This window comes from Parambassis ranga, chromosome 21 (assembly GCF_900634625.1).
Source record: "Parambassis ranga chromosome 21, fParRan2.1, whole genome shotgun sequence".
In the NCBI taxonomy this organism is placed as follows: Eukaryota; Metazoa; Chordata; class Actinopteri; family Ambassidae; genus Parambassis; species Parambassis ranga.
In genome coordinates this window covers 19,084,887-19,221,845 of record NC_041041.1, presented here as the reverse complement: position 1 = coordinate 19,221,845, position 136,959 = coordinate 19,084,887, and the positions used below count along the sequence as shown (strand labels likewise).

The 136,959-nt window shown below is 41.2% G+C and overlaps 1 protein-coding gene across 3 annotated transcripts; it reads left to right on the top strand.

Annotated features, from left to right (window-relative positions):
* The first annotated feature begins 38,432 nt into the window (after nucleotides 1-38,432).
* LOC114425995 (neuropilin-2-like) lies at nucleotides 38,433-111,929 on the top strand. Of its 3 annotated transcripts, XM_028393057.1 has the most exons (18): nucleotides 38,433-39,375; nucleotides 48,788-48,968; nucleotides 57,998-58,179; nucleotides 63,737-63,964; nucleotides 65,996-66,151; nucleotides 66,250-66,419; nucleotides 70,213-70,368; nucleotides 77,714-77,858; nucleotides 81,211-81,386; nucleotides 81,761-81,934; nucleotides 83,548-83,692; nucleotides 92,674-92,748; nucleotides 93,689-93,853; nucleotides 98,005-98,273; nucleotides 98,355-98,451; nucleotides 99,661-99,693; nucleotides 109,584-109,646; nucleotides 110,865-111,929. In XM_028393057.1, exons 1-18 carry the CDS (start codon nucleotides 39,300-39,302, stop codon nucleotides 111,191-111,193), a joined length of 2,820 nt encoding a protein of 939 aa, XP_028248858.1. In that variant the 5' UTR covers nucleotides 38,433-39,299; the 3' UTR covers nucleotides 111,194-111,929. The 3 variants fall into 3 exon arrangements, with proteins under 3 accessions (XP_028248858.1, XP_028248860.1, XP_028248859.1); XM_028393059.1 differs by lacking the exon at nucleotides 99,661-99,693; XM_028393058.1 differs by lacking the exons at nucleotides 109,584-109,646; nucleotides 110,865-111,929 and adding an exon at nucleotides 103,902-109,125.
* The last annotated feature ends 25,030 nt before the right edge of the window (nucleotides 111,930-136,959 follow it).

The window sequence follows — 136,959 nt, the reverse complement described above, 5'->3', positions numbered from 1 at the left end:
TGTCCCTGCACGTGAGAGAGGCCTGAAGTGTGACTTATGTTGTAATTAAATGTGCATCTTTATCAACATATACATTTACATAGTTACATGCAAGGGTTTGATTCGGCTACTCCATAATCAGCAGTAGAGGTTGGAGGTCAGGCCCTTATACTGTCACATTTAGGTGTTTATGACTGGAACATGCCTGTGTGTGTTGCAGCAAATCCACCTCAGAGAGCATGACTACGCTCAGAGAAGGAGAATCTCTGCACGAAAGAGATCCACAGGCTGCATCAGGTGTCCACACTGCAGGAACGACCAGGTAAGATGTCAGGAAGTCTGTCTGAACACAGGGGAGAAAAACACACTTTCTTCTCTCCTCAAGCTCCATGTACATTCAGTCTAAGCTCTCTGATGACCTTCTGCAGGACAAACCGAACTCCAGCTCCCAGCGGTCTGCAGCCACTCCCCAGAAGAGGAAGCGGGGCTCCCTGCCTGATGCAGAACCACCAAGAAAGCAGGGGACCCATAACACCATCCCACCAGCTGACCTTCTGCAGGACAAACCGAACTCCAGCTCCCAGCGGTCTGCAGCCACTCCCCAGAAGAGGAAGCAGGACTCCCTGCCTGATGCAGAACCACCAAGAAAGCAGGGGACCCATAACACCATCCCACCAGCTGACCTGCCGGTGGTCTCCAGTGTGGCTCCTCGCTTCCAGGCCTCCTCTGTGGTCAACAGTGACAGTGCTGTGACAATACACGGCCGATCAGTGGAGGAGTACCAGCGGATCTACCACCAAGCTTTTGATGAAACGATGAGGTATGTCTGAGCTCTGTCATGGATAATCACTGTCTTATTGGTAGTCTATTTTATAATGTATATATGTTTTTCTTAACTTATCCCTTGCTGTCTGTATGCCGTTGCAAAAATGCAATTTCCCCATTGTGGGACTAATAAAAGTTTCTTAATCTTAATCTTAATCTTATAGCCTAAAGTACTTTTTAATTCATATGTACCTGCTCCTAGGACCAAGAAAGGCCACTTGCGGAAGTACAGTTTGGAACTGGGACGTGTCTTCAAGCAGAAGCTGTGGGAGAGGTTGAACCGTCCAACATTAACAACGACCCCAGATGAAGATGGACTGCAGCATGTGACAGTGTCCTACGGTGCTGGTGTCCACCCTCCTCTCCATCATCTAGACACTTCAGGGGAACCAGTGTCACAGCACAAATTAGCAAATAAGTGTAAATAAGGACACTTTATATATTGACACTGTAAAGATTTTTATTAACTTTTATTATTAATTTTGCTATTTTTTTGTTGTAAAAAGTTTTTGTTCATTAAATGTTTTTACTGTGTATTAGTGTATTAGGATTATTAAATAGAACACACTCCCTCTGCTGAATGATGAGCAGTATCCAGAAATATCCTACTTATTAAATCTACACATTGTTAATGTAACAACAATGTGCACACAGTCATCATGCTGTATTAACCTGCAGTTCAATCTAATCACAGGTAGTGCTGTGGCAGAGGATTTGCTCTTTACCTTTTTAAAAATGATATATGAGAATTCTGAGGGAAATCAAATCTGATTTCTTTTCTTCTGCTTCTCTTTAAAAATGGATTTAAGTAATTGAAAAATATATCTTTATTCTAAGGGAAAAAGTAACAATTTAAAGATTAAAGTCATAAATCAGACATTAAAGTAGAATTAGGAGATCAAAGTCTAAATTCTACATTAACATCAGACTTCTAGACTGAATTGAATAGAAGTGATTAATTAAACTTGGACTTGGATGCGCATTACAAGGCTGCACTGGGTGGCAGTTTGTGTATTTGTGCTGCAGTATTTGGCTGACTGCTGGCATTGTATGATCATGTGAGTTCAATTTATAGAACACAGCAAAGAGCAGTTAGGAGTTATACACAAACAACTTTTTTTTTCCTTGTTCGAGTGAGGATTGTGTCACAAAAACACAAAAACGGAAAGAAAATTCAAACATTTTGCAATATTCAAAACTCTGAAAAAAGTCATGGTTGAACAGACAAGATGAAAACTAAGTCCAACAAAAGGTGAGCTTTATTCCAAGCCAAACAACTAAACACTCAGTCCAAATGTTCAAACAAAGAACAACATGAAAACCAAGAAGAGAAAAACCAACCAAAGGAACGATAATCCAGGAGGATGGGAGGAGAAGGCTGACCACAGGGGAGAGACAGACAGCAGGTGAAGCAGCAGACGAACCAACAAGAGCAAAGGCGGGAACAAGACTTAAATAGACAAGGGTGACGACACACAGGTCAACACAATTAGGGCGGAGCAGGTGATCACAGTGGAGGGAAACAAGAGGAAGTGAATTCACAGAGAAGACACAAGGAGGACAGGACTATCAAAATAAAACAGGAAGCACAGTGTGTGTTTTTAAAACTGAAATTCATCTTTAACCCTTTAAACCTGTCAGGGCTAAGCGATGAGGAGAGGACACAAGTGCACGACAGGAGCGGATCTCAACAATCAGTCTTTTATTTCTCACAAATAAACAAATCAAAGTGAACTCCAGTCAGTTCCAAAATTCAAAAAGGTTCTTCTTAGCATGAGAGTCAAAAAAAGGTACAAGGCAAACAAGGTTTTACCATGGCGTGAGGTCAAAGTCCGTGAAGGCTGGCAAGGCATAGAGAGGACGACATGAACCCGCAAAGACACAAAACAAACTGACACCGAGTGAAGGGAAGACAGACTAGATATACAAGGGAGGCTTGGAGACAATGAGACACAGGTGGCACACATTAGGGAGGAGCAGGTAATCCCCGGGAGGAGGAGGGAGCACACGAGGAAGGGGAAGTCAAGACACCTGGAACGAGAGGGAGGTCAGTGATTTCAAAATAAAACAGGAAGTAAATACAAAAACAGAAAATAAAGCCAGAATCAGGATAACATAACAAAATACCAAACTAACAGCCCTGGCTCAAACCTGACTCCTGACAAAACCCTGGCCATATTAAAAGAAAAAATCACCTAAAAAGACATTCCCGAAGAAAATGAGGAAATGCACCACAATAATAATGTGCATATGCATGTTCTTGGTGTCTAGGGACATCTAGGGACCTCAGAGAATGCATTTCCAGTGTTTAAAATATTGTGTCTATTAGTATGCCTGAGTAAATTAGAAAAAACTACAGGAGAAATGTAACAATTTTTCCTCGCCTGAGTTTTTTTCCTATTTGACAGAGGAAAACATTATGCTAACAATGATTCTATGTACACAGATGCCATTGATCACATTCAGCTATTCCTTGGCTACAAATATACCAAATTTGATAGAATTTGAACAAAGAGCAAAGCCTTCACAAAGGTTTTAGTAAGGATATCACCAGGCGGACACTCAGTTTGGCACAATTTGGCACCACATTGCCAAATAGGTTACTATAGCTATAGCTAGCTTACTCATTTCCAGTGGAAACGGGCTGGAAAATACAATTTATATCCATTTCACTAGTCTATTGCCATCTACTGGAGCTTTTGGGTATGAATTTACCTTGCACTTCATCAACTTCTACCATTATGCACAGTGTCAAATCAATAGAAAAAAACATCAAAATGTATGATTTTGTCTCCAAATAGAGTAGTTTTTATTATAATAACTAATAACTAATGTACATTAATGAAAGTCCAACCAAATATTAGGTAAAGAAAATAAAAATAACAACAAGGAGAGGTGATGCCTCAGTGTTGAGCCCAGATGGGCCTGGAACCTCGCTTTCCTCTTCTCTTCCCTCTTGTTGGCTGTGAAAATAATAACAATTATTATTATCTGTAATTGCATACATATTGAAATACACATATTATGTAAATAATATGTAAAGACAGTATTGAATAGGATTGAATCATCCTTCTTCATCTCTGTTCAGCTGTTCCCTTAGGGGTTGCCACAGTGAATCATCACCACTATCCTCTGCATCCTCCTCTCTCACCCCAACTACCACCCTGCTGTCTACTATATTGTGTACACGTATATATATAATAAATCATTTTATCGATCAACACGGATATTAGCAACAAATAGTTTACACTTCAAAATAAATGTACAAAACTTACTCAACTTACTCAAACTGGGTCTATCTTTTCCAACGTTCAACGTTGCTGGCAACGGGGTCGAACGAATCCGGAAATTCCTGCCGTTGAAATTCTGCTCCATGCCCCTCTCGTCACGGTATCATGAAGAGATACGCTAGCTAACAACCTAAAAAAACCCTCTGACACTTACTGAAACTCACTGAAATTCACCGAAAGTCACTGAAGCACACTAAAGCAACTACAACCTCCACAAACACATACGCGTAGTTAGCTAGCGTTAGTGTTGTTGCGTCTAGTCTTTACACAGGGATTTTACGTCAGCTGGGTATTGTAGTCCATTAGATTTTTTGTACCATTCGATTCTGTAGCTTGTCCTCTTTCATTGGACTACAAACATGGCCGCAACCGTGGCGGAATTTGATCAGAATTTGAAGTAATAGTACCTGTACGTTTTCGGCCCTTCGGCGGGCCCATCGGTTAAAGTATGATATACATGTCTTTGAGACAGACAGACCTGACCACCACCTATCTATGTCACGATGGCCTCAGGAAAGGCAGGTGTGCCAACAGCTACAGTTCACACATGACAGTTGTTGAACAGCCAGACCAGACCAGCTTGTGGCCAGACCACGATCAGTGTCAGTAAAACATAAAGTCTGATGTAAAAGAGGGTTATATGGCATTAGTAAGGAAAACATGTCATTGTGACCATTTGCATGTAACTTAGGTTATAAGTTACTTATATAAGTCACTCCTAAAAAGGCCCATGCAGCCAGTAGTTCCTCAAAAGGAACTGATTAGTCTGAACTGCTGCAGCACACACAGTAGCTTGAGGCCTAACCTGGCTTTTAACATGCTTAGATGAAAAAACTATAATCACATGACACTGGTTGGATTTCTTTGTGTAATTGTTGTATTTTATTAGATCATCTAAAGTATTTTGACGTGGCTGTAGATCTAAGTTGCAGAGTAGATGGACTGAAATCAGGCTGGCTGCAGAGACGGAGGCCTCGTCTTTCCACTGTGAAAATATTATAACAAACATGGTGGGGTGTAAGTGATCAGCCATTCACATTAAAGTCATTGTAACACCTGTGAACATGGGCAGTGAACACTTTGTCTTCAAAGTTCATGTGTTAAAGCTGAAATGTGCTCCTAGTGTGCAGCTGTTTGCATTTTATTGACAACTCACTGACAATAACTACAAGTTGAACAGATGTTAGTGGTGGAGCTGCCACCATGCAAACAGCCGTCATTTAGCTGAAGGTGACGTCAATCTGCTGTCTTGATGTGACAGTTAATGTTAGCATGTAGCATATAGCCTAGCAAATAGTTAGCAAGTAGCCGCCAAATGAATGACAGCTTGATGAGGTGACACGTAACGTCCGTTGCTGTGGAAACCAAATGTCAATATAAAACTCAATATACAAACACGTGAGATCACAATCCTGACTCCTGCAGGTGAGACAAAAACAAAATATATTTTATATTGTAGTTTTTGCTAATAAATACAAAAAAGTCAAATCAGTCACTTCTAGTGAAAAAGAAATGGTACAATTTATGAGTTGAATTATAATCCAAACATTTAAAACTCAACATTAAAGGAATGTTTTTGTTGCTGTGACGATTTCATGATGTCATCACCACACTACATACAAACTTTTTAAAAAATGCGATAGGATTCCACCTGACGGAGATCTAGCTTGACACTGCGATTTCTGACAGAAAGCGAACATTTCTCACCGACGTACAAGGATTTTTGGCATCTAGGAAAAACTCAACAGAGACTGAAACCCTGCAAAACTTCCAGCATGGAAAATGTGAGATCGGAACTTTTTCATTGTCGATTGTCTTTTATGCATGTTAGCTCTGAAGCTGCACTGCTGCAGAAACTAAATATATTCATGTCAAAATCAAAATACAAATATGAATGTAATATAATATGAATGTGTACATGTGATGTGTCGAGTGGTGAATAGTGGCAGCTGTTCAGGCCTGAGTAAAATCTAATTATTGAAATCATTTACTGTTGTTTATTTATAGTTTAATCTGTGCACTTTGAGGAGCTGTTAGCATTTAGCTACCTCACTTTACAAGTGTATTTAGGCAGTTTAATGACAATATGACCATATTTTAGCCTATTATTCAAAAAACTATGGACGCATTGCCATAACCACACAGCTAATAGATAACGCAGCTGCATCTGTCATGCAACTTACTATTCTCAATTAGCCTACATGTACTAGACTCAAATCATTTAAATAAACATTTATATAGCATTTTCATACCAAGAGGCCATTAAGGCTCGTTGTATGTGCAAGGCTAGACATTCAGCCAGCTACAATGTGCATCACCTGTCTATAATGTGCAGTGTTTCAGTGGTTTATTTTGCTAAAACTACACATGAATAATCACCTATGCTGCACATATTCTTTGATGCTGCAACATCCAGACTGTGCAGTATGTACACACTCCTTAGCAAAGACTACATTTGGCTTGACACGACATATTTGACTGTGGGACCATTGTAACTATACAGCCAGGCAGTAATACACAAAGCAGTTTGACCTAAATAAGGCCATTTGACACAAAAGTAAATGTATTCAGATCCTGTACACTCTTTCAGGTTTTATTCATTCTTTTTTAATTATGTCCCTGCACGTGAGAGAGGCCTGAAGTGTGACTTATGTTGTAATTAAATGTGCATCTTTATCAACATATACATTTACATAGTTACATGCAAGGGTTTGATTCGGCTACTCCATAATCAGCAGTAGAGGTTGGAGGTCAGGCCCTTATACTGTCACATTTAGGTGTTTATGACTGGAACATGCCTGTGTGTGTTGCAGCAAATCCACCTCAGAGAGCACGACTACGCTCAGAGAAGGAGAATCTCTGCACGAAAGAGATCCACAGGCTGCTTCAGGTTTCCACACTGCAGGAACGACCAGGTAAGATGTCAGGAAGTCTGTCTGAACACAGGGGAGAAAAACACACTTTCTTCTCTCCTCAAGCTCCATGTACATTCAGTCTAAGCTCTCTGATGACCTTCTGCAGGACAAACCGAACTCCAGCTCCCAGCGGTCTGCAGCCACTCCCCAGAAGAGGAAGCAGGACTCCCTGCCTGATGCAGAACCACCAAGAAAGCAGGGGACCCATAACACCATCCCACCAGCTGACCTGCCGGTGGTCTCCAGTGTGGCTCCTCGCTTCCAGGCCTCCTCTGTGGTCAACAGTGACAGTGCTGTGACAATACACGGCCGATCAGTGGAGGAGTACCAGCGGATCTACCACCAAGCTTTTGATGAAACGATGAGGTATGTCTGAGCTCTGTCATGGATAATCACTTATTATCTGTCTTATTGGTAGTCTATTTTATAATGTATATATGTTTTTCTTAACTTATCCCTTGCTGTCTGTATGCCGTTGCAAAAATGCAATTTCCCCATTGTGGGACTAATAAAGGTTTCTTAATCTTAATCTTAATCTTATAGCCTAAAGTACTTTTTAATTCATATGTACCTGCTCCTAGGACCAAGAAAGGCCACTTGCGGAAGTACAGTTTGGAACTGGGACGTGTCTTCAAGCAGAAGCTGTGGGAGAGGTTGGACCGTCCAACATTAACAACGACCACAGATGAAGATGGACTGCAGCATGTGACAGTGTCCTACGGTGCTGGTGTCCACCCTCCTCTCCATCATCTAGACACTTCAGGGGAACCAGTGTCACAGCACAAATTAGCAAACACAAAAAAGCACAAAAACGCAATGCAGCAAAGAAAGAAAAACATGTGATGTTGATCATACGTTAATTCATTTGACTGTTTAATGCACTCTTACTGCTCACACTAATGCAACAGATAGAAACATTAAACTCAAGAAGTGTATTAGGATTATTAAATAGAACACATTCCCTCTGCTGAATGATGAGCAGTATCCAGAAATATCCTACTTATTAAATCTACACATTGTTAATGTAACAACAATGTGCACACAGTCATCATGCTGTATTGTACTGTAAGTTCAATCTAATCACAGGTAGTGCTGTGGCAGAGGATTTGCTCTTTACCTTTTTAAAAATGATATATGAGAATTCTGAGGGAAATCAAATCTGATTTATTTTCTTCTGCTTCTCTTTAAAAATGGATTTAAGTAATTGAAAAATATATCTTTATTCTAAGGGAAAAAGTAACAATTTAAAGATTAAAGTCATAAATCAGACATTAAAGTAGAATTAGGAGATCAAAGTCTAAATTCTACATTAACATCAGACTTCTAGACTGAATTGAATAGAAGTGATTAATTAAAAAGTCAAAACAAAATGAAAAAACTCTCTGAATTATAGGAATAAAGTATGCCAGAGATTCCTAGACTCACAATCAGATGTGTTGGATTTATATTGATGCACTTATTTCCTCTAAGAAAGACTTGTACTACAGCTGTTTGGTGTTGTTATCAAACGGCCTGAGTCCCATCTCATTTTTGGAGTGTCAGCTTAATTTTTACTCAACATGAGAAACACTATGTGTCTACACACAATTTCCAGCACCTGTGCTTGTGTTCTTGCATCTTCAAAGATGGCACACACACACACATACACACACACACACATATTCCTTCACTGCAACAGTCTTAAGTTTGTCAGGCGAAGGTGATAAAAAGGGGAAATGACATCCATCATCCCTTTGAGAGAGGAAGATAGAATAATAACAATAGGAGAGGAGATCTCTGCTGTTGATATCTTTTGAAAAGGAAATGAAGTTGCTCTACTCAGCTCAATTGTCATCTTCTTTATATTTTCCTGTGCAAAAAAACATCAAATCTATTCATTCATGCAGCATTTCTAACCTTGTTATGTAATAAGTTTAAATGAAAGTGTAGCCTTCCATCACCTGTTCTTCTTCTGTGATCCTTTTAACAAACACAAACATTTTCTCGACTCTAAAGCTTCCAGCATAGACGGACTCCGCGGTCACAACAAATCAGCACACAAGCTAATGTGAAATTTCAATTAGCGAAAGGCAGTCAGTAATTGTGAAGCTGTCACTCAGCTGCTGTGACAGCGCTGCCATTGTTTTATCTGACAATTCAGACTTTATTGTGAATAACATTGTTCTGTGTGAAATAATTGCTGCAGGGGTAAAAAAAAAAAAGCAAATAACTTGACCAACCTTCCCACTGTAATTACACGACTGACTACTGAATTCAGTGTTATTTATAGGGAACAAATAAAAACAAGTGTTGACCAACAAGACTTACAGATTAGTTACTGCGACAACTACCCAATTGTCAGCACCCATCGGACATACTGTTAGAGTCGTGATTGACATTTCAACACACAAACAGACACATCGTTCTGCTTTCATGTTATTACATTGCTCATGATGCAGCTGTGTGGTAAGATGAAGCATTATCTGTAGTATTTCTAAATGTTTTTAGGAAGAACCTGCAGGTATCCACACAACCATTGAGGAAGCATGTGTGATGTCACCTATAAGTTTCCAAAAAAAAAAAGCATGTTGAGTACCTGACGGAGGCCTGACACATGAAGCCCACGTGGAAGTGTTAAAAACTGCAGTTCACCCCACAGCCTCTAGAGGCCCCCATGTTAAAATGGCCATCTTTGCAGCAGAAATAAACATGTTTACTGCTTGGCTTTTTATAATATACAGTTGTCATAGAAAGGGGGCATTATCAATGGGGACCCAAACCTTACTATAAACATGTTTATTACTGCTGTAAACTAGAGGTCTATGGGGACTGACTCACTTTTGGAGCCAGGCCCTAGAGGCTGCAGGGAGAACTGCAGTTTTTGACACTTCTCCTCTAATCTCGTAACCTTTTTAACCTCTATAAAACTCTAAATTGGTAGCCAAGATGTTTTAATGCAGAATTGTCTCTGCATCTTAGCGCGCTTCACCTTTGAAGTTAGCCAGTGACGGACAGCTGCTCCCTCTAATCACCTGCCAACTATTTTTTTTAGAGAATGCAAACTGTTTCCAGGGACGTCTGCCCAGATGGATCTGTGTAACAAACCCTCTGCCCTCTCAGGTTAAAAGAAAATAAAAGTGCCCATTGTGCACTTTTTATTGCACTCTTTCATTTTTGTCTCTAAACACACTTCCTCTCAGCATGGTGGTATTTTTCCATCAGGCTATAAGAGCCAAATGTGATGTGAGTCTTACATAAACACTTTGGATATAAACACTTTTTGGGTAGACTTTCAGGCTCAAACACAGTCAATTTACCGGTCATAACTATGTGTTTGAAAATAGAAATGATAAGCCTTTTAAGAGCCATTTTATGGCACTTTGTGCACCACCAAATAAGTGGTGCTGATTTCTCTGAGTTTAGCTTTTGAGTGTAGACTCCACACACACCCAAACAACATCATTCACCAATTAAACAGTTTCAATTTAAAGTTTCCAAACCAACCATAGGTGCAGGGAGCCTTAACTTGACACTTTCAAACAAACTGTAAAATACTTTTCTTATTAATAACTAAGATTAAAGCTTTTCTCTGCGGGTCACCACTGCTTCTCTGTCTCTCAACACACACACACATTTTTCACACAGCCGTGGGGAGCTTTCAGCCTATATGTGCACACACACACACACACACACACACACACTGAAATCTTACAGTCAGTCACAGGATTGGGACCAGCATGACATGAGCAATTATAATCTTCCCAAAATACATCTCCCTCTTTATTCACTCCCTGTCCGAGCTAATAGACTCTGTAGTCGAGAATTTGTGTTCACACCGCTCAAGGGAAGGAAGCCAGAGAGGTAGAGAGGAAGAAAAGGTCTAAACATACAAGCACAGATTTACTGTTAGAATCCTGACCGGATATTTTGTGTGAGTCTCTACTCAGAAAGTCTTTGTCCCTCCATTGTTCATCATGTCATAATTCACTTTATTCCAAAAAACACCTAAAATGTATAGATTCATTTTACTCAACTAGCAACAACAAACTACTCCAGACTTACCGAGGAAGGCTGTAAAGCAGGAGAAAAAAGTGATGAGCTTTTTTTTTTCCCAGGAGAAGGGCACATGAGGACAGCGAGCTGAAAGGAATGAAAGATGGAGAAAAGTGGCAAGAAAAGGATATTGCATGCAGATGGTCCTCTGATCTATTATCTCCTCTGCCTTTATTAGTTTCACGAAGAATTCATGCTTACATGCAATAATAAATCACAGTGTGGATTTAATACGATGTCACTCCAGAAACAAGATTATTTAAATGGCTTCTAATTTTAGCAAGTTAACCTGTCAGAACAAACCTCAGCCGCACTCTGCCTTTTTGTTTCATAACCAGACACAACACAACAAATGTGTAAAATCTCAGGAGTCGTAGTGTTGAAGGCTAACTAAATCTAAGTATATAAGTATGCCATATAAGATGAACACTAATGTAAACGTATTTTTTATAATCTTACCACAGAAGAAACATTCAGTCAGTAATGTATACACTACAACTGCAGGGTTTATACACAGCTTATATGGTGATAAGTCCCGCCCTTGACAGCACACAGGCTGTTTTCCTGCTGATGAAAGGCTGAAGAGGATCTGTACTTTTTCAAAAAAGAATGCTTGGCTGCTGATTGGATGAACCATCTGTCAATGTCCCTTTATCACACAGACTAACAGTCAGCGCAAATGGGAGGGAGTGACAAGCTGAGCTTCAAGAGCTTCTATGCAGCAGATAGCATAACAACAAATAAGGCAAAGAAACTGCATGCTGTTGAATTAATGTAGCTAGTTAAGTTGGGCGCTACCTTAGAGATAGGGAGAGGAGCTCGGAGTAGAGCCACTGCTCCTCCACATCGAGAGGAGCCAGCTGAAGTGGCTCGGGCATCTGTTTCGGATGCCTCCTGGACGCCTCCCTGGAGAGGTGTTCCGGGCATGTCCCACTGGGAGGAGACCCTGGGGAAGACCCAGGATGCGGTGGAGAGACTATGGCTCTCGACTGGCCTGGGAATGCCTTGGGATTCCCCCGGAAGAGCTGGAAGAAGTGTCCAATGAGAGGGAAGTCTGAGTGTCTCTGCTTAGACTGCTGCCCCTGCACCCCCGCACCTGGATAGTTAATTTTGAAACAGAGTCTGTATAGGCCTAAAACGTGAAAATTGTGCATAAGCCAGCGATATTATTTTCTGTTTGACTTGAGTGCTTTACACTCTTGACACTTCAATATTGCTGAAAAGTTAAGCCAACACCGAAGTTCAAAAAACTGCACTTCCTCAGGGGCCACCTAAAGCAGGAGTTGATCTTGATAGATTCCTATGTTAGAATAGCCAACTGTGCAGCCTGGTCTGTAAGTTTGAGGTGGTGAAGCCATAGTGGGCTTCAAACTGCTCTACAAGAAGCATGGTTGATGTCAAAGAGAGTTTATCCAGCTCTGTAAACAGTCTATGGGTTTTAAACACTACTTGTTATCATCAACTCTAGAACCAAAAACTTGTTTCAAGTTTGTTGTCTTGATGTTTGTCATCTCAGAGTTCAGGTTTAGGGTCAGAGCTTGTAAAACCTTCCTCCATGCCATCTCTCCAATGCACCTAATACTCCAGATGGCCAGTGCAGCTCTGGTTACAGGACTCATTTCATACCAGTTTGTTGGTATTGCCACAAGTTGATCTTCTCACGACGGGGCTGAGTGCCATGTGCTGGCATGGAGGAGTGGTGGACAGATTCTCTCCTAAAGCCCATTTAAATCCTCTGGAAGGCTGTGATGGAGCAAGATGTGCAGAGTAGGAGATCAGAGAGAAGGGTTTATCAGGTCAGGACCCTCCAAATGTCACCCAGTTCCTTCTGTCCGTCTGCCTCGCTGTAGGTCCAGTCTTAGCAAACAAGTCACAGCCGACATGTTTTGTGGACACTAGGATGATCTCTGAATGACTCCATATCCAGTCTGTGATAGGGTCACATGGTAAATCGTTGTCCAGGAATCAGTTTGGAGAGTGACTGAGGGATGGGAGGAAAAGTTAAATAAGGATAAAGGAGTTAAAAGGATAAAGAGAGCAACAGGATGAGGATTAGCTGTTTTTGTCTTTGTCTTTGGCGGATTGCGATGAGTGTGTCTGTGTGTCTGTGTTGGTCTTCGGGAGTCTGTATTTGCTTCTCAAAAAGCTATTGAATGATTCATCTGAGGGAGTGCATGTAATGGTTACAGTATTTTATGATTTGGTACTAAACCCAATTATTTTTTCCACATTCAATGCTGAGTTTTAACCAGCTGTGGTCACACTAACCAGATGTGGGTTACTCCTTAGCTCTTAGCTCATGCTAATGTTGCCTACTGCGCTGACATCATTAGCTCACTAACCCGCAATCTGCTCTTCTAAGGGCCTCTGTCTGTGTGGTAATGCAGTAGTGTTTTATGACTCTTTTCGAAAAATATATTTAGGATTTTCTCATGTATACGACTCCAATCTTGCGATCCCTCTCAAATATATGTTATTATTTTGGGGTCATTGTGTGATGCTAGCCCAACCTGAGATAATAATATTAGCCTACCTCCACTGTAAGAGTATCTGCATGCTATTGGGTGATATTTTGTTATCTTGACTGTAAAATGCACCGACTGTGTTTAATCTTTTACATGCAGTCAGTTATGTGTTCTGTATTTATGTAATGATGCTCTACTCCTCCCAAGACAGCTCTTGTCTTTTTAAAACAGCTCATCTCCTATGAGACTTCCGAGTGAGACCTCTGCCACATGTTAGGATCTTTTCCATAACATAACACCTGGGATAACAGCTGAATGCGTCAGTGGCAAAAATAAGGCCGGTAGAGTCATTTGCAGGATTATTTAGCAGCTGTTTTGCTTTCATTATGTATACCATTGTTGCTCTTTAGAGGATCAGTGAAAGACTTTTATTATTATTATGACTCAGAGTCTCATCAAATTATGCAAAATAGTCATGTAATTAAATGTATTGTTTTGTGTACATTAACACAAATAATGTGGGTTTATGTGAAATATGTGTGTGTGTTTCTGAGTCGTGCTAGTCTGCACATAATATATTTAAAAGGAAAGGACCATCACATCTTATATACATACCATTTATAATAAGGGCACAATTCAATACAACATTGTCAAGGTGGTGTTTTGTGATTATCTTACACTTTCTTATTAGTAGAAGAATATTATTTTACACATTAAGACATTTTCTTTGGATGACACCTTAGTGCTTTTGTTAAATATATTCAGATATTAACTGGACAGTAATCAATGAACAGATAATGACTAGCAACTTGCATGATATTAACCCTTTAGAAATCTACCCTTTAGAGTGATATTTTGCATTAGTGACACATTTCATTTCATAAAGAGAGAACCTCAGACTGTATGAAGTGTTTAGTATCACAGTGAGTATATGGTGCCATTTGCAAATATGGAGAAACATGCCAGTCCTTTATAGAAAATCATAAACAAAAACAGGACAAGGTGAAGCTCTTATAGTGTCACTTCATTCAGCGTCATCATTCATTCGAATGTGAAGAGGGAGAGACATGGACACTTAAGGTAGAAATGAGAGCATACAAGGTCTTTGTAATACACTGAGAAGAGCATGTTTTAAACAGAACTCTATAACTGATACTAACCTGAAAAAGTATTATGTTTTCTCCTTTTCTTCAGCCAGGGTCGGAGGCATTGTGTGTGCAGGTTTGTGTGACACACACATATATATATATATATATATATTCTTTATATTTGTGGAATACAATTTGGAGGTCAAAGTTCATTGTTGCACAATAAACATTTTCTTCAGATACGGGACATTGGCTGCTGGGGAAACAAAATTGGTTCTGCCGGTGTATGAGAGAGATATTGGCATATCGATTATATTCCTGTTTGTGTGATTGTGTCTTTGTATGAATGTGTTGCTCTGTAAGAAATGCGCTTAGAAACCGAGAAAGAAATAAACAACTGAAGAGGAAGACAGAGTCCTGTTTGAGGTTAGGATATTGTTTTTGTTGACAGTCTCTGTATGTGGATCAACTTTAAGCTGCAAGTGTGTTCTTTGGTATGAAAGGATTTTGTGACGAGGGGGTTTTGGTGAATTTGGGTAAAACCGGCAACAAAGCCTCTTGATTCATGCCAAACCACGTTTTAGTTGTGTGCTATGATGAAAGACCGCTGGCATTTGCTTTGACTTCTTCTTCTTCTTCTTCTTCTTCTTCTTCTCATGCAAACTGATACGGAACTAATCCGTAGAGCCCTACAGTATTTGAAACTGAGTGGGCTCCAGAAAGCTTTTTCAATAATGTTCACCAGCACACACACACACACACACACACACACTTACAAAACATTGTTTCCATGGAGAAACATTGCACACACTCTGGTCACAGGAGAATTAAGAGCACTAGATTTGCAACAAGCATTTAAGAGCACTGATGATACTGAGAAACATTTTTTTAAGTCAACAGGGGCTTAATTAATTTTCCAGAATGCAGCGTCCATTGCAGCTCTGCTCCGCGAGCCGAGTCTGAAATGCAAATAAGCTAACAAGCAAAGTGTGACATTATTCTCCCTGTCATTTCATTTTAAGCTCTGTGGCAATTGCCACTCGTTCATTAATCACTTCAACGATTATTGTAATGTGATAAAGGTGCAACTGACCAAATCAGAGAAAGAGAGTGAGACACTTAGAAAACAGATCCCACTTTTTAAGAATCTGTAGTGTGTGTGTGTGTGTGTGAGACAGACTAATGTTGCCACTGATGACTCCTACAAAAATGTCCGTGCAGAGGCTGGAAGAAATGAAGTGGTTTGTGGTCTGAATAGAGAGTCATCCGTCTTCAGTAGGACACACACACACACACAGACACACTTTGCAGGACCTGCTGCGTGCATGAACACTTGAGATGCATTCACACACTGCAGAGACAGAGTCCAGAGAGCAAGGGATGACTATGGGGGGACATAAACAGACCTGACAGGTATGCTAACACCAGCTCCTCCACTTAAAATGTCTCCTGTCACTCCTGCATGTTTTCACTCATATCTGTTGTTTATATTATCTCTGATCGTTTTTTTTTGTAATTCTTCATGCAAACATCGTTCCTTTGTGGAAGTGGAAAAATTCAAAATTGCTGGATTTTTTTTCCCTTATATGATGGAAAATCTTGGTGTTTGAAAATTACAGACAAAAATGCCCCCCCTTCAATCAATGTGCCACAATTGCTGAATCCTGCTTGTGGCTGATTTTCCAATTAAAGTGTCTGTTAAATGTCTCAAATAATAGCTTTCTGTGGTAAAAAGTACACACAATTTCTGTTTTATGTTCACATTTTGAAGTAAGGACAGCACGAATCTGTAATAGATGACATTTTAAAGCATCCTCTTTTTTTTGGATCTTTCAATTCTCTCTGTGAGCTTGTCTAGAGAGAAAATATTCCATGTGTCCAATTATGGAAGCTTTTCATAGCCTCTTACGTTTCACCAAAAGGTGTGGAGACACACACACTTTAAACATGAAACATACGGCCTACATGCTCACAAAGATCCCCTCTGAGAATCATGCTTTTATCCAGACACCTTCATGCAGGCGTTTTACACACATAAACAGAACATTTGTGAATGTCTTTTACACACACACACACAGAGGAATCTGTGTGTCTGCTTACATCTAAACACAAAAGTGTGAGAAATGGATTTAACCTGGTGTGGATAGAGTTTCATCCTTTCAGCCGTTAGAGTTTATTTGCTGCTTAAAACATTACCACAGAGGGAGTTTCCCTGTGATACACTCCTCTTGGCACAAACACACACACACACACACACACCCAGGGGAAACCAAACCTTTACTTTCCATCTCTGTCTCCATCAAACCAATCGCTCTCTCTCTTTCTTTATGACACCATCCCCTCTCTTTTGCTGCCTCTCTCACACTGGCAGACACCCACACACCCTCCTGTAGGTGTAATGTTACGATGCAGCCTGTTAACATTCCCAGAGCCTGGTCCGCTGAAGCTTTCCAGATTGTTCTGTTTAGACAAACGCTGCCACAGAGGAGCAGCGGAGACGCACAGGAGGCGAGGAGCGAGGCACGGCAAAATGTAACACACTCAAAGTCAACAGGCTGACGTGCACAGAGCACGTGCAGAGATGCATCTCTGAACACACACTCACAGTTAGTGCACATCCTGCAGAAGGACCCTCGGCTCTCCGTATGTCATTACACTGTTTAAATGTCAGCCTCGTTAAAGTGGCCTATTTGACTTAATTGAAGAGCAGAGTGTAAATAAATGCTTCAGTCCAGTTTGTTTTCACTGCTCTGCTCCCATTCCAAACCAATTCATCACAGAAACCTTCACCTGCCCTCTCTTTCTCCCGCCTTCCACCTTTTCCTTTTAGTGTTTCCTCTCATTTTCACCTTTTCTTACAGTCACTTTTAATTTGTTAAATCTTATTTCTTTCCCCCTGTTCTACAAAGGGATAAAACTCTGGCTATTGTTGCAATAACTCAACTGACTCTTGGGAGAATGTTCTGTAAACACATTCAACTATTTGAAAAAGAGTAAAAAAATGTAGTAGAAAAAAAGAGGGCTCTCTGGCAACCATAATTTAGTTTCCCATATATAAGTCAAATATATAAACCACTTGGATAAAGTTCCAAAACTCCTGCAATCTCACATGAAACAAATATGTTAGGGCTATAGCTCAAAATCTTATGTATTTCAAAATAAAAGTCCTGCAATTTTTAGATGCTGATGGATAAAACAAATCCAGTTGATTTTCAAAATAAAACATCCCACATACTCCAGCTCATACGTCACATGAGTGCACATATTGACTTATTATGCCTTTTATAGGGACAACAGTGAGAGAGAAAGGGGTACAAAAAGAACTAGCAGCAGTTTTCTGAAATGAAAGGTAAGTATTCGTGTAATTAACTCCTTCAGAGCTGGCACTGTAAAGACCATGTGACCATGTAACTGGATTGTTCAAACAATCCTAATGAATAGTTAAACTCCATACTTTCTGCACCCGCAAGTGCACTAGGGTCCAACTGATTTTTGTGGTTTATAGAAATGCTAGCTACAAAGACAATAGCAGCACATGCTGTGCAAAAATGTCAGCTGCTTACAACCAGCATAAAGACAACAAAGAGTTAAAAGACGATTTATCAGATTTGAGTAAAAAGTAGGTGTAGGTGTAGATGATATGTTAATGGAGACACCTATTAAACACTGATATATTAACGATTGCACGTCAATAATGCTCAAGTATAACCATTCATTGGGAAGTCTGAAGAGGACAATCCTGTAACGTCTGGCACTATGAACCAACCTTTTCTGTGAGACTGGGCTGAAATTACAACATGTGATGCTGGTTTGTAGTAAAACTCAAGCAAAGATCTGTTTCTCTATGCCACTCCCTTTCATCACACACCCTTTCTACTTCCACTCAGTTAATTCCACCTATAGAGTTACTTGCTGCCGCTCTGACACAAACTGAACCCTCTCTGTCTGACACAACACTAGCAGTGAAGCAAAGAAGCCAGAGTGAATGCTTGATCGCTCGCTTATACTATATATACAGGCCAAGTCATTGACCCATGTAACCTCACCGACTGACAAGGAAATAGAGCCCACGCTCAACACCCAAAAACACACACAGAGCCATACACTCACATAAATGCAGGCGCAAATGTCACACTTAAATCCTCTCATTTCCTCTTTCCTGTAGCTGGTCAGTGAGGCGTGTGTGACACTCTGAGGGTATCGATAGCAGGGGGCAGGTTTGGCTGGCCCTGTCAGACACACAAACACACTGAAGGCTACACGTCACACAAAGCACATACACAGGCTCACTTGCAAATATATGCACACAAAGCCACGATCCATGTGGGCGCTAGAGCTGTGGTTCAAATCCTGCCCAGTAACCCTTAACGGATACAAGGACCAGGTGTGTGTGTGTGTGTGTGTGTTGTTCCTGGATGGTCAGCAGTGCATTTCAGAGCCAGGTGATAATGAGGTCCTAGTTGACTGCACTGCCATGTCACGGCAGGGTTTTATACGTGTGTGTGTGTTTGTCCAGACAGGTCATGGACTGTTGCTCTTTACTGAACCCTGTGCTGCTCCCCAGACAGTCGTCATCACCTGTGGAGGGCCTGTCTCCCTCTGTTGTTATGCTTTCACGCTGCTCACTGTGTCCATGCCTGCCTTTTTATTGTAGTTGTAAGGACCGAGCTCCTATAGATGAACATCTTGACACCCTTTCAGCTTAGTTTAGGTGTAAAGTAGCTGATGTAAGACATACAGAACCAATATATTAGAACCAGTTGACAGTGAGGACACACAACAATTTGAATTAATTCAATAATCATTGTGTCACTGACCTGAAGACACATTCACATCTGTGTGTTTACAACCACACTGACCTACTTCATGCTTACTGAGTAATAATCCCACTACCTACTGTGTGCAAACAAATACATTGACAGAAGACACGTTTTAAGTGTATACACACACTTTTTATTTTATTGTGTTTTCCATCATAAAAATGACCTGTTTCCATGCAGCGCCACTGTGTGATGTATCTCCCCGTATGGGCTGTGTTCACCTGCTGATCAGAAAGTGAATCCAAACGAATGGCCGTGTCGTCCTGTGTAGTCGTTGCCATTGCTTTATGTATGTACCAGAGTTTCAGATGCTCGTGTAGGCGGGAGGAAAAAGTCTGCTAGCGTAAACTGAATGTTAACATGAGCGAGGGTACAAGATGTTGCTTGTTTGTGTTTGGTTTGCCCGGGTAGATTACTGATTTGTGTTTAGGCTCTTGCTTGCATGCATTTCTCTCTGTGTGTGTGTGCTTAATAAATGAGGAAGGGCAACAAAGGTTGAGCACAGCGCTTGCTCCCCAGCTGGCTTGGTTGTATCGTAGCAACTCCACATGAATAATAATCATAAACACACACACACACACAGTAATGAGCCATTCTTCTCCAGCTACTCTGGGTAAATCTGCCTCAGCTGTTTCTACTCTATTCTGAGATCCAGTTTATAGTAAGCATTCATTTACTTTTGTCTGAATCCAAATCATGACATACCTCAGTGGCCAATGATGAATTCCTTGTGCCCCATCCACCTGTGTGGAAACACTGTGATCAATAATATTGATTACCTTTTCAAGTGCTGTACTGAATATTTTTGCGTGTTTGAATAGTCAAGTGTGTTACAATCACCCATCATGGCCACACCAATTCCACACATTGAGATTTGTTCATGGATCTACTTCAGGGTGAAATCACTGTTGTGTGTGATTTTCTTTTGTTCTATTGGAGTTTATAAAATTAAAGTTTGTGTGTGTATCAAACTTTAAAAGCAAAATATCTGCAAACAGCAACCGTAGTAAAGCAATAACTGGTCATTAGCAGCTGTAGGGATAGCTTATATAGATAATTGTAACTGCGTAATGTTACTAAAGGTCTGTCGAATATGTGTACTGATGCACATTCATACCAGATGTGCTGACCTTGTTGTTTGCCTATGTTTCCTTGGAGATAAGCAAGCCCTAATATCAACTATAAGCTTATGCCACACAGGCAGATTTAAAGATAGCAGTGATGTGTTAAGGGTATTTTAGAAGAGGAACTAAAAGAGCGGTCTCATGTTGACTACAGCACATATGAACACATGGTTGTTACTACATATATATTTTAAATCGGTATTGAAGTTGAACAATAGTTTAATAGACTTTAATATAAATGCATTAGTAATAAGAACTATGAGAAATGTCTATTGCTCATTTCGGACAGGAAGTGAGGAGGACTTTTCAAACCAAGCCTCAAGCTGATTCAGTGAATTTTGTCCCTCTGCCCCTGCCTAAAATGGGCATGACAGTGAGACACATTCTATGGACAGACCTATGTGGACACCTGGCCACCATATGGATTTGCTGGCCTCCATCTTTCTGGTTTCCACTCCAGCCCATTTGTAAAGCCTAATGAATTGTGATGAGGTCAGGACAGGCAGGTTCTGCCACACCAAATTAGGAGATCTTTGATCTGTGTGTGCCGTGTTGACACAGGAAGCTGACAGGCGCACAAAATTATTATCTATCTATTTATACTGTATGTATGTGTGTGTGTGACAAAGACTTATTTTTGTTGTTAGCATTATTAGCAATGATGCAGACATTCAAAGATCAACTGCCCTGAACCTGTCATGAAACTTTATTGACAACAGAATGAGACAAGCATCCTGGGCTTTGGATTTACATCACAGAGGATTTATATGCTCAGTGGTACATGAAATTTAAAAAAAAAAAAAAAAAAACAATGGTAATTATACAACAAAAACAAAACTTCTCTAATGAGAATCAAACTCAGCCTCGGGACATGAAACTGCTTCATTACTTCAGTTACAGTTTTTTGTTAGTACAGCAACGTGCCAGCTCAAAGCAAACAAGAACAGCACCGACAATAAAATGGAGCCAGAAACGTAAAGTCTTCTTCAACAGCAATAAAACAGAAGTCTATAAAAGTCATCAGGACAGTTGAACAGTACTGACAAAAGCCAGCCGAGCCGAGCAGCACTCACTCTGCTTGCACTGTTTCAATTGGTCTAACACTGGTGAAAATAGCAATTTAACAGTACTCCTAAGAGCGTGTGTGTGTGTGTTGGAAAGAAAATAAGAGTTGAATGAAGAGTGTTCTTTTAGTGACCCCGTCGCCTATCTGTTTGGTTTTTCTGCCAAAGTCTGTAAACACATTTTGAAAGAAGCCCAAACGTTTAAAACAATCTGCTTTTTCAGACGTTTAAAACAGCAGCTGCAGTTGTAAAGTTCAGCCAGAGTCTGTTTGTGCCAGACTAAATAGTGTTAAAGCCAAAGCTACAGGCAACTGCTATTGTTTAATGTTTAAAATGGATCATCTTCGGATTTTCTATAGATGGACATTATACAAATTCTTGAAAAAAAAAATTCAACTGCATCTTTTTGGCTACTTGTAGCATGAAACTATTATACTTCAGTCAGCCATAAGATTATGACCACCTCCCTACTCTGACTGGTCTGCAGCGGCACAGCCCCATACAGTACATAGCAGATTGTAATGAACTATGTGTTCTGACACCTTTCTATCAGAACCAGTTAGACCTTTTCAGGAGTTTTAGCACTCAGCGGCTCATCTGATGGATTAGACCACAGGAGCCAGCCTTCACTTAATATGTGCATCAACCCATGACCCCATAGCCAGGTAACCAATTTTGATAGGTGCTGATCATGGCAGACCAGAACACCGCACAAAAACAGCAGTCCTGGAGACTCTCTGTCCCCACCTTTAAACGACAGTGTGGTCCTTGTTAAAGTTGATTATATAACCTGCTTCTGCATAGTGTGTTCACCATTTTGTGGGGCTGTGAGAATCACACATGCATTAAGTGCAACATTTATTAAGCTGCTGGCGATACAGTGATGCAATTAATATCACTAAGAAAATGATGTGTGTGGTGTTTAAAATTTATTTTTTATTTAATATAGTCGGCTACAGCAAACTTTATAGTGAGCATGCGGTGAGTAGGTTATTTCATTGACTTTGAGGACAAAATGTTAATTTGCCATGTGTATGTATCCCACCTGCTGACAGGACAGGTGACCATGGTAACCATATAATCAGTGGTATTCATGTCACCTGTTAGAGCTCAAAAAGGTTATAACTGCCCAGTGTACATTAAATTCTTATTTAACTTCTCTCTGGGGGGCAAAGTATAAATAATTACGGTAAATGATTGGCTGTTTTAAAGCAAGATAAGAATTCTTCTCTCTTTTGCCTTCTATCTTTAAGATGTCCCATTTTTTTTTTGCTCTCCAAATTTTCAAACACACAATTAATGGCAAAGCAATGTGCTCAGTTCAAGGCAGAACTGTGGCACCTAGCGTCTTTCCTAATACAGGCCCAGAGATTAAATAACCAGCTGAATGATAAATGGACAGTCCGTTGTGAGTGCATGAATATAAGTCAATGTAGTGTTCTTTGAAGTGGTGGAAACACGACTCTGTTTGTGTGTCCGTGCATCTGTCTCTGTCTGCGTCTCTCTCCAAGTCAAACAGAAAGGTTGGGTCAGAGGGCTGGGCGAGCAGAGGCAGCTCCAGCAGTCAGCGTGACAGAGGAAAGAAAACAAATGTTTTTTTTCTTTTAAAGAAGTTGTGAAATAAAGAGAGAGAGAGAGATAGATCAGGGATTGTTTGTCACACATGCTTCCTTCCTCTTTCAAACACTTGACCTTTGCTTGTCTCTCGTTTCATCTGCTGCTCTTTCTGTCTCCCTCCTCACTTCTTCTTCCTCCCCTTCTGTCATAGCGACACCCGAGTGAGTTCTACGGTCCTCTTCTCCATTACTCTCCCCCTGTCTGACTCCAAAAACACACCAAAAAACGTGACCCTGTTTAATAAACAAGCAACACAGTGTGTGAGAGTAAGGAAGCTTTTAGTGGCGCCTCTTATCTCGCTTCCTCTCACCACAGAGAAAAAAAGAAAGAACTGCCTCAAAGTCTGAATGTCGTCTTTGAGAGTCATTCACCGACACACTCACACATACACAGCCTTATTCTTTCCTTCTCAGATACTCACTCCGTCCACCAACATGGACCGGCTGTTGTGTGAAGAGGCTTAATGAAAGAACTCTCACAGTAGTAGTCCAAAAAATCATGATGAATTATGGGAAGAAAAATACTTTAATTCATAAATCAAGCTGAATTTACACATGTATAATGTGTGCAGCGTAATTATACATTTTATCTTCACGTGCAGCAGCATAGGAGTTACTGCAAGCTTATGTGTAATTCTAACTTCTATTAAAAAAAAATCAGAAACAGAAAATAACAACTTGCTGTTCATGGCTTCCAATACAGAGGTGAATATCATGTCTGTTTATTTGTGATTGAAAAGATTAGCTGAATGTTGGCTGTTGTGGTATGTTGTCATGGAAACATTCCCATCTTTTCTGTTGTGTGTTTGTTCATTAAGCTGATTAAAAGTGGATTATTTGCTTTTGATGCAGACATGTAAACTAGGAGAGAAACACAGAAAGACAAAAACACACACGAGTTTTGGTGTTTGCTGTACTATGATTGATTGACAGTCTCTGAAACTTGTGTTTAAGGCGGCAAAATAGCTTCTTGATTTGTAACTAATATGAACAATTTTGCTTTAAATCTCAAGACCGACGGTGACTGTGTTACTAGAATCCACAGGAGGCGCTGTTCCCGAATTATTTCCGAAGCGTCTCAGTGGTAGCTTCCATCGAAAACAGGCACGTTCGGTATATTTTTGATGGAAGCTGCTGCACAGATTGATGAGTACGTTGAGAAGGGCCGTGTTTTTCAGTTACTTCTGAAAAACTGGTTAAGTATTCTAACAGTTACAGAAAAATGTTTTTCTTTCCCTACGAAGAAAGACACTGCTCATTAGTTTGTTCATGTTCCATTTATTGAGAAATAAATATATATGGTATTGTATATACTTGAATATGCATGTGTAGATGCTTCTATACATGCACAGTAGATTAGTGGCTATATAATTGTACTGTAAAAAACACAGAATTGCACATTCCTGAATACTTCTGATAGTTTGGTTGGCTGAGGTGAGCATGGTGATGTGACATATAAGATGATCAAGATAAAAGGGTGGATGGATGGTGTGAGCCTTACTTAGTCAGGTCATCCAGAACACGTGGTGATCATGAACCTCGTAGTTTCATCACACACTGTTTATGCAGCCTTCTCCTGCATCTCCTTTGCACAGCTTTGTACTCAATCCAGCCCAAGAGAAATAAAGCCCATGGAGAAACTGAAGTTCCCCCCGTGGCCTACGAGAGCTGGCTCCAAAAGTGAGTCAATCCCCATAGACTTCCATGTTAAAAGGTCCAGATTTAAAGCAGAAATAAACATGTTTACAGCCAGGTGCAAAGGACAATTTTACTCCACTTGCTCTCCACTTCTTTGCCTGTATTTGCATCACCTGGAAGTTCAGGCAGTTTGTCACTGCCAAAAGGCCCGCAGTCTGCGCCTTTTGGCTCTTCAGAAACCAATTAGTGACATCACATCTTGCATAGATAGCCTATAGGATCTATGGTCTGGCTGCACTGAAAAAAATAAAAATCAGCCCACACACTTCCAGGAAAGGAAGGTTACTGCCAATAATCAGTACCCGGACATGTCATGTTACTGTATTGAGTTCTGTACCTAATCCCAGCATGTTCCAGTAAATAGTGCATAATTTTATCCTTGCATCACAAAAATACAAAAACACATATACAGCCAGCACTGGAACAGTACATACACTATAATACAATAACACATGCTGCAGCTGCCCTATAGTTGCCTGGCAATCTACTGAGCTGTGCCAGGAATAAACCGCAGAATATATGTGGAAATACATTTATTATGATTCCTCTTCAAATGTAAATAAGTGAAATGAAGAAGACCATATGTTTAGGAAGAAACGCATACGTACAGTAGTGCTGCAGCCATCTTTTGATTTCTTTTCATATCCTTACAAAGCACATAAATGGCATGTGCAAAAAGACTAGGAAGAGACCAGACAAAAGAATTACATCCTTACATCTACACAAAAGAGAGAGTTCGAGACATAAAGATCCATTCATCAGCATAAAGTGTGAGTGGAATGGATGCATTGGTTACTTGTGACTGACTTAATTGATGCGTCTATACATCAGTCATCCGTGTGTATGTTTGTATGAACCAAACACATCAAATCTTAGCCATCTAGAAGTGCGTGTTGTTTGTAAGTGGGTGTTAATTGATGCATTCTCTCCTTTTGTCTGTTTAATGGAAAAGCACTTCTTATTAAACTGTCACTCACAAATCTCTGCTCATGTGTGCATGGAGAGAACTAAAGAGAGGGAGAGAGAAAAAAGATGGAAGCAGGTCATTATAATACAGTGTGAAAGGAGAAGAGAGGGGTTGTAAAAGGAAAGAGACAGCGAGAGAGAGACAGAGAGAGAGAGAGAGAGAGCAGGAGAGGTGCAGAAAAGCAGACCATTACAACAATTAGTGCGCCTTTTAAAAAGCTTTCTTTCACAGCCGTTTGATATTGAAATGAAACAATGTGTCTCTGCAGGAGGCTGCTGGGAAATTAGCCTAACAATACATTAAGTGACACACACACACACGCACTTCATCACCTGTGGAGGACTTGTTTCCCCTCCTCCTCTCAATTCAGTCAGTTCATTTATAAATTCACTGCCATTCAAATCAGTTTAATTAATTTGAATGCTTTTCAGTTCACCTCTGTTAAATGTGTTGTGCTGAGTCAGTAAGTTGTGCTGAGTCAGTAAACAGGGTTGACAAACATTGAGAAATGGCATATTTACAGACAGGGTGTCACCCTAAAGAAGCAATAATATGTGTGATTTTATCAACCATCAATCAAGACTTACATTATGTAACAGTGCTGCTTCATCAATTGTTGGATTAATGCCATGCAGACATTTAGTTTGTTATGATATTTTCCTCCAAAATAATGAAATGATACATCTTAATAACATGTTATTAAAAATGTTTGCTCAGGGAATTCATTCAAAGCTGATAAAAATATTAATAAGAACACTAGAGGTGGGTGTGCACACTACAAATTCATGAAAGTATTCACCCATAGTTTTAAAAAATCAGCACATCCTCACACATAAACAGACATTCTAGATGTTATGCCCGACAATATTATATTACATTTACTAGAATATATTGGACAATTTAACCTGAACATGGGACCAATACAGCCTTAAAAGTCAAGAGTAAGGAGGTAGGTTGAGGGCAGTTGGGGTACATGCAACACAGTGGACTTTCATTCATGGAGTCTGAGGTTGAGATCCCCCTGACACAGTGAGCTGTTTTGTTTTTGCCCACAGTCAATTTTTATGTTGGATTTGTAAAAAAACAAAAAAAAACAAAAAAAGGTTAAGGTTAGACAATAAAAGTGAGGGGGAAGGTAAAGCTCCTGTCGCCATTTTTGGCTGCCATTGTGGTGAGTCCCCGCCACCCATAAACCCATAGAGATGCAGCAATGCAATGTCAATGTCTTCATGTTTACCTTTTCCTAATGAGGACTGGCTGCTGAAAAATCCACATGAAAAAATTTGGAATATGATCTGAAGTGCTAGATGAGTGTTTGTGCCAGAACCGATATATCATGATTTCTAAAACTCAGCAATGTAACACCAGAACTGTTCCCCAATAAGTGACAGACTTTTCAAGCATTAAATTGAAGCATTAAAAGAAGCTTAATTGCTGTCAGGTTAAGGGAAAAGATTGCACGGCTAAAAAGGACTACATGATGGTGTCATTTGGAGCTGGCTGCTGAGTACACTTAAAGTGTGCACACACACACGTGCTCCATGAATGATGAATACACTGCGAGGCAAACTGTTGATCTCAAAGTCATTATACGTTAAAAGATTTGAAAAGTATTTTAAACATGTTAATCATGTTTTTCATCACATAACGGCTGACTCTTCTCCGAAACCTCCAGTAATGGAAAACTCTTTTGGGAAAGTGTTGAAAAGGACAGAGCTGAGAAGTTGCACCCTGCTCTGAGAGGAGACACGTGGTGCACATTAGGAGGCTCCTACTGAAAGATCTGCAGGGTGAGATTTTTGGACATGGTTAATTGGTGTGAGGGGTCAGAGAATGTGTAGCTGCTTCTCAGCTTAAGGAAGAACCTGCTACACACTGTGAAGACCCACAGTGGTAGTGATCGTCCCAACAAAAATATATACATGACCAAAGCTCATTACCTCCAGTAGCAGGGGCATATTATTAGTGTATTTAAACAGTACCAGAACAGATTTCATTAAGTTCACATTGGAGGAAATCAATCCAGCTAGAGTAGGATTGTATCTGGATATCCTTTAAACTGGATACGTTCAGACCTATTTTTAAATCTGGCTATCACACATGTGTGTCTGTGCTCAGTTCGGCTTGAATCCGGCTTGTTTGCAGTCCTCCAAACCACTAGGTGGCGCCTCGTAATATACAGAGTCCGTTCAGGCCGCTGTAGGACCGCGTTCATTGTTAGCACATATGTTACTTGTAGAATTCAATATTGTTACTGCTAAGATTGGAAACATATAAATGAATTATCTCAAAGTCGCCTTGCTCATGAATCAATCACTGAATAAGGTCAGCACATTGATCAGAGTTACCTTTGCTTGCACATTGCAGTCAACTAATAAATTGCCTATTTGGTGCAGATATACTCTGAGCTCTCTCAAGTACTTCTCCATTCACTCATTCGGTTAATTTTTGTTCTCACATACATGCAGTCATACCTCTACATAATGCATATAAAGACCTTTCCTTCATTCAAAGATCGTTCAATCAAATCTGTCAGATTAACCTAAAACAGGCCCCCACATGTACATTAGTGCCTGTTTGATACTTTTCTTGTGGTTGTGCCTCTTTGTTTCTCCTTCTTACTTCACATGACAATGTGAGAATGATCCAGTGTTTCTTTACGTTGCACTGTTGTTCATTAAAAAAGTACAGTAGTAATATATAGTATCTCAGTAATTCTTAAGTCAGAATTGGGGACTACATTTCCCAGCATAGCTTGGTGGTGGAGACAAATTGCTCTGCTTCTCAGTTTGCCTCTTAAATCCTGGCTTGGACAAAGGACAAGTGGACTTTGTTGTTCTGTGTGTAATATAAAGGTAATGGGCTTTACCTAGACAGGCAGTGTATTTTCTCACTGTGATTACATCCTTGTTTGTGTGTGTTTGTATTTAATTAGTAGTGATGAAATGGGGCAGCAGTAGGGGGGCAGGCCAAGAGGCCAGCTGTGCTTATTAGGCTCAGTTGGGTTTGTTTCACGGGAGAAAATACGCTTGTGAATATTACTCACAATCTGACAGTTTTGTCTGGTTTTGTGTGTTTTGATTTTGTTTGCAGACAAATCTGACTTGCCATCTAAATCACACCTCCTCTCAAGTGACTGCCCACTGCCACTATATATGCCTGACTATATGGTCGACTTATTGACTGGCTGACTGACCAGCTGAATGACTAAGTGACTACTAAACATCCCTTGCAGAAGCAATTTTTCACTGACCATTTGTCTTTTGTCCGTTTTATTACACCGTCATAAAACTCCAGAGTGAGAGGAGAACCCTAAAAAGATCGGACCGTAAATAGAGGAGCAGTTTGACTTTGTGTGTGTGTGTGTGTGTGAAAGAGAGATGCTTCATTAAACCCTTTGTATTTCATCCTGTGCCTTGTTCTGGGGCCATCCAGAGCTATAAAGAAAAGAGAGAGAGCCAAATGGAAAAGAAGAAAACATAAAAAGACTGAGTTACAGTGCTCTTCTCCATTCTCATCGACTCCCTCCATCTTCTATACGCTTTTCTCATATCAATAAATCTACAAAATTTACCCTTATCTCAGAAGACGATAAAGCCTAAGTCAGGGTTTCGGGTTGCACATGTAGACCTCAGTTTTATTTGTATCACAAAATGATGCACATAGGTGGGTTTGGTGATTACCAACAAGCCGTGGATTTAATGCCATCTGTGTGTCCTTTTGGAATTTTTTTTCCCCAATTGTTGTCCCTAACAAAATAATTGATTAATTTATATATAATAATTAATAAAGGGTTGAAGTGAGGCATCTGGACTTGTAGAGTTATTGTTCTGTCACAGGGTCAGCAGCCTGTCAGCGACATTTGATGATCTTTGAGTCTGTGACCCACATTTCAGTCTTTGTCTCGTGATCACACATAATCACTTATGCTCCCTGTTAACAACCTAAAGGTGACCTGACACCAGCGGATGTTACACTCCCACGGTTCAGTATGTGTTCTGTGTGTGCGCACGTGTTTTTTTTTTAAATGTGCTCAGTCAAGCTTGTATGATAGCATTATAAGTGTGTGCACGCGTGTGGTTGTATCTGTCTTCTTTCTGTGTCATCAAGCCATTCAGTGACAACATTACACGCTGATGTGCGTGTGTGTGTTTGTGTGTGCGCACGTTTGCTCTCTGTTAACACACTTTAGTAGGTCTGGGAAATGAAACAGCTGTTGACCCCCTCCCTCCATCTCGTCCACCCATCTGAGACGCTGTCCATCAGCCAATGCTCCTCAATCAATTAGCATCCACTGATATCTGTGTGTGTGTGTGTGGGGAGGGAAGGTGGAGGAAGATGCAGTCAACCATCTCATTGATGTGGCAGTGCCAAATCAAATTTGTGGGCCAATATAGCAATTCCCCCCCCCCACACACACACACACATGCACAAACTCGCACACACAAACATATGTGTTTCTATAACTTCAGATGACCTTACACTGACTTTCATTCATTTTCTTGTGACTTATTACACTATCCCTGACCATAACCATTGCTTACCCAGCCCTAACCTTTATGTAAGGTTATTGTGACCTTGCCAATAGATTTATATCCCTGCAGCATTACAATAAAGGGCACACACACACACAGTACAAAATCTGGTTATTTCCTCATGGTAGATTATTATGGTAATCTGACAACTCCAGGTGCTAATCTACCTGCTGCAGAAAATAGGATTTTACTGGAAGCATCCAGCCATCCAATCATCCATCCATCCATCCATCCATCCATCCATCTGTACCGTTTAACATATCCAGTCAACACTCTCTTCATCCCGCTTTCAGATGTATTCATCTGACCTCATCAACTGCCCCCTCATCTCAATTTTATCCATCCATCCCTCCACCTCTCCCTTCATCCTTCTCTCTGGCTTTATCCTTTCCTCCAAACTAGACTGGAAAAAATAGGACTTTCTCCAAGTGTGTTTTCCTCCCCTTCCTTCCAATCCTCTTTCTATTCACATGTTCCTCTATCTCTGCCAGACTGTGAAAATAGGATTTTTTCCTGGAAGTAACTCCAGTTATTATATCACCTCCCTTCGTTTCTGTTCTATCTCCCTCCTCCTTTGCTATAAATAGATACAACTGTTCACTGGTAACTCCCTCCTTAATTCACATCATCAAAGTGGTAATCCCCAAGTTTGTCATTTTGCAATGCTGATTTTTGTAGGCAGGCTTGTTTTGGTGTCTTGCAGCACTTGCTAAACTCCCACTTGTATTTATTCCAAACAAGCTCATAAGTTCCTGTCTGCCACAGTGTGACTCATCCCTGTGTTTTACCATAACATAAAACAATATGAATGTTCCCTGCTCTTCAAACTGCAAAACCTCGTTTTGCCAGCATAACCTGACGACTGGATATATATATACGTTACTCTCTTAGACTTAAATAATACATCCGGAAGATGATGTGGGAGCAAATTTTAACCCCTTTATCACCTTAAGAGTTTAGGTTAAATCACATCTTCACATTATAACACTTGCTACATGGTTACTTGCTAATGAAAGCAATGTTTTAATAAAACTATTGCTTTAAAATAAAATGTACTGCTCTTCTTCTTCATTGGATGTGAACCTTCCCAGTGACCAGGACTTTTTTTTATTTCTTTTTATGCATTGCAACAAGCAAGCAACACCAGCACAGCCCTTCATTTTTGTTCGACCTTGTGTTATTTTCAGCCTTAACACTACCCTTTCCAATATCCCTCTCAATCCTCACCCTGCGCTGCCTGCATTTTCCTTCTCCCATTCCTGCTCTGTGATCCGATGGCCTGGCGATTTCTCCATCTCCACAGCCCTTCCATTGTCTCACTGCTCCCACCATCACTGCAGCCCTGTATGTGTGTGTGTGTATGTGTGTGTGCTTGTGTAAAGGTCAAAATGTTTTTTCATTTCAATCAACTATAGAAGATGGAAATGTCACCTGTGCTGTATATGAGCTCGGAAGTAAACTGCGTGAACAGTCCCGTGATCTCTGCAACTGAAAGTCCATGAGTACACGATACAAACATGAAGCAGTGTGGTGTGATATGTGTTACAATCCCCACTGTGTGGTAAGCCTGATTCACTGTGTGTTTGTTTGCATGTAATTGAGTGTGCTTTCCCTTTAATTACAAGCCGAATCACTTCAAGGTGTTTGCAGTTAAGATTAGCATACAGAGGGCATTGAGGTAAATATAAAGGAGGGAAAGAGTGGGAGAGATAATGGGGTCTGTGCTTATGAGTTGGAGGTAATGAGTAGAGAAGAAGAAAAGTGATGTGTAGGAGGCAGAGACACAAATGCTGTAACATGACACACAAACACACGCTGATAGAGACTATGTTATCAGCCCTCTGAGAGGTTAGAGGCCACTTAATCAGTGTTAGGTTTCCTGACCCATCATTTTTATCATGATTGGAGGCCGCCCTGTCTCTTGTGTATGTGTGTTGGTGTTGTGTGTGTTCATGATTAAGCCATTAGTGATAATCCTATCAGTTTTTGTCATCTAAGATAAACAAGAGTCCCCCACCAACACCACCACCCCACCCCATGCAAAGAAAACCTGTTATTGTGCTTTCCACAGCCAAAGGGGTCCACTCCTCAGACACAGACAGACACACTCACACATCCCCCTCAGGCTGCTGTTATTGATAATGCCATTAGACGGAGAAGGATGTGAAGATGTTCTGCATCCTGTCATTGAAAGTGTGTGTGTGTGTGTGTGTGTGTGTGTGTGTGTGTGTGTGTGTGTGTATACATACATACTAGTGAGCAGTGACCCATGCTTCTCTGTAATTCCACTGTTACAGTTGAGTGACTTGCCTATAAACAGGTCTTCCTTTTGTTTCTCTGTAACAATACCACCATACATATGACTGTACTGTGTCCAATTGGAAGGTAGTGGGTCGTGAAACTGTATGTGTGCGTTTCCTATACACTAAAGTACAGTTAGTTCCAATTACCGAAATTCTATTGGCAGTGGCTTGAACAGAGAATGGGGTGACTAAAGAGGAAACAATAGGAGGGGACTGTGAGGGGAGGAGTGGAGTTTAAAGGGTGTTCTCACCTCTCCCCCCTCTCTCCTCATTGTAAACTCTGTCTTGTCAGACAGTGACTGATGGTGCTACAGACAATAAGTCAGCTGTCACATCCAAAGACAGTAACTGAAAAATTTCAACTTTAATGGAATTAAGAAAACAAATACTGTGTGTGTATGTGTGTGTAAGGGCACAAAGATGACTTTTTTCAGTTTATTAAAAATGAATCCAAAAACATTGTTTTTTAATAAAACATTTTTTTGAAAAAAAAAAAACAAAAAAAAAAACAGATACAATTTCAGTCCTAAATGTGTTAAACAATCTCAGAGAGGATTCACTAAACCTGTAGTCTCTATAAAATCAAACCAAGTGATTGTCACCTTTTTGCCTGTATTTGGTGTATCTGGGAATCTGGGCCTGTAAGGCTGCCAACATGGCGACAGTCGGCACCTCCCACAGGGATTAAAAAAAATAATAAATAAAAATAACGGCTCTTCACACACCTATGAGTGATGTTGATCCATATACATTTTATGGTGATGTCACAGAGGGTTTATCTAACTACATTTATTTATGTAAATTTATTTGCTATTTGAAAAAGCCTATCAATGTGATATCCCCTTCATGTGCACACTAACATTTCAATTACCAGACACTGATGAGGAGCTCCAAAGCCCGTCTGACATCTTTGCAGCACCTGTCATTTCCCCACTGTGGAACACTAAGCTGCTAGCTGATGCTGCTGCTGTGCTACCAGCTGAGTCCAACATCCAGAGAGGACCTCCTTATCTACAACAACACAGCGAGAGAGAGAGAGAGAGAGAGAGAGAGAGAGAGAGAGAGAGAGAGAACGAAGGGCGGGCAACAGGAAAAAAAATATAGTATAAAAAGTTGCAAGAAAATGTTATGACAGAGGCATGAAAGCAAGAAAGTGTGGAATTAAAGAGTAAACTATGGTTCAGTGATGAAAAGAGGAGAAAGACAGTAGATACAGTAAGCTGTGAGAAAGCAGAGCTGTTATTACAAAGAGAGCAGACATTTTTCAGCACTGTGTGTCTGAGTGTATCAGTGTATGTCTGTGTGCGTTTGCAGGGGGTTGTGTATGTATTTGTCTCTATATCACCTCTGTGTCCTTGCTAATAGCTGAGCGGACTCCCTGCAGTCTCTACAGGCTGTACTGTGATTATCACTACTTAGTTGTGCACCACACACACAGACACACACACCGACACACAGTAGCTCTGGCTCTAAATGAGTGTGTCAGTGCAGCCCATGTTAACTGTTGACACTCTAATTTACGGTGGCTTCCCGTAAGATCTGCTCAGTAATATAGCTTATTGATGAGGCCACAGGGAGAGAGTGTGTGTGTGTGTGTGTGTGTTTGCATAACTGAGTGTTTTCAGTGCTAGAGTATCCACGGCAGAGATGAAATATCTGCAGCCCTACAGATAAATATGGACAATCCACGGGTGATGGTAAATATTTACTCACTCTCTCTCTCTGTGTCCCTGCCCCTGTGTGTGTGTGCTCACATTGAAAGTGAAATGAGTATGTTTTTGGTAAAGCGTTTTCCCAATGATTGCATTGTTCTGCTTCTTCTGTTGGACTGAATTTATGACTGTAAAGAAGAGGGGGAACAAGATCCACTGAGAGATCTTAAACAGGAAATTTCATTTTGGATAGCAGTGAATTCCTGGAACAAAACAGCCATGCACATGTCCCTGGAGCCTAAAGGGTGTCAACAGGTTGATACTACACACACACTCATGAACAGATAAAAAAAATAATACATTTTACCCTGACTCCTTCCAACTATGCACTCAGGCGTTATTTAACTCTTTGACATACAGACACATGCACAAACATTTATTCAGAAGGCACGAACATATGCACAAATGAGGAGGGGTTGACGGACACGGAGCTGCTGGTCTGTGTGAGATCACCACATTCTCCATGTGCCATTAACCTCAAAGATGGATAGATGGAGGGAGTTAGAGAAACAGCGACGGAGTGGTAAATAGAAGGCTTGACAGAAGTCTCAGTGGACCATTTTGGGGGAGATTTCTAACATTTTACGGCAGCCTGAACTGATAAAGCAATGTGTGAACACAGAGACATCCACTCAGCAGGGGGAGTACATGATGGAACCTACACACAAAGTGGCCCAGCACTTATTATTTGACCTGATACCTCAAGAATGCTTTAAAAATGATTTCAAAGGTAAGCATGCATGTAGCAGTACAGTTTCTGATTTTCATTTTAACCCTAACTGACTGCTGAGCCACCTTTTTCTACATCTAATTCCAGGATAAACTGATACTGTGATGAACCTGTAGAGGGGAACAACAGCCGTGTAAAGTAAGCTATCAAGTCATATCTGGGGTTGGCCTTTAATAATAATAAAGTAATATTGCAGATCTTATCTGTAGCTATAACACTTTTCATGCAATTAACAGTGCTTTAGATAAGATGGCAATGACAAGATGAAATTAAAATCAAATAATATGTAAATAAAAAGATAAATAAAAAACAGGATGGGAGTAGACATAAAAAGTATATATAACTACACCATCAGCAATTAAAAACAAAAGCAGCAGTAAAAGTTACATAAAACAACTACAGATAAATGATGGATCAAAGTAAAGACATTGATACAATAAGGTGCTTTCAGATGTGAAACTGTTAAACAGTATTCTCATGCAAAAGCCAGGACTTTATGTTTGTTTATTTCCAGTGGCTCTCAAAGCTACACTGTTAAAATTGTAAAAATGTGCATCCTATTGAAAGTTATGAAAGTGAAGGATCAGATGATTCTTCATCTGATCCTTCAAAATTTAAAAGCACTGAAAATGAAAGAAATGAATTCATCAACTCATTCATCAAATAAAGAGAGAAGTGTAGAGGTGCGGTGTGTTTGGGGAGGTGAGGACAGGGTCGGTATTACTTGTCGACAAGCCGGCCGACAAGTTCTTCCCTTGACACAGAGCAGAGATCGCCTTACTCTCTGCTGGTTTCACAGCTCTGTTGAAACACACACACACACACACAGGAGTGTGTTTTTTTTTATGAAATGCAATGATGTTTTACTTCTCCCCATTCCATGACTGAACCTGAATCAACTTTGGCACAGAGGGGATCAACAGTAACTTAATTACTGTCTGCACTGCTGAAAATGATTCTTGTGGTTAAGTTTAGCATCAATGAAACTACTCTTGGATATTGACTGTTTTATATGTTGTGTAAAATTATGCACTTTTTTTAAAGTAAACAGTTCACTGAAAATATTCATATTTGTTCTGCTGCCTATGTTGATTTGATGTCATATGCAGAGTCAATATATTGGAGGAAATGGGACTCAGTTTGCTGTGCTTATATTAACAGATATGATTAGGAAACAACATACCAATTTATTTTTGGAAATTGGGTGTAGTTCGGTAGAAAATAGTTCCATGAAATGAAGGCAGACAGGCTAATCGTGCCAAAATGAGATCTTGAAACTGAACATGAAAGCATACACATACGTGTGTGTTGTGGGTGGATGTGTTTGTGCTATTAGAAATCAACAGGGTGAGGGTGAGACTGCACCCTGAGCAATGAACAGCTTTTCTGTCCATTTGCCCTAAAATGGATCCTTGATGATGTCAGTGTTGACTTCTGGGAAGCCCGGTCTATTTGCTTGGCAAGCAGAAAAGGTGTCATGGATTAGTATAGCCTAGTTTCACAACACTGTTGTAAGTTATACAGAAGAATGTGTGAAGGGAAAGTCCGGAGTGTTTTGGATCCATGTGATGCGGTGGTGTGGATTCACAGTGATTCGCAGAGGATCTTTCTTTCTTTTTTTCCGCTCTAAATTCTTCCTGCCAGCTTGTGGATAGTAAGATTTAAACAGTTTTTTCCCCCCCATTCAGCATGCTCTGCTCTTTTTGGTGTTTCACTGTAACTCTGCAGAAAGTTGTTCTTTCACTGAATTCACCACAGATCAGAGCTCGTACCTGTTTCTGCTGCTTAAGACATTTTTGTTGCAAACACTGACTCTGAGAGCTCAGATGGATGTTACGTTGATATTACCATGTGACTGCTCTGTGCTCTCGCCACTTGACAGATTCCAGTGGACCGCGGAGGCTTCGGTTTCAGTGGAAAGACACAGGACGAAGGCGAGCGAGACAGGTTACAGAGGTCACACCGCGAGGGCGACAGTTACTCTCTCTCTGTCACACACATACACCAATCTGTCATGGAAAAAGAACTTAATACCTGCAGACCTCCAATGATGTTCGAAAACATCTGAGTGACAGTTTGATGGTGAGTATGCCGCCTGCTTGTGTGTCCATGTGTCATGAGTGATTTATATTTACCTGCCATGAGCAAGTAAAGTGATCACAAATCTCTGTTAAGTTCAGGCAGCTATAAATGTTTATCACATGTTGAGAAAATAATCAGTGGTGTGTGGTTGTCCTTCCGAGAGATCTCGCCATGCAACGTGATTTTTTTTTTCTTTACTGAGCGGTCAGTGCTGACTTCAGCTGTGTCATTATGGCCTCTATGTGTGTGTGAATTGGTGCAGGGTGTGTCCTGGGAAGTGCAGTGCAAGAGCTAAGATTGGGTTGGTTTTTTCAGACCACAAGCTTTGGTGTTGCTAAAACACACCTCCCACTGACATACTGCCTCTATTACTACTGAGAGCAAGCGAACCAAGTGTGTGTGTGTGAGAAAAGAGAGTGAAACAGCATCATGGCCTTTAGATCGACAGAAATCCAGTCACCTTGTCGTTCAACCCCATTACCATGTGTGTATCAATGCGTGTCCATGCCTGTGTGTGAATGTGTGTGTGTGTGCATTGTGTTTCTGTCTATTTGATGCTCCCTCTTTAGACTCTGTGCACTTCTGTGCTCTTGGTGAACAGCGTTTTTGTCCCAGCTTGGCAAGTGTTTGCATATGTGTGCACAGAATATGTGTGTATTTTTTTGTATCTAAAAGCTTGATTCAAGAGCTTCAAATGTATAAAGAGTTTTTTTTGTATTTACACCAAGCAACTTATAAAATATTTTTTGGTCAGTGTTTCCATCAGCAGGTTCCTTTAAAGGCTCATAAAGCTGTGCTGTGGGCCTCTTCTCCCTCCCTCTGTTTCTCCCTTTCTCTTCCATCCTCCCTCCATTCTTTTTAATATCAGAATGAGTGGAGGTGGAAAAAAGAAACAATAAAGTATCCAGACACAGAAAAAGAGAAAAAAAATAAACGAAACTAGTGAGAGAATATTTGGTGAAAAATGGAAAAGGGAGAGAGAGGGGAAGATAGCAGGAAGAGATGGTCAGGCAAAAAGAGAGAGAGAGGAGTGAGAGGGAGATGAAACTGCTCTTTAATCAGTGAGGGGGGCTATATGGAGGCGGGCCGAGGTGCCTGCTGTAATCCGATACACGCGCGCGCGCGCACGGTGTGCACGAACACGTAGACAGGGGGACTGAGTGAGCAGTCCTGCTCGCTGCCACAGACCCGTTGAGATCGGAGGGGAGGGAGCGCACTGCTGGAGCCTGCCGGCAGAGGGAAAGGGAGAGAGAGAGAGAGAGAGAGAGCGCGGACACACAGGAGCGTGTTTTAGCGAAGAAACGCACAGTTTTGTAGGAGGAGAGTGGAGGCACCACGTTTATTTTCTACCCACCAGTTTTACGCACGCAGATCGGAGCTGCCTCTACCAGGAGATCTTGTTCTCATCTTTTGCGCAGGAGCGGACTGTAGTTGGGACAGCAAAATCGATGGGAACACAGTGCTTTCTTTTACCAAGAAAATACGTCCCTTATAAGAAAAGAGACACGGGGAAATATTTGGGAATATTATCGATCAGAGGAGGAAAGACACGTGCTTTTCCCTTGTTTCCAAACTTATTGGTTTTCGGCAGATGGTTCTCTGCGGACACTTAACTGATTTTTAGTCAATTTTTGAATTTGTCATCTGTCTCTGACAAGGTCTATATTCCCACGCGCGTTCTTGCTCGCGCGGCGCTGCAGACTGTGCGCATCGCAATGGATTTGGCGGCTTTAAAACTGTATTTACAGTACAGATTACGCTGATTTTTAGATCAAATTAAGACGAACAAATTTCCTAAAGAGAATAATCAGTGACCCGCACACACACTGACACCACTCTTAACGACCTGTGTGCACTGCTTGCAACCGGCGTCACAATTCTTGGAGAGCCCGGTGAACTCAACCCGGCTTTTGGATTTTGGGCACTACTCGTGTTGCGCTTAAGAGAAACAGAGAAAAGAACAACAAGGTGTGGATTCTGGACTGAAAAACGAAATAAAACCACACCGGAGGAGCAGAGGTGTATTTTTTTTCTTCACGTCCAAAGTAGGAAAGATGGATTTACTCACATGGTTCTGTGGATGTATTCTGGCTTTTCTTTTGCCTTCATCGGTGAAAGCAGAGGAAGGGGGTAAGTTTGACACTTTTGCTGCCCGCTTGAATCCAAGTGTCACCCTAGGTGTTAAATGCAAATTCGAACGAGCTTCTGGGAGGAAGAATTTCTCTCTTCCAAGCCACAAAAAGCATTTAAAAACTCCAAAGTAGTTTTCTTGTGAAGTGCTTTTGGAAAACCATCATTACGCATTTTGGCTTCAGTATATTGCAACCACTTCCAGCCCCTTGCAGGTCATATGTAACTGCTTGAAGTTGATTTGTAAGTTAGTTTTTTAATCAATTAAAGTGCGGGATCACTTGTGCAGGATATCTGTGTTCTTTTATCATCATCATACTTAGGCTAAAATAAAAACATGTAACCAAATTTTCCTCAAACAACAAAACGTTTTTTTTACAGTATCTTAACAACAGATATTCCGTCCACTCACGTTGGCTTGGTATCGCTGTTGATCCTGTCGTGCTGAAAAACATCTCATCCATATACAGAAAATGCAGCTCGATGTCCGATCTCACGAGAGGAGTTTTGAAAAATATATAAAAATAATCATTTCTGTCGGGACGGGCTTATTGCTACTGTCACTCTTTCTGTCACCCCTTATCCTCCTACTCAGAGTTGTTTTTTTTTTACTTAAAATCTGGTAGATAAATGAATTTCGAAGCTCCACAGTGAACGGCAGCATGCGAGATGCGAGGCGTATCTGACCGGGCTGCTCGTCTCTTGAGTATCGGAGGTCCGCTCCAGCGCTCCACGGAGGTCCCGTTCCGTTTCTAACGAGTGAGGCTGAGAGCGCCTGCCGCTCCTCCTGCAGACGCACTGAAATATGTGACTGATAAGTCTTCAAGCTGCATAACCCTCGTTACGCACAGACTCTGCACTTTAATGCGTTTGATGCGCGTTTTTATAGTATCCAAACGATTTTTACGCACGAAGTGAATACTGATAACGTCTGTGTATAGTGAGTGAGGCACAGTCTGCGAGTAAAAACAACCTCCCTGCCACTAGTTCAAGGAATGCATACTTCAATTCGCTGTTATGCCGCCACAGGTGTGCATTTAAGGGCAGGCTGAGCAAATGAAAACTAACTTTGGGACCGAGACGGGGTTTCCCCACAAACAAACTGTCACCCTGCTGTCTCTGCAAAACACAGCTCAACAGTGTCATATTCAAACTCCTCAATGTCCACTTTAAGTTTGTGTGCTTTTGCAAAAGACATAAATGTGGAGAAAAGTGTTGCATTCTAGCTTTTATTGATTTAGGGCTCCTTCAGATTTTGCAGATCTCATGACTTGGATTGAGTGGTCCGTCTGCCAAATGTTGTTTTGGAGAGCCACAGTAGCTACAGCAGAGAGAGCACAATGGAGACATTCTTTACCTCACACTCACCTCTGATGTGAGCAACTGTGTGGGTATTTCTGCTAATATCTTGAATTTAAGTGAGTTTGAGCCACTTTTCTTTTCTGGTTGGAATGTAATGTTACTTAAATCTTAACAACTGTAAGCAAAACTGTGACATTCAGCTTAGATAAATGAGTCTGGTATTGTTTTTGTTAACTGTGTATAGGCTATAAAACAACAAATCAACAAGAAAGCTGCTGACAAACAGTATGTTTTGACCTAGTTTATATGTGGATGTGTTTACGGTATGTTTTTTATTTGACAGCAGAATATCTGCTGACAAAAGGTGAAACTTTTCATTTTTCTGGGGGTGGAGGGGGAACTCCCCTCGAGATCTACCTATCCTGGTACAGTGAGTGCTACTGGTACACACATTCTCAGCAGTAGGTTATGCAGAATGACGCTTCCTCAGCAGTAAACTTTTATAGATCCCTCTACTCTGTTGTCTCCGGAGAGATGAGCAAGGGAAGGATAGTGAGACAGAAAAGTGTGTGTGTGTGTATATATAGTGAGAGACGGGAGGGATGGAAGTACAGAGGGAGGGAGGAAGTAACAGAGACAGAAACAGGCAGAGGGAAGCTGCAAAAAGAAGCGAACGAAACGGAAGAATGATTTTTAGCCTCACTGTTTGATCCTGTTTCTTCATTCCGTTTGATCACAGCTGTGCCTGGAAGGGAGATAAACGGACATAATTGGCCACTCAAGACCAGCTGTCTGCCTCTATAGTGTCTCAGCTGAAATATGCTGGATGATGAAACAGGATCACCATGATACAGAGTGTAAGAAGTGCTCTAACAGTGGGCTGATTTGCCCACAGGTATGCATTAGAAAGACTGGGATTGTTTTTGATGGCTCCAACCAGCCTGGTGTGAAGTCTGAAACATAAATGGATGTAGTAGTAGTACTTTCTTTATGCTATCCTTAATTACTGGCTTTCCCTCAGTCTATTTGTTATTTCCAAGCTCTATCTCCACATGTAACAGAACCGGGTACTGTGATGCCCCGTGGGGTCGCCTTGTAATAATTAAATGTTACATGAGTGTGGGTCATAGTGCTTTGTAAGCGTCAGTTGGCCATCAATAAAACAAATCATCCGTGTCATTTGTCCACATAATGGGGTTATACCCCCCCATTTTCACAAGCTCAGAACATAATGAACAGACTCTGAGCCACAGACACTGTCATTCTGTGTAATTATTACACATTAGAACAGATCAGTGTTTTTAGCTCGCAATATTACAGATATTATATTCTATAAATATGTATTTAACTGTGTTTGTTCTTTCCAATGCGATTTCACGGATAATTAAGCCTACTTCAGAAAGGCTGTAATGCAGCTGTGCATTGTGGGAAAGTCAAATAACATAAAAGAAGAAGAAGAAGAAGCATCAGCTGAGTGAATGAATGATCGACATTATAGCAGCATGATATATCCCACACAGCTATAAAAAGAAAGGCCAATTAGTGACTCTGAAATCAGTTCCTTGGTGTTTGTCTGTGTATTTCCCATCACTTCATGTTATTTTCTCAGATTATTTTTAGCCCCAGTTGAGTCGTTCTTTATTACAACAGCATTGTGAATAATTTACTGATGCTGTGGGGAGGATACTATAGTATAAAGACTATTTATGATGCTTTGCTGACACCGAGGCTGAACTTTCCTCCCTTTCTCGCACTTCCACAATAAGGCAATAAAAAAAAGAGGAGTAACTGGAGAGGTGGATGGAGCAAAGAGTGGGAAACAGAGAGGGAAAGTGAGAGGCAGGGAGTATTACAGGGCATTAGCGAAATAAGAGGGAACGCAGCAGAGTGTGAAGCAGTAGTTGAGTGGAGCCACCTGCAGTAAACCAACACAGATTTATTCCTCTGCTCTGCCAAGGTACATTGATTCATTAATGTTAGACTCTGATTATGATGTGCTTAACATGGAAGATTCAATTTTCTATATGATCTTAATGATACCAGTTACTTTTAGCCTTCATTTTAACCTGACTGGAGGCTTTTTGTTTGGATAACGATGAAGTGAAAAGTGAACTCATTTGGCTTTCACTCTCAAGCTTAGAATAGAACCTGCTGATCTGCGGCAGGTGACGCTTACCTCAAAACAATTTAATCATCGTGCAGGTAGCAGGTGTTCTCTTCCAGGTTTCAAGGATTTAGCATCATCCTTATTCATCTGCTCGGCTTTTATTTCTTTCTGTATTTCAATACAATATAAGTCAATTAGTGCTCCAAAAAGCCATGCACAGGCAACAAACAAAGACGGTTCTTTCTATATTATCATGGTGTAATAACAGGGAGGTTGTTCTTCTGACATCAACAACCTAGTTTGCAATGAACGAACAAACATTAGGTCAATTAACCTTTAGCACTGTCTCTCTCTTTCTGTCTCTCGTCTGTAAAAAGGAAAGGACAATTAGTGGCTCCAGCAGGATGTTCTAATTACAGTTATCATGTCATTAGTAAACTGTTAGTATTCTAGGGTCTTCATTGGCTATTGGTAATGACTGGAGTAATTAGAGAGAATGGGGAGATCAGCATGTGTGTGTGTTCTTGTGTGTTTGTACACTAAGGAACAAATGTCCTCAGAGGGAACAGGCCAGATCATGAAAATCCTTCCAATGAGGATATTTGCCCGTCCTTCCTTTGAAACCTTCGAATGTTTGTCTGTGTGCCAGTTAAGCCCTCAGTGTCCTCGCTGAGTCCCTTCAGAGCGGTGTGTGCAGCGCGAGGCCACAGGTTGTTTTCCTCTTTCTCTTTTCCCTTCACGCTGAATCATCCTGTTGTTTTTCCCCCCTTTTCACGGGCACTTCAGCTCCTCTTTAATAGCAAGCTCTGTCTCTTTCTCCACGCCTCCCAGTGTCAGTGTTTTCCCTCACCCCGATTAAGAAACCTCCCTCACCTTCTTTTCTCCACGCCGGGGAGAATCTCTTTACTGTTTTCAGACGTGCGTTGTTTGTATTTGTTTCACTTTATGCTGATTCTCTTTCACTCCTGTCAATCAGTGTTCTCTGGACATCCATTCACACGCTTTTAGGACAGACCGGCTGACGTAATGCATTAGTGGTTCACTATAAATCAGGTTTAAGGAACTCTGATTAACACTAATTTGTTACATAATTAACCTTTGACCATATGACAGATGGAGCAAGAATGCAAACACATGCTTTTAAATTTAAATTTTAAACTTTCTGTGGTATCTGTAGCATTTATTGGCAGAAGCAGTGGGCCTCCTTTTCAAATACATGCAGTGTTGCATGTTGATGAGAGAAAGCTCAGCTGTAATGATCCAATAAAGGACAAAAGTTCATATTTGAAGGTGGAAGGAGGATCTAAACACACCCAGGACTCTCTGCATGAAGAGTTTCTTCCCTGCGGGACTATTATTTTTGTTTCCAGCATCATTACTAGTCACAGATCACTGTTTCGTTTTCCGTTTTGTTTGCTAATATTCCTCCTTCTGTGAGGAGAATTCAGCCAGTGTCCCAAGATGACTTTTATTGTAGCTGATGTCTTTACTTTTTAAACAGTCTGCAATTGTTTCAGAAGGCACTGACAAATGATGTCACATCCCCACTTCCACATCCGTTCCCACACCACCCGTCAGCGTTTCACACAGCCATTTCTGCCTCTTGCTATTGATCTTTAATCTTTCTCTGTATCTTCTTTTGTCTTGCCTTATATTCTCTCTCTCTCTCTCCCCGCTTCCTAAAGCCCATAAGATCAGGTGGTGTCTTGAGCTGAGAGGCTTGTTGTAACGTCAGTTCTTGTTCTCTCTTTTGTCTTTTCTTTCCATTTTTCCATTGGTTTGTGGTCTTCTGCCACCCCTCTCTTTCTGTTTCACACAGATACAAACACACTCTGTAGTTTTCCACTGTGTTTTTAATGCAGGGCACCTGGAGAACACAGCCCCACCTGTTTGTGTGTGTGCCTGCGCCTCTGTGTGTGCGTCGGTTGCATTTTCTGTCCAGTGAGCTTTTTTGTGCTGCTGACTTTCTCCTTTCAGATGATGAGAGACAGATGTTCTGGCATTAATCTCCCTTTCTTACTTTTCCTCCTGCTCTGCCTTTTTCCCTCCCTCTCCCTCTCTCTCTCTCTCTCCCTCTCTTTCTGTCCATTTCTGAAGTTTCCCAGGTTTCAGTGACTAAAAGCTCTTTGGTTTTCATCCAAACAATACATTTCAGTTTGTTATTGTCAGTGTTTCACATATTCTCAGAGTGACACAAAGGTTTTTTTTTTAATAAACTACACGTGGATCTGTACTTCTACCGTTTAAGGGAATGATGCCTGAAACCTTTTGTGAACACTTCCTGACACTGGAACCAAGCCAGCGCACTGAGAATGCATTATAAACAGCAAAACGAAATGCATACAAATCAATGGGGGAATTAGCATTTCCCCCCAGGCTTTGGTGCAAGTGGTTAGAATATATTGATTATTACATTTAGAGAACTTTTTTTTTACAAGGTCACAATAATGAGAACGAGTGACTCACTTGTGCTCGGTGGATAATAACTTGTTATCTTCTTTTCTGGTTAGCTGGGTGAACACATTTTCTCACTTTCATACATAAACACATACCAAACCGCTAATGCTTTCATTATGGGGACTAAATGCAGACTTCAACACATTAGCAGAGTACTTGCAGACTTGCAAATCAGTTGCTACAGGCTGGAAAAATGTCTGTTTAAGACTCAGAGGGAAAACGGATCTGTAAGAGAACTTAGAAACAAGGTCAGAAGATTTGCATTTGGGGCCAACAAACAAGGATCTGGTTCAATTGTGCAAAAGCAGCCTTCATATTTGGAATTGTGTAACACATTTCTGCATAGGCACGTCTGTGTGTGTGTATTCTGTGGGGAAAAGTTGCTGAATAGGTGTTATCAGGATGCAATACTAAACATGCTGAAGAGCCATAAATAATGCAGGGTCCTGTCTTAGATCCCTTCTTGACTGCTTAGCACCATTTAACGCTGCTTATCGTTTGTGTGTGTGTGTGTGTGTGGTCTAAATCCAGTGATGTTTAAACCAGAAGGGGGATAAGTGATGTTCAGTGGTTTGTGTTTGCACATTTGTTGTAAATATGCGGTCTAAATACAGGCGCTCCCTGAAGATCTCACATGCTGATGTGGTTCGGCTGGCCTTGTGTGAAATAGGGGTCAAGAGGTTTGCGTGAAGGACGGACACTCTGAGACAAGGGATATGGTGATGCTATTATGTGGTACATTCTTTGTGGTACAGACCACAGCGGTTTGGAGTACAGTATGGTGTTGCACTGAATTCTCCCAGGTTTGGCCTAGTGCATTTAAAGGATGATTCCGCCGTTTACCTGTTTGATCATTCTTGATGTGAACTCAGGCTTTTTTCCCCCACTCAGCATCTCCACTGTCAGGCTGCACTTCCTTCACAGCAGGCAGGTCTGAATGCTGTAGTGTGGAATACAAATTAGCGTTGGTGTAGATGTATTTTTAGAAGCTGTATTCAGATCCTGTGTTAAGACAGTGAAGGTAGTCGTATACTCACCGTGTCATTTCAGGGACTTTTTAAGCGTCACATTCTCTTTAAATGGCATCTCAGGCGGGAGGATGTGGTGCCGCTCTCGCCTCGCTTTGTGTGTCACCTCCTGCCCTGTTTTGGATGCGATAATTGTTGAATGGCTTTGTGTAGATTAATAGACTCTTGAAGTGGAGAAGACACAATACTTCATGCGCACACAGCGCCTGTCTTGCTATCACAACAGCCTTATTCATCAGACACTTGGAGGTTTATCGGCTCTATGCCAGAGGTGAGAGGGTTGTTAGAAGGAGCCAAGAGAAGAAGAAATAAAAAATCTAATGCAGATTTTACTGTGTGCTTTGTTTTACATGTGCTGATGTGTCTATACAGTACCTGGTTTATACTGTAAGTTGGTTGAAGCAAAGGAAGAATAAGTCCAACCAGAGTCTATTCACAGAATTACATTTTAAGAGGTTTTATAAGTCAATTATTCAGTCACATTTCTCTATCAGTCCTTGCTTTGACACCTCTTGCATCACCTCTGTTAGAGTTTTCTTTAGGTACGGTTAGCTAAGCGCTGTGCTAAAAGTGGTGTTTGGCTGATGCTGCTGTGAGATTCCAGAGTGGTTAAACACTAATCCAGGTGGTGCTGAGATGAAATGCATCTGGGTGGGTTACATAGCTCTTGTAACTCTACTCCTGTATTACTGTATGTCACCAGGGAGACTGGAAACAGATAGGAGGAGATCGACAGGACTAGTTTTGGTCCCAGCATGAGGGACCAGCGTGAGGCAAGACAACAGGCAGAGCGATGCAGAGCGGTGAACGCTAATTGTTTGCAGGCAGAGTGAGGCAGACACTAGATATAGATGCCAAAGTGTCAATCACATTTGTGCGCTCAATGCTAAAACCTGACCTACACTTATATCTCCCTGTGCTGACATTCATTTTTGCAGTCAAGGCAAAAAAACTTAACATTTTCCAAGGTGGGTGTTTTTGCTTGACCTTCTGGTTGAATTCATTTCAGAGATAAAGTGTTTATGCCGTGCTTGTGTGTGTTAATGTTTGCATGTGTGACTCTCTCTCTCAAGAGTAGGTTTACAGTAGCCAGTCTATTAATAGCATTAAAACATGTTGTATTCTGCTGAGTAGTTTGACTTGGCTATGTCACCGCTCTCAGCACAGTGGCAATAAATAAAACGTCATTACACAGCGGGGCTAGACGGTGGCACGGAGCAACAAGTTTACCCAACCCCACCATCTTGGTGCATATTTTGACATGATTGAAAGAAGCCTGTTTGTGAGTAAACAGGAAAATTATTTTAAAGGTCTGCCTTCTGGACAAACATCACACAGCCGGCGCTCACAAATGCTGTTTTTTTATTAGAATAACCTGGTCTGTTGTGGCCATATTTTTTATTTTTCCTCAAAATGTTTGTTGAAAATCCATCTGCTGTGTTGGAGATACTGTATGACCACATTTTGTGTGTTGTTCTCTCTATATATTTATTATTGCGGAAAGACTTTACATTACTACTCATATATTTTTGATTTTGTTAAGTGAGAAATTTAACAATCATGAGTGTAACTCTGCTTACATATTGGTTGTGTAGTAGTCACAATGGCTACATTCATTGTACATCCACCATGATGGTTTAACTTGCAGACACAATGAAGAAGTTCAGCTCATAGATATCCTGAACAGTCCATCAAATACTGTAGCCAGCATTTTTTTCACAATAGTTGGCATACAGTGCGATTAGTGTGTGTGTGTGTGTGTGCGTGTGTGTGTGTTATGCCGCTGGGTGTCACAGATATGTATGACTTACCCTTTGTATGTCAGGGTACATCTGCAGGCAGTGAATGAGTGGCATTGTTGGTGACACGACGCAGACTTATGACATGCTGACAAGTGGATCCGCTCTGCGACAGTAACTGGCATCTGGAAGGTTGCGTGTATGAGTGTGTGTGTGTGAGTCTTCCTTAGTCAGAATGAAGTCTTTGTGCATCTTGATGCTGCGTTGACCCTTGGCACGGCTCACATAGAGATACGCTTATGTTTTTTGTCTCTCACATCCTGTGTCTGCAAACACATCTCTTATCTGCATTAGATGTGCCCTGTTTACAGTGTGAAATCACAGAGGATGAACAAATAGGGTTTAAATTCATTTGAATGGGTTCACACATTCTTCTGGTGAGGGGCTGATAAGCAGACAGCATTGACCCTGGTCATACTCAGGCCCTTATCTGCTGCTTCAAAGGAAGTTATTATAGTTATACTGTTATTGGAAGTGTATCTGATTGTGTTTATTTGTCATCCTTTCATATAAAATATGCATTGTCCACCTATATAATTATTTACTTCACCTTTCCTTATTCAGCCTTAGCCCTCCTCTTCACATTTGGAAACACAAATCAGTGACCTTATTCTGATGTATTAACCTATGCATGAAATTTAGCATACAGAACATGAAGAGTTATTTATTGCATCTTCCTGATTTTTCTTAACTTTTCCTCTCTCTCTCTTCCCATTCAGCATCTGAGCCATGCGGCGGTCACTTGGACGCCAGCGACGCCGGCTACATCACCACCCCCGGCTACCCGCTGGAGTACCCACCTCACCAGAACTGTCGCTGGATCATCACCGCCCCCGAGCCTTCACAACGCATCATCCTCAACTTCAACCCGCACTTTGAAATAGAGAAACTGGACTGCAGGTAATTGGGGGCGAGCTAAGTGGACGGCATAGGGGTGGCTTGTGGGTTTTAAAGTTGCATAAAAAGTTAGATTCTGTCTCCACCAGCCAGTCTCTGTGAGAGGTGTATATGGTGAACCTCAGCCCACTCTCCTCCTGTTTGTCTGGCTTTAGCTATCACATAATAATCACTGTGGGACCTCGCTTGGTCCCCTGTCTCTAATTATCAAGGACTAATTACAACACATTTTACTGTTCCAGCATGGTTTTCACACTTTGGAAAGAATTAACACAGATTAGAGGATTTGGTGTCCATCATTGTTTGTGGCTGCCTGGCTTTGGTAAGGCTGATAGAAAGGCAGCAGCATGGAATAAATACACAGCGAGGAGGAGAGATAACAGCATGGACATGCTAAGACGTAATAGAAAAATGCTGGTGATGAGTGGTCAGGAAGACCTTTGGACACATTTTAATCTTAGCTGTGGTGAAATCTGTTGCAAGGCTGGGCAGAATTAAATGTAAATGCGTAGTTGTAAAAGCCATATGTAAAGCTACAAGTAAGAAACATATGGCGGGTTCTTATCTCTGACTGCAGCATCATGGATGAGGCAGCTTTAGACCTTCATGAGATTTCAATCGGAGACACACACTCACTTACACTTTTCCGCCTCTCTCTTGTTACGTCTCTGTTCTGCTGCTTTTCCCATCCAGTTATTAACATTTCAGCCATATCAATTATAGATAGGTGAATTTCCCCCCCACTCAGATGTACCGAAATCATTCAGACATTTCTTTGTCGGAATTGCAGCATCAATATTTCACCGTCTGCCTGTTTGTTGAAAGGCTGAAAGGTTGAAAAAGGCCCTCCTGCGCTTTGCTCTGTTTTGCCTTTTCTTCCGCGCTGTGCAGTGGAAATGAGAAACACATTCTCTGTCTGTCTCCCTGTCCTCGTCATTTTTTCACTTTTACTCTATTCAGTTTGATACATTAGACGCTCCCTCTCCCTTTTTTCTGCTTAGGTTTTTCTCCTATCCCCTTCTTCCTCTTTGATTTTCCTTCATCCATTTACAGTCCAGCAGTTTCCCAGGAGGAGGAGCTCTAGTTGAACTAAAAGAAACAACAGCTTCTGATTTATTTATCCTGGTGCACGCTTACAGTATACTTTATATGTGTATGGTACACACGTTTTGTCTAATGGTGTGTGTCTGTACCTTGTCTTTTACTAAACAAGTATCAGAGGATGCCTGTCAGAGTCAGATATTTGCATCGTTGATGGAGCTTCTTTACAAGTGCCCTACAGTGTAATGCTATTTAGGTCTGCAGGCACCCAGAGCTATGTCTGTGTGTATGTGTGAAGTAGGAGGCTGATGGTGTGTAAATGCGCTCACCAAGTCTGGAACAAGCACCACACACACACACACACACACACATCAGTGCCTCGGTCTAATGTCTTTTTTTGTTGTTGTTGTGTTTTTTTTGTTTAAATAAGATCATGCTTCTGGATTACAGCTGTGTGAAACAGACAAGTGCTGTTAATCTCCAGTGGACTACACACACTCATCTCGTTTGGACGAAGGACACATCCATGTTCGCTGACAAAGAATACATTATTAGCAGGCATATGTCTCCTCCAGATCAACACACACACTACAGTGACATCTATCTCATATATACAAATTACACTGTTGTAAATCTGCATGCCCTGGTCACAAAAGCATTGTTTTATTATGTCACTATGATGGAGCAGTCTAATCCATTATGGCCCTGATTACAAGTTAAGATGGGAATCTGTAATCTATAGCGCATCACATTTCGTCAAGTGGTCCGCCGGCTCTGCAGTCAATCGATGGAGCAGCAGTCAGACACAAAATTAAAAAAAAAAGATGTTTTCATTAAGATTCTTATACAGTAACATTGAAGAAGAGAGGTGAACAAGATGGATAAAAGTAGCCTGTGCCTCAGAAAAATACATCCGTGACCAATCATGACTCACCATGACTTCCTCTTTCCCATCACATGACAGTCCCCATGGTAGCACATCAGTTAATCATATGTGACAGGTTTCAGTCATAAATCTACTGCTCATCTGTGGGGCCTGTGTGCGGTGTTTCATGGAAAAAAGGCTCAGTATGTCTGACCCACACAGCGGACTGGTACACAGCCTCTCATTGTTTTGACATTATTAATTAAGCTGTCACAGTGTGTAAGACGTTTCTGCTGTATTAAAAGTGGAAAAATACTTAGTACTAGTAAAAAAATCAGATGTAGTGTGGTGGAAGATGGGAGATAACATCATTAAATGTTGTTTATCACATAAAAACCTGGCATGGCATAAACTTAAAAGCTTCAAAGAAAAGTTTCAAAATAAAAAAAACGTTTGTCATAAATAAGAAATAAATGCCACCTATGAGATTTGAAACTCAAGGCAGGAGAAGGGTCAACTTAGGGCGTAGGGCGTAAAGAATGTGACTTCCTGGACTAGTAAGCTCATGTCCTGCAGCTTTACAGGAGGGCGTGCAGTTCCACCATGAAATTCATTTAAAAGAATGATCTCATCCTTTGAAAGCAAATACACACATTTACTTTGATAAAGTAGACAACAGTAGGTTGTTAGTTGAGTTTGTTTTTTTAGATGTTAGTCTTGGTCTTGTTATTTGGCTTAAAAATTCACCCTGTCTTGTTTTTGTGGTTCAGGTCAAAGCAGAGCTACAAAAAATGTTCTTGAAGACAGTATGAAGACAGTGTATGTATAGCCTTTCGAGGCAGCAGTTGGTTGTCCACTTCACATTTTCCTCTTAGCTCACTGCACAGCTCTGTCTCTGAAAGCAAGATCTCTATTTGGAGTGTTTGGAAAGAACACACACACACACACAGCCGCTTAGGGAAAAGTGCAGAGTCAGGGTCCGTGGAGGGCAGGCTCAAATCATCCTGACAGCTACCTCCTCTCCTTCTCCCTCTCCTCTCCTCTTCCCTCATGGCTCTTTCTCCCTGTGTTCTTGCCCCTCAATTCATCTCCCCCCTCCCTCTCCACCTCACTGCTGTCCGATGGACCCTATCTATCATCTTTCATCTGCTCTTGCAACTTTGTCAGCCCCACCTCCCTATTCCCTCCTGCCTCTTTCTTCATCACCTCTCCTCCTCTGCTTTTGGCCTCATCTTGTTCAATCTGATTTCTCCCTTCCCTTCCTCTGTTCACCCTCTTCCTTCTGCTATGTGCCAGCGCCAAATCATTATTCAGCATGTCAAAAAATGTAGACACCATGCCAAAATTTCTCACTCAACTTCCAATCTTCCTCTCCCCGTTTTTTTCCTCTGTCTTTGGAACACATCTATTTCTCATCCTAACAAACTTGGTAGTTTGTCTTTATCCTCTTTTATCCATCAATGAAACCTCTCCTGTCTGTCTTCCTCCCTCTCCACAGTCTTCTCTCCTCCCTTAACTCGGACCACACCCGAGGCAGATGCTATCTGTAATAACAAAATGAAGGGCCGCACACTCGCACCATATAAGGTGTGCATAAAAGTAGAAGGTGGATATCATATACCATGTAAGCATAACAGGCAGACAGTCACGTAGGCCTTTTCATGGCTGTGTGGTGTGCACAATAAGCGTGGAGTAAAGCACTGAGTTAAGAAGTGATTTATATGACAGAGAAGCCGCAGTCAACGATAATGGTTTCACTAATGATTTAGACCTTGTCTTTGTACTCTGCCTCAATCAATCATTTAACTTCATGCTAGGCCTGGTTTCTCTCTTCTCATCTTTACTCTCCTATTTTCTTTGCAACATTATTTTACACAGGTATCTACAACAGTGTCATCTGAGCCCAGAATTAAATCAATTTTTGATCATAGCCACACACCTGACTGGGAGGCAGAAGTCCCAGGGACACGAGCAAGAGAAGAGCAAAGGGAGTGTGATGTGATGTGACATTGGCCTGAGGGAAGACTGGCAGGAAAAAAAAGAAGAAAGGTGAAGAGACTGTATGACAGAAGAAGAAGAGAGAGAGAGAGAGAGAGAGAGGAACAGCATGTGGAGTGACAGTGGCTGTTCAATTACCAGTTGAGGGCATTTAGCAGCTGCCTGCATGTTTGCATTAACATCACAGTGACTCTGCCTGCGGGGTCACAGTCATGCATTCAGACAAGCGCAGACCAGCACAAAGACCATGCAGATGCTTGTGTAGATCACCTGGAAAGAGTTTTTACTTACAACTCTACATTTCCTACTATCTCCAGTGACTGATTGTAGTGGGCGACAACATGTTTTTCAGCATGGGATGCAGATTATTCTTGAGTCAAGTGACACCAGTCCAGTTGAAGGTTAGATTAAGTTACCCCGAACTGCTTCAGAGAACTGATGATACGGAGAGGGAAAACAGAATCGGAGATAAGCTCCAAGGTGGTGATGCTAGAAATTCCACACACACACACACACCCCCAGGTAGGGGATAATATCGGTGCTCTGATTTACAGACACTCCCTTGGGCCCTGAAGGTCTGCCTGATCAATGACTGTTACTGTAATAACTGTGTGTGTGTGCGTCAGTCAGTGAAGGACTGATCCTGATCAATGTGTGTTAAAGCCATAATGAGGAATCGATCGGTTGTCCTGGAGACTACTGCTGGACACACATACACATGACACACACACACAGACTGTCCAGCTGTCTGCAGTAATAGCCTTATTACTTGATACCAGTGAAGTGAGTCAGTACTCCAGCTCACTCTCTGTTAACTGCTTTAACTGACAGACTGGCTGCTTTATGTGTACACATGTGTATGAATATATCAGCAGGGTACTTGTGTGTGAGACACAGACTCAGGGGACAGTGTCCTCCCCACAATAAGTACTGTGTTTTGGTACGATCCATTTACTGTAAAGATTGTTTAAAACTGTTTCCTGAGTTTTGGTTTCAGACTCTAGAGAGACCTCAGCTCCTACAGGTTCTTTATCCAGAGCCAACTGATGCTTCTAATTGCAGCAGAATCTAGCGGTCTCCTGTATCATATTAGCATGAGAGTGCCTCTAAGGATGAACAGTCATGAGAAGAAGTGTTCAGTAGGCAAGAAACATCAGAAACAATCTGTTGAACTCCAGCTTGTTGTGGCTCATGGGATTTACGAGTGTTGTAAGAGGAAACAGCCTGAAAGCTTGGCTAGAACTAACAAATTGTTCTTTGCCCTGACAAAGAGCCAACAGTCCAATAGTTTTGCTTCCCTGTGAAGCACCTTAAAATATCTTTGCTTGAAGTGCATTTTGTCACTCACGGCGCATGCATGCATAAATATTCTTCCAGCTCCCCTGAAAAGTTTTGCCACTAATGATTTCACTTCCAGTTCTGCAGAATGTGCCTGTGAAAATCTATCAAAATAAAAACATGTTTTGTCATTACCTGGAAGAGTTTCAGGTTTAAGCTGCAGTTGTTTTCCTGATTAAAATTCCAATGTATTAGCTGGAGTTTGTTGATTTAGTTCACTTCAATTTGTGCTTAGACTTCCCAGTACTACCCACAATACAACAACATACAAACATAGACCGATTAACAATTTATGACATAATAACTCTTTGATAGGCTTTGATTCGCTCTCTATTTCTTCTCATTATGAAAGCGTGTCACATTTAAATCTGGCCTTGTTTCAGCTCTTGTTATGGTGCGTGCTGGAGCAGACGCTCCGTCTGCAGCTAAGGGCACCCCTGATGTTTGAAAGAAATGTGCAGGTGTAAGAAGGCAACCCACAACCTAAAGACAAGAAAGAGAGAATGTGTGAAAGGCAATTAAGAAGAAGGGGGGTGGAAGTTCATCTGTATCCAAACCTCTTCTTTGGTTCCCGTCAGGCAGGCAGGCAAGCAGGCATCCCTACCCCCCGAAACACAAACAAGCACAGGCACATAAATCTCTCAGTTTTAGGTCGTACAGCTTAATCTGTGCTTACAATCCATGAATCCTTGTTCTTGTTTATAGCCTCCCATGATACAGAACCAACATTTGTTTTTTTTCCTTCAAGCAAGGCAACAAATCTCAACGCTTGTTAAAAAAAATGAATTTCAGGATAAAATAAAAGTGTGGGAGAAACAAATTTCGAGTTCTTATCATTCCCTTTGGCGTGTCTCGGCAAATCACTGATTGGCTGCAGTTTGAGGCTGTATATTGGGGAAGAGGGGAAAGATGATGGGATTAAACAGTTTGTTAGAGGCTGTGTACCTCCTACACAGAGACCGCTTGGAAACCCCTCTATAGATCCATGTGCACGGCCACAGGCTGTGAGTGCATGTGCAAGTCTCTTGTGCGTGCTGACTTTAGAAGTAGTAATGTGTATGACTCTGCTTTCTACTAAAAGCTGCAGGGAGGGAGGCATGGAGGGACACCTGTCTCTGTCTGTCTAAGGTGGGGAGCTGGTGGAGTGAATGCAGTGTCATGTTCTCTCTCTGAGTTTGTCCACAGTGCACCAGCTTGATCTGAAACCTTTTCTGGGTGTTTTTCACAGATATTTACACTCTTTGTGACATCACTCGTAGGTGACGAGTGGTTTTGAAGCTTAGTGCTCGTCAAACGTCTGGGTAAACCAGAAATTGGCTAAGACGTGGAGCATGATGGGAGCAGAGGCAGGTGACACTTCGGTGATCACAGCCTAGCGTGCATTCAATTTGTCACAGAGGCCATCTGTAAACGTGTTTATTTCTGCTTGTAAAGCTGGTAACACAGTGGTCTATGCAGATCACCTGGTACAGCAGAGACTCCATATACTGAGGCCATAGTGCTCACAGCAGCAGGCCAGGTTTAGTTCCAGCCTGCATGAGATCCTCCTCTCTATCCTGATTCTTCCTATCTCTGTCAAATAAGGGCAAAAGAGACAAACATATAGCAAAACTAATAAATAAATTAATAAAAAATGCAGCAGGCCTATGGGGATTGACTCAAGTCTGCCTCAAGTGGCTATTTGTGGAACTGCAGTTTTTTGGGGGGATGATCTGGATCTGGATGAATCCAATAGGAGAAAGACAACATGACTTGTGGGGGAAGAAGAAGCACTGAAAAGTGAGGAATAATTAGACTGTGCTGAAAGAAGAAGAAGAAAGTGTGGACATGAGTAGCCGCTAAACAAACTTGTCATTGCAAGAAAAAAGGAGGAGGAGGAGGAGACCATCGCCATACTGACGCATTTTCTTGGGAAAAATATGACAGGAACTATGACAAGTACACACACACAGAGATGTGCACACACATGCTCATGGGCAGTGACAGCTTGCGTCATAACTGTGATGTTAGCCTCACACAAAACATGATGGGAGAGTGGGAGGTGTGTGACCCTCATTATGTTGGGAGGTTGCTCACCTGTCAGAATACACATATACACACACATACACATGCTTCTCTGCACAGCATACAGTTGGTTAAGGTGTGTCTCCTTGGAATGAATACACTCCTATTCTGTAAAGTGACAAATCCAGTGTGTGTGTGTGTATTTTGGCTTCATAGTGTTCATAACTGTGAATGCATGCTAATAAATAGTGAAAAGATTAACACCCCTTTTATATTTATCATATCTTTAATGTGTCAGTACCATAGCAACAAATCACCATGCGCCTTATTTTTATTATCCTGCAGTACACAATACCTTCATCTCCCGAGTCACTGGGAGATCTTCTGTCCACTGCTAATGGTATTTTTAAAAAGTAAATTATAGTCATAAGCACACATCTTTAACTGCATGGAAAACACTAACGTACCCCTGGGATCTGCTGAGGTTGAAGCATTTGATTACATTAAGGCGGTTAATGTGTGGTCAGACGTGATTGATATGATAGTCGAAGCCAAAGTTTTGCTTCGCTGTAAGAGAAGCCCTGATTGAAGGTATATGTAAATCTGACTGAATGTTTTCCTTCCTGCTCAAGGAATTTCTTTCCAGGAAGCTATTTTAGAGGCAGGCAGGTGTGTCTTTGGTATCCAGACATGGAGGCAACACTCCTGCTGTGGGTCTGCAGATAGGCCTAAACATTTGTGCTGAGAAAACATGAAAAGAAACAGGAATAAAAATAGATTTTTTTTAGTCAGTGCAACTCTCAGGATGCTTTTTTTGTGTGTGCTGTAGTGCAATAAATATATGTAACATTGTAGATAAGAGGGAATTGTTCATAGCTATCTGTGTGTATGACATGTAAACTTCCATATATGCTCACGCTAATATAGGAAAGGACAGGAAAGGATATTTAACACAGACTCTATAACAGTAAATAAAGTGACATTTGTCCAGGTCTACAGAGGTCGCAGACACGCTGAAGCGACCTTAATCCAGTCTGAAAACTGGAAAATGGGAATTCTTTTTGGATCGGCAAGCTGAGCTGAGGCAAACTTTACTGAATTAGACCTGGGCACGATGTAAACTAGACTCATTTGTTCCACATTAATTCATTCCCCGCATCAAAGGGTGTCGAGTTCATTCAGAGTTCAGACAGTCTGACCATCTCACACACTCCTCTGACCCTAACTTAACGTAAAGCGGGCGTCATGTGAACGACATTTTCTTCATTGGCTTAATTCTTTTTTGCCTTCTGTTGTTGAAATGAGCAAATTGTTGGCTGTGTTTTTTTTGGGATGTGGCATCACTGCTTCCTTGTGCACGCTTCACTGCTGTCTGACACTCACACTTGCAGATACATACGTACTCTCCTGGTTAATGGGTGTAGTTATAGAATTTTCAGTCTCTGTCTTCTGTTTTGTTTTATGCAGGTGGTTCTTATTATCCTGCAGTATAAGCATCCTCTGCGGCAGCTTCTGCTGTATTTATTTGGATTGTAATGACGCCCACGCCCGTGCTTGCAGAAGTCACACTACAGTAGATGCAAACAATCTGCTCACTGATTCCTTTTTTATATAGCCAAAATGAATGTCTGCCAAGCTAAAGAACTAATTAAAAAAAGAATTATAACATCAAATCCCCCTCCTTCTTTCAAAGGAAAGACATTAACGCTTCATTACTATTTTCATCTAACCTTGCATTTTGAGATATCGTAGGATTCTCTAACGAACACTCGCTTGTCTTTTGCAGGTACGATTATGTGGAGATCCACGACGGGAACACAGAGTCAGCTGACTTGTTGGGGAAGCACTGCAGCAACATCGCCCCCGCGCCAATCATATCGTCAGGACCATCGCTCCACATCAAGTTTGTGTCAGACTACGCCCACCAGGGGGCGGGCTTCTCGCTGCGCTATGAAATCTTCAAAACTGGTAAACGGATACTTTTGTTTAATTTTATTTTTTAGGTTGTTATGACATGGATGATTGTTAATGTATGTGAAGACATTGAAAAAAGTCTTTAGTTTAAAAATCCAGCACTCAACACAAAGGACATTATCAATTCAAATGATCCTCACGCACGAATGGACTTAACAGTAAGTGAATAGGATTTTATAAGGGCTGCACCAATGAATAGGCTATTAGTAACTGTATTACAAGCTACTAGAGGACTCAACATGCTTCATTAGGCGACCAAGCCCCATTTATCTCCCTGGTGTCAATGGAGACAGAGAGACAGCGACATGAGACTCGGCAGAGGACCCTTGAGAGCCCTTTAGCCTGTCCAGGCAAGACATCTCTTCCCTTCATGGCACTTTGTGTGTGTGTGCCTGACATGGCTCCCCTTCACGGCACCATGGGTCAGCCAAAGCGAGACCAATTGAGATCAAGGGCAAGTGAGACAGAGAGGAGCATAGTGTCAGCCGCACAGCCATCTTGTCCCGTTCCCCCTGAAAGCATTCCACACATGCCTACTTAATTGAGTCCTGAGCCCCATTCCCCTGAGATGCGCACGCACACACACACGCACATACACAGAGGGCTGAGGTTACTAACACAACACGTGTGGTTGTCAGTGTTTCTCACTTGCTGGCAGCAGCCTTTTGGGATTTCTTCCATGTGTATGCATGTATGTGTGTGTGTGTCCTCTGTGCATGACAGGGTCCACCTGATGGACTTTAAAACAACAAGGGTGTCAGTGTTCACACCCAAACTCCCCAGGGGAATAAAAAGAGTGAGATGCACACCAAGAGAGAAACAAATGTGTGTCATGGAAATTAGTTTATTTAGCCAAAGTTCAAACCTTTGACTTGAGTTTTTTTTTTCCATGAACTTTTCTTAGCAATGCAGTGTAACTCAGTGTAAGACATAGAATTTCTTCCATTTTAATTTGATGGGCAAATTTACCTAACAATGGTTTGGTACAGATTAAGATTAAGATTTACTTTATTAATCCCTGTGGGGAAACTGAGCATTTTAAATGGATAAATACAATAAACACAGCAAAACTCCTATATACACATACACACACATGACAGCAACAGAGAAAGAATACCGTAAGTACATACACAAGCAGATATACTGCAATGTTTTGCATGTTATTTTTATTTTTAACATGCGATCTGTTTAATAAAAACAAATTTCCATCAAAACCACAACTGAGAATAATACCATAGACTCCACAGGATGTAGTTTAGTTTTCGCTATTTAACTTTGTGAGTGTGTGTGTGTGTGTGTGTGTGTGTGTGTCCAGCTTTCTCTGGCAGTAATGACGGAGCCATTTGGAACATTCAAGCTGTTGTCATACTGCTAACAAGATCTTGTTATCCTGGAAGGTGCAAGTGAACGTCTGGTTGCGTGGGTGACTAGATTTTGTGTGTGTGCCTGCAGTGTTAGAGTGTATGTGAGTGTGTGTGTGTGTGTGTGTGTGGTAGACATACTGTAAACCCTGATGGTGAACCATCTAAATATGTATCAGCCTGTGGTACCTCTACGCATTCTGTTCTGTTCAGCCTTTCCTCTCTTGCTTTTCCTCGACTTTACTGTGGGAAAAATACAAGGACACTTGAAATGAAGAGGTTCTTGTGTTCTTTTTTTAATTGCACCTATCCGATCTCTGTTTTTTTATTTTTTAATATATTCACATAATTTGAATTTATTTGCTTTTGAATCATTATCAAATGTGCAAATAAGACAGGCCACCTTCCTGGAGGGACATAATTCCAATTCAAACCATTTTTATGACAATTTTTGGCCATCATTTTTAAAAAAAACTGCTTTAAAAGTAAAACAAGAAGTATCTTTAATAAAGCAGCTGATGGTGGTGTTTGCATGGAATATAGCATTTTTGCTATTAACTGAATACTTGGAGGAGACCTCTGCCCCAGCCCTTGTCTGTTACTGGGGTGCGTTGTGGAGTAATGATATTTGTGTGTATGTACTACACATCTAACACACATAACCATAGGCTCACACATCTATGCCCCTAGCAGAGTATAAACAAACCAAACAAACAACTGGACATGCTACACTTGTTATTGTTTACAGCTCTGTTACCATGGATAGTGTAGTAAAATTCTAACCAATATGATCACAGCTGCCAAGATGTGGCAGCCAATAGGATTTCACTGTCTAGGCAGTGTGCCCCCCAGCTGTTATTGTGACCCAGAACTCACCAGACCCACACACACACATGTATATGAATGCACTCATGCAGGCTGGATGGTTACTCACAAATGCAGGGCAGCTTGCATGTCTGCACGGAAACAGCAATTCATGCACACACACACACACACACACACACACACACACACACACACACAAACGCTCAGTTCTTATTTTGTCACTTAAGAGGACATTGTTTTGATTACCAATTATCCTCTGTAGACATAAATACGCTGTAAGGTTAACTACGACAACCCTTAGTATCTACTTTTTGGACACCAGTTGTGACCCAAATTAAAACTGAATGCATCTAAGTAAGCAAATTGTAATAGTACCAACACCCACACTCGCCCACAAACACCTACACACACACGCAAACTGCAGGCTGTGTAATGTGGAAGCTATCGTGACAATCCCTGCGATTTTGCCTGTTGTTTACATGTGCTCAATGCCTTCAGGGACTTCCTTTCTGCCTCTGTCTGACTACCCATCAAGTCAGTTTATTAGGCATTCTAACCAATCATATCGCTCGCCCCTCCCTAGTCTGTCTTTCATTGAGGAAAGTGGATCCAGATCTTACCCGGTAACAATAAAAACGTGCTCTGCGGTAGACCTAATGTAAGAAATAACAGAGTTATGATTTCCTTAATAACAAACAACAAACTTATTTACAGAAGGGTGCTCTGGAGCTGCAGTGCAGCCTGCTGGGCCTCAACAGGCTCCTACTGGTGGATATTTCATAAAAAGGCACCAGATATCTGGTTAGTTTTGCAGATGTTGGCATAATTTGTAAATATTTCCATCATGCATCATCATGACAAATGTCATGTTTCCCTGAAAGGTGGGTTTGAGTTTACAGTAAACTTTACTGTGATGACTGGAGAGGTGATTACCCTAATTTCACATCAGCAGTAATTTATATGAAGAGGGATTCTAATTAGAAAAATCACAGCACCACACATCTTCAACTTCAGTGACTGAGGTGAAGTCCAAACATACATACGGAAAAGTAAGGCTGTATTTTAGCTGGAGCTGTCAGACTGTGTGTGTGTGGCCGCCCGCGGAGTGTTTGTGTCTCTCATTGTTTATATTACATCTACTCTCCTCTGTATGTGTACTTATGCGTGTGTTAAGAGTTTGTTAGAGAGGCTTGTAAATGTGGATTTGATCCAACGACTAAGTCTGCTGGCATGAAAGATAGTTTGAAATAAGTAGATGTCGGTTACCATAAAACATAAACACACACAAATTATATTGTACACTCACAATTAAGATAAATAAAAGTGTTTACATGGGAGCACAAGAGAAACACTGATGAACCTTGCTCTGGTTCCAAGGGACAATGAACCGTAAGCACCAGATCTACCCAGCAACACACACAGGCACACACACACACACACACACACACACACACACATACACATCAGTCCCCCAGACCTTAAACATGTGTCTTTCACACTTATCTAGCTCAACCAGATGAGAAGTAAGTGGAGCAGAGCAGAGAATGAGACAAGGTGGAGGTAGCTGTTACATGGTGGAAGAATTTGGAGAAGGTACAGGCCGGAGAAGAACTGGATAAAAGAAGGGCATAAGTGTTTTTGTAATGTCCATGAACATGAAGTAATGAGACGGGAATAAAATCGCTGCCGGCAACAAAACTGGTCAGGCGTTCACTCCACACACACACACACACACACACACTCATAGTCACGCAGACTCGTGCTATTCAGCGACAGACTCTGCAGGGGGTTCCAGACGTAACCCAGTGAGAGACAGTGTGCATGGGAGTGTGTGTTTGCTTGCCGCTGAGGTTATTTCACGAGGTCAAAATAACAAGAAATTAGAATAGAAAGTGGGACAGAAAGGCAGGGATAAATCAAGACAGACACTAAGATGTGATGGGAAAATGGTGATCACATGCAGGAGAAGGTTTAATTTGCGAACATGTCAGAGACAGCATAATTAAAGAAGTGGCACAGGGTTTTTCGCATATGTATGATGAGGCTCTTACAGGTTCTGTCAGTCACGAAATCTATGATTATGTGCTCTAGCAATCTCGTTTCCATGGAGATCCCCCTTAAAAGTTAATTTAGTCACCATTTTAAATCTATTCTTTTAAGTTTGGAGCTCTGACTTACGCCATGTCTGCACCTGCCATGTAGCAAGAGCAGTGCATTACAAGCAGCTGCGCCCCTACAGTAGTATCTATACACGGCGCTCAGCTAAGCATTTTAACACCTCACAATAAGCACCCAGTATGACAAACAGATATAAAGGTCCAAGCTCACTTTAAGGTCTAAGCATTAAACACAAGCTATTAAGCATTAAACACAAGCAGGCGCTTCAGACAGACATTAATTAAAACGTATGTGTTGTGTGAGAAAGTGGACTAAAAAATGCAGCTAGTGTTCAAAACACTAGCACCAGACACACACACACACACACACATGTTAAAATCCACTTTGCATGCCACAATACGCACTCTCCTTTAATGTGTTCTTCTACTCCTTTTCATTTACTCATGCGAGCATGCAAGCACAATAGCAGACACCCAAACAGACTGGAGAGAAATGGGTTACCATAAGAGGCTTAGACTGTGTGTGTGCGTGTGTGTGTGAGGGTTTGGTCATACATGGTTGGTTGGGCTGGAATAATGGTCCAGTTGGTGTGACTACATTCGCTCCATAATGTGTGTGATTATTAATAGAGAGGGTATTACAGTGAGGTCACAGTGTGTGTGTGTGTGTTTGTGCGTGTGCACATGATGATATCTAAAGCTCCTCATAACTGCCAGACCACCCATCATCCATGATACTGTCGGCAGACTCTTTGTGTCTCACTCCTGTTTATCTCTTTCTCTCCAATGTCTCTCACTCATTTACGCTATATGGACAAAAGTATGTGGACAGACAGTAACTATATATGTGTTTGGCCTCCATGTTTCTGGTTACTTGTCAAATCCATTAAGCCCTTATAAAGTGATGACTTGGATGACTGAGAATCTGCATCAACACAAACTGTTCTGTTGTTTGTGTGTGGACAGCTTATGCACACAGTTACATATAATGCATATATGTGAGATGTCGGAGGTGAGAGTTGTGAAGCAGAGAAACTGGTATTGACTTGGCTTTGAGTCAGAAAACAGCACCTCTGGGTGTCTTCCCAGAACAGTATCATTAGTTTAACTAACACTCTGTGCTGTCTACATCAGTTTCTAAACACATTTTGTGCTGACATTCTTCATTTTTCTTCTTAATGAGTTAAAACAACATTTAACTGATACTTTAACATGTGTCTGATCATTTGTTTCGTCTCTTCGCCCCAGGTTCGGACTGTTCCCGTAACTTCACCAGTCCCTCGGGTCTCATCGAGTCCCCTGGCTTCCCTGACAAATACCCCCACAATCTGGAGTGCTCGTTCATCATAATCGTCCCTCCCAGCATGGATGTCACACTCTCCTTCCTCACCTTTGACCTGGAAAATGATCCCCTGCCAGGCGGGGAGGGGGACTGCAAGTACGACTGGTTGGAAGTGTGGGACGGCCTTCCAGGAGGTATGATGTTCTACTTTATAACGAGCTTATGGATCATATCATTTCCACATTAATGGTGACACTTATGATTAATGTGCTGACAGCGCTGATGATGATTTTGATGGAGAGAAGCCCCAAGTTAGCGTAGAGAGCGGGAGAGGGAGAAAAAATGTGTGTATTCTGCCCTGCCTACATCATTATTGACTGAGGTGGAGTAGCAACTATTTTAGTAGCTATGCGTTGGTAGATGAAAGCTCAGCTTAGAGGCAGCATGTTGGCACCTACTGTTGAGAAACAACACAACTTTTTTTAAGGGGAAAATAAAATAGGAGTTGCTGAGCAGAGCAAGAAATGAAGGGGAGATGCAAGAGGAAGAATGGAAGAGGGCTGGGATATTTCTGGTGTAGCTGCTGGAAGACGTAGAGGAAGCTAAGACCTTGGAAGGGAAATAAAAGAGCATCTGGAAGGGTATAGCGAAAAGTCCTGCACTGCTGGGAAGACTGGAACAACGCAAGGAGATGTTGGTATGAATACACAGAGGCCAGAAGACCTCTGGTCGGCCTTCAAGAAGAGAGATATTTTAAATTTGGCAACCAGATTGGAAAGATGGAAACAGATATGTCTTAGAAAATAATACAAAAATCCATGTCATCTATTATGTTTTAAAGCTCAGGCAGTTACATGGAAACATCATCAATTACTTAATTTCACAAAAGGCTTTTACAAACATCACGAAAAGACTGGAAAAGAGTGGAGTTAGTCAGGAAAAAAAGGGAGCCAACAATAGTGCACTCTGTATGAGCCTCACTGTAAATATGACTTTAGCCTGAGGGCCCACAGAAAAACAGAGATGATACACAGAGAAGGAGGCAGGCAGATCATACAAGAAAAGCCAGAGCAACAGCGTCTTTATACACTCGCTGCGAAAAGGAGAGAGGTGGAAGACCGCAAGATGAAAGGAAAGAGTGAAATAAAGTGGGAGTAGGTTAAAAAAGGAAGGAAATTTACAGGGTTGGAGTCAGAGGTGAAGGACTTCTAGTTTCACCCTTTGCTCAGGAGTCTGAGCAGGAACAGAGGACAGGAAAAAGTCAAGCAGGAAAAGAGAAGGATTGTGTTTCTAACAGTGTGTGGTTAAATCAGTAGGAGGAAAGGAAGGGTGGGGATGCTGAGAGATGGCGAGTTGGCAGTTTATTCTAATGAAAGGGATGGTAAACAGGCAGAGTTTCGTGTTTTCATGTGATCAGACAAGAATCAAAATAAATAAAATGTATAGAAAAAAAGAAGAAACTATTTTTAACTGTATATGGCATACAGTATGTACTCCACTCCCCTCCTTTTCTTCTTTTGCTGTTTCCAACACCATCAAGAAAAGAGTTATTACCATTATCTGCTCAAGAGCCCTATTTCAAATATCCACCCATTCCAAAAGGAAAGAAAAAATCAATTGCACTGATCGATTGCCGGCTATTTTCTCTCTTCCTACTCCTCCTCCTCCTCCTCCTCTTCCTCCTCCACAAGCCTCCACATGTGTATATCTGTGTATGTGTGTGTAAGGGAGTAGCTGGATGAATCTGTGCTCTCACTCCTTTACCCACACACACCCTACGGCTCTAAATCGCACTCATCTGTTTGTGTTGACAAATACAAGTTGTGGTATTAGAGAAGAAGACAGTAGAGGAATCACTTGGATTTACTGATACACACACACACACACACACACATATATATATATTTATATACAGTATGCACTGTAAAGTCCAGATATAGAAATGATAGATGAAGAGAAGTGAGGTGATGACATGAGGAGGTGGAGTGATGAGCAGATGTCAGCGGAGGAGGGTGAGATAGAGATAATGGATGAAAGGGAAAACAACACAAGTAGCAAAGGACATGTGAGGATTAAAGGATGAAGAGAGTCATAAAGGAATGATAACAATAAACCTGACACCAAGGGGAGATGTAGTGTAACCAACACTGTTATAGTATTCAGACAAATAGACAATGACACATATATGGTGCTTGGTGATCTAATAATTCTCGTTTGATTGACAGTGGGCCCTCTGATTGGCCGGTACTGTGGAACCAGAGTACCCCCTGAGATCCAATCCTCTACAGGGATCCTCTCTCTGTCCTTCCACACTGACATGGCCGTGGCTAAAGATGGCTTCTCAGCTCGATACAACATGACGCACAAGGAAGTCAGCGAGAGTACGTTTACCTCAGATGTGCTGTTTTTATTTTGAAGTTCAAAAAAGAAAGAAGAAAAAAAAATGAATATTGGTCTCTTCATCCCTTCTCCGCTGTAGCTTTCCACTGTAGCAATGCATTTGGTTTGGAGTCGGGAAAGATCACAGACGACCAGATCACAGCCTCTTCGAGCTTCTACGACGGACACTGGCTGCCACGCCAGGCCCGACTCAACTACAACGACAATGCATGGACGCCCGGTGAAGACAGCAACAGAGAGTACATACAGGTACGGTTTTTGTTTGGAAAGTTGGAGCTGTCACGCAAACAAAATAGGATTCATGAATGTTTTCACAGAAGCTTTTATTTTTTTAAGTCAAGTCCTTAAATATTAATGATTCTCTGAAAGGGAAGTTTACTTTGCTGAAACTAAAGAAAGACTGCAATCCTGTTTTAACACCATAATTTTCCTTGTGCTGACACGTCACACATAATAACTCTGCCGCAGATATATTTGTCAGTGTGCGTGCGTGTGGGAGAGAGAGAGAGGGAGAGAGAGAGAGAGTGGGTGAGTGGGAGGTGTAGTGATATAAAGGTTTAGCAGTGAGATGCCTGGGTAAGGCATTGTTTCCTGTGTTTTATCACGGTGCCAACTTTGTGCCATCCCTGAGCTAAGCTTGAGTTATGAGGCTGTCTGGTGGTGAGAGGAGGGGGGAAAGTGAGGGTGAGGTTCATCCTTTCCAGGCACTTTTCAGTCGCACGCCTTCTGTAAACAACACATTATCTTGTTACTTGTCACCTCTCTATAGCCTTACAGAGCAAACCCAAAGCCCAGGGAGCTGTCAAGGGCATAGGTGTACTTTATAACAGACGCTGGAGAACACAGGGGCTTTGTTCTTGTTTTTTTATCTTAAAATGGGAAAAACATTTTACACATCTGAGTTTTTAAAGTCTATTTTAAAAATTTAAAAACTTTAGTTCATCATTACCTCGACCTCTTTGACCTTTGACCCCTAAATCAATGTCCATTTGACCCTTCTTCACATGCATCACCTAGTTCAGTTCAAACAATATAATATAATATCCTCACTTTGCTGTTAAATACTTTTTAAAGGATACAGTTTTCTGAAGAACGCTAACACAGCTTCCTCTAGCAGAAATATGCTCTCTGCTTTCCCACTCTGTTAATCACCTCCTAAACACATTTATCCCACTCTACCTTTGCAGGATGCCGCACCCCATGGTTGGAAACCACTGGGTGTAACTGTCCCTTTCTAGCAAACAAGAATGCAAATGACTTAAGTGGCTAGCTGCAGAAATTAAAGGGATAGTTCACATTTGTTTATTGTAGCGTTCCCCAAATGTGCCCACGTGGAGGCCAAGCACTGAGCTTCTACGGACAGGTTCAGCAGCAAAGTGTGTTTTAGTTTTAGTAACACAAACCAACACCAAGCTCTCTAACAATCATTCTTTTTATTACGAATTATCAGTTCATTGTCATGCTGTCAGACAGCCTGCTCCTGCTGTATCAGTCTTTCACTGTAGCCAAACTCTGGTTCCAGAAAAACACAGGCCATAGCCAAAAGGCAGCACAGGGCCAAGGTCCCATCAGTCTCACACTTCCTTCCTGTCTTACCTCTTACAACTGACAGCTCACTCCCTCCAACCCAAGCTGACAGAAAACATAACACAAATCAAATGTCAAACATGTTTTCCCCCTGACTTTCAGACTACACACACATGCTCCTGAATCAGCCTCTGATTTGGGTTTATTCAAATGGTTGAAGTAAGGCAAAATGACCTGGATCACTGAGACTCTTCATCAACGATTTGGGTTTGATTGTTGCAATTCATCAAATCTTTGAAATCAACTAGCTTCACAGTTAGCTTGAAATGCAGCCTCTACTGTATCCCTCTCATGTCTGCTCACCGGTGTTGTGGCAGGGTCGTTGTGTTCCGCGGAGGCTCTCAGCTGTTCCCTTGCGTTAACACCTTGCGAGAGAGCAAGGCCCCTACATGTTTGTGTGAGTGTGTGTGCGCGCAAAGCTTCTGTCTTTACAAACAGCTGTCATAAATGCCAACGTGCCTACTTGCATCTTGCACCCTGCGGTGTCTTATAACTGTGTGTGTGTGTGTGTGTGTGTGTGTGCTCAGGCATGCCTGTTTTGCCATGTTGGCTCAGGAGCCACGTGTGTGGTTTAAATCTCTCACTGGAGCACTTTCCAATGCAGCTGGTGCTGTTGTTCCATTCTATTCTGTTCCATTCTGGCCTGGTTCAGTGAGGTGTGGTGCAGATAGATGATGTGAGCGCTGGTGGCTCTGTTATTCTAACAGCTCAGTGATTGATGAGAAACCTTCCCTGGGAAGGCTCACTTAGCATCTCTCTCTCTCTCTCTCTCTCTCTCATTTGTTCTTTACCTCCTTCTATTCTTTCTGTTTCTCTGCCCCCCTCTCGTACTCCCTACCCCTCCTTCCCCTCTCATCTGTTCCTCTCCTTGGTTCCGGACTATCGATTAGTTGTCTTGGTGGATCTCGGTCTGGCCCTACCAGTGCAAGTGCGTGCGTGCGTGCGTGTGTGTGTGTTGGAAGTAATCTAAAACACCTGTCTTCCTGACAGATAACAAACACAGCATTTTACCTCCCCCCGGTGTTTTGTACTATACCCCAGTGGGACATGTAGCACACATTGCACACCTGCACACACGCACACACAGAACAAGTTGTGATTAATCTACAGGTTTGAGCAGCCCCAGTGGAGGTGAATAAATGTTATAACCTACAGTCGAACCTTTTTTCATCATCTGCCTGCCATTTATTTGCCTTAAATTGCTCATGTTAAACAGTTGCAGGTGTGCTACTGTAAGTTCTCCTGAAGAAACTATAAGCCAGATTGTTTGCTATGCATCAGGAATGCTCTAATATATTCCTAAAGTTGTTTTGTTATATAAAATGCATTTATTTGTTACTGCTTACTCATTTTGGGCATGTGGAATAAAAAAAAAATGCTTGAGGGATTAGAACCTGACATCCTACGCAATGCTGTCCACATACAATGCAACTCAGCCAGCAGCATGCCAGGCACGTAGTGGCGCATCCACAATCAGGATGGGGAGGTGATTATAGCTATTGTATGGGAGGAAATTAAAATGAGCCCCCCGGTCATTACTATTGATCTGCCAGGAGAGAGACACAGAGAGGAAAGAAACTGAGAAAAGGAGATCAGGAGGGGAGGAAAGCTGGGTGCTGAGAGTCAGAAATGGATGCTGAGGTTTACATTTGTGCTTACCGTGTGTGCTTTCAACAAATTTTATACCTGAAGAATCTTTAGAACATTTTACATGATTTGAAGTTGGAATGAGATTTACATTAGGAAAAGGTTATAAAATGTTTCTCTCAATCTACCTCTTCGGTCTACCTAGTTAAGAGTTTCACTCTCACTTTTCCTTTACTATTCGTATGAACACCATTTGGACTTGAAGTGTCATCATTTCTTTTGATAATACATAATTGTGTTTTTCATAAGATGGCATCAGTGTCATTTGGACACACTGTAAACACAGTTTCACATAACGTCTGGTCTTTTGTTATCGGTTACAAAAATGTTTTGTTTAGAAACAGATGAGGGGAAAGTGCTCAAACACATCTTACGTGATTAAAAATCTGTCACAGACAAGTGGCAGAGATGGGAAAGGTCAGGTTATGTAATAAGTTTGTAGAGATTTGACCTATATCTGCGATAAATACTTTCAAAGTGTCAACAGATAAGCAGTGTCACTTCAGATGTATTCCTATCTCTCAACCGAAAGACTTGTTGGAGTCTTGGGTATCTTATGGTACCTATGTTCATATAACCATATAACCACTAATCTTTGTAACTGTTATTTTGTACAGATTGAATATTTGAGCTCTTCAAGAGATGATTGTGTTGTTTCCATAGAAGTGCAGGGTTTTATACTGCAGTGAAAAATGAGCCCACAGTGAATGGAGTGAAATATAATACTCTTATTAAAAAGTAGGCTTTGCTTGTTAAATCTAACACTGGATCACATTTTTCTTTAATAAAACTCTTTACACGCCAACAGGTGGACCTCCACACCCTGAAGGTCATTACCGGCATCGCCACACAGGGTGCCATTTCCAAAGAAACCCAGAAATCTTACTACGTCACCACCTTCAAGCTGGAGGTCAGCACTAATGGAGAGGACTGGATGGTCTACAGACATGGCAAGAACCATAAGGTAGGCACAAACACACACACACATGGCATATGGGAACCGCAAAACAGTCAGGGGCCGCTGGAGAAACTATCTTAGGGAACACACATGCCTCGACATGCTTTCTCGTAGAGGAGGCAGAGGGAAATATGAGATGGAATATATGCAGTGAGAGTTTGACCACAAGCCCAAAACTTAACCGGTGTCTGCAATTACAGCCGTTCCACTGACATTCAGTTGGCTTGATTTAAAGGTTTACGACCAAGGCAGAACCGACACATGTCTCCAAGCTCCATGTGATACCTTACATCATTGTATGGAGCTACATTTACAGTGCACATTCTGATTTTTCACATCCCATCTGGTTCCCGTTACTTTCAGGCCACAGTCATGTCTAATGTTGACCTGATTGGACAGGTTGCTAAGCCGTTCCTCTCGGAGGTGTTAAGGCATGATATGTCATCGGTTAGTATGCTGCAGTCTGGGGGGTTCCAGGTAGAAATGAAGCAGACAGTTCTGAGGGGTCTTAATGGTTGGAAACGCAATTAAAGTCGAGCAGCATTCCAGCGGTTTGCGGCTGGTTTTTCCATCACAGGCGTACTCCATCCTGCTATAGCGGTCACACATGTTTGTCCTGCGGTCTAACGCCACGTCTAACAGTGCACAGTAAACCCCCTATTCCTTTATGAACACTGATGCATGCACAGTGCACACCCTGCATGCTCAGAGTGGGAAACGGGAGATCCAGTATTACCATCTGGGGTTCCTCAGTTGGACTCCAGATCCTATAAGCCTTTAGCAAAAGCCAACTCCCAGAGAGGTGGTGGATGGATAAAAAAACATAGAAAATAAAAAAATAAAGGCATGATTGAGGAAAGATGCAGAGGAAATGAGTGCAAAGGAAGTTTTTTTGTTCAATCAGGTTTGCAGGTATTAAGCTAGGTTATATACAAGTTGTACAGTAAAGTACAGATATATAAATATAGAATTTAAATATTCACAATAGCAAAGAATAAAAAAACATGATTAGGACTATGCTATTTCACAATAAAAGACCATCAGTCTTCATTCTGTTGCAGTCAAATAACAACTGCATCCCATTTTTTATTACATTGGACAATGAAATAATAAAAATCCAATATGCAAAACAGATTAATAACAATGTTTTGAGGTTAGCTGTCGGTGTCACCACCCATAATCCTCCTTGATTCCCCCACAACCCTGGAAAGCTGCTGTGAGCTGAATACCAAGAGCGACATAGCGGTGTGCGTGTGTGTGTTTGGAGGAGGAGGGGTCTAGTATAAATCAGCAGCAGCTTCTGGTGGAATACACACAGCAGACACACACTCTCAAACCAACTGGTAAGGGTCTTTTGAGCCGCTTGGCTCCCTGGTGCGTCAGTCTGTACTGTAATCCTGATGGTTCAGCTCAGGGCCGTCTCCATGTAATCCACTGCTGTATCATTGTCTCACTCACATATACGAGTGTGGAATTGCTGTATGCATACACGCTGGACTTTATGTTTTGACGCATCCTCTGTTCCCTCAGACGAGAGATGATGTAAATTTAGAGCAGGGAGAACAAAAAAAGATGGTGAAGGTTATTTATTATAAACAATGTGTCAGCATCTCGGTGCCTAATGTGCCCTTCTCAGTTGACACACCTCAGACGACCAGTCAGCATCGCAGCTGCCATGCTGTCGGGTGTGTGAGTGTGTGTTTTATGTTAGAAAGACATAAATCACTCAACAGCACTGGCCAGAATCTTTTGGCAGAGTGTTTTATGCTGCAGTTTGAGTGAAATGCTGCGTCTGCATTCGCAGGATAATTCAAGGAAATAGTTTTTATAATTGAGAGCAGATCCTGGATCACCTCATGCAGGGATCAGTGTTTAAGCATTCACTTGTCTCAGATTTAATCTACACGAACGCTTTATATCAACATTGCACTTTAAAAAAGGTGTAGCTCTTTACCAACACGGTGACCCCTTCCCTGTTAAGTGGCTGAACCTGCACTGAACTGCACATCTGCCCATCCATCTCCTCCATGACATTTTCATTCACTCAGCCCTTCACTAGTTCCCTCAAAATCTCTTCATCCATCAGTCTCTCTCTTCCCCATGTACTCATCCGCTCTCTTCATTCACCCGTTCCCTCCACTCGTGCACTCTTTTCCATGTCTTCTCTCTCCTCTCTCACTCCATCATTTGTCCTCCCTCACCCACCACCCTCCCCTTCCCCTCACGCCTCTGAGAAACTCAGAGTCGCTTTTATTAAGGCAGCCACTGTCTTGTTGTGCGCACACACGCACACACACACACACGTTGAGGTTTTAAACATCTGGGAGCCAGCCCATAGGGGCGGCGCTGCTGTCACACCACATCATGATGATTTGTATGATCTGTAATGTATTTGATAATGTCATTAATGGCCTGTTGTGAACCAGATGGAACATATGGGATATATGTTAACTTGCAGTTAAGACAGGAGAAAGTAATATTCATGCAATCTTTCCTTACATTGTACTGACAGATGGGAATAGACACCCATGTGTACTCCGACTGCTCTGTCTTTTAATTCATACTCCTCTGTTCTCTTATTTTCTCTTCATATATAAGTTTATGTGATCATTTTTTAATTAATTGTAAAAAAAGAAAAACAGCAGCTATACTCATTGGCCTGACCCTTCTGTGGATAGAGGTACATTTAAGGTTGATGTGATACAAATGTCGTTACGTAGCCCTCCTGAATTGCTGCAGGCAGACCTGTCTGTGACCATTACAACACTGGACCCTAGCCAAAACCAAAACCTCCAATTCCCACTTTAATCTGTGGGAGGGAGGATGGATGGAGAGAGAGATGGAGGTGGGAGACGTGGGTGGATTGAGAGGGAGTGATGAAGGAAAGTTGAAAAAAAATTGCAAAGCAAGAAAAAGAAAAAAATACAAGCAAAAGTTTAAGCAGTCAAGCAATGAACTGATAGAGAGAGAGAAGGGAGAAACAGAGTGACGCAGAGGGAGGAAGAGAGGTGGAAGCCAGAGGGAGAGAGGCAAGGGAAACATGTGAGTGAAGGAAAGAGGCAGAAAGGGGAAAAGAAGTGTTCATAAGGGAGCAAAGAAGAAGGAGGGATGGATGGATGGATGAACAGAGGCAAGACGGAGAGGGGGGAATAATGAGAATAGCAGACAAGGGTGTTGACCACAAATCCCTCAGGATAGATCAGAGGTCTCAGCAACACAGCCTGGAAGGATGTCAGGAGAGGGAAAGAAAATAAAACGACGAGTGTAGGGAGGAAGGCTGTGAGGTGAGGGAGAGTCAGGAGGGAGGACGAGGTCAAAGGAGAGCAGGAAAAAAAGAGTTTGTGACAAATGAAGAAAGAAAATCTGAGAGGGAAAAGGGACAAAGAGGGATATTATAGACGTTGTACAGTCACACACACACACACACACACACACACACACACACACACACACACACACACACACACCTTCAACACGATTCAGCTGTCAGAGACAGGTTGCCTCCCTGAAGTCTGTGTGTGTGTGTGTATTTGTCCTCGTGTGATGAAATAAGAGGAGATGGGGGGTATGTTACTATTTTATAACTCTCTCTCACACACACACACACACCTAACACACTCGGAATGGACATTTGAATAATTCAGCCTGCCCGTCTATGACTGACTGACTGTGGCCCTGCAGGCTTACGACACAGTCACACACACACACCTGTTCTCCACTTTCCCATGAGGTGAACACTTGTTTTTCACTTTTCCTGTAGTTATACACTAGATCCCTTTTATTGCCTTCTTGCCTGCAAACTAGAATCAATCACCATGCACTCAGAGCAGGTGTGTGTAAATAAGGAGGGAACGGCATTCACCTCACATCTGTCACCTCTGAACCTAGAGATAAATGTGCCATTTGACCTTTCCTTAAGTATTTTGATAAGGTATGTTTGTGCTGTGTGTGTGTGTGAGTTTTACATTAACTATCACACTCTCTAAAACAGACTGTACGAGTTTGATAGTGAATGTAAGATGTATGTGCGGAGACAGTGTGAAGTGTTGTGTGTGCCTGTGTGTGAACGTAAGACAAAGATGGAGACAGAGAGGATGTAGAAGTGGGTAAGCAGCTGTTCACCTTTCCTGGTATCAGCTTCCCCTGTCTACAGACATTGGTGGAAACATCCGACCATTAACAGACATACACACATACACACCTAACCTGAGCTGGGTTGCAGGTGTAGTCCATTAGCTGATTGTTATTGAAGCCTTCTAGACAGAGACTGTTAACAGTGAATTTAAGAGTTTAAGACCCCAGGGATGCTGCGTATCTCCTTACACCTCCTCTCTTTTACTGCACAGTTACAACCTAGGAGCTATAGGAATAATAAAGGAGCTACGTAAACGTTGTGCTGTGATGTTTCATTCCATACCTACCATGGAGGACATTATTCTGTTGATTTAAAACAGGGTCTACAGGAAGGTCGGTTTATATACATATAAGAGACAATATCTTGATCTTGATATCCATAATCAGCGTGAACATTTGCATATGTTTTACCTGCTACTAAAGGGGGCATCTCAATTACTGGAAAAAAACAAGGATTCTTGTCAGCTTGTATACAGCCCTCAGATGCGTGCTTCATATGCACACAAACACTTCATCGCAAATGTTAAGAGCTGCTAAAGGTCAGCAACAAGGGTAGCCTTACATACATGCGCACACATGAAAGTGTGTGCATGTGTCAGAGAACTGGTTCACCACGCGCACCAAGGGAAATCAGAAAGCACCCACCAGCCCCCTAAGAGTGAGACTTCATAATTACACTTTTACACAGCGGTGACACACACACACCCACACACACACACCGACACATACACACATACTTGTAATTACAGTCTGCTACCACAATCCCATTAAGACTTTGGGGGCCTTTAGGCATTTTTCCATCATTTAACTGGTCACAGTCTCTAGTATGCAGGCCTTTGTAATGGCATGAGTCACTACTGGGGCTGACTTTGTGTTGTTCGCCCACTTGGGTCATGGGTTCAATTCCCCATGCTGGCCCACTGAACTGCTTCTGTTCCTTAGAAGTTACAAAACCCCTTCAGCCATATTTTGTCACCCTCGACGGATCCAGTGGTTTAATGGATTGAAAACGGGAAGAAAATAGAGACTCTACACACAAACACACACAGACACACACACCAAAAACAAAGCTAACATCTATAAATGCGTATCCAAGCAAGTAATTGCAAGGCCTTTGGCTCTGTTGAATAAGGCTCGCTGCTCTGTAACACCACTGTGGTGTGTTTTTATGTAACATTACAGAAAGACAGAGGGAAATCAGCCTTTTTAGATCTCTGATGAAAGAATAGGATTTTTCTACTTACATTTACAACAGTGTATCACCATGGCAGTCAGAGTCAGAATAAGAGATAGTGAAATGACAGGGAGAAGAGCAGAAGCCCAGCTGTGTTTTCCTGTGGAGAGCCCAACGGAGATGACTGTTGGAGAGAGAGAGAGAGAGAGAGATAGACAGAGAAAGTAAGAGACATGGCACTCAGTCAGATAGACAAGAGATAGAACGTCTTGATGTCAAGAGACAAAAAGAGCGCTCCTAGCCATGTGCACTTGCATTCAATTTCCTTTTATCTGTATTTGTGTGAGGAAAGCGTTGGCATTGTGGGGAGGGCAGGTTGTGTCTGGAAGCAGTGTATTAGTGAACATTTTTGCATGTGTGTGTGTTTTACTCCTTCACAAGAGTGTGTGAAGGAGTTAAGATGTTTTTCTTTTCGTGCGCGGTTAAGTAAAGACGACTTGAGAAGAGGATGCTCTCCCACATACTTACAGTCTTGATTTATGACACACTGCATGCCCTCAGACTGTGTGTGTGTGTGTGTGTGTGTGTGCACTCAATCCATACAGACAGCATATTCATTTTATGCAGTCTTAATCCCACATGGGAGAAACATTAATCTGGAGTAAATAGGAACTGTGGTCAGAGACATGTCAATGAATTTTGACTCCATCATACTTAATTTAGAGACATGTCAGACAGACTGGCTAGCTGGCACTAGCCTTTATTTCTCAAAGGGCTCATGGTATGAGTGAGACCAGACCTTTTTCCAACTTTTGTTGATTTTAAACATGTTTTGTAGAGTTGACTTATTGAGTTTATAGCTAAAACCCTGCCAATGTGGATGTAGCCAAATACTGCTGTTCTTTAACTGGCCACTCAAGGGGCCTGAACCTGTCTGTGTTGTCTCTGTTAAAAACGTCTCTATAGCAGAGATACACATGTTAACAGGCTAGGGGTTAAACATGGGTTTAGACAGGCTGGTGTCTTTCTTTGCCCATTCTTGGATTATCCAAGACTCAGCCTAACCCGGTCCTAATGTAAGAGGAGAGGAGCTGGAGCGGGCTGCTAGCTGCATGTTGTATTTACTACTTGTTGCTATCAGGTATGTGGTTGGTTGTATGAGACTTCTCCTGGGAGAGATTAAACAGAGTCCGTCCATAAGAGTGTGTCACACATCCCTCATAAAAACACAACGCAGAGATCCAACACTAATGCTAACCTGGAAATCCAAATGGATAGATATGTGACGCTCTCTTCTTCTGGGTAAAAGCAGGTTGGATCCATCCACCACCCCTCCAAAAGAATGGCCAATTCATGTATATGAGCATGAAAAAATATGGACAATGTGGGTTTGTGTGCATATGACAATAGATCAAGTAGCTTGACTTTTCATGTAACATAATGAAATTGAGTTGTTTAAACAGGCACTGCAAAAAATGGGAACTACAGCCATCGCAGACAACAGAGCCTTATATATAGTTTATGTTCCAGTCCTGTTGTCCGTGTCATTATTCATGTTAATCCTCACATGACATTTAGGATAGATTGCTCGGTGTGTTCACCGACTGGATTAGCTTGCCAAACATCACAAATCTGACTGAATGTGTAGGTCAGCATTTGAGGTCAACCCACTTTTTATTTGTTGAAGATTTCAGACACAACCACCTGTCCCCTTATGTCCACTGTCTCTCCATTATATAAACCATGACTCTGTTATTCTTGCTTTCCTTCATTATAACCTTTGCTGCAGAAAACATACCTAAAGAAGCAAAACAAATAACACTGCAACATAATGTATTCTGCAGCATATATCTATCTATCTATCTATATATATATATATATATATAGAGAGAGAGAGAGAGAGAGAGAGAGAGAGCAATGTCAGTCTGGTATTATAAGCTCTTATATTGCATTTTCACTCTCCCTCTGCCTTCCTTCACGGGACATTGATGTAGCATTATTAAATATTCCTCTCTCTCCCTCTCTCTTGCTATCTGTCTGCAGGTCTTCCATGCCAATGTTGATGCTATAGACGTGGTCCTCAATCGGATCCCTCAGCCGGTCCTGGCACGTTTTGTACGAATCAGACCTCAGACATGGAAGAACGGCATCGCACTGCGCTTCGAGCTCTACGGCTGTCAGATTACTGGTAAGAAAGATGAATTTCTGTAAAGTTTCTCAGACTTTTTTTGTGTCTGTCTCCTCATGGGTCAGAAGGTGGGTCAAAGCTAAAACAACCCCCCCTTTTTTTAAAAACATTTCCTGGAAAAAAACAGGCAACTGTGACAGGCTATTTTTCTCTTTGTACGAGCTAATGATAAATAATTCTGTAATTTGTCCCTCCATCAATCCTATTCATAATTCTATTCATACTTTCCTCTCATCTATTTCTCTCTTTCACATGCACATAACACACCCACTGTCGTGCACACTCGCACTCTTGCCCTTGCTCTTTCATATACATATCCCCCCTTCTCAGTCTCCCACTCACAGATCACACACACACACACACACACACACACACACAGAGACACACTCAGTCCTAATAGAATAATACTAGAGTGTGATGTGTGGGTGATAACATCAGAGAGTAACAGGCTCTCAGCTTTCATCTGCAGCCCTGGCAAACAAACACGATTTCAACCAGCATAATCAGCTCAATACTATAAATAGATAAAACTTAATTAGACTGTTGGTGTTTGTGTGTGCCTGTGTGTGTGTTTAGAAATGGTAAAAGAGAGAGAGTTTCAATCCATTTGTGTACATGTGTGTGTGTGTGTGTGTGTCCCGGCTCCACTGTATCATTATTAGGTTAGGGCCTCTCTCTGCTGCCGTCGTAGTGGCCATTGAGAGGGACAGATATGCTCTTATCCAGGAGGGCTATTTCAGCACCCACACAAATCACAATCACACCAAAACAATATGATACTGTGTGTGTGTGTGTGTGTGTGTGTGTGTGTGTGTGTGTGTGAGAGAGAGAGAGAGAGAGAGAGAGAGAGAGACAGGGATGTGGAATATATCAGGTATCCTGCCTGTGCTCTTGTCCACCGATCACCTGGGTTGCCTATTTTTTACTCCATTTTAACATCCAAAATTGCAATATATATCACCCTACTCTCGGCAGTGAGGACATTTTTTGGCTATTTCCCTGTCTCTGCTGCCCTCTCATTTCTACCATCCATCATGTAAAAAAAATTCTTTACAGCTTCAAACTTTTGTTGAGATACTTTAAAGGTGAACCACATGAAAAAAAACAAGCTGATCTACTGTTTTTTTCTGAAATATGTCTGTAATCTGCAGAAAAAAAACAACATAATAATAACCAAACACACCTGCTAATAGCTGGCCAGTATCTTTTCCCTCCTCTCACACAGACATGCAGACAGGGTACACACACAAACACACTGCCAGGAGGGATGTGATAATGTCCTACACAGGCCTATAAAGGCAGACATAAAGCAGTCAGTCAGTGACATGTCATTAACTTAAATCACACTTTTATGTCTCCTGCTCTACTTTTTTCTCACTTTCTACCTATCTCTCTTCAATGTCGCTCTGTTTTTCTTCCCTCTCATTCTACTTTCTCCCCTGTCCTTCTATTACCTTTGCTGACAGCTTCCATTCCCACTTTTCTCTCACTCCTTTCTCTCTCTCATTTTCCTCTCTCCACCCTTTTCCCTAAATCTACCCTGCCTCCATCCTCCATCACTTCTTCCTTAATCTCATTTTATTTTAGCACCGCAGCACTTATCAATCTCTTTTTTAGTACCATTATTATTTTTCTCACCAGGTATGTGTGTGTGCGTTTGTAAAATCGTATGTTGGTGAAGCGTCAGAGCACATGTGAGAGGGTTTTAGACCTTGAGTATTAAGACTACAGCACACTGGTGCATGTGTGTGTTTAAGAGCTCTCATGCTGGTGTGTAATATCTCACTATTTTTGTCTTGAGATGATATATTGGCACCAAAAAAATATATATAATAAAAAAAGATAATTTTGTTAGCTTGAGGGAGGTTCACTAGCCTGGCTGTAGTTGTTGTTTATTGTTGATCCATTATTTACCACTCTGAGGCACACTTGCAAACGTCACAGCATTAAACATTCATCCCCACGAAGACCTGAAGAATGTCACCATCAATCACCATCACCCTTCACTGTCAGCTCTGCTCTCTCTCTCTCTCTCTCTCTCCCTCTCTCTCTTCACATGCTTCTCTCTTTATCTCTCTCACCCTTCCTATTCACTTGCCATCTCCTCTCTTTGACCTTTTGTCTATCTCTTTATCTGCCCTTTGTCCTTTAACTCCTCTTCCTCACCTTTTGTCTCCCTTCGTCCTCTTTTCTCCTCCATCACATCCGTCCCATTACCTGGTACGCTTTCAAACAAAAACAGACGTTTTTTTTTCTCCATCCCTTTGTTTTTTTTTTATCATTATTCATGGCAATACCCTATTTTGATGCTTGTTAGACTAAAACATATTTGTCAGTGTAATAAACAGAATCCCTTTGATCTGCAACATGCTTTCATTTAGTTCCTCCATTTGGGAGTTCTCTGGCTCAATTCCCCATGAAGAATCCCCCTTTGGTAGCTTGGTTAAAGTTATGCATCAACTTTGTGCAGCAGCAGGAAGGAAAAAATAATGAAATGGCTTGATGGAAAGCAGCTCAGAAGGGCTGCAGAGTGTAACACACCAGGCCTTGTTTTGACAATTTGTGTCACACAAGCACACAAGAATTTTTTGCTCCAAGATTAGATCAAACAGTGCAGCAGCAAATTATTCAAGGTCTGAAAGTGACATTCATTTGTGAAGACTTTTTATGTAGGTTGTATGAGATGTTTTAGCAGCGTGACATCCTCACACAGCCGGACTGGATCTATAGGTAACAGATAAAAACAGGTTGGACTGTGCCCTCTGATTTAATGTCCAATAGCCCTTAAGGAATAATGCTGAAATGTTTTGAAACCTTTTACATGATTTAGGACATTCCTATAATTCTTATGGCTCATAAATGCCTGTTAAATGTTGTATATTACTACCCACTTTGCATGCTATCATCCCGGTTAAAGAGAGTTCTTTTGACAGCTCATATACAATTTATGCCAGTATGTTACTTTGGCCCCTATCGCTCTCATATGTATGGCTAGAAGGGGCCTCCTCCTCCTCCTCCTCCACCTAGCAGCGTTAGTAGGCTCATCACTCATTACTAATTATATACAAGTAATATCCACAGAAGTAGGTTGAGGGGTGGATGATAATGTCCATACAAGGCATTATTATGCCACTGATGACAACTGATAATTGTCATCAATTGCCATTCAACAGGCTGATAACTTTTGCCTTTCTATCACAACAGAAATAAACTATGCACTATATTCACAGCATAGGTACTCTAAGGACAGTTACGGGGTGCTTTTTCCATTGTAACTTAGAAAGTATCACAGTTTAAATGTATTTTATATCCACTAAGAATTTTCATAAGCTTCTTCTGTGTCTCTGTGCAGATGCTCCTTGCTCAGAGCTGCAGGGCATGCTGTCCGGGCAGCTCCCTGACTCCCAAGTCTCAGCGTCCTCCATGAGGGACATCCACGGCTCCATGGGGGCAGCTAGGCTGGTGGCCAGTAGGTCAGGCTGGTTTCCCAACCCAACACAACCCATAGCTGGAGAAGAGTGGCTGCAGGTAATGTCACTGTGATCTGTAATGTTTTTATATAAAAACAGTATGTTCCACAGAGATAGTTGTTTTCTCCTCACTACAAAAGAGACTGTAGATGGAAATGAAAGTCAAGTCACTTGTCGAGCTTGATCAAACAAATAGCACATTGGATGCAACAATTAGCTTCCTGTTTTTGAAGAAGAATCTACTTCCAAAGCCTTGAAGTTATTCAGAATCCTTTAATGGAAAATCAGCATTTGATTGATCATACTCGTAGGGAGCTCACAGTCATCTACAACAAACTGCAGGTCTGGGCATTGATCGGTTCAAAGAGAGAGAGCGAGAGAGAGAGAGAGAGCGAGAGCAGTAACAACAATAATTGTGTTTTCTCTGTGCAGGTGGACCTCGGTGTGCCCAAGATGGTGCGCGGCATTATTACCCAGGGTGCAAGAGGGCTGGAGGGCAGCACTGCAGCAGAGAACAGAGCGTTTGTCAGAAAGTACAAACTGGCTCACAGCTTGAACGGCAAAGACTGGACCTACATCACTGACAGCAAGACCGGCTTTGCTAAGGTGAAGGAGGAGAACACACACACACACACACAGTCTGTCCCTGTCTGACACATACATATGTACTCTGATTGCAACTGTCAGCTCTCCCTCATTTGTATTTTATTAATAGCCATCTCGCATGTTCATTCTCACACCGTCTCCTTCTCGTTCTCTCCTCCTTTACCTCCTCTCTTACTCCTTTTTTATCAAAAAATGTTTTATTACAGCGCGGGCTCTGATAATAATTCAATTTAATCACCTCACTCCTCAGTCTCTCTGCTTCGGTCTTTGCCTTTCTAAGTCCTGTGTACTCCTTCTCTGCTTTTTCTCTCATCCTCTTGTTCACTCATCCTCTATTTGTCTCTCATGGGTGTTAATTAAAAATGTCTTTCCTGCATCACCACTCAACACTGCTGGCTGTCTAACGCACTGCGAGACAGGGCACTCTAAACCCCCGTTCTCCTTTCTGAGACTATGTCTTAAAACGCTTTAATAGTACTACTGAGTGCCTGCAATTTCTCCTGATGCCTAAATCCTGTTCTCTCTCATCTGCCTGTCTTTTTAAATGAGCATCCTGGGAAATTCATCATACAGTTTTTAAAATTCCAGAAATGGGGACAGCAGAAGATTCTGTTCAATTAATGAAACCAATAGTACAACTTTCACAGCACACTTTTTTTTTTTTTTTAAACAGGGGGCCGCTGCAGTTTAAAGTTTGTCGTAAATCTTGTTTTTACGCCCAGGGCTGCTGCAGCTGCAGCTGCTGCTGCTGCTGGTGCCTCAAAGATTATTTGAAAATCAAAGAACAGACTGTCTGTTGTTATTTTTTATGACACATGTCATACCGTGCAGGGAAAACAATGCTGATTAGATGTGTTATATGACAGGCTTACCTTTTTCTATGGGATGAAATGACAACATTTTACTGCCTCTGCTGCTCCATTGTGTTTGAAAACTCACCCTCAGTGCCTTCCTTTCCACAAAATGGGAGTAAAAATGTACACATTAGAAATTTATCACATAAAGACAAGCCTAAATCACTGTTTTGTACTTTATGTGTACCAAAGGATGAACCTGTTTTTCACAGAACTTTACCAGATTTTTCACTTAAAGTTATAGCGTGGTGATAGATATAAAACAACCATCACATTCAAGCCCTAGCCAAGTGGATTCAGTGTGAGTTAGATCTGGCAGCAGTCCTACGGTAGTAAAACAGAAGAGGATGAGGAGCAGGCAACAGCAGCTAGGTGGCCGGAAGGGCTCACTGCACAGCAGGTTCAATGATAACAACACAAATATAATGCAAATATCAAATAAGGTTGGCGGTACATGCTAACACTTCAACATGCCAAGAATGTTAAAATATCTAATTTCCATCACCAATAATGATTAGCTGACTTAACACAAATAACAGCTTGTCAATAACCAGTGTGCTCCAGCAGGTCCGTCATCCTTTAAAGTCCCTGAAAACAAATCCGTTGTGTTGTGAGAATTGGAGTGTCAGTGTTGTCTCCTTAATTTGCTGGTGTTTGTGTATTTGCATGTGAAGTTGCCGTGTGGTGAGCAGACAGATCCTCTGGTTGAAAAATGTTGTATGAACCATGCCACGATGACATCTTTATCTCTTTCCTCAGATTTTTGAGGGTAACGGCAACTACGACACTCCCGAGGTGAGGCGGTTTGATGAGATAGTGACCCAGCACATCAGAGTCTTTCCGGAGAGGTGGTCACCTGCTGGGATCGGCATGAGGATGGAGGTCCTCGGCTGCGATCTGCCCGGTAAGAACTCATACATGCTTGTATAGGCTATGCAACACATAGCTTTATGTACACAGATGAACTTATAGGAGTACACTGCACACAATTTAGACAAATTATCCACCATCTGTGAACAAGAACAATTTTGAATAGACCATTATTTAAAAAAATCTTATTATGAGACTTCAGCGTGTGTGCACTTATGATCTATACAGATAATTACAAACAATACATTAGTGACTTATAAATACGTTGTGTAAATCACATCATCAATCTCCATGGCATCTTGGTATATTTATCTACATTGTGTGCAGCTTGGTGTCTAGGCCTGTATGTAAAGTATGCATATAAATATACACGCTTGCGTGCATTCAGCAGTTACAGTTAATCATCTTGCTCTATAGGAGGTTTTTCAACATGTCTGGACGGGGATTAACATGTCTAGGTCAAAGGGACTTTTGCTTAATAGTGGCCAGCTGTGTGGCTGCAGTGTTCACAGCCTGCTATGTTTAGTAGCATGTGCATGTGAAGGATTAGCTGCTGGACACGGGCTGATGAATTTTGCCGATCAATCCCTGATCAGCTGCGTTAAAAACAACAAATGCCAGTTTTCATTTTGAATGGTAATTTACTGTGCTGTGTGTGTGTAGACTGATAAATGCAGATCACAGTGTGCAAGCATGGCTTATTGTAATTGTAGGACCCTTGTTAGCTGTAGCAAGCATTTTTCCTCAGCTGTGCAGTCACTTCGGCATTAAACAAATACTCCTATTTATTACTTAACTTAGCCAATAATAATGTGCTGCATAAATTGAAGTAGAAACAGTGGATTGTAAACACATTACTGGAATTACATCTCTTTAGCTAGAATTCTGTTTGCAAATTAGTCCTTTAACATGCTGTTACTGTAGCCTGCCTCCTCCTTATCTTCTCCTCCTTCATTTGCTGTCAGATCTTACATACTTTAGTCAGATTGTGACATGTGACAGGTGAAGACAAGAACAGGAAATGACACGTACCTGTTCCCAGTAGACACAAAGTGGGCTGTTGGCTACAGCTGATGGCTACAGTTGTGTTTTGTGTGTCTGCGCTTACCTGTGCGTGTGGGACACACAGAGAAAGAGAGAGAGCCCAAAGGGAACAATATATCCCAGATGTGTCAGGCCCAACCAGAAGGCTAGTGATGATGGGGACAGAAGGGGCAAGACTGCTGTTATACAATTTTAAACATATTACCATGGGCAAAAAAAATCAGGTAGAACTAAATGTCATAAATGCTTTTGTGAATTTTGAAATTCAGATTTAAATGTAAATAATAAAACTGTACATCTAGTACTGATAGAAATTGAAATAATTGATAGATTGGCTCTCCATATGTAAAAGAATAACTACAATATTGTTTAGCCACTCTTATCCAATCAGTACAGGGCACCTAATGACATCATGCACCTCATATCTGCAGCCACCATCTCCATTATAGCATTGAAGATCAACATCTTGACTATTGCCGTTTAAGTGTTGTCTGCTGGTCTGCTGTCGATGTCTGCATGCCAGATGTTTGCCTTCTGGATGTAATCCGTGCATTAGACATGATAACAGTTCATTCTGACTTCTCATGAACATGGTGGCAACCGCTCTTCCTGCTATCATCCTAAATGCAACACACATCCAAATACTAAGATAAAGCTGCATCTTAGTGGCTTTAAAACCTTAAATTGTTTAATTGTCTCGGCACTAAGCAGCGTGAGGATAATAGCACTGAAAAAAAACACATGGTCTCATGCATCAGTTTGCTAGTGCTATAAAATGGAAAAAACAAAAAGGCACATCTGACTGAAGAGAAAATGCACTCTGTTTCCTGCTTTCTTGTGTGTGTGTGCTCTCGCAGTTGTGTTGAGTTGTAAAGGAAGATAAAATATTCAACAGTGCATCAGCTTCAGTCCACTGAACACAGCTGTTTACTCATAAGTCACAGCCACACAAAAACACACAGACATTGAACTCTTGTGGGCTTCTCCTATAAATTTAAACAGCCAAAAGGCTACAGACTGGGGGGGGGGGTGCAGTGTAGAACAGGCAAAGGACTTAAAACACATTCCAGTCCATCTTCACGAGGAAAATGTAACATGAGGTTGATATTTCGGTCCTTGAAAATGGAAAGTGAGCGTATTTCTCCCGCTGCATCACTCATGGGGGACTCGTCCCGATGGAAGCTGAAAATGGCGACTCTGTGCCTAACCCCTTAACCTATTTTTAATGTCTCACCAGTGAATGCAAAATCAGAACCTTTAGAATGAGTGAAAACAGAACAGCCGGAGTTTTTCAGGGTCTCGAACCTCAGACCACTGAATAAAAGTCCACCGCTTTGGAAACCCGTCCACTGCTTGCCAGCACCTCTGTGCAGTTTTATTCGTCGCATGTTAAGACGACGTTGGTCAATACAACCATGTGTTCCATTACCTAATTTCCCTACGGGGATTAATGAAGTAACACAAATGTAGCGTATAGTATTATATGTCAGGTAATATCCTCATATGCTGTGACAGCAGAAATGTAACCGTGAGCTGTATCCGAATCTGATGACATCCTATGGGTAAAGGTTGTTTTCCTTCCTCTAGTTTCCTGCCAATGTTTTTTAAAAAGAACAGAGGTTGCCTGCATACTAAGGTTAAGTTTTTAAGAGCATCATTTCAATGCTATACTCGAGCAAACATCCATGTGAGCACAACACTGCCTAAACACTAAATATAGACTAAAAAAAAAGAAAAAAAGACAGCTCCACCTATAGTCGGGAGTTCCCCACCTTTATTTTTTCTTGCCAATGCATCAGAAGTTGAGCGACGTCTGCACCTCTCTCTCCCTTTCTCAGCACTGCTCAGGAAATGATGATGTGCATTAATGAATTCATGAATAAATTAGGAGAGACATCAGCGGAGTCTTTCGCAATCACATGTCCGCTGGCATAATCACAAACACACACCTATTCCAGTGAATGCAGCAATCAGAGCGGCCCCTTCTAATATTCAATGGTTCTGTCTGTGACACGGGCCTCCATTGATGGCAGGAAGTCAGGTTTATGCTTAGCGTATTAAAATTCAGCTCATGGCCAAGATAACTGTTTGCCTGGCCTGCTGCAATAGTTAGCAGTGATCAGCTCCTATACAGCGTGTTTGTACTATCACTCAAACGCAGAGACAAAAGTAATATAATGTGATGTCAGTCACAAACTTCATATCCTCTGAACATCAGCTTTAACAAACTCAGAAAGAAATTGCTTTTCCATTACTAGCCCTGTATTGTTTTCATATTTCACAATGAAGCACACTGACCTGGCCTCGGGGCTGTAAAACAATTTCCCCACATGAGAGAGACAATCTCAGCACCCAATTACAATGAAGAAATCCAAAATTATGGATACAGGGTTCTTTGGGGGCACAAAATAATGTGGTTTAGCATCTCATTATGGTTCCCAAACCTTGGGTGCAAACACAGAGACAAAAGCCAGAATATTATTACAGGACTCATTCTAATCATTCACGCTAGCTATGGAGGCAACATGTAATTTAGGTCCTGTAACCCCAACTATTGGCTGTGAACAGAGAGCTTACAGGCTGCCAGTTTTGTTCATGTTTTAAATGACTGAGCTATCAGAACATCTGCTGTGCTCTCATCTCTTTCACTCAGCACACCTAGTTACTGGCAGGCGGGCACATGCACAACATGCACCACCTGTTTGGCATAAAGACAAAGGTTTGTTCTTAGTTGTGTAAATACATGCTAAGTTTTGCTTCTCCATTGAAACCTACAATGTTATAGTTGGGGTGCATGAGATAAATAAAAGAGAGGCAGAGCAGCAGAGAGGCTTATAACATTGTCTTCATTCATCTGCTGCTCGTGGGATCATGGAAATCTTACATTCTGCCAACTAGACTCTCACAGTAATTGTGCGTCCAACAAAATCATAATGATTAATCCAGGGCCACTGCAGCTGATGGACTTCCGATGCTGTGTCTCTGCTGCCTCTCTTACTGAACAGTCTGAATAGTGAAGCATAGGTGTGACTGGCAGACTGTCAGTAGGAAGCTCTGGAAGACCTGTGGAAACACCTCCACACCTACTGTACCGGGAGCTGTCGAACAACACAGTTGCTGTGAGAGAAAAGACACAGTTGTGTGTAACACACCATCAGCTGCTCCATGTAATTTTATATGTAAAAGACGAAGTTTGTGACTTTTAATCATTTGTGGTGAACTGTATCATGTGCATTTGCTGGACCTGAAACACAAACACACACACAGACGCACTTCCATAGTTACAGTGGCACCCTAGAGGGGAAGCTGTTGATCGTTCTTGTTCTTGAACATTCTAGAGGTGTTCCAGGTTTCCAGCCAAATGTTTAGCCAAGTGTGTCCTTGTGTGTGAGGTTGTGTGTGTTTGTGTGTGTGTGAGAGAGAGAGAGCAGGTCCAACATTGCTGATCACTTTCACATGTGAGCCGTGGCTCCAGTTCAGACACTTTCATGTGATCAGTGGGATGTGTCCTTATTTACACCCACTCATGTGTCTTCTCTGCTTCACCTCCAACATATTAAACTCAAGTAAATTATGACATTATAGCTGCAAATAATGACAGCCAGCATGCAGATTATTTACAGTATGCCATATATAAGAAGCATTGCATTATTAACATTACATAGATCATCCTTTCATTCTGGAATTAGGCATTAATAATAGGTTTCAAAGAGTGAGCAAATTCTATACACGGTAATAAATTCCCATCAGTTATTATTTAACTTCAATGTTTCAAAGTCCTTTTAGTAAGTCCAAAGTAGGAATGGGAGGAAAAAAAAAACTTGGAGAGAAAGGTTGAGTCTGCAAATGTTTGTGGCTTCTGCTGAACTCACTACGTCTCCTGCCAAGGCTCCTAAAGCATGCCCCCACCCCTCTTTCATCTCCACCACCTCCACTCCCACAGCCACTCACGGTCTATCCAGCACCTTCCCCTTCCCTCCTGAATTCATTACACATATGGATTCTATACTGCACTCCACCTGCATCTATACTTATAAAATATAAGTCACTTGTTTTTAAAGCAACACTTATTTTTATAAAAACTGTAATATAATAATATATCCCCAAAAATTGTGTATTGTGTAAAAATAACATCTGATTTTGACACATTTCAGTGTCTCCAGCAAAGACAAAGGGCTGTGTTTGCTGCCCACGAAGACATTTCAGCACTAAGTGATCGCACGGTGTTAAACCATATACAACAGTGTTCTGTTTACTTCCAGGACAGTCAAGTTTACCCCCCCCCCCCCATCCCCTCCTTGAGACATCACACATGGAAGCACTTAGTCTTGGGCTCAGGTTCACTGTGGGTGCCTGAGTGTTTAGATGTGTCTCGGTGCAAAGAAAAGAAAAAAAAAGTCTTGTGATTTTCCAATATAAATATTTAGGTTCGGCTCACAGTGTTGCCCAGATATCCATCTATCCATCCACAGTGAGTGGTATATGCAGTGACGCACCACAAAATATGCAGATTTTATCTTGAAAGTAGAACCAATCAATGTACTGTACCTGCATTTTAAGCACTGATTGGTCCTTGCGTGTAGTTAAACCTCTATCCCTGTTAACATATTAATGCTCTGTGAGGTAGAAAGCTGTCCTTCTTTTCTCCACAGATCTTAATGGCATACTTAGCTTAATAGTGTTTGCCACACTTAAAACTCATTTCCTTTGTAGCTGACTGTGGCTCAGTGATGTAGTTAGCCATTCATTGCCAGCAGCTTCCTTTCTTTTTATGATCTCGGTTGTTGTCGTGCTTGACTCTTAAGGCTACAATTACAATCACATACCTTGTGGTGCTTTGTTGCACAATGGGCTAATGAGCAATTTACAGACAGTAGTTTTCTGACATAAAGAGCGTCTTCGCTTGCAGTGTCTGAGCTCACGACTCACAAGTCTGCTTAGCCACACTTAGAGCTGGTGGCTTTTTAACCGCAGTCATGTGCTTGGTTTTCAATACATTTTAATGGGTTACAGAAACCTTCATTAAAAAAAAAGAGAAAAAAACATGATCCAGTAGCTCTTCCCATAAAAACTGATATGATTGGTAGCTTGCTGTACAGTGAGCTAATTAGGCTTTTAATCTGGAAATAATTTCCTGCTGTAAAAAACTCATTTTTCCAACCACTCATCTACAGAAGAAAGTCTCATGATTATTGTAGCCACGTTAGCTACCGACAAATCAAACCTGCAATTTGTGATATGGCATTCAGATTGCTGGTCATCTTCATCCAAAAAAAAACACATTATCCACTCATTTTTTAAAGTCCTACTTTTTCAAGCTAGAATGATTTTCTGCTTTTTAGCAGTGCTGATAACGGTGCTGTACATAATGCTTACTATATTGGAATGGCAAGTGACTCTTGCTACACACTAATACATGTGTTCACCCTATAGAATATGGTGATACAAATTCTGCTTACACTGACTGAGTGCATGCCCAAAGCAGACAGGTTAGCCATTCTTCTAAGTGCCATTAAAGATCTGTGTTGTAAGGAGGGCATGCCTTTCAGACTGTCAGTCAGTCATTATGTAAAGGAAACTACCCCCCCCCCCCCCCCAACACACATACGCATACACACTCACCATGTCACCAATAATTGAGTAGCAACGACATCCTCTCTTTCCCAGACACACACACACTCATGCACTCACATACTGTGTCAGTAGTCATTATTTAGGCTGACAGAGGTGGATTTATACCCAGAGCTCTTTCCATAATTGAACAGTTTTCGTCTCTCTCTCTCTGTTTCTGCCTTGCCTTGCTCAGTCAGCAGCTTTTACAATGAGCCCTCGGGCCGATGACACCTTCTGTTTTTCTGTTTAAAAAAAGTGTGCCCGTGTGTGTATGTATGCGAAGCAGATCGAGTCGGAGAAACATTGCAAGGTTTGAGTCACTCAGTGGTGTTCAGGATGACCCATCTGCAGAGAGATGTAAGGATTGTTTTTTTTGTACATCCCTGCTTGAATCCTCATGTTTAAAACATGGCTGAGTTATCTTCAAAGTGACTAAACACTCTGTTGCCTTGCATTCTCAAGTAAGAGGGGGAAAAAGTCCTGCAAAAGCAGAAGACAAATATAAAAATGCAGCAAATTATAATTAAAGGAACTTATTTAAATGATTTTACTGACCTTTAAAGTTGCTACAGGGAGGGCTCTGTTGGATAGAAATGGGAGGGGTGGGGGTGATAAAGAAGAGGATTGACAAAGTAGAGGAGAGGGGAGGACAGACAGGCAGAGAGCAAAATTGGATTAGACAGGTGGAGGAGGAGGTGGAGTCCGAAATCGGAGGCTGACAGGAGCTGTGTGTGGTCACTAATTAGGAAAATGGCAGTGTGAGGTGGAAAGGGTTATGTTCCCTCCTTCATGACTCTCTCTCTCTCTCTCTCTCTCTCATCTCCTGTCCTCCCTCTCTCCCCTCCATATGGGGGGCTAATTACAGCAGTAAAGGGCACCAAATTAAAACAGCTTAATGTCAGCAGCTGGGAGCAGCTTATCCAATGTTAATATCTAATTCTGTGTGTGTGTGTGTGATATGAGTGTTTGGGCTTACATAATAATCCAGCATACTTTGACTGTGAGTGGACTGTGTAAACAGCTCAATAAAGTTACATACACACAAAGCTATTACCAAAGGGTAACTCTAAGTGTTAAACAAGACACAGAGACAGAGATGGAAATCACCATGTGAGTCATGGAAACTTCTAGAACAGCTACAAAAGCAGTAAATCGACAGTGGTCTCAGATTTACTGAGCTGCTGGTTAGAATCTACATAAAATAACACAAGACAGAGTTATGGGACTGAAAGGAGCATTGAAAAAAGGGTTGGGAAGGCAGAGAAAGATTGTAGGACGAGACACAAGAAAGAACTGCGGGCAGACAAAAGTAAGGGGCGACTGGAAATCAAAATATACCTCAGGGCTAGATGACAGAGAGAGAGAGAGAGCGAGAGAGAGAGAGTTATGAAAAAGAAAATTGCGGTTGTGGTAAAACAAAAACAACACCAGATAGGATTTCACTCGTATGCTTAGAAAGGCAGAGAGGGAGAGAGATTGACTCTCTCCCTCTCTGCCTCGTGTGTGTTTATAAGTGTGTGTGTGTGTTTAGGAGGAGCTTTTTCTGGTAGTGTTGATGGTGGTTTTCCAAAGCATGAGATGAATCTGGTCAGATTTATTGTGACAAATGACAGAGGGAAAGGCAGAAAGATGGGAGGAGGGCTGCATAGCAGGAGTAGCTTCAGAAAGTCATTTGGTGAGAGGGGTTTGTGGTGTCAGCCTTGTGCCACGCAAGCCAGACAATTTTCTGTTCCCTTACGTCAACATATAGACAAACTCTTTCACCAATGTGTGTGTGTGTGAGAGAGAGAGATGATGCAGCATTCAGGAATCTTAACCAACAGTAGAAAGGTGCTTATCAAGACCAGAAGGTCTTGGGGTTACATTGACATACCCCAATGCTGCCGTGTCCAAACTGTGTATGTACGTGTGCCTCTGTTTGATCTATCGTAATACTGGTTGCATGCTGCTCAGCTCCAAGGTCAGTTTGAGTGCAGCATCTATCATCAGAGCATTGTGTGTGTGTGTGTGTGTGTGTGCATGCCAACTTGCAGTGGATAAACCGTGGTCCTCAGCTGAGTGCCAGCTCACCGCCTCAGCTCGCTCTGTCACTGCCGGGATGACGAAAAACTTCAGCTGTTACACAAACAGTCCTGGAAAACAGCAGTGAAGATTGTATAAACATGTGTCGTTAGTTTGCATTATGAGTAAATCTTGGCTTTCCTCAAACATCACAGCTGCACCATTAAAATATTCTACTGTGCAGTGAAGCAGAATATTTAAAAAGGAGAGATGAGATTGGTTAGTGCTGTGTTAAATCAACTTAGCAGTTGAGTGTGGTGGAAAGTTACACATTATGTTCTGTTCTTCTGTTGACAGAGACCACCACTGTTCCTGACACAATGACCCCCACCACACCCAGAGTGGAACCAACAACACCTGCAATGAGATCTGGTAGGTTACCATTTCAACTGTATCCACAGTACTCATGTAGATTTTGACATCACTGTACTGCACATGTTTCCACAGCGACCACCAACCTGCTCCTCCTCCCCCTCCTCCTCCTCCTCTCAAAAAAACACACCAAAAAACAACAATGCTGCCTCACCTCACATTTTCAACCAATCACATGTTTGCAAACAGGACTGACGGGCTTCACACACTTTTCCCCATTCGTACATATGCAGATTTCTTGGGCTCACATGCATTTATTTCTGAGCCTGTCTCTCATCCACACACACTTACGCACACACTCACGCTCTTAAGGTCAAACTCATGATGTCACTGTGCACCATGGGGCCTCTGGGCTTTGAAGTCTGTTAGATTCAGGAGTCTCACGGGAAGCTCTGTTTGAGCGAAAATAAGCTCTCACAGCCAGAGGATCTTGCCTCTTTACACACACACACACACATTGGGAATATGATTTCACAGTTATAGGTCAGTGCCTGTCTGACAAGTAGCCTCACTGGGGTCTGTACAGTTTAAGCATGTTTTGTTGGTGCTTAACTGAATACAGTGAGTTTAAAGCAAATGTTACCAGTTTATTCTTTGTTTTCTTTTATTTGGTCTTCTTCAAAATCTCTATCTCGACACAATCGCTTTCTTTGCTTTTATGCTCATTACTGTATTCACCATGATCATTTGAGATGTCTTTTAACGTGATCGTAATTGCAAAAACATCTAAACACAATGGGGATGTGTCTAACAGTACCATCACAATAAAGATGAGCCAGCTATTATAGCATCAAGTCTTATGAAAGGAAACAGAGAAGACGACAGTTTAAATTGCATACAATTCTTAAAGCACTCCACAAGTTAAAAAAAAATAAGTTTTATTTTTTTCAAGTCACAACAAAATAATTCACGTTGTGTTGCTTTCTCTTCTGACTCACAGCCACCACTCCATCCCTGTCGGCTGTGTGCGACTTTGAGCAGAGCTTGTGCGGGTGGTCAGCTGACCCTCAGTCGGGCGTGAGCTGGTCCCTGCACACGGCCAGCAGCAGTTCAACCGGGCATGGTGCACATGGGACGAGGCAGGACCTGGCACTGGGATCAGAGAGTGAGTACAAATAGATACTATAAATAATAAATAAAGAATAGGTGAAAACACAGTGTGTGACGTAGGTAACTAAAAGAATTTCTTGTGCAGGCTGCTGCCGGGCAAAGGTTTTTCCCTCCACATATTGTCATGTATAAAAAAAGACCCCAGAAGAACACCATAATCAGACCACTTTAACAATGAGCAAATCTGTATAGAAAGGATACAGCCTTTTGATCCACATAAACAGTTTCCACTGATTTCAATTACACAGTATATGCTGTGTTTGCCCAAGTGTAAAAGAACCCTGATTATACAATATTTTAACCGCCACTTTATGACGTTCTTTGACAGGGGTATTTCACGGCTACAGAACTTTACAGATTATCTTATTATTTTGCCACCGTAAATGGTTATCCATCATATTTCAGTCATCAGATTCACCTCTGTGAGACAAAAGTATATGCACAATATATGAAAAAAAAATCTGAAGAAGCTCCAGCTTAGCAAATGTTTAATTTAGCCCACACTTTTCAAGCACAATTTTCCATTAATAAAACATTATATTTAAGACAATATGGTCTGGTAACCAGTAATTATAGGCATACATCACTCACAGCCTCCATGACAAATGAGCGTCATGTGAAGAAAGCTGCTGTTAAAATGTACCAGTAAGAGAGCAATGATTGATAGTTGCAGCTTTGACGCACACAGCCACACTGTACAAAATTAGCAAACAAGGATAGGTCTCCTCTTCTTATTAAACGCTCTAAAACACATCCACATGTTCCTATTAGAAACATCGGTATTCCTCATTTCAAGATATTTCTCATTTTTCAAACACAGCAAAGAAAAAAGCATCGTCATGTTTTGAACGGTTTGACCTTCCTCAGCACAAAAGTCTTCTTCAGCTAATTAGGAGCAAAGCAGAATTGTCCTGTGGTGGAATATTATGCATCCAAGTGCTGAGAGGAACCACTGACAGCAACAATGATGCAAGGATTTCACTCTGATCTGCTGAGAGTGTGTTCTACGTCTTAATTGGAGGTTTTTAGAAAAAATGTTAGGTTTAACAGTTTCACTTTCCTTACCCTAGTTTGGGACTTTATTGTCTCTTTTAGTTGTTCTTTTCTACTTTGTCTCTTTTAATTAGACTCAGCCCGCACCTCTCTCTTCTTAGTCTTAGAATGTCGTTGTATATTGTATAATTCAGTGAGCATCAAAGCTGGAGATTCAGCTTAGCCAAAATCTAACCACACACACACTTACAAAAAGAAAAAGAAAGAACAGGGAACAGTGTCTTAACCTCGCTGTCCTTACAAATTTTCATAGGCCAAGGGAAGAGAGCCAAAAGAACATCAGCGATGCCAAAATGTAAGAATTGGGAATACAATGTGTTTAATGGCAATTTATCAAACATCAGGTGAACAAGCCGACAAGTGTGAACTCTCCTCTCATCCACATTGCAGATAATGATAAACTAAGCTTCGTCATGAAGCAGGATGGACATCCTCTTAAGCGGCTACCACCGCAGAGATAATTAGCTGGCCTCACAGCTTCAGCTACAGTCAATAGCGCTGTGGGTTGTGTGCCTATGATCATTATTTTGGTGCCTACCGTCAAATACCATTAACACTTTCTACACCAACACATGTTGCTGTGGTCTTCAGGCCTGGCTGTCCTATCCAACAACTTAGCCAAAAATTTGATTGGATAATGGTACAATTATCTTACTGTAACCTCCTTGTTTAGGCTCCTGTCCCTTTAAATCTGTCTTAAAATCCTCACCATGCTTCTCTCATTCCGTCCAAGCTCTGTAAGTCATTTACCTCTTTTTGAACTCATTCTACTTTATATAATTTCTGCATTCTCCCATAACTTTCCACCTCTAGCACTCTCACTCCATCACACTGATCGCCTCTTTCTCTCCTCACTGACCTCTCTCATTCCCTTCAGTAGTACTTCCCTTTTTCCACATCTGTCCGTCTTTAATAAGAGAGCAGGAGGATAACCTAAGACTGTTTTATCAATCACACACTCACATTCGCTCTCTGCTCTACGTATACACACACACACACACACACATACTTACTGTACATACACACCCATAAGGTGCGCACACTTTGCCCAGGGCGGTCAGATAAGTCAGATGATGGCTTTGACAGAAATGCTGCCTTTGCTCTCTAGCTCTCCCGGAGGCTTCACACTAACACACACTCACACACCACAGCTCAAGGTGGGACTGTCTATGTATTAAACACTCAAAGTGTGTGTTTCCCACACACACACACAGACACACGCTCTTATGACCTTGCCATGCAGCAAGGTTTTCTTTGTATCTGTTAAACCCATCCAGTTTATGGTTGACTGAGCAGCTCCTTCAACAGCAGACAGGGCCGTGACATAAGGTGAAGCTCTGCATCTCACTGTGCTGCCGTGTGTGTGTGTCTGCCTGCAAACAAGTTCGCGCACACAACTTGTATATACGCGCCCTTGAGTATGTGTAATTGACTTAGCAGCATCCCTGTCTCAATGTAAGACAGCAACATGACATTAAGTCTTGTTCTACAGCAACATTAGCGTGGCACCCTGTCTGGAAGCTGTCTCCCTATGCAAATCCAATCCCCAGCCCTTGTCATTAAAAGCCCTTTTAGGGCTTTAAAAAGAGGAAAATCCGACCCAAACAGAGCTCATAAGTTATTCGTTTGATCTTAGATAAGGCAAGACAAAAATCCTTCACCGTGCCGAGAGGGGAGCTGTGGCCGAGAGGTTAGACTCTGAAGGCTTGTTTTCTTTTTCTTCGAGTTCGTCTTCTTTTTCTTTCTTTCTCCTTTTTGTTTTTCTTGTGTGGAAAACACTGACAGATTGACTGACAGATGAACTCACAGACACACATGGATATAAACAAAAACACCCCAAATTGAACCAGCACTAAACAGACAACGAAACACACACACACACACTCACACAAACATACACACATATACGTACGTAATTCCCTCTCTTCTTCCCTCAAAGCCAATTCTCCATCCCTGCCTATCCCTCCCGTGGAGAGTTGTTGATTAATTCACTCCTTTTGTACATTCGCCAAGATCAAACGTGGAACGACAGAAAAACACAGCAACTTTTCTCTAACTGTATTTAATGAGCGACGGTAATTTAGGTCCCCCTTCTTTTCATTGCCTCCGAGTAAAGTATTGAGTTACCTCAACCCGAATCCATTATTCATTAAGCATGATGTGTGTGGCTGCAAAAATCTGTTTTTCTTCCTGTCTTAGCTGAGAGAGGGTGGGATAGATAGATAGATAGATAGATAGATAGATAGATAGATAGATAGATAGATAGATAGATAGATAGATAGATAGATAGATAGATAGATAGATAGATAGATAGATAGATAGATAGATAGATAGATAGATAGATAGATGTTCTCTTCATGATGTTCTCTTCATGTTCTTCTTCTTCTCTATCTTTCTTCGGTGTGTCTCTGTCAATAAAAAGACTATTTGTAGCTCCAGCGAAGCTTTCACTCTCTGGCCATACTAGACAAACAGCCCAACACAGCAGCAAACTAATGACTATAGGAAACACCACAGCACTGCTGTTCCTTCACCCGCTTCTCTCTCTCTCATCTTTCTATCCATTTTCAGCAAAAAAAAAAAAAAACAGGACAGAAAGGAAGTGAATTAGTTTTTTTAAAAAAAGTTGAAGAAGCACATGCTGTACAGGCAAATACACACAATGTCACTCTGGCTATGATGGCTGTGCTGACTAAGTAGCAAATTCGAGGCAGGGCTGTTTAGCACAGCGGTGCGTGTGTGTATGCATCTGTGTGTTCATTTGTATCCGTAGTCATTAGCGGTCATGATGAAATGGAAGTCTCATTTGTAGTTAAGCCTCATACCACAGAATAATAGTGGTAATGCCGTACATATTAAACAACCACACCAGGGAGCATTACAGCACAGCTCTGTCATAGTATACATTAAAAGGAGCCCGTACAATGAACACAGTGCACAGGGAAAACTTCATATACTTTATGTGGTGCCATAGTTGCCTCCCCAGTGCAGCGTCAGCTTCGAGCTAATTCATCACTCATTAGTGTGATTTATATAGGAGAGTTTGCAGTAACAATAATGTAACGCCGCCTTCCTTCTCTTCCTTCCTGACAGATATTTCAGGGAACTATCTCCACTTGGATGCAGGGGCCCACACCCAGCGCAAGAGGGCCAGGCTGCTGAGTCCTGAGGTGGGGCCAGAACAAGGACCTCTCTGCCTTCTGTTCAACTATCAGCTCCAGGGAGAAGCACAGGGGAGCCTGAGGGTCCTGCTGAGAGACAGCGAGCAGGAAGAGACCCTGCTGTGGGTACTGAAAGGAGACCAGGGGGCTCATTGGAGAGAGGGACGCACCATCCTGCCACAAAGTCCCAAAGAGTATCAGGTAAGAGTGCTACTACAAAATCTTCATCTATCAGTGAGCTCTAAAGAATGAGTCTAATCAATGTGTCTCTCTGTGGTATAGGTGGTGTTTGAGGGCTTCTTCGATCACCCAACAAGAGGCCACATTAGAATAGACAACATCCACATGAGTGACAGTGTTGAGCTGGAGCAGTGCACACGTAAGTCCCACAGTCAAGTCTGTGTCTTTACACAGCTATTAATATGCTGCTAGCCTATCCCTCTCCTTTATACCACAACCTGTATTCTGTTCTGAGCAGAGAGTGGACAAAAAAATCTTCTTTTGTGTTTATAGAAAATATATAGAAAGTAGGCTATAAATGGCCTTTAGGCAGAGATTGTGGTCTATCTTTCATTATGTCTTCCTCTCCTTCAGTCTCCTCATCCCTCTGTTTCTTCATCCTTTTCATTCTGTTTCCATCATCCTCTTCCATTCAGTCTCAGGCATAAAGCAACAAAAATAATGTGTCTGTACTGCGTCATTCCAAAAAAAAGAGCAACATGTAGTTGTGATTAAAATGCTCGAGAGAACTTGTAACATTAGCGTTGTTGTTCCTGACGATGCAAATTTGTACGTGGAGCAATCCAAGGCTCATATTACCTTTATTTTTCCCACAAGCCTGATTTATTTATTTATTTTTTTATTTATCTATTTTTTCTATATTGCATCTTCCTCTGTGAGAAGCGTTTTCTCGCTTTCATAACAGATGTCACATCCTCCGGCAAATAATAAACAGAAGTAAATTTCTGTCCGTGTTCTCATGACCCTTTAACTTCTTACCTCCACCGTTCCTTCCCATTCCTCCATTTCTGCCTGCCTTCACCCGGTCCCTCGCCCTCCTCACCTCATTTTCCACCTTCTTTTCTTCTTTTTCTCACTGCCATTAACAGTGTGTATAAAAAAAAAGAAAGAAGAGAAAGAAAATATAGATAGAAAAACAACAAAATAAAGGGGCAAGCACAAGAAAGGCAGAGACGGAATGACAAAGCAATGAGAAACTTCCCGTCTTCCCTCCCTCTTGTCTTGCCCTCTTTATTTTCTCTCAATTGTGTAAAAATAACAGCCTTCCTGGAAGAGTTATGGGCCTTTAGACTCTTAAACTATCTCTGAACCCGACAAATCTCTCTATTGATTTCTGAAAAGGGAGTGGAAAAAAAGAGCGCCTGCACAAAGACTACAGTGTTGTGCGTGTTTTCCAAACATATAATCACACTGAGACTGATTAAAGATGATATATTTAGAATGAATATATCTACTAATGATTCAGTGCAGGTCTTTGAAGGAAAAGGAAAAGTCCAAATATCCACTCTGCTCACTGTCACAGTTCACTTTAATCCATCCCTTATAACATTTTATTTCTCTTTTCCAGAACCTTTCCCTGCCTTAACTCCTGGCATCACCAGTAAGTTCATTCTTCTTGTACCTGTGCATTTGTACTTTCTGTGCCAACATACCTGTGCTTCCTGCTTGTTGCTAAGCTCAGCTTGCAGCACTGCACTGACCCTCCTTAGTGCATAAGACATGTTACCATGCAGTCCCATTCTATGCATACTGTATATCATAGCAGACAGAAGCTATAAGAGAATTTCCACACAAATCTAAACGGGGTTTAGATTGTGGTCACTTTTTTGAGAGCATTTTATGGATCTACCTACAGTTACAGCATTGCAACATAATGAGATGGATCCACTGCATTGTTCCAGCATGACTCCTGCATGCTGGACTGACTCTTGGTTATGTAGTTTGGTAAAAAAAAAAACCAGAAAAAAAAAAAAAAACTACTAGGGTATTTATTTACTGGTGTGTAGTGCACCATGCTGCTGGTATACAGTTGTTAGTGCCTTGTATTTCACAGTATGCGCAGTGATGATGTGATTATGGGTGTCATGCTTGTATGGTAAATGACTTATCAGATGACACGAGGTCAGAGGTGAATCAGTGCATCAGCTCTTTTTCTCAGGTCATCAGTGATTTTTTTAAGCAGATCTGTCTTTGTGTCTGTGTGTCCATCACTTCACAGACAGTCTACAAAGAGTTGATTTATTTTTTTATCTTAGCTACTCTCATCTTACCCTTTTTATCCTCTCTTCTTCTTCTTCTTCTCTCATTCTTGCCCGCTGATCCCACTGGCATAAAATGGAGAACTGGTCACTGTCCAACTTCCCCTTTCTCCTTTTCTCTTTTATCCTCAAATAGTCTGGTCTGAAAGAAGATAAAAAAGGGGGCTTAGGGAGATTATGCTACTGGATCTCTTGTTTTCAAAGTCTGGGATGGGACCTATAAACTGCTGGCTGTGTGCGTGCTATTGTTTAGAATCCCACAAAATACAAATACTGGTGAAGAGATGAGTCTGGATATAGACATTGATTGAAGTAATGGTATTAAAAAATGAGCTCTCTGTACAGTCCAAACCACAGAACATATGATCATATTGCTCATATTGCTTGCTCAAGCAACCTTACTCTGACTTTTTCGGTCCCATTGGGACTGCCGATGGAGGCAGTTTGAGGATGGTGGCGGAGGATGTGGCAGACTTTCATTCAAGAGTTCAAGGTTCAAGTGCTCCCATAGTGGAGGGGTTGGGATTCTGAATGATAACAGAATTACTGACCTTGCTTTTAATTAGAATACACACTGTAAATATGTACTAATTTGTGTCCAGTGGTAAAGTGCATATATGCGAAGACACTTTTTGAAGCTGAGACACAATAATAACTTCTGATGAATGAAATAGAATGCGTAATAAGGCACATTTAAACTCATTTAAAGTCACGTCTGTGTGTGTGTGTCCATGCGTATTTGTACATGTGCTCCTAGCATGTGAATAGATCAAAAACATTCTTCGGATTCTGTCAGACACTTGAGCCGCACTTACTTTTGTTCTCCCACCCAGTTCAATAAAAACATAAATACCATTCCAAAAATAGTAAAAGCTAAGAGCCGAAACTCTGAAAACCCAAGTCATCAGACTCAGGCCCCAGGTATTTGACCTAATCCTTGCTGTTGTTGAATTCGGAACAGCTCTCATATGACTCCCAGCAGGACTGCAGTGTTGGTTCTGACATACAGCATGTTTTCTTGAGGCTGAAACTCAGAAGAAGGATTACATTTCTCCTTTGGGAAGCCTGTTAAAAAGTGATCTATGACCGCTAGTGTTTCCGTTTGGGTGAATGGACGTAGCTGAACCTTTCTCAAGAAGTGCTGCATATGTTTGAAATACCTCAGCGTGTGTTGGTGTGAGAAATTGACCGGTTTGTGACCTTAATAAATTCAGGAATTTGTCAAGTAACTTTATTGTTGTAGAACAGATTGTGTTTAAGACACACATTTTACATTTACTTTTGTATGATTTCTTATGGAAAGACACGGCACACACACACACACACAATGGGCAGGCCATCCTCACTAGAATAACAGCAGCAGTGGTTGATTTTTTGAAGGCGATTGAAACTGCAGGTGTTTATATAGCCATGCACTTGTGGTGATTTGTGCATGTAAATGTTCTTTTTGAGGCCTGAGTGCGGTTACCATGGTTTCAAATGGAGGAACAATCTTGTTGTTGATAGGAAAAAAGCCTGTTTAGCCAAAGTCTTAAACATTTTATTTTGTTGCCTTAATGTGTGAGGACATAGCAGATAAGAACATGTGTTATGCTTAAGTTAAAGATGAATTTCTCACCGATATACTAGGAAAGATTGTTTGATGTGTAAAGTAAGAAAGCTGGCTTAATAGTAAATAGATACATTCACAAGCCGTAGCAACCAAATTTCCTTGAAAACCTGTTTGTAGCTTGAGGAACAGCGCTCTTGAGAAACCATCTCCCCTCCTGTTTTTTCTTTCCTTTCCTCTCCAAAAAGCAAAGTAATGGTCAATTTTTTCAGCCGTGGAAATTATCTGTCTCTTAATCCACCAGTGGGAATGGCTCTCTGTGCAGGCTGCTTAGAGCACAGCTTTACAATCAAAGCCAATTTTAAACCCCTTAAAGAGTATGTCTGAACTTTAAAAAGACTAATTTAAGCTCACTGGTTTCCTTGAGGTTCTGTATCCTGTACCTCTCCGTCTTCTTTCTTTCTGTCTCATCTCTTGCTAGTTTTCTCCTGCCAGGCTCTGTTCTTTCATTCCTTGATCCTTTCTTTCTAGCTCACGTTCGTTCTTTCTTACTTTTTTCACCTTCACTTTCTTTCTCTCTCTCTTTCTCTCTTCCACTGCCTCTCTCAGCGGGTTTCTTTCACAGTGAGTTGACAGAGTATTGAAGTTTCAGACAAACCCTTTAATGCAGGATTAAAGATATCATGGCAGGATTAGCTCTCTCTCTCTCTCTCTCTCTCTCTCTCTCTCTCTCTCTCCTTCCTTCACTTCCCCACCCTCTCACTTTTTCCTCCCTCTCAATTTCACTCCATTCTTTTCTCTAATAATGCCTTCTTTCTTATCCCTTTCCTACCTGTAATTTTTCTCTTTTGCTCCTCGCCTCTCTCTCCACTCGACTTCAGTGTGATCTCCTTGCCTGTTTTTTTTTTTTTACAAAAAGCTGTATCGTATACCAAACAATCACTTAACACTACCCAACGCTTTGTCCAAGTCAGCCAGTCACTGCATAATCCAGGCTTTGCATTTTCTGATGGAATTTGAACGCATGGCATGAGCCGTGTCAGTGTGCAGCTAATGCTTGTGATGTTTGCCTCAATCAAAAAACGCTGAGTGAAATAATAAAATAGGTAAATAATATTATGCACTTCATGCAAATCTGAGAAACTGATCATCTCTTGTTGCTTGATCCTACATATAATTTAGTATCTGCAGAGCACAGTAAATTTTAGCATACTTCTCTAGTAACTGACCATTTGCTGTGACCCCCACTTAGTTACTGATGCTAGGCCTGTCAAGCTTTCTATCACACATCATGTATGCAGTGAAAGTACCATCTTTGTTAATGTATTAGAGTTTTATTAACAATAGGTCCTTGACACCTGACTAGTACTCTAAAGACCGTACCCAGACAGCTAATTAAGCTAATGTTACCTCCATTAAAAGTCCATTAAAATGTGTATATATATATATATATATATATATATATATATATATATATATATATATATATATATATATACATACATATATATGTTTAAATATCTGTTTATTGGTGAGCTCTGAGGCATCACCCATCATTCTACATTAGCTATGCCAGTGTTTTTGTCATAACAGTAGCTGGCAACTGGCAGAATTTGAATTTGTAATTGGGAGACATATAACTTTTAGATACAGTATTGCTTCATCTGATGGAAAGTTATGCAGTCATTAACAATTTTTTAAGTGTTTTCCAGGAAAAGGGACATTTAAAATGCCTACAAAACAACTTATTGTCATTGCAGGGCCAAATATTTGTTTATGTTTACATGTCATATTGAAGCATTAAATTTGATCCAATAGAGAATGTTTAATAACAGCCTTATTACACACACATTAGCCCTCAAAGCTTGACAGACCTGGCATGATTTGTCACACTGTGACAGGGGTTTAGTGAACCGTCAGTTAGACAATCACCTGTGCAGTCTGCATGCCTGCCTCGCTCGTCTACTGAGCAAACCAGTAATGTGTCCTCCTGCCCTCCAGGGGGTGCCATATCTGGAATGGAGCCTACTGTAGACACAGTGGTGGTGCAGCCGATTCCCGCCTACTGGTACTATGTGTTGGCCGGAGGCGGTGCCCTCTTGCTGCTGATTACTGTAACCGTGGTGGTGATACTGTGCTGCCATCGGTACCACTGGGCGCCAAAGAAGACCAGCGGTAGCCATCATCATTCAGTGATGTACCACAACACCCAACAACCATATCTGCAGGGTTACCAGAACCAAAACCTCAGCTGTAATCTGATACACAGCCCTAACCAAAACCACCTGTACCCAGGTACTGGGCCCAGCCTTGAACCCATGCTCACCATAACACTGGAGAAAGAGGATGGCTTTGACTCCCGGTGCTAAAATGACTGGACTCATGTAAATGGTACAAGTTTATTACAGTGCTTTGTTCACGTATCTGTGATCAATGGGCGTGGAAGCTCTCTGAGATGAATGAGCAAAAGCAGTATTCAGCATAATCACCGCTTTTCACTGAGATTCTACACGGTTCCTGTTGCTGATGACTGATCTAATTAACTGATCGGTGCACACTAAGCTTGTTGGCCTGACGTGATCCCTCACTGAAGAGAGCTCTGCAGATGAAACAACTTCAGTCTCTGATTTCTGATGGCTGGAAAGAGCCTTACAGCAACAACAACAACAACTATGGCTCAATGTTTTCACTGTTCTTAAGAGTATTCTGCCACCCCCAGCCTCAAGAATGTGTTTATGGTGAACAAAGCTGTGGACAAGCTATGCAGTATACAATGCCAGTGTTGTAACAAACCCTGTTCTATTAAATGTCAGAGCAGGATATGTCTGTTCTGCTCTGATCTGCAGCTTGGACACTGCCTGCTTTCAAATACCCTGTCTTGACAGAGAAGGGATTTACACACAGGTGAAGACACTGAGTTTGTGTGCAGCGTTGGGAGTGATGGCTATTTTCTTTGAGACTGAATGAAGCTGCAGTTTATTTATCCACATGCCTTTGAGAGACTGAGAGTGGACAGAGACAGATTAATAACAGGAAATAAAGGGAAAAGTGAGACGGCTTTCATCGCATCAAAACACAAAGGCTCAGATTATAGATACACACCAGTATATGATTATGCACGGACACTTCTGAGACTTTCTCACATTACCTTGAGTGCATTGTTTTTTTTTTTTCATTACATCCTGGATATGCCTTTTTTAAAAACTATTACCTCTTCACCTCCAGAACGAGGTAGTGCCTCTGTGTCGAATGGATGCAGTTTGTTGCCTGGATCTTATTGATAATCCAAATGCCTGTGTCTGTTAATGTTAATGCATACATGTGACTGGGTGAATGAAACAATACAATCGTGCATTAAGCATCTGAAGGTGGAAGTACACAGTATGCTTTCTGTCTTGTCTATAGTTTATAGTCTTATTTTAACACATCGGCCTGAGAAATAGTCACACATTTAAATTTAAAACAGTTTTGTTTCCTTTGAACAGATGAGACCAAACATGCTGTGACAATGATCATCTTACTAGTGATGCCTTTTATTTGGAAAATCCAAATTCACTGGTTATTGGACTGATTTCACTGTCTTCATTGTTCTTAAATCACCCATTCAGATTTATATGTATTGGCATCTCTTGCTGTGTTGATAGTGTTAAACTTTGTGTGACTTTTTTTATTTACTCAGCAGGTGTAACATGATGCTTTGTGATGGGTTGTTACACATTATTTTGCAGCGTTGAGTAAGATGAGCACTTTTCTTCTTAATATTGCTTTAAGCATTTACTGTGAATCTTTTTAAAAGTCCTGCTCACCTAAGTAGGCCTACATGTGGTTCAGGTGTAGTAGACATACAATTATTGTTTGTTTTTTTATACTTGCTGACTATTGATATAATAAGGCAACAATTACAGTATGTTGATTTTGTTCACTGAAATGATCTTAATAATGACTTTTATTTGACGCCCCTGATGTTGAAACAGTATATGTTTGTGCCTCATACTTCATTAGAGATTAGAGGGGGCTTAACTCAAGTATAACTATATGTTTTTTGTGAAAATTATTCACATCCACACTTGAAAAGGTGGATGTGTAACACAGTGAGTGGACTCACCATATTGTGTTGTGTGCTGCTACTATACCCTCCCCCTGCCTCCCTCCCTGCATCATTTTGTTCATGCCCAAATCCCCCAGCCTCCTTTTTTTTTTTATCAAACACCGCTTGTTCCCTATTCTACTGCCTTCCCTCCATCGCAAATCCTCCCTGTAAAGAAACACAGGAGAGGGAAAAAAAATGAGAGGTAGAAATGGAGGGGAGAAAAATCTCTCAGAGGAGAAGGGCCCATTAAGTGAGCACCCTTTTTCTCCAAAGAATGCACCGAGAGATGGAGGGAGATGAAAGAAGTAAGAAGAAAAAAAAGTCTCTCTATACTTTCTAAAGATAGATTTTTCTTTTACTCTAAGAGGGAAGGCTAACAGGGAGGCAGGTAGGGGTTTGGATTGAAGGAGGGAGAGAATTGAAGAAGGAGGGCAGGTTGTTTCAAACACAAAAGCAGATGAAAGAAGTTTCTTTTTGTTCCTCTTCTCTTTCTGTGACAGTGTGACACACACACATTATATGAGCTGCACACACTCCATTGAACAGACCTCCAGATTTCCACCAAGCTTTTAAAATACATTGTTTTTGGCACCGCAGATATTCCCCGTATCGACTTATTTCATCACACTGTGTCTTATATAATGCCGTTTTGTGCTTTAGTCAACAAGTATTTTAGTTTTTTTGTGCTTGCATTTCCATTTTCCGCCTCCCTAGCTCCCTCTCTCCCTCGCGTTTCAATCGACTTGTGTATGATTTACACATTATATGACTCATTCGAGCAGCCCCGTGCCATAACCCAATCAATGTGGGTCCGAATTCAAATAGAGAACTGATATATGACTGTATTTATGTTGTGCTACTCGTGCACTTTTCTCTTTCATCCTCTCGCTCTCTCTCTCTCTTTCTATCAAACTTTTTGCAAGATTTGGAAAACCTTCTGGCATTAGTTCATGCAGTGCTTTTAAATCACCCTCCTCCCCTCACTTCCCGCTCCCTTCTCCATCACAGACTACTTTGAAGCCCTTTAATATTTCTAATTAGTTAATGGAGCTGATTACATTCATAAAACCCTGCGGTAAGCATTTCTAGCCCTCGGGCAATATCTGTTTTTTTTTTTCTTCCCCTCTCTTTCCTTCTCCTCATCTTGTTTCCTGGAGAAATATTATCAGTACAAGCATCTCTAACAGGTTCTGGGCCCCTCACTGGATCAGTAACTGATGCCAAAGAGCCATCCTTGTATGTGCCTGAAAAAAAGACCTCTTTATTTTTCTCTTTACTAATTGGAGAGGAGAGATAAAATGGGGCTACAGGGAGTTTTAATCTCTTCTCAGATCCATGTGATGATTCTACTCTGGGATCCTAGCCTGAGGGTTGTTAAGCCAGGATCATTAGAAAGTGTTAAACATCCAAACAGTGTCCGAGCACCAACACTTTTTTTTTCCCTGCCTTATTCTTGTGCTTGTGTCTCTCTAAGTGATTTAATGTTTTGTCAAGACCTGCAGTGATTGAATTTAGAACCTGCTGTGAGATGGTACAGTTACACAGTCAGAAGACACTTAGTCCCATATTAACCCATTAAGCCTGGATGCTGCACGTGTGTATATTACTACACACTGGTGACTTCACATACAGTATGTATTGTGACTTCATCTAGTCTTATAGGACAGTTCGTAATTTGGTCCTCAGCACCAAACCACAAGTTTCACAATAAAGGCTCAGATCTTGAGAGAAGCATTGTTGGAACCTGTAGTCTTAAAAGAATGAGAATCATAGACAATTCAGATTTAGGGGTTTTGGTCTGGACAGGTGTGCTTTAACCATAAAAATGAGACTAACAGACTAACAGATTTTAAAGGCCTAATGTACCTATTACACATTTTAATGCAAGACCAGATTCAAAATGCTTAGAATGGCAAAAGAGAGTTACAAAAGAGTTACGGAGAGAGAGTTATTTCATTATCTCATCTCATGGTCACAACCTGCAGGACGTAGGAGTTTTCCAAGCTTGCATGCTTTAAGTCTGTCTTTGCCTGTATTTCACTCCTTTGTTCGCATCTCTTTAATGTTTTTTATATAGGTGATGTGAAAACACACATTTAATTACAACCACATGTTGAGCTTTTGAAAAAACTTGGCGAATCCCCCCCTTTTTATCAAATGAATTAATGACATAGCTATGGCTTTCTTTGACTTCTTTATTAATCCAAAATTTGTTCTCGATATAAATCTGTTGGAAGCAGCAAAGACGATTATTGGGAAACACGACCTCGTTGAGGGATGAGCCTGAGTGACTTTTAAATCAAGCTGTGACTAGAATCAATCACTCCAAGTGAATAAAAAACCAGCCTTGAGGCGGTAAACTGCTAAAACATTCATCCCCGTTATATTACTCTGTGCACTTTCTTTGACTCCGTGAAGAAATTGTCTTTTTGGCGTTCACCGTCTTGCACTCTGAGAACATTATATATTGATCTATGACATACGGAACCGATGCAGACACAGATACAGTCAAATAACTAGATTAAGACACTCTCAACAGCTAGAGTCAATATACAGTATTAGGTATAGGATTTGTTCAGTCATTTTTTAACTTAAATTCTCTACTGTAATTGGGTTTTAAGTCAAGTGATACAATTAAATATGGAATTTCTTGATTTCTTAAATCAGTTCATGTTTAATTTATAAGTGTCATTCAAAAATATTACACTTCCAGTAGAGGTGTTTTAGAGAAGCTGTAATCTGAAAGTGCCATATTTGTCTTATGAGCTTATCTAACAGAGGAAATTAGACTTTTTTCCTCGTATTTACTAAATTAATTTCTCACTTCTTATCTTCTGAATATCATTTAGGGTTTCACTTTATAATATGTTTTTTTTGTTCTTTTGCCTCAGCAATAAATGCTTATCAGCTGCACAGATATTGCTCTTTTTTTCCTGAGCACTGTAATGTCAATTTCCTTGAATAAATCTAAACCGAAGCCGTGTGGAGCTTCCAAACCCTTCAAAGCCTTGCACTCCGGCCTGCCTCAGAAATTTAAAGTGGTATTTTAGCTTGTTGATTTTCATGGTCTTGGAATAAAATGAAAAAAGATTGTGGTGAATGTGAAGGTAATAAAAGTAATATTTTTCTATGAAACAGCTTTGTATGTCTTTTTTTCCCTCCCCTCACAGTTTCCACTCTCTCTCTCTCCGATCTTTCCACTCATCCCCTCATCCCCTCGATCTCTTGACTCTCTTTTCATTTCTAAGCAAATAAAAGAAAAGAGCATCGATGCTTATCACATAATGGAACTTGCTGGCTTTATGCAGGTAGTCTGGGTGAAAAGTTTTAGTAACACTGGATGTTATTTTCCTTCCATAGACTGAGCACAGGAGAGAGACAGAAAAAAGGGTTTATTGGAGATTTTCTTTCTCTGATCTCTTCAGAGAATTTAAACAAGCTCACTCACTGTGCTGTTTGATTTCCATCTACAAATGTAGCTGTGTGCTGACAACATAAGAGATGGAGTGATGCTATCACAACATGATATGGACTCTTGACTGGATGGCTTAGATTAATGCTGTTATTCTTTCTGTGTGTGTGTTTTTTAACAGATCCCAGGCCGATAGATTTTGGGAAAGATCCTGTTTTTAACCACAAGCCACCCATCAATGAAGGTGAGTCCTCCTCTCCTCTCCTCTCCTCTCCTCTCCTCTCCTCTCCTCTCCTCTCCTCTCCTCCCCTCCTACAACTATACTAGCTGTTTTACAAGTCTCACCCAAAGGCTGGTGAAAAGAGAGGCATGCCTATGGCTCCTCATTTAACTTGTGATTCCATGAGAAACAGAAGCCTGTGGCAACAATGGCAGACAATCTCTTGTGTGCATGTGTGTGTGAGAAAGAGAGTGGAGAAGAGTCTGATGAGCACTCAAAAGTGTGTGTCTGTGTGTGTGTGTGTAGGTGGTGTGTTTTCCCTCCTCCTCTTTCATGTTTCAGGGCAGACAAACTGAGACAGACAGCTTCCTTCTGGGCACCTAGAAAAACATCTGTCTGTAATAATCATAGTTTATGTGTGTGTGTGTCTGTCTGTGTGTGTGTGTGTGTGTGTGTGTGTGTGTGTCTGTGTGTCTGTGTCTCTTTGCCCACTGTTCCTTGTTTCTTCCAGCCCTCTTGACAGATACAAGACGACTACTCAGCCTTTACCTCACTAAACAAGTCTGTTTACAGCATTCCTGTGTGTGTGTGTGTGTGTGTCAGCTTGTGTTCCTGTTTCAGAGTGTTCTACCATAAAACACTCTAAAAGCAGGACTTAATTGCAGATTGTCTTGTTCATGTGTATACATTCACTACATAGATTAGCGTGATTGCCTTACTAAGTAGATGCACACACTTCAACACCAGCTAGACACACCGGAAAGTACCTTTTGTGTAATTAATTTCATTATGCTTCCAAAGTTCTTATCTAAATCAATAATAACCAAGAGACGGCTGATGTTATTTACTGTCTGATTGTGTGAATTACATTACATCCCTATTTAAGTGACTTTATGACTCTTTAAATAGTCATAAAGTCACCATTAATTCACCACAGTCATTCACTGTTACTACATGAAATTGTGTCTTGTTACCGTAAAGGAATATACCTCAGTTTCAAATTCTTTATAATGGATTGTTTTTTTAATCTGTGTATTGCAGCCATGCACAACTCAACTACATATATAGATTTAATGTCCATTATGATTAATTTATACTCAAAATCTGAAAGAAAATGCACTATTATTATTATTCATAATACCACCTAGCATTGTAAACACTGGTTGTAATCAGTCTGTAGTGCCAGTTGTGTGAATCTGTGACTTTAGAATGATATCGACATTTTTCCTACTTTCTCTTTAGATTATCTGTTCCCAGGGTGGCCATCCTCCTTCTCTACCCCGTCCTCCTCAGACATGGACCCACCGTCCGTCACCCTGGTGTCAGAAAAAGACAAGGACAATGCCTGGCTGTACACCCTGGACCCTATCCTCCTCACCATCATTGTGATGAGCTCGTTAGGTGTCCTTCTGGGAGCAGTTTGCGCCGGATTGCTCCTGTACTGCACATGCTCCTACAGCGGGCTCTCCTCGCGCTCCTCCACAACTCTAGAGAACTACAACTTTGAGCTGTACGATGGGATCAAGCATAAAGTGAAGATAAACCAGCAGAGATGCTGCTCAGAGGCATGAGTTAAACACAAACTATGGAGAATGACAGGGAAAGATGAGAGCCCTGCTAAAGTAAGTGTGTTCTCAGTTTGGACAAAGACAACATGAAAAAGAAGCACTATCTGTACCTAATGCCCTACTACTCCCTTGCTCTGATGTCTAACGGGGTAACAACAGAGATTCCCCACATGTTTGTGTGCCAGTGGGAACTTGTGATCTTGATCTCCCCCCTACGTGCTACGAGGCCTAAACTTTGGGGGACATCTATCCCCTGTCTCCTCTAACTACAGTCCCATTTCTCCTCTGCCTGCAGGAGAGAGCCTGCTTGATTCTAAAAGCCTGTGAATGAATGAAGGAATGAATAAATGAATATGAATGACAGATCTACCATAGAATATAACCCACCAGCCACTGGAATGAAGTAAAGGAGGAGATGGACTTAAAGCACCCGTGACAATCTGGACATTTGGACGACAAATGACAGCACGGTCACAGTGTGAAGGAATGAGATCTGTCCTCATCAACGTGAAATTTGAATGTGTCCAGATCAAAAGAAATGAAAATACTTCAGACTGTTTGGATTCAGCGCCAGTGGACCATTTGATGGCTGGGCACTTAGACTGAAATCAACACATATCAAGTGAATGCCTAACCCCACCCCCACCCCACTCAAAGAAGACAAAAAAAAAGATATCAAACCATACAAATCAAATGAATCTAGATTTTTAATGGTAAAGAAGGAAAAGAGGATGAAAAAGGACATTTTCTCTTTTTTTTGTTTGTTTCTGGGAGTTTTAGATATGAGTTCTGTGAGTTTTAAACGTCCATTAGCCTGCTGTATGGCGCTCGCTCGCTCCTTTGTCTGCCCTCGGTCTGCGCTTTGTGAAACCAGTGGCATAGCAGAGTAATGGTGACTGTTTTTGTTCTGTTTTAGACTTGTGTCTGTTTGGAGAAAAAAAAAAGGTAAAGAAAAGCCAGCTTCAGTTCGTAGCCGCCCTGTAGAGCTCTTAATGCCATTTTTTTTTTAGACTTTTATTTAGCATTGTGTTGGACTCCATTGGTCTTAACTGTTCTTCAGTCTTTTTCTGTTTTGGCACATTTTTATCCATTACAGATTAATCGGTCTTTGTAAGGAGTAGAGGAAAGGTAAAGTAAGACAGAGAATAAGAGGTTTTATCAAACATGCTGTCATGGAGTCGTGCTTTAGATTCAGTATTCTAGAGTTTGTTTTTGGTATATATATATAAATATATATTTTTCTTTTTGTTTTTGCTTTTTTTTTGCTTTTCAGACTGTATGATGCCCAAAATGATGGACAGACACTGTGTGAAAAAAAATGTCAGTGATTGTTTTTATTGCAACCTATGGATTGCCAAAGAGCTGAACAAGTGTTGCTGGAGGGAAGGGGTGGACTAAGAGTGATGAATCATCCAAGCTTTATCCACCACTCTTAATCTTACCCCCACTTTTAAAACCCCTCAAACATGGAAGAAGACAGAGGGACTAAAGGAGGAGAAAGAAAATCGTACCGTCGACTTTTTTTGGACACACTATCGAGCCTTAAAGCTAACTACAGTATACGCTGTATCGGAGGACAGCCATCGAGGAGGGCCAGTGCTGCTGGAGAGACTGTTGAACAGAAGGAAACACACATCTACACACACACACACAAACAGACACACACACTTTAAAATGAGAGAAGAAGAAGAAAAAGAGAAGAAATACGGTTATGTTTACATGCAAGTCCCATTAGGAGTCAGTTTCACATACATCAACCATTTGTCCTACTGCAGATATCAAGCTATATATAATATTTTAGCCTAAATTCGCAATTTTGTCCACTAAAAAACGTGGAGCACCATTGAAAAGTTTTCAGAAGCTTACTTGCATGGATTAAAAAATGCACACAGTTGCTAGTTGCACTAGCTTCATGCTGTTCCACTAACCAACAGCTGGTGGCAGTAATTGGTTAAGAAATGTATGGAAAAGGCCAGAAGAAGAAGAAAAAAAACACTTAAGGAAACTACATAAAAAAACACAAGATGATGTTGCCGTGAAAATAACGTTGTTTCAAGACACATTTTGTTTTAACATGCGCATATAGGAATTACCGTATATTTGTTTTCCCCTATATTTAAAGCTAACTGTCTGCTGTTGTTACTTTTTAAGACCATTCAAATTGTGGTTGGGATCTTTTGTTTTCAACACTGATTTGTTGACTAATGGGAAGAATAGAGGACATACATAGACTGCTGATGACACAAGAGTGTCAGGAGGAAAGGTGGAGTATGAGAGAGACAAACAGAAGGAAGGACAAGCAGAGAGACAACAAGACATAAAACAGGCAGTGAAGTAAAAAGTCAGTGACCCAGACAAAACATCGGAGGACCAGACACTGACCTCTCCTTGTTTTCTCTATATATATTTGTTCTGTTTCAGCCCTAGCTGTACAGCAGGTGAAGTTAAATCCTAGAAAGCACGTTCTGTGTTCTGTCTTTGGATCGGTGAAATATCCGGGTCATGCTGCTGTCCTCTAGGGGTGTAAATTGAAAGCAGTGAGGGGAAAAACATGTCACATTTGTTGTATCTTTGCCTGGAGCCCCCCCCTTTTTTTCTTTTTTTTGTTCTCTCATCCCTTCACATTCAAGGGCATGCACTGATATCGCCAGAAGGCTTATTGAGATATAAAATAAACAACGAAAATAAAGGTAACATCAGCAGATGGAGAAATATGGTCAGAAAAGGAGAAATTTGAGATGGGGAACAATAAACGAGAGAGGGAGAGTTTCTTGTCCATCTAACTGTGTTCTCATCGGACTGTTTTCCAAGTGCCTTGGAGCTCTCTTACTGTGTCTCTCTATCTTGCTCTTGTACTCTTTCTATCTCCCTGCTCTGACTCTTTTTCTTTCTCAGTGACCAGTGACTACATTATGAGACACAATAATGCACACACACACATTTTTGTCCCTCTCTTTTATGATTCTCTCTCTCTCTCTTGCTTGACTTTGCATACTTGTTGCTTCTGGAGGTCCAGATAGTATTACCTCTTCTGTCTCGATGGATACACACACACACACACACAACATTAAGACACACATATGGCACTGGCCAGATAACTCAAACATTTGTTTGTAGACTTTGTACAGAAAAATTTCTTTTTTAATGTTATTATTATTATTTAATAAAGGCTAAATAACAAGTAATGGGATTGTCAGTCTGTTTTTTCTGTATGTTTTGATGAGTGTTATTACTGTGTTGTTATTGGTTCATATGGCAACAGGTGGGCATGCAGCTTGTGATGAAACAGAACAGTGTGGCTGATCTATTCCCTTACCGCTGCACTGCTGCTAACTAGCGTACAGTATACCTGGAAGAGCTTCATTAGACTTTTTGGTACAAATATTCTTTTTTTGGACATTTTTATAGAAATAAGCTGTTTTCTTATGCTTCCTATAATTATTGGCCTTTGGCCAAAAACAACAAGATGCAGCCTGACATATTTGAGCATTTTTCTAATATAATGTTTAAATATATATGCTCTGCTATTAAACTTGCTGCTTTCATGTAAGTAGTGGAAGTGGGCATGGTGCAATCGTTGTGTGTTAAAGTGAGAGAAGCAATGTGATACATGACAGTCAGACTTACTTTCTTTGTCTCAGGTGTGTTCTGGCATTTGTACACAAGATTCAAAAACTCTAGAATAAAATATTCTCTTTATTCATTCGTAGAAGCTTGAAAAATAAAAACCATCACATGCCAGATACGAGACAAGGCTAAGGTAATGGAAAAAATGGTAACATTAGCAGGCGTCATCAAATTGTAGGACTGATACAGCCGCACAGTCGGTTTGTTTTCAGCCACATTGTCGTTTTTAACTGCTGCTGAATTTGGAACAGGGAATGCTAGAGATCATCTTAAAACACACAAAATTAGAACATTTTACATGGAAAACTCTCCACCCCCCAAAAAATGCAGCGGTACGACTAGAGAACTACACACACGTCCATGTTCAAGGTCTGAAATATCATGTGCATTTATGTGTGTGATGTTATAAACTGTCACAATGATATTTAGACAGTCCCGTATATCCAGCCATCTGTTCCATTTTATACTGCTTTTTAATGGACTGTAACTGTATACACTACAATGCTGAAGTTTGGTTTTAGTCAGCATTTCTTCACCTTCTTCTTCATTTTCTCATCAGTCTTGACCTCATTTACTCATCACTCTATCATCTATGTGTTTCTCCTCTGTTCAGGAGACTGACCTGGTTCTCACGCTTCTGCTGACATAAAAACACACTGTTGCACACACAGACTCACATACATCACAAGTTCTGCATGAACAAAGTGAACTGGCTCATGTGAGTGTGCCAGTGTGGATGTCTGTAAGCCTGTAGATGCACACACACACACACACACACACACACACACACACACACACACACACTTCAGAAAGGTCTCTTGTGGTTGGCATTTGCTGAGAGTGTAACCTACTAACACAGATTTTAACTCTCTGCTTGGCAGCAAAAATCACTGATCACACACACAGTACAACATTCAGCTGTCTTTAGCTTGGGTTCCTTAGATCAGACCCAGGGTTTTATAATGAGCGGAGTCACACAATAAAGAAAGAAACACATGAGAAAAGTTTCTCTTTTAGACTTATTAGCACTTTAGATGATATGTATCTATTTAAAACCATCAACAGTCAAAAATCATTTAACTTTCCTCCTTTTCTGCTTCTCTAGTCCAACTTTTTTGTCTTGAATAATACACACAACCAAAGGGTTTACAAAGATTGTAACCCTGTGCATATAATAAGTTTGACTTTTACTGGAAGGCAATAAAACAGCAGCAGCATGGACAGGCTGAGCAATTTCTGTGTACCACAAAGCTGTTCCAGCTGTAAAAGCTTTGGTTGCTTAAAGTCAAAATTATTAGCCCCCAAGGAGATATGGGGCATTTTCCAAAAGTCTTTCCTCTGTTTTCATGAAATATTACATAGGGAATATATCAGCAAAAAAAAAAAAAAAATACCCAGTTCGATACATTTTGGAATTTGTTTTATTAAATCTTCCATATTGCTATTTAACAAAATATTCAAAATTGTGGTGGGCCACATTACAATCCCTAATATGTTGTAAAAAATAAATGAGGTTTAGCTTCTCTGCTACACCCATCTAATATGAATGGTTCAATCTATCAGCATTGTACTGAACTAAATGGACTCCAGCCAAGAGGGTTAGTGGCACATGTAGGCTGGATTCAGAGGCTCCACTCTTACATTCTCTGTAATGTGTAATTTCACCATGAAAGCGCCTCAGAAAGAGCACTACGGCTAAAAACAGCAGCACTGAATGCAACTTTTTTCATCAGCTTCATGGCTATCTTCTCCTCACACTCTCCTGCTTTTCCAGCAGCACTGAGTCTTTGCAAATATTTTTCCATAATCATCCGGATCAAGGGAGCAAATGTTCAGCATCCGAGTTAAGAAATTAACATTATTTTTATCCACTCGTACAAGTGGTGGATATTGATTTAGAGGCTGTGCTTGGCATATAAACAATGCAGCTGAATCATAACACACTAATAACCTGTGAACTCTGCATTGATTGAGAATAGTTATGAATGAGATTGTAAGGGAGAGTGAGGGCCCCCGTCAGCCCCACGATAATCCATACAGAATGAAGATGTATGTATTTTCCTCCTTACCTATTTCTTTGTTTCCTCTCTACTAAATATTTACTGATTTTCTCCACTTTTGCACTGATATCATAAATGATGGGCTACATGTTGAATTTGCATGTTCTGGCTTATCTGTGTAAAGAGAAAGTATGTGCAAAATGTCTTTTTTCCCCACCTAAAAGCCCATCCCTTTTTTCTCCTTTTTTTTCTCATCTTCCCCACCTGGGTGGGCGTCTGGGTGAGAGAGCTAGCTCATGGTCTTGGCAGCTTTCAGCTCCCTGCTCTGCTAATGTCCTGAACTCACTGGCTGCACGCTGCTAAATCAAATTACATTTCATCAGACAAAAGCTTTTTTTTCTCACTACACATGTACAAATAAGATTGTGATAAATCCAATCACAGCATAAGGTTTATTGTTTTCTGATTTTTTGGGCTGTTTGCCAGGTACAGCTAAGTGTCCCTGAAAATGTAGTTAAATTAAAAAGTTACGCCAAAGCGGAGAGGCTCATCAAGTCTTTTTGTTGTGCTGTGTGTGTGTAATTATCTTTTTATTTGTATATTTTGATCCCTTGTCTCTCTTTTGCTTTCCTCCATATTTTATTAGCATTCATTGTTCTTCAATGTCTTTTATTCTGTTTTCCTCTTAGCGTCTGCCTCTCTAAATGTTCTTACACGTCATCCTTCATGCCTTCCCTTTATGAAACATTTTATCATAAATGTCTTCATAGCCTGCTTCCTCCTTATGTTCTTTTTCATCCCATTTCTTTGCAAAACATTTCATCCGTCACCATTACAGCTAGCACATTTTGTTATGATGATATCAGTCTTTCCGTTCAGTAGCCTTTAGCTTATCATGAGCGTCTGCTCAGCTGCAAACATTTGTGCTTTCACCAATGGGTGGTTGCTGACATTAATACTCTTAAACTATCTGAGATTGTGGTTCACCCCCACCCCCTCTTCCAAAGGTCTGTCAATGTCTGTGTATGTGTGTACTGAGTTATGAAGCGTGAGCTTAAGTACTGCACACACTTTCTATACAAGGGCATACAAAACAAAGCACAAATATACACAATATACACTGGCATGCCTGCCGAGTCTGTACCCCCATAAATGGTGACTATAACCCTCAAGGGAGCCACAGAGTGGTCTGCCACACAGCCAACTCTTTCATCTGGGTAGGTGGCACAAGTGTGTGTCAGGGGGTGTTGAAAAAGAAAATTGCCTGTTTTTGTACTCCCTGTCCTAACCCACACAGCCAACATTACCTTGCTACAAAGACTTACACACACACACACACAAACCTATCAATATGTATTGGATCAAACTTTATTTAGAAAAAAAAACATGTCAAAAAGAACTGAACATGTTTAATACTGCCTCCCCTCTTACTGAGTTTAAGAAGATGAGCTGCAGCAGGTGCTGCTGATCATCAGTCCTTGATGAATTGAACCTATATAAAAACAGACATTTGACAGTTTGCTGCTCTGGAACATTCAGGTGTGTGTTAAGAATGACAAGAGAGAAAGAGATAAACAATGGTGTTAGAGAAGCAGCTGTTGCTGCACAATAAATTGCACAATTAAAAAATATTGCAAACTAGTGGACGCCCCAGCAAGTTCACCCCAAGATCAGACAATGCAATGTTCAGACAAATAAAAAACAAAAACGAAAAAAACCAGCAGCACTATTAGATTTGGTTGTAGTGTTTTGGTTGCCAGATGTTTGGCCTTAATTCTCACCCCCATGTCTGGTGATAACCAAACCCAGCATTTCAGCAGAAACACCTCCCACTGTCGATGGAGCCAATAGAGCCAGACTATATTGATGCATGGCGTTTGAAAAGAGACCACAGTTTAGCACTGCCAGGAGATGCAGCTATGTCATGCAGGCGGTTTATCTGAAGGGAAGCTGTCGGACACAATCACCACATTCTGAAAAAAAGCACATTCACATATCCACTTAAAACATATTCTTTCGTATTGTCAGTTATAACAGTGGATACATGAGCCCTGATGATTGTGTCAGAAGGATTTAAAGCAGAGGGTATACAGTTAGTCAGGTTAATGCGGCTTTTCCTGATGAACTACTGCGGTCAATTTGCATACAAGCCTGACAACCCGACAGCCACAATTTGCTGTAATAGCATGCCTTTGTTCTCTTTGTAGCAGTTTCCCTTTACAGTGCTTCCTTTCCCCACTCTGTGATGTTTTGTAATGAAAAATGTCACATAATGAAACCAAAGGGAAAAAAAATAACTAATGATTTTGGCCAGTTCTGTCATCATGAGGTCTAGAATAATGCCTCTGTATGGGTTAGTGTGTATCCTTTTACCTCTCTGGGGGAAGAAACTCCACCATCAATAATTTTCTAATAATGCCCCCATGGCTTCACATGTGAACAGAGCTGTAAAGCATCCATCACAGCTGAGTGTGTGTGTATATGTGTGCGTGTACAGTATGTGGTGTTATATCTGTGCATGTGTAAAGGGGGTTATTTGTAGTTATTTGTGTGGCTTCCTTGGTGTGTTTTGTGCATTTTACCTGGAGCTTGGGGCAGTATGTGCTTGTATTGGATTGGTGACAGATTGGTGTATTATTCATCAGCTGACAGAGGGTGACAGATGATTCTTTTCACGTAGTATTGACACGTTCATTCTAAGGAGTAGTGAAGAAGAGGTGGGTTTTGGTACATCTGTGTGATACTGATATCTCAGTATCTCAGACTGGGACATGCCAGTATAGATATATTAAATTCTCTTTAATAGTCATTTAATAACTCAAAGAAGATTAACTTTTTTATGATTTAGGTTAGGGAAATATCATGGCAGAGGTTAAATATTTAAAAAAAAGTCAACCTTATTAAACTTGATGAACTGATCTTTCCATAACCTTTACTCAATGTTCCTGCCTAATGAGGATCAAAATATAAATCACCGGTGCTTCCTCCTAACAACAACTTTTTCTGGAGACTGTCCATCTCATTGATAATCTCTATTTTACAGGCACACCATGCACTAGTTACTGTAAACCTAATTTCCCAATTAATAAAGGTAATCCTAATTTTAATGGTCTTTCTTCCTGTTTTATGGGCAATGGTAATATTTAGTGCCAATTATTAACATAAAAATAAATGTAAATAACATTTGTTCAATTGGATTCAATTAATATATTATCAGCTCTTCATTTTTAATATCAACATTGCTGCAAAATACCTATCCTAGCTTCAGAAGAGCAGTTTAAATAGGACTGACTATCCTAGACCTTTACTATGGTAGCCACACAAAGGCGGTGGATAGGGTTTGGAATGAAGTTTCTTATATGCAGCCATGTATGTAATCATATGTGAACTTTTTACTACTGAGATCTAACCAAAACTGCCATATCAAAATATCAAAATTATATTTCAAGGTTCTAACAGCTAAAAAGGACTGACCCACATGTTGTTCTAGAAGGCTGTGACGAAACATACAGTTTACTGTTGAATTTAAAATGGTTTATATGCCTGTTAAAAGAAGTCACACAGCTATCTGACATATTTGTAAATATATCCTTATAAATTCACAAAACTGATTCCTCTACAACTAACACTCAGCATAAGGCTGGCTGGACTCATCCATCACTCTGCTAAAGCAAGGAAAGGAAAGAAAAGGTAGGGGAGGTTCATCATTTCCCGCTGAGTTAAGGGCAGGTTCCTAGACCCCCAAACACCTCCCGCACAGCATGGTGCATTGTGCGAGTGCGTGTGCGCACAACAAATAATGCGTTTTGTGTGGCTCCACGTGTGCTTTAATGTGCGTCCTTCTCTGGTCTCCTCTCAGCATGTAGTGAATGACAGCTGGTGATTTTGAGCAACAACTGTTCGGACCTGAGGAACCCCCAGTGTGCAGCCGTAAATAAAAAGCTCATTCTGATTTAACCAGCGGCTCCCAACCAGTTTAGCCCCTAAAACACCTTATGTTCTGCCGACTGCTCTGCAGGCAGATGTTTTCACTGAGAAAGCTTTGATAAGCCTGCTGTTCACTATAGCTGCCCAGTGCCAATCAACAGGCGAGGTTACATACAAACACAGTGACGCCTCTGGCAGATAAAGAGCCAGGCATTACACTCAGGAGTCCTGCTCATACATTGTATTGTAGTTTTTATTTTAAACACACACACACACACACACACACACACACACATGCACACACACACACACACACACACACACACACACATATGCAGTGTAATTACAACACACTGTACCTGGAGAGTTGCTCGCTCATTATGTTGCACCTGACTACAATTAGACTGGCTATATCCAACAGACACACCACCTGAGGCTGCACACACAGTCACCACACTGCATAACTGCTAACAGAAAAAAGCTTGTGTTGCAATATTGCGTTTAATTGACTGCCCAAAAAATGCGTACTCAATGACAGAAAAGAATGTGCTTTTAAGGACTGACAAAGCTTAACTTTTAAAAAATGCAGCCTTTGTGTTTTACGCATTACATTTACCACAATTATCATTTGGGTGACATCTCAGACCTTCCATAAATATAGCCAGTGTACAGTATCCATGTGTTTGTGTGAGATTTTTGTCATACATCAGTTGTTGGCCATGACAGTGAACCCTGCTGAGTATGTGTGTGTGTGATGTCATTATCTGTAATAGAGGAGCTCTATTAACCAGTCTAAACACTGCAGCTAACAGTGTGTCAGAGCACACATTGGCTGTATGTGTGTGTGTGTAACAGAGGGAAAGAGATAGATAGATCGTATTTAGTATAATGTATAGGATTTTCTTTAAGTTAAACCTCTTGTTTAGCTACGTCCTTCCAAATGTCTCCTCTTGTCCTAATAGATCAAAGAGTAAACACAGATTTGTCTGATTTCTGTTGAATGATCCCTTTATTTATTTATTTATTTATTGTACTGTGTACTGTTTATTTTGTACATGTCCTCGTAGAATGGCATCATGATTCAGTTTTGTGTTTTGATAAACCAGCTTGTTCAAACATTTGATTCAAACGTCAGAGCCACTGTTAGTGATCTCTGTATGTCTGGGTTGAAATGCATCAATTCTCTGTTAGACCACAAGGTGGAGTTTGTTGTATTGTGACGGTATAAGGAGGGCAGGAAGTAATCACTTGAGGTGTTGTTTTTTGTGCAATATTTGATTTTCTTTATCATTTAAGTGTATGTTTGTTAATTATGTGTGAAACAGACATCAGAATAACATCCCTTTGTAATTTGCGTGGGAGTCTGAACGCTGATTGATGACACGCTAAGCACAAGAGATGTGGCTTGTAGGTTTATTTATTTATGGTTTTAGGTAAATCATTTCACCACGTCAGTCAACAAAATTGGACTGGCTTGACCATGGTATTACCAGCATCATGGAGGTTGCAGCTATGGAGACCACAGCTGGTTCACCTGCACAGAGGAAGCTGATCGCCAGTAGCTTAAGGGAGTTCACCGTTGGTCGGATCAGTTAACAGTCGAATAAGACTTGGCGTTTGTGACTTTATGGAGACGCATTAGATGTTAAAATAAAGACAATGATGAATGGTGATCCATTAGGTCGGACAATAAATTGAGGCAAATGTTGATGAATCATGACTTCAGTGAAAACTCACTCAGAGGAAAGTTTTATGTGGATGATTGTTTAAAGAGCCTGCCTTCTGAGGAGGAAGTAGTTCTTATGGTCCATAATTTAAACAAACTTTGCCAGAGAGGAGGGTTCACTCTGACAAAACGGATCAGCAACACTCTCTGTATTGCAAACCACTGTAGAGGAGAAAAGGGTTGAGAACTTGACAGAGATGAGCTTCCAGTGGAACGAGCACTTGGGCTACAACAGTGTGCGGAGACAGACTCATTTAAATTTAAGATGCAGCTAAGACCAGCTCCTACTAGGAGAGGAATGTTATCTATAATCAGCTCTGTTTATGATCCCATTGGTTTCCTTGCACCATTCATGCTGCCAGCTAAGATCATGTTGCAGTAACTTTGTAGGAGAAGATGTGGTTGGGATGATAAGATGCCCAAAAATATAGAAGTTAAATGGAAAAGATGGCTGGAGGATGTGGAAACAGATGGCATCATTTGAAGTAAGGAGGTGCATACTTTAAGTCTAAGTATTTTGGACAATCTGTTCATGCCCAGCTGCATCACTTTTCAAATGCAGTGAAGATGGAAACACTTTGGTGAAGCAGATGACCATTACCGGTTGGAGCTGACTGCTGCTGTTCTAGCTGTCCGAGTGGATCAGATGCTGTGAGCAGAGTTACAAGCACTTCAGTGATCAAATATATAAAGAATGGAGACAAACGTTTTCTCACTTATGTAGCAAACAGGGTGTCAGCCAATTAGAGAAGCAACCAGGTCTCTCAGTGGAGATATATTAATTCCAAAGATAACCCTGCTGATGGTGCTTCTAGAGGATTGACAGCAATACTTTTTAAATGGCAGTAGATGGGTTGAAAGACCTACGTTTCTAATCTCAGGTGGAGAAGAATTGGCCTTCATATGCCCTAGATGTCACCATCACAGGTGATGATCCAGAGATTAGGAAGGCAGTGCTAATATACTGAGTGGCATGGATTGACTCATCACATATTCTCAGACTGGTGATAACTTAAGGCTGCTGTTTCATGGTTTCTTAGGTTGTGAAAGATCATGTTGCAGTTGAGTCATCAGAGGAGAAGAGAAATGGTCTCTTGACATGTGTAAATTCAAAGGTCACACTCGCTGGCGATGGTCGGACTCTATCCCACGAAGATCCGCTGAAGGCTGAACAATTGATCGTTCAATATAATCAGCACCAAAGTTTTAGTAAAGAGGTTGCTGCACTGTCAGCTGGAAAGGCTGTGACCCGAGGTAGTAACATCTATAAGCTTGATCCGCAGTTGGAGGATGGATTGCTGAGAGTTGGTGGCAGGCTGAGCAAGGCTGCTATGCCCGAGGAAGTAAAACATCCTCTTATTCTGTCAAAGGAGCAGCACATCCCTGTGCTCATATTAAGATGTATTCACTAACAACTGGGCCGTAGGGGGAGAAGTCATACACTGGCAAAGCAGCGGCAGAAGTTTTGGATGACAAATGCCAATTCACTTGTAAGAAAATTGTATCTCAATGTTGTTTCTGCAGGTGTTACAATGTGTCAATGAACAGAGAATGGCAGATTTGCAAGGAGAAAGGTTTTTGCCTGACTCATTTGCATGGGCAGAAAGGTGCTGAATTCCATGTTGCACTTACAAACTTTGGATAAGAATGAATTACATACAGCTTTATGTGAGGTGGAGGCTATATTAAACAGTCGCCCTATCACTAAGCTTCCTGATGATCCCAATGACCTATGAGCCTCTTACCCCTAATCATATACTGCTTCTGAAAGATAAACCCTTCCTACCACCTTATTTCAGAAAGAGGATCTGTACATCAAGAGGCGTTGGCCCCAATTGCAGAATATGGCAGATCTTTTTTAGAAAAAAATGGGTGCAGGAACTGCAAAAATGGAATCTCCAGGAGCTTTGTTCCTGGAGACATTGTTTTGTTTGCTGTTCTTGGTTGTTGGGAAGAGTTCTGGAAATTTTTCCAGATAAAAAGGGGGTTTGTGCACTCAAGTGCATCTCAAGACAAGCAAGCTTAGGCCCCGTTCACACTGGAGAAAGTCATTCCAGCTAGAGTAGGATTGAGCCCAGACAGCCTTTAAGCTGGATGCGTTCAGACCTATTTTCAAATCTGGCTAGCACACAGTTGTGTCCGCACTCAATCCGGCTTCATCCAGCGTGTTTGCTGTTCTCCAAACCACTAGGTGGCGCCTCGTAATATGGCTAATAATGTGGCTAGCCAGATTCGCTAGCCACATTTGCGTTCACACCTGAGCCACATTTGAGCCAATCCTGCTAGATCCACCTCTCGAGGGTGGATCTAGCAGGATTGAAATCAAACTGGATTCAGCCGGATTGGAGGTGTTCACACTCGGAAAAAAACACATCTGGATTGATCTGGATGCGGCAAATCCTGCTTAAGCCACATTTTTTCCCCCAGTGTGAACGGGGCCATAGACAGACCTGTGACTAAAGTGTCTGTTGCAGGAGGTGTCAAACTCTTAAGGTTGTCAAATATCACCAATTACTGAATTCAATTTAAAGTGTGCAATTGTTATTGCTAATCTCTGTTGGGGGCTTTTTGTTTCTTTGTTGCACATCCCAATTACCAATTAGGGGCTGGCGTGTTATACTCTTGGTGATCTCTGTATGTCTGGGTTAAAACGCGTCTGTTTGACCAGAAAGTGGGGTTTTTGTGTGTGTGAAGGTATAAGGAGGGCAGGATGTAATCACTTGTGGTGTTGTTTGCTGAAGGAAGCAGACAGGTTTTTTGACCGTCAGGTAGTGTGCAATGATTTATTTGATTTTATTTATCATATAAGATGACAAGTGTATGCTCAATAAGTATGTGTGAATCAGATATCAACTCTTTTTGAATGGACATGATGATATCAGAATAAAAATGCCCTTCGTAATTGCATGAGAGTCCTCACTGTGACTGATGACATGCTAAGCACAAGAGATGTGTCAGGAAAAAAGCACCAGCATTTCAATCATGAGAGACTCAGCGAACTGAATGTGAAAGAATTTATTAATACAAGCATTGTAAATGTGCATTGGTGTCCTAGACCCTGTCGTAAGGACCACGTCCGAAAGGGGGGAAAGCTCGAGCGGAGAGGCCGCTGATCAGACACCCCCCTGTGTCTAGACCTGGTGGTGGTGTAGAAGCAGGAGAGCAGGAGGGAGGAGGCCTTGAACTGCATGGATCGGGAGGTGCTTGGGGTGGAGGAGGGTTGCCGGATTCGATCAGGAGACAGCTGGAGAAGAGACAGAGGCTTTTAAATCTCTTGCTACGCAATGATTGGGCGGGAGAGGGACGGATCGACAGCTGATCGGTGAGGGAGGTGCTTTCTATTACACCTGACTATGTGGGAGGTCACTAGAGGGAGTGCAGTGCAGTGAAAGAGAGTGCGAGGATGGTGAAGAGGGAGAGGGAAGCGGATAGAGATAAGAGGTGGATGATGTGAAAGAGTCTTCATGACTGAACCTATGCTGAAAACTACATATCAACCTCCCTAGTGGCTTGTAGGTTTTCTTTAGGTTTTAGGTAAATCAGGTAACTACAATAACATCACAGGAGTGTTATCACTCCAGGTTCCAAACATACCAGATCGTTCATATTCACATGATCAAAAGAGACCAAGATGCAATCTGTGTTAATTAAGGCAAATTTATGCATTCGATTATGACCGACCCACCAATCAATGGCCTAATAACTAACCATGTCTTATTTGGGACGGTTTGGGTTAGTTGGTACTGAGGGACTGCAAATTCATACAATATGGAAAAATGATTAAATTGTATCTTACAGATGCACAGCCAATATTCAAACAATTTTTTCTACAAATGAATATATTGGTTTAGTCATCAGAAAATGTATGCAGCAAATAATCTATGTAATCATATGTGAACTTAAATGATTTACTTTACTCAAAAGTCATTATTCTGCCAAAATGTAACCAACACAACCAAATTATGAAATATTATTTCTCAAATATACAAAAAAAAACACTAACCTTACATGTTGCTTTAGAGGGCTCAGACAAAAGACTGCAGACACTGCAGATATATTTCTATACACTTTCTATTCTATTCACTGACATAGCGATGGCGCCTTTGATGTGTCCACTGGGGAACACAGTGGTAGTGTCGAATCTGCACACATCTCTATATACACTGCTGAAAAAACAAAGGGAGCACTTAAAGAACACAATGTAGCTCTAAGTCAGTCACACTTGTGTGAAATCAGCCTGTCCAGTTAGGATCAACACTGATTGTGAATCAGTTTCAGCTGCTGTGCAAATGGAACAGACAACAGGTGGAAATGAGGCAGTTATCAAGACAGCCCTATAAAGGAGAGGTTCTGCAGGTGCTGACCACAGACCATTTCTCTGCTCTCATCCTTTCTGCCTGATGTTTGATCACTTTGCTCCAGTCATGATCCACCTGATGACTATTTGCACTATATTTACTTTCCTACTTGCACTACTTAGCACACTTGTACCACCTCACAGATCCATCTGTGCTACCCGTTACACTGAGTTCATATCAGGGTCTATATTGTGCTCATAAGAATTACTTTTTCTGTCAGTATGTAGTGCTTTGTGTAAACTAATGAGGAAAAAATGAACATAAATGATTTTTATGTTTTATGTATGCACTAAATCAGGCAAATTCCTAGTAATGTGAAACCTTTTTCCTTACATGACAATAAACACAATTCTGATTCTGAAATCCAGACCTTCATGGGATAATAATTTTGCTTTACATTGATCAGTTTTATGTTATTTTGTTCTCAACATAATAAAAGTTTATTCTTTCAGATGTCTGTCTCTGGTTTTCTAATAGTGTAAAATTGTCATATAAAAACAACACACCGCTGTATCCATGTAAGTAATATCAGTTTTACAGTGCAAAGATAAATTACTATACTTTATTCATTTGCAGAAGCAGCTAAATTATTCATGATCACCGTTACCCATGAGCCTTGTTTCTGCCAGTCACCATCGCACCCCCCCCCCCCCCCCCTCAGTATAAATTCTTCCCGACTTTCTCGTCTCTTCTTCATTTCTGCTCTTCTTTCTTTTTTTCCTCTCGCACACATCCGTCCTCTCCGTCTTCCTCTCCCTACAGGCTAAGGAGGCCCTTTTCTTATGAGAACCCTAGATCTCAGTCGCAGCTTTACAGTGGCTCAATATTGTATCATCTATCACTCTGCATAGAGCTGCAGGCAGCATCAGCCTCAGAGGACGGGGGAACAAGATTTACTACGGAGGACGACGTCCTGCGTAGGTGGTGGGAGGACAGACAAAGGGGGATGGAGATGCAGATGGACAGAAATAAAGACTCAAATGTGGCAGAAAAGGGGAGGATATCCAGAGGAAAAAAGTGAAAAAGAGGAAGGAAAAGTGTGTTTTTTGGGGAAGTAGTTAGTGGAAGGAAGACAAATAAGCAGAAAGAATGATGAAGTGAGAGAAGGGGCTAATGAGCTTGAGTGTTTGAGAGCAGTGTGTGTGTGATAGACGCAGTGCTTAAAGGCCAGTGCCTGGCTTTGTGTCCATTAGGTGTTTAGTAATGACTGAGGTTGTGTGTGTGCGTGTTCTGTAATCATCTGTGTCAGTGTGATTAATGATTGACTGCAGTTGCTGTTTAAACATTTAAAATCTTTCAAGACGGGAGCAGGGAGGAGAAGACATGGAAGAGATGCGAAAAGAAAGATGGAGGATCCAAAGGGTCTTAACGATCAACTTTAAACAGAAGAAAAATCAATCAAAGCTTTCTTTAGAAACTCTGATGACCTGAAAAAGAGGGATGTCACACACGTGTGCCCCTCCTGACAGTTGCTATTGATTAAAAACATAGCCTGCGTGCACTTGATCAAAAAGCAATGCTTTGGTCATTGTATCGTATTTGTGTGTTGCATGATTTGTTTGTGCATTTTCAGCCCATCCTCACCAGCAGAACGTAACATGAGGCTGAGGTTTCGGTCCTTGAACATAGAAGTGAATGAGCCAATGGTCATGGGGCCAGATTTCACAGGATTAGTCTTACTTTAGTCGGTCTAATGCTCATGCTTATGTGTTTTGAGGTGATCATAGGAACCGAGTTAGCCCCTAGTGTTTTTCTGGAAAAATGTAACCCCTTAAGGTTAAGAACTAAAAATGTCTGTCTTTACAAAAATTATGGGAAACGATGTTTCAGGCATTTCTAGTTATTTGAAATTTTTAGTCATTATGTTCATGATACAGAAGAGTATGATCAATATATAATAATAATAATAATGCATTGGTCTTATATTGCGCTTTTCTGCTCTGTTGGGCAGGCACTCAAAGCGCTTACATTGAGATGCATTATTCTTTCACACCACATTCACACAGTGGCAGTGGTAAGCTACCAGTGGTAGCCACAGCTCCCCAGGGGGAGACTGACGGAGACGTGGCTGCCAAGGTGCGCCTACGGCCTCTCCGACCACCGCCGATTCATTCATACGCATTCATACACCAGTGAGTGCACTGGAGGCAATGCGGGTAAAGTGCCTTGCCCAAGGACACACAACAATGACTAGGGAGGAGCTGGGGTCGAACCGCCGACCTTCCGGTTATTGGACAACCCTGCTCACCACTGAGCCACTGCTGCATATAATATTTTTATATTATCTTGGTTATAAATATTCCTGCTTAATATTTATGTCATAGCTTAAAAAACTCCTCTATATTATTTTTTTCATCTTTAATTCTCTGTAAGAGCCCACCAACATCAAGTCCATCACCACACGGAGAAACAAATATTTACATTAATTTACAATGATACATGTATGTTTGTTTCTGAGACGGCTGGAGAATAAACAGAGATGACAAGCTGTTTAGGAAACTCTGAAGGAATACTTCAACATTACGGGAAGCATCATATTTATAGTGCTAGAGTCATTAGAACAGGAACCTGTAATGGAAATGAGTTGGCTTGGAACCAGCAGCCCTCCCTTCAGCTCTTAAGATGTCACACCCACATGCTCACTAATTCACTCTAATAACTGCTGCATGTTAACTTGCAATGTGTAAATCATCCATGGCAGATGAAGCTGAATGAGTAATCACAGGTTTATTCCTTGGTAGTTTAAAAAATGATTCCAAGACAATTTAAATTACATATATATATATATATATATATATATATATATATATATAGACTTGTTTGGATCAAAGTTAGAAATATATATATTTTCTGATGTGGGTTAGTTCCCTGTGACAGTTTTTGCTATTTTAAAAATGGGAGTTTTTGGATATGCAGGGTGTGGGAAGCCAAGGGAAATTTGATCATCTAGTGTTTTCCCCATATCAGAGGCAAATACTGGAGGTCACACAGAAAGCAAACAGGTGTGAGACGTCTAGGTTGAAAGGGTGGGAGGAGGCGAGGGAGAGAGGAGATGTCACAAATAAAGAAAGAATAAAAGGAGGCAAAAGTTGCCGTGGATGACAGATGGGTTTGGAAAATCTGTGTTTTAGAAAGAAAAGGCACGAAGGACAGAGGCATGGAGAGGGGGAAACGGAAAGAGGAAACACAAGAGACACAGACCAGCATATTGTGTGTGTGTGTGTGTGCCAGCCTCAGACAGACATCACCCTACTCCAACAGTCTGGATGCTCAACTGTTCTCAGGCTTTCCAATATAATTCACCCGTTCCGCCATGTCAAGTTCCCCATCGCAGCCCTGTAGGGCCCGCCACGCCTCCCTTTCTCCTCGCTTCCATATATGGGCATCCTGTCCCCCCATGGTGCTCAAAGAGATTATTATGTTTATGTCTGCGCTGCTCCACTGACGCTGTGACAGAAGAGAAGAGAGATTGTTCAGGCTATTTTCCACCCTGCTTTCTGTGACGGAAACATGTCTCCAGGACTTCGCTGTCCGACAGATGTGTGTGTGTGTGTGTGAGAGAGAGAGAGAGAGAGAGACAGACAAAGAGAGACATAAAGGGAAGATTAAAACATCAACTACTTAATGAAATAATTTTGCATTAAGTTGAATGCACCTAACCAGGTTGTAGACTGGTACATTATATTCAAGATTCAAGAAGTTTATTGTCAAATGCACAGCACTGAGAAATGAAATTCTTACCTTGCTAGTTCCCTTCACATGACTTTGTACACAACTAAACTAAGATAAAAGACAGTAGACTTATGTTATAAACATAAATAAAGCAGTAAGAAACAAAAATCAAATAAGCAAAATGTGCAGTTCTATGTACAGAGGGTAAAGTGTTATCAGTGTTTAAGTTGGATTGTTTATGTATTATTGTCAGATATACGGAGTGTGCAAATATGTTAATATTTGAAAAACAAATATGTGCAATTTTGTGCATTGTGGCAATGATGTTACATGATAAATGTTCAGTCAGTGTTCAGCAGCCTGATGGCCTACATATAAATAGGCCATCAGGCATATATATATATATATATATATGTAGGCCTGCATATATATATATAATGTACCAGGCACCTGGTACAGTCTATATTTCTTGACCCTTGCTGATCCTTTATCGCCAACAGGTTGTCAGTTTATGAAACAGTAAATAATGATACTTTACACACGCACACACACATTCACACACCAGTGGGAGCAATTTAGGGTTAAGTGTCTTGCCCTTTCAGTTCGTGGACAACCACTCTCTGTACCTGAGCCACAGCCGCAAAATGAATTTTTTTTTTTTTTTAATTTTGAATTTTGAATTCCTTTAATAATCCAATCAGGGAAATTGCTTAAGTGAGTGCACTGGAGGCTATGCGGGTAAAGTGCCTTGCCCAAGGACACACAACAATGACTAGGGAGGAGTTAGGATCGAACCACCAACCATCCGGTTATTGGACAACCCTGCTTTCACCACTGAGCCACTGCTGCCCAAATTACTAGTTAAAATATGAGAGCTCAGTGAATGGCATTTTTTAGCCTTGAGTTTGCTGGTGAAGTTTGGAATAGCTTGTAGTGGTGTCTGGTGACGAACACTCCTGTGTGTCCATGTGATGTATAAATTAAAAAAACTGGTCAACTAAACATAAAAAGCACTAAACATCATCCAGACAGAAACAATGGTGACAGGGACTACACCCGTTTTTACAAATAGTACCTTTAGAATAAGCTGTTGGCTTTATTTGCACCAGATACATATACACAAGTGACATAACATTTTATCTGGTTAGCAAAAAAGACATTTATTTCTTAAACATTAAGTTCTCTTTAACTTATGTTTGACTTTTGAGATGTTTCATGTTCCAAGTGAACAACTGTGTACTTCCAGCTTGAATTATCTGCTGCCTTAATGTGGCTCCATTGTGTAGTTAAAAGTTACATTTTGGTAAACAGTTTAAAGTTGTGATGTACAGTCATGCCAGCCAAGTAAGTCAAGAAACAGAGACAAAGACGGAATAAAGATAAAAGGTTGAAAAAGAAGAAAAAAGCCACCCCTAAAGAACAGTCTTTTTAAATGAGTGTAAGAAAAGCGGCCTGGCATTGGAACAGACACGCCCCATCACACAACAGTCGAGACATTAACTTCTCTGCTCTCTGTTTTGCCTTCTGCCATCACTCTTTCTCTCCGTCCCTCTTTTCCCTTCCCTCCATCTGCTCTGCCGCTGCACCTGGCCTCTTCATGTTCTCTCACTCCGTTTCCTCTCTTTCTCCTCTCCTCTCATCATTTTCTTTCTTCCCAGTTTGGCAGATCTAACCCTCCTCCTCCTCCTCCTCCTCTTCCTCTCTTCTCTTTTTATACAAATGAATAGTTTTTTCTTCTCTATGTCTTCCTCAATCTCCTCTCCATCTGACAGCATCTTTACTATTGGTGCTTTTGACGTCTCTCCCTCTTCTCCGTCCATTGTGGTTCCTCCTTTTTATGGCTTCAAAGATCTAAAAATGTAGTTTTTTCTTCAATGTATAGTCTTCATTTCTCATCCATCTAGCCAAATGTTCACATTCTGTTCCTTTGTGGACCACTCTTTATTTCTTTCCTTCCCCTCAGTCTCCAATCTAGGGGGAGGTGTGGGCTGCCCGTCTCTCCTTCTTGGCCTAGCATGAGTGGGTATCGTTTGGGCACAGAGAGTCAGGACTCTCCTAGAAAAAAAAAAAAAATCTGGAGAGGTGACTGACACAGTGGCCATATGGCAGAGCATTGAGCGAACAGCTCCACAACACAGACGCCTACTGTGAAGGAATGGATTGTGTCCCCTGTGGCCGGTGGGCATGTCCACCACTCATTAGTTTCCCATGGAGAATTGATATTATTCTTAAAAAACTGCCACAGAGCACAACCCTGACCTCATGAATAGGTGGATGACAAGCGTGTGTGCGTGGTTTGTGCACAAAATAAAAAGGAATTAAAAGGAGAATTCAGTGATTCAGCATTTTAAATTTGGTGTTAGTCACAGAAAAAAACATGTCACTAAAAGCACATAAATGGTCTTTAAAGTGGATTATTCCGTCTTGAATAAAGTTAGAATAAAAGCTAAAGCATGCTAAATTAGATTTAGAGATTAACTTAAAATGCAAAAAGAACAGGAGCCGGCCATGTGAGCTGCTCTGTGAGGCTTAGCAGTATGTTAAGCTTTGTCATGCTTTGAATGCAACATGCTGACACAGTCATGTTCAAAAGTTTAGTGCCCCCATTTGATGATGTTTGTGTGAAAACCTGGCACATGTAGTGGCTCCTATACAACTTTAGACAAACAACATGTAGCTTTTTTTTTTAACTTGCCACCATTTGTTTAGCAAAAATGCAACCAAAAAAAATAGTGTGAATACAGGGAAGAATTCCCATCAACCTCCAGCTGGTCTACCTGTTCCGGGCCACCTGTGGTCACACATTGCCCTGCACATTGTTACTGGTCTTAGATAACACTTTTATTCTGACCATGGTAGATAGATTGTCCAAGGTTGTACATTTTGTGGCTCTTCCTAAACTGACCTCAGCTAAAGAGACTGCTGACATCCTCGCCTGCCCTTGATCTCCCACCGGACACAAACATCAATTCTGACCGCGGACCCCAGTTCACATCGCAGGTATTGAAGGCCTCGGTGCCAACATTAGCCTCTCCTTTGGTTTACACCCTCACACCAATGGGGCAGGCAGAGTGGGCTAATCAATATCTAGAGGCTGCCTAACAGTGTGTAGCAGCTCAAAATCCTACACCATGGAGCAGCTGCATGCCTGGATGGAATATGCAGCTCAGCTATAGGTATAATGTGAGTGAGACTTTTTACTTTAGCACTTTAGTCAATAGGGGCTTGTTACAAAAGTTAAGTTAAAATAGACAGTTCTACAGCAGTATGTTGACACCATTGTTTTAAAAATGGGTCTTGTCACTATTGATAACTTTCCTTTTAGTGACACCTCACCAGAGATCGTCATTTCATTTTTTGCAGCAATTGACTAAATGTGTACAAACTTTTGATCTGATTTTGGTCTAGCCAAATAAAAACACTGAAAGATTTGCATGTTGCCATCAGGTGTTAATTTAGCCAGTTGGCATACTGTTAGCACTAAACAAAAAGTAGACTTGAGATGCATAGAAATGTCAAATTTGTAAAAGTGAAAATATTGTGAAAAAATTGAATAAATAATGACACTTGTTCAACATCTCATTGGGAAATGACCAAAACAACATTCAAATGTTTTTTTTTAGTCATTACACTGCGATTTTATGTATTTGAGACCCTCTTAAGTCTATCTGATTATCATCTTATTGCTGGTGCTGCTTTGGGACCAATTATAGATATTCTAATATCTAATATTAAAGTTTAATTGTGAGACATTCCTTTGCAGCCATTTTTATTATGGTATTGAATAATGGATTCTATACTTTTCTATTCTATACTAATACTTTTGCGAAACATAGACAACACTGTTATTTATTAGCGACACATGATGTTATATTATGCATGTGTGTGTGCAACAATAGTTTTTAATGTCGTTGGAACATTACATTAAATCACTACATTGGGACACTGGAGATGTAAAACCTACCCTCACTTTGGCCTTTTTGTTATTAAGATAATCATTTTTATTCATGCCACTGATTTTGCCCTATTCAGTGTGTTCAGGGTCATTACACACACACTGACTAAATTAAAAAGATTACTCACTTTTGACAATTTCAGTTTTATTTTATTAATTTTTTTATTTATTTATTTTACGACCAGCCCATCACAGTCACAGTTCATGTAAATGAAAATGTCCTCACCCAAACAAAAACCTTGTTTATCTTAGTGACTTTGTTTTGTTTTTGTTTCTCTTCTTCTCTTCTTGTTTCTTTCTCTCTTATGGTAATTGACAGTTGGATCAGCCTATCGATCAAAAGACTCAGCCTGACACACAATTTTCTGTCGAAATTCAAACATGACAAAGTATGGAATTGTGCACACAAAATATTTGGATGGTTGGTAAGTTTGCTATCATAATAGCATTTCTAGCTTATCTAGAATTTTGGATATATGTGTCAAATAAAGATGGATTAACCTCCTGCAATGTGTTATATTAAGCAGTCATGCTATAAATAAAACTTTGAGTTTATGCAGTGTCAATTGATTGAGTTCAGTTATTAAGGGTGAAATCATCTTTATTTAACTTTTGCTGTAAGTGCAGGCTAGTTTGCAAAATAATGCTGCCACTCAGCCATTGACAGTAAAAACTATGGACAGAGTTTCTGTGACATCACCCATTTGTTTCTAAGGAGCCATTTTGAGGCTGGGTGGGAGGCTCCGGGAAGTTCTGCCACAGTCCACCAAAACTCCAAATATGGACAAAGAGGGGGAGAACGAGCGGAGTTGAGGAAGTCGGGGGATCGCGGAAGCAGGAAACTCATGCTGTGATACAGCAACCGCCTGTCACTCAAGGTGGTAATGCCCATAATTATGCATCATTTTAAGCCAGAATATAATTAAAGGAGTGAGTTATAAAATCACCCCCGTACAATAATAGCAGAGAACTTATCAGTTGAGACCAGAAGGTTTTGTTGTACCAGGCTGTAAACTGTGTAAAATGTTCATTTCTGCTGTGAAGTTGGCCAGTTTAACATGGGAGTCTATGGGAAATGACTCGCTTCTGGAGCCAGCCCCCAGTGGTTGCAGCGTGAACTACAAGTTTGGACACTTCCGCATGGGCTTCAAGTCCAAGCCCCGAAGGTTGCCGCTTGCACTCAACAGTATTTGTGCCATTCAATGAGCATAATCACAGAGACTTTTACATACTTTGACATCACATGCATACCTTCTATAAAAAATTCACTTTTTAGACCCTGAGTCCATCATCCACCTTTTTATTTGTTATGATGAATGCAGTTACAGTGCTAGGGCTCTGGTGCCATCAGTTATACATTGAATTTAATGTAGTCAGAGGGATGACTCTCCTCTCCCTGTGCACTGTCATCACCTAAAATAAATTCCTCAACCATCCGTACTGCCCTTGTTGATTCGAGTAACTCTGAAATCCCTCGCTAAAGCTGTGTAAGCACCGACATTTGCATATGTAAAATCAGTGTGTGTCTGAGCTCTGTTTTGAACATTGCGCAGGCTCATATTAGTTTGCAGAACAAAACTGTGATTTTTAAAAACTGGGTCATCTGAACGCACACAACAAACACAACGCAAGGACAACAACACCGCCTTCAAAACAACAAGCAAACTCAACACATCTACTTCCTCTTTTGTGCTGAATCATCAAAGAAAGACGCTTCTATTTCCTGATTAAAGACAATTGCACAAAGCGAAACCATAATAAACCAGAGCTCAGACTCAATTCTCTCTTCCATCAGTCTCTATTCCTCCTCAGTGAGAGAATGCTCCTCCTTTCTTTGGTCTTTCAAAGCTTTTGACGCGTGTCACTGAAATAGCAGAAATGGTTCAATTGTGTATGTTCATAGAAAATTGTGCATGTAAGGATGAGTGGACAATTTGGCCGTCTTTCCATATCCTGGTCTGACTCTAGCCTCTTACAGCCATTTAAATATATTGTGCTTTCTTATAAAACACAGCAATCTGTTGCCTTTTATAGAGTGTTTTGGTAAATGTACGTTTGTTGATATCAGTTCCAACACACCACTTTTGATTCATAATATGCCCACACATGGTTACATTAATGGTAACAAAACATATGGATGTATCGCCTGATGTCATCTGAACACAATAAAACTGCAGACAGACAGATAGACAGACAGACAGGCTGTTTGAATTCCATTTACTGGTATGGCGGAACACAAGCCAGTTAGCTTCTGCTAGTCCCGGCCAGCAGCACACTGTGGCTTCGCATGTGCTAGCTCTCGGCTAGGCCTCGATGGCGTTACGCTATCCAGTCCCAATTGCCTTCACGCCATCATGGCCTCTCAAAGCCGAGAGCTGGCACAGGTGAGCCAGGGCTAAGTGGCAGAGCGGCAGCTTATTGACAGCTAAGGGAACCTTTATTTGTTGCATGGAAAAATACATTGAAACGATGCATCACACTCAGTTAGCTGACAGGGTTAAGAA

What these genes read in the sequence shown, in the direction of transcription:
- LOC114425995 (XM_028393057.1), top strand. Translation starts at nt 39,300, where the DNA reads ATGGATTTACTCACATGGTTCTGTGGATGTATTCTGGCTTTTCTTTTG. An exon ending in GCAACAGAGAGTACATACAG is followed by an intron (nt 66,420 to 70,212) that starts GTACGGTTTTTG and finishes ACACGCCAACAG; the next exon opens with GTGGACCTCCACACCCTGAA. An exon ending in GCAAGACCGGCTTTGCTAAG is followed by an intron (nt 81,935 to 83,547) that starts GTGAAGGAGGAG and finishes CTCTTTCCTCAG; the next exon opens with ATTTTTGAGGGTAACGGCAA.